This window comes from Triturus cristatus, chromosome 2_2 (genome assembly GCF_964204655.1).
Source record: "Triturus cristatus chromosome 2_2, aTriCri1.1, whole genome shotgun sequence".
In the NCBI taxonomy this organism is placed as follows: Eukaryota; Metazoa; Chordata; class Amphibia; order Caudata; family Salamandridae; genus Triturus; species Triturus cristatus.
In genome coordinates this window covers 1097469419-1097613597 of record NC_140582.1, presented here as the reverse complement: position 1 = coordinate 1097613597, position 144179 = coordinate 1097469419, and the positions used below count along the sequence as shown (strand labels likewise).

At 44.8% G+C, this 144179-nt stretch overlaps 1 protein-coding gene across 3 annotated transcripts; it reads right to left on the bottom strand.

Annotated features, from left to right (window-relative positions):
- Positions 1-38049: 38049 nt before the first annotated feature.
- RPIA (ribose 5-phosphate isomerase A) lies at positions 38050-125628 on the bottom strand. Of its 3 annotated transcripts, none has more exons than XM_085642654.1 (10): positions 125549-125628; positions 124990-125152; positions 115655-115715; positions 109956-110011; positions 99762-99821; positions 88546-88610; positions 76690-76758; positions 62515-62656; positions 57931-58030; positions 38050-38731 (listed from the first exon to the last, which is right to left on the bottom strand). In XM_085642654.1, exons 2-10 carry the CDS (start codon positions 125086-125088, stop codon positions 38634-38636), a joined length of 750 nt encoding a protein of 249 aa, XP_085498780.1. In that variant the 5' UTR covers positions 125089-125152; positions 125549-125628; the 3' UTR covers positions 38050-38633. The 3 variants fall into 3 exon arrangements, with proteins under 3 accessions (XP_085498780.1, XP_085498779.1, XP_085498778.1); XM_085642653.1 differs by having other exon boundaries at positions 124990-125220; positions 125549-125623; XM_085642652.1 differs by lacking the exon at positions 125549-125628 and having other exon boundaries at positions 38414-38551; positions 38586-38731; positions 124990-125145.
- Positions 125629-144179: the final 18551 nt, after the last annotated feature.

The following is a 144179-nucleotide window of genomic DNA, read 5'->3' as shown; positions in this document are numbered from 1 at the left end:
GAGAGCGTTGCTGATGCAAAATTTGTAGGGGTGCACTATATTCATTGTTAGTCAGCACCCGCATATAAAATAAGAGTGTTTAAAGAGTAACCGAAATGTATTCGTCGAAATAGAAAAGTAGAAATGTGAACAGGCCTCGAGAGAAGAGAAAAGGCCACCAGTTATTAAGAAATGCATTTGTGTATGTGTAATGTTTAGTTTGTAGTAATGTCATGCATTAAGAGACATTAAGTCATGTTAGAAGAATGAAGAAGGTAGTTCTCTTATTAGTATGAGACGAATAAATTGGATTAGTTATTGTACTATGTTTAGTTTGGGGCCTAATTATGTATATAGAGTGAAGGCCTTCGGTTATTTTAGCCATGTTTTATTAGGACGACAGGATTTTAGCAAAGCTTAAATTGTAGTGAATTGTGAAACCTCATGATGTTAGGATTTTTCCGTTCAGCATTTGGCTGCAGGTACAAGGCCATGTAGCTCGTTAGTTAGAATAAGTCTTTGTTCAAATGGAATGGAGACAGAAGGAGTAGACAGGAAGGGAGTGAATTGGAATGTGAAGTTGCAACTCCTGGTACAGAAAAGGCCTGGGACCCAAGGTCGAATTATGAAAAGGAAGATGAAAGGATCTTAATGGAAACCTACTGGAGGAAGAATCTGCCTGAAGGGGTGTGCTGAAGGGCGTGTACAGCTTTTTGGGGTTTTGTATTAGGGACAGAGCCCCGTGGGTTGGGCAGACGAGAATTAGGAGAGGGACGGAAAGGAGCACTATAGATCGAGCTCTCATATGGTGAAGACTTCTTAGGAAGTTTCACTGCTGACACCTTTTATGCGATCCTCACCTGGAAGGGAATGTTGAGTAGGGATGTCACCTTAGAATAGAGTAGGGACAGAAATGATTTGATTCATGACTTTAAATTTTGATATTACGATTGCCATAGGGTACTTGATGCTTTTGGAAGCTGTAATTGTGTTTCTTCCCTCTACGCTATTTGGCAAATAAAAAGATCCTGGCGACCTGAGTGGGTTCTTGTAGATAATTGGATAAGAACAAGAATCCGGCGTTCCCAGAGGCCATGAAAAGCCAGGCAGACGGCTTTGCCTGGCCTGGTAAATATGAGCTGGGACACTGCGCCTCCGAAGCGTCACAAAAGTAATGCTCCAGCGGCGTGGAAGGGCCCTTATATGTCTTTAGAAGGAGGTTATTCACCAAGGTGTAACCCAATGATGAAATGCCACTAAATGTGTGTTGGTGCTTTGGCGCGTCTCGGCTGCTCGGTTGACCAAATTGGTCAGGTTGAAGTGTCCGGCCAGGGTGATCTCATGCCAAAAGATTTCAGGTCTAACTGGAGCGGTGCTATATTTGTATACGGCATATTTAGCATAACCTACATTATGAAACGCATGTGCTTTAATTACAAAATATTTTGTTGTAGGATTGAGACAGGGCAGTTCTTTCGAAGGCACAACTCGTCTTATGGCTCCTAATGTCAAACCATGCCAGGCTCACGTCTCTAAGCGCTATGAATTCTCTTGCTTGTACGCCCGCAACATACTTTTTAGAGTTATATTTCATGCAATAAAAACACTCTTTGATCCAACACTGCTATCTAGTGTATATACTGTGGATGAGGCAGTGCGTTAACCTGCTATTGCATGCTTCACATATATTTGCAAAGTTTGACGCCTGTAGAGTGTAAATTACACAATTGTTGATCCTTTAATATAGAGAAGTTTCTTTCACTGACTGATCACCATGTAAAACATGTTATAAACGCATTATGTGTACACGATGATGCACCCTTGAGGTTTGGAGAAGGCTGAAATATTCTTATGTCGTAGGGCTTAGATATGAAGTGGATTATCCACCCGGCAATAATATCTTTACACTTTGAGGCCCAAAGTGACTCCAGTGGAAGTGAGTGAAAGATAAACTTCAAAAAGTGAGCAGTTTTCACCCAGGGCCATGTAGGTTAACATTTCATCAACTAAGGGAGCACAAAGGCTGGCATGAAATCCCAATAATACATCAAAATAACTGAAGGCACTGCTCTTAGTACCTTCTCATCTTAATGGTATCTAAGCATGGATCCTTGAAGGTGAAAGCTTGACGCTCATCAATCCTTATTACCATGGTAATGGCATCTAAGGGGGCTTTTTATTCCACCCGCAGAACTGGCAGAATTTGGCAACTCCATGTTAATTTTGTACCATGGTGTTCCGGGCAATTGCCGTGTGACGGGTTTTTTTCGCCGCGAGGCACTAGCGCGTGTGTCCCCTGGCAAAATTGTCTAATGTGGTGGTCGCGGTCAGAGGGCTGCTTCTTGAGTAGGTTTGCTGCCGCTCGAGTATATTTTCTACTCGAACTGCATCAAATTCAACTTGATTGGCTGTTCTTTCTCAAGCACAGCAAGGTATCGTTCATGCTGATTTTTTAGGACTGCTCACGCTGCCAGCCCTAAATTGCAGCACGACATGCATATTTTCCGCCCATTGGAGGAACGCTGTGGGATCTCAGTGTTTTCATGTAACTCTGTGAAATTCCACAGAGTGTAATTGCCCGAGTTCCTCCCACCCCTACTTTTTTATGGGGAAAAGCTAATATTACAGGTCACTGCATGGTTTGTGCATTAATGGGGCTGTTTGAATTACGAACCCACTGTGCAACACGCAATCCAAAAACTGCCCACATTTTCTAGAAGAAAAGGCTTCTAGGCCTGGTAAGATAAGCAAACATTTCCGGGGGCGTGTAGAAGGACATTTTTCTATATTTTTTCGCTCTGTAATGTACAGAAGCCTGGAGGTAAAACATTGACATTTGTCCTGAAACTAATCACTCTTATTGATTCTTATGAGCACAAACAAAAAATGCTGGTCTATAAATGTGTCAGATTGTTAGGGCATGTCGTGACCCAGGCACATACTTACTTTCAGTAATGATCTGGTGGATTCTCTGTCTAATGGCACATTCCTCACCCTCATGAATCCCCTAGGTGCAAGACTTGTTCTTGACACTTGGAATAGCTCTCCTGCACCTGCAGAGGGCGTCTTGGGTTTGTCACGACTCTGGCTCCTCTCTGGTCAAGATATCAAGGAGCCGTGTGAGGCGCCATTAGCATTCAGATGCCAGTTTTCAGGCTTACACCTTTACAGGCAGACACTGGGCCGATGAAAGCCACAGCAAGGCACTGCAGAAAATCCGTCCAAAACCAAGCTACCACAAAACAGCCACACGTCAGAGAGGGGGGGGACAAGAGTGGGGAGGAATCTACAGCTATATAGAATTGTCCATGGTTTGGGAAGCTTTGAGCACCGAATGTATCATAGAGACACTGCAACTGATGAACACAGCATGCTCAAGGCACCACGGACAAACTGGAGACCCCTGCATCAGAGCAATAACTGCTCAACAAACTGAAGCAGGTTAAACAGTCCTGGCTCCATGTTACCCCCTTATTAGTGAGATATTTTCATCCCCCGTCGTAGAACCCAGAGCCTTTAACTGGTCAGAATGGAATGCTCCAGCTGGAATTGCGCTTTCGGGATGCTGTATTACACCATATGTCTCTAGAAGGAGGTTACTCACTAAGGTGCAATCCAACGATGAAATGCCTCCCAGTGTGCTTTGGTGTTTTGGGGGCGATTGTTTGTATATTTTAAAGGCTTGTAGAGAGTTAGGTTTGCTGGATTAAAGGCAGCCATTCACTGACCCTGCATGGAGATCCCTGCCAGCTGGAGTCGTCTCGGCAGGTCGCTTGCCCAAACTGGTCATGTTGAAATCTCCGGCCACTATGATCTCATTATTGTGTATCTACAAAAGAAGTTGTCAAGTTCTTCGCAGAGGCCTTCAACTACTGGTTTCCTGTCAGTCCTGTGGACATTAATGAGTAGTATTGGTTTAGTGCAACTACCCCTTTAACAACCACGGATTATAACTGCTTCAAGTGAAGGATGGTCTGTGGTAGGTACGGTTGTTTCTACTTGCATGCCTTTAGAGACATAGAATGAGAGACCTCCAGATGGTCGACCAAAATGTTAGACTATATTTGCTGGTTGATGTATGTTGTAGGACCCTGCGATTAAGTGTGGTTCCACGGCCCACATTTCCTTCACACAAACTATGTTGCCACTTTTGTATACATTTAGATACTACTGTGATACCCCTCTATTCTTAAAACCTGTTTGCAACAGTCACCATTCCTTGAAGTTAGCGTGGAAGTGAGCCGGCCCCAATCTGCGTCTTTTATTGGACGGTGATTGTGTCAATTTGTTGGTTCCCATTGAGTTTGATTGGGATCTGGAGGTTCATGGGCATGGGTGGATCACATGCCCTGCTCGCACCCTTCAGGATGCTTTTGCTGTAGGACTGGTGCTGTCCGAAACCCGTTTATAATGCAAGGACTTCCTGGTTCGAATTTCGATACGCCACAGTGCAAATAATGATTTTTCACTAAGAACTTGCGCCGCATGCGTTGAGCACCTCCAGGTTATGGTGTTCAAGTCTGTGTTTTCGCAGAGATGCGATGCTTCACATTGGATGCTTAGGAAGGTCTAAGTTTGTTAATGACTTAAAGGGGGGATATGTTGTAACAAACGCAAGATATTTGCCCTAGTTAATGTGTCACATCTACCTCGTGATGTACATAATGGGGTGAAAATGGGTTTGTTAGCGTACTCTGATCACCCGCATAGATCGTCCGTCAGAAGTTCCCCGACACTCAGATGGTGGCTAATGTTGGCCGGGGGCTGGCAAAAGTCATACCTCAGTTTTTACCTCTCTTTGTTGTGTTACCTTATTTAGTCCCACATTAATTTTCGTCTGTTGGGGGGGTATGGCATGTGGGATCGGAGTTTGTTAGTTTATTGGTTTGGATGTCTGTCCTAGCAGATTGCTGCATACAGACCTGTACCCCTGCCCTGAATGCCCAACTGTGCTGTTGTCTGGATCCTTAATGCTACCTTTTTGCCAAAGACAAAAACAGATCATGCAGGTGCGCCAAGACATAGGCCTATCTCACAGATTGTGGTCTGGTTGGACCGGGAGGGGGACAAAAAGCACTATCCTCATAGTGGTGGAAGGCTACCACCTTCACCAGCGGTTAAGCAGCACGAGCACGGTGGTGGCAGCATACCGTGCAGTGATCATTTGTAGTGAGCAGGACCTTTTCACTCTGTGTCACTCGAGTTAAAAGTTCCACTGCTCTGTGCTTACATCATCCTTGGCCTGCATCAAGTAGATATGGAGTGCGCGTAGCGCAGGAGTAGCTTCTCTGCGTTAGTTGTAGGTGTGCCTGGGAAGGGTACAGTACAAGGATGGAGCAGTACATGTATGGCTAGTACATGTACTGGGCATATGTATGCTTGAGAGGAATGCTGCTGTGCAGCGTGCACAGGGACAGCATTTGCTGGGTGTAGTGAAGTACAATACATACATGAAGAGTTGTGCAGTGCTCATAGTTGGGGGGGGGGGGGGCGTGTTGCACACCCTGGCTAATGAGAGAAAAGCTTTAGTGCTGAACAGAAAGTGTGCTGTGATTGTACACTGAGTGAGTGTGCCTAGAATGGTACATTGTATGGAGGATCCTAGGTTCCATTTTGGAAACCTAGGCCTACCTGGTAAAGAGATGAGGAGGAGAGTGGTGACCCCATATGCCAGAGGGGGCCACTGGAGAAGAAGTCAACTCATGAGTGCCTGAGTAGTGACCCAATATATGCAAGGAGGGACCACCGTGCTGCAGGCAATTGCCTTGAAGGTACCGCAGCAACTTCATATGCTGAAGAGAGTTGCAGGGACGAAATCATCAAAGACTTCAGGCCACTGCCCAGAACCCGAAGGGTGGTTGTGACCAGCGGGACTAGCCGCACTGCAGGATCTGCCATGCCTAACCCGTGGACCAGGAGGAGTACAATGTGCCGCTTGATGTGAGCAGGAAGTTGCTCTGATTGCTACCGATTGGCACTACCACGCTCCAGAGAGTGAGCCTGCTCTCCCTCCTCCCCCAAATGCTGCCGGTTGTACTGCGAGAAGCCTGACTTCGTGAGCAGATCTGTATCTCACAAGGGCTGGTGGCACCTGCTGTTAACGCTGAGTGCTTTTATGCTACAGGAGTGGGTTAGACTTGATCTATGGCCTTTGGGGCCCAGGGGATAAAAGTGCTGAATTATCATAGATATGTTTGACTGATTCCGGAGTCAAAAGTAATGCTCATGTACGGCCTAATAGTTTGCATTCCCTAATACAGCCACCAGTGTATGGGGAATAACCCTGAACATGTTACACGAAGGACGGTGGGAAAGAGATTCGCCTGCCAACCACTAGAATCTCGACCTCAAGGGAGATTGTGTTGTTGCATATGAATGTCTCATCTCTTTGCATGTGTAGAATATGAAATAAAATACTACTTTTTCTGATAATAAAAAGTATTTGGCTTGATATTCATTTATTGTTCATAATGTTTGCATTTTGAGATATGAGTCGTGTACACTCACCTGTATCTACATCCCCCCGAGAGAGCCTTGACTGTTTGACCACAACTGCCACTGAGAGTCAAATACAGAACGGGTACTTGACCCAGTTGAGTGGATTCCATAATAGGTTGGGCCCCAGGACATCAAGACAAAAAGTACTCAACCACCACGGTTGGGCTCAGTAGCCGGGGCGTGTCACGTGGCCCTCTGACAGGGGTTATGACACTTATCAAATATTGGGAAGCGTTTGAGTTGCAGATGGTCTCTAAGAGTTCTCCAGTTTCTGGTCTTGAGAGCAGATTGCCAGCTTGTGGGTTTTTCAAATTTTTCTTCAGTCTTCTTTTTTCTCTTCTTGTTAATAGTTTTTCTGTTGCATGAATGACTTGTGGCATGGAATGGTTGTTTGATTGACGATATGCATGCTCCTCCATGGCTACTTCTGAAGTAGAGTTTTGACTTGGTCAGTCTCCACCTGGGCCATACGATCTCCCTCATTCACTGGGTCAAGAGTGTTTTTGTGGACAGTACTACATGCTAGGTTATATCTATCGCATGATTTATTAAGCTGTGTGGGCTTTGTGACGTGATTTCTTTAGGTTTTCAACAAGAAGTGTCAATAGTTCAGGGAGGGTGCATACTTTATCCATAATAGATAGATCATGTTAGATTAGATAGATGATATGTGCACAGTTTGGTTTCTAAATTGTGATGTGTGTCCATGTTGGTTATGGAGTTGGCCAATGATTGCATCAGTTTGATCTGGAGCTCCAGGTTAAGTGATTTCCATGTTTATGAATTTGTTGCTGCCAATACGGTTGAATTAACAGACGCAAGTAATGTGTTAGTTGATGGGTCGCTGATTGGTTTGTGCTGACCATCCGTAACGTCAGCCCAGAGAAATGTTTGTTGGATTTCTTCCAGTAGTAGTTTAGCATCTGTTTAGTTTAGGAGATAGGTAGCTAAGTTGCCAGAATGATATTCCTTCTCATTACATAAAGTATAAACAGGCGACTGTGCTGGTGACTTTGCAGTGTAGCGGGCTTCTTCTAGAATTGGTGAATTTGCCCTATCGTCTCTATTGTACGTCATCAATGGGCAGATGGCGCAGAATTAGTGACATTTGTAATTATCGGTACTGGTATCAGTAAAGAAGAAACCTGCTAGGACTCTTGTTGAGGAGAGATCAATGATTGGGAGATCGCGGTCCTCCTTTCGACACTGTTGGTCTTGTGTTGGATCTATGGCTGTTCAAATTAGACTGGCACCTTCTATGAAACTGGACATCTTTGGGACATTAGAGCCTGAGGTGGGCCAAAGAGAATATCCGAAACTGGCCTTTCAGTGGGGACTATTTTACAACTGGCCAGAAACAAACATGTGCTGACAATGCTGGCTCCACAAAAAGCAAATGGCTTTGGGAACTCAAAGCCATAGGCTACAGGCGATACCATCAGTCACAACAGAAAATTACACTGATAAAGTATAACAGCTTCATGGAGACTCAAAAAGGACAGCTTTCAGTGTTATGCATCTTTACACGAAATTCAAAGTATTCCATGTTAACAAAATGTCCTCAGTAGGCACTACTTTGTCACCTTAAAGGGACAGCGCTCGCACTTTTGCTATATTAAAAATTTACAAAAGGGATGAGGACAAGAATCCCTTGCAGACTCCATCCCAGTTAACACTGTGCTGCAACCACATGCAAAAGCCGCCTCATTCCATTAGTCTTAAGTCTGTGCAGTTCATTGCAAAATGCCACACAGCCAGATTTTTACATCTGCCATAGTGCATAGGACTGAACAAGTAATGTGGCTGTACAAACAGGAATGATCTGCAGAGTTCAATGATTTAAAATAAAAAATAAAAAATGTTTACTTTTAATGTAGACCTACCATGACTTAAATTCCGACTTTCTACAATTCACAAATAATTTCAGGAGTTCTACTGGGAAGTTGTAAATTCCCCTACTGTATCCCAGAATGTAAGAGCATGCAAAGGTTTATGAATACCCACAACTCACCCCTAAAGCAGAATTATCCCATAGACAATTTATTTCACAATTTTGGTAGAACTTTATGTTGGACCTGAAATTCTTAGGGTGATCTTCCCCCAAACCTTTTGCCTGCTTACCTCCACTTTTTGCTGTATCTTTTTGTTGGCCTTAGGACTCTGCACACTTTACCACTGCTAATCAGTGCTAAAGTGCATGTGCTTCTCCCCTAAATATGGTGACATTGGTGTATACCCAATTGGTATATTTAACATACTTGTAAGTCCCTTGTACAGTGGTATACCATATACCCAGGACCTGTAAACTAAATGGTACTAGTGAGCCTGCAGCACTGATTGTGCAACCCACACAAGCAGCCTTTCCAACTTGTCTCAGGCCTGCCATTGCAAGGCCAGTGTTTGCAGTTTACTGCCACTTCCAACTTGGCATTTAAAACTTCTTGCCAAGCCTTAAACTCCCCTTTTATTACACATAGGTCGCCCCTTAGGTAGGCCCCAGGTAGCCGTAAGGGTAGGGTGCTGTGTAAGTAAAAGGTAGGACATGTACTTTTAAGTCTATCCTGGCTTGGAAAGTGGGTTATTAGTAGTGGCAAATATTCATCTGCCATGGGAATAAGGCCACTTACACAGTTTAGTGCTCCGATTGGTCTCAGAAAATTCTTCCCATGCTCAACCCCTGGTAGCTTGGCCGCGAGCAGGCAGGCAGGCTTAGCTTCAGAGACAGGTAAGTAAAGCATTTAAAAACAATTCAGTAAATCATTAAGACACAATGCACAATAAAAATCCAACACCAATTTATAAAAATAAGAAATATTTTTATCTTTAAAATGACACCAACCCGAAAAACAAAACAATGTGGGGAACCAGAGAAATTCATTTTTTTAAAGATTAAACACGGGGGCGTGGCCAACTAGCGAGGGAAATGCCCGCACGGTAGCTCTGCTCCGTTGCGCCACTCCCTAAATATCCTGAACAATTGTATTTGCCCCGAACAAAAATGCCTGCAGCGGAGCTCACCTGACCCCCGCAGTGTGCCCATCAGCTGAGCCGAGAATCGCTCCGATCCGGGGCGCCTGGGCAATGAAATTTGATCGGACCTGTGCTGTGGCAGTGAAAGACGTGGTGCGTGCTGTGTTCACCTCTGGCCGCGCACTAACAATTTACACCGCGGCAGCAGTGAGAATCCTGGGCCCACGTCCGTGATGGAGGGGACGCGCTGCATGTCTACGCGGACTGCACCAGAGCCGGGGAGTTCTCTGCCCCGCCGCCCCCACGACAAACATCAAGCCCGTCAATACGCCCCAGCTGCTGCCCTCGAGTTCAACAGCGGCGGCAGCCAGGAGCTCGGGCCTGTCGGGCCGGCTGAGGAGGCTCCATGTTACCTGCGCAGACACTGCGTGCCGGCTGTGGGTTCCCCTTCCCCCCCCCCCTCATTGCCAGGGAACTGCAGGTCTTGTGAGTGGGCTCCTGCGCCATTCCCAACAGCGATTGTTTGTGGTGGAAAGCGCTGTACCAACAAACTGCAGACTTGCAACCTGCATTGATTTGCTGCCATTGGGGGGGGGGGGGGGGGGGGGAGACGCCTGGGAGGCAATGGACATTTGCCCTTAACAGCGGCGGAGGTGAGAGACATATTTGCACTTGGCTGGTCTCCGGTGCAGCAGCCGTGTGTGTAGCGGATAGATAGACCATTTGCAGGGGGAAGGGAGTTGCATTCTTTACTCCATTTGACCTAGGCCACCTTCGTCTGTGCAGTTCGAGGTCAGAGTAGAGTTGCAAGTCGCGTGGCCGACGCAGCTACCTGCAGTATATCAGTGCCTTCCCTCCCTTCCCCAACGGCGTGCACCTCTTCTGGACTTGTTGCACTCACTGGTCTGGGCCTTGCAGGTGAAAACTGACAGGCCGCAGAGGGCCTTGTCCTTTACACAGGCGGCGGTGAGTAGCTAGCGCAGCCTGGTCCTTCGTCTGACGTGCCCTGCCTTCCGGTTGCAACATTGTCAGTGGCCACAGTGGCCAGTGCACACTCCAAACGAAGCTTGAAAAGTATGCTTGGCAGAAAGGCCAGGATGAGACACAAACTGACCCCAAAACTAGTGGGGCTCAGCCAGACCCCAGCTACAAGATATCTTAACAGCCATAACGACGGTGCGCACCTCCCTGGAGGGCCCTATCGATACTGTCGCCTCTGAGGTCTCCCTGATCAGAGCGGATATGCGTAAAATGGCTGAACGCAACAACGAAGTTGAAACTACGACCAAGGACCTAACAACCGATACTACCCTTCTCAAACACCAGGTTACTGAACTCCAAACCAACCAGGAAGTACTCGAACAACAACTTGATGTCTATGAAGGCCGAATAAGCCGTAACAAGGTTCGTATACTAGGGGTGCCAGAACGCGCCGAGGGGCAGGCGTCGGACCCTTTGTTGAGGAGTTAATACTTAAGCGTCTCCGGCCAAAGGGACGGTCTCAATATTTTTCCATTGAATGAGCACATTGGGTGCCGAGCGGAAGATCCAAGCCCGGCGCGCCGCCTCGGCTTCTCTTGGCAAGAGTTTTTAATTTCCACGACAGAGATGTCATACTCCAAACAGCGAGAGCTGCTCCACCGCTTGCCATAGACAATAGTAAGATCACCTTCTTTCCAGACTTTACTTTACGAGTCAAGAAACAACATCATAGCTTCTTGGATGTGAAGCGTGCGTTACTGGACCAAGAAATCCAAGTACGCCATGCTGTTCCCGGCAAAGCTGTGTGTGGAGTCCGAGGGGAAAGTGTGTTTTTTACTAGGCCAGAAGATGCTTGGGACTGGCTCGACGGCTGGCGAACGGTCAGCAAACGCCACCACAAACCCGCCTGCGACACCGGCAACAGAGACAAGTTGAACCAACAGCCTGGCTCCCCGCCAGGCGGTGAATCAACGACACAGGGTTCAACAGAATACTGTCTAATATTAGTACTCTTGTATATCTTGGTGCTGCAGCGGAGGGGTATCATTGTTTTTTCTAATATCTGCCCTTTGATATACTTTGCTTCAACCTCATGGGGTCCATACTTGGGGTAACTGAGTTCAACCGAATTGTTGCCCCAGGGAGTGGGGTTGGATCACGTTCCTTTCAATGTTAAGGGTGGGTGATAGGCACTCTGCAAGTTTGGGGTGGTGGGAGATTTTGTGCCCGTCGTGCAGGGAGGCAGGGTGGGGATGGGTGTTGAGAGGGGGGGATTTGCTTAAATTGTTTTCAATGTTGTTTTATTGTGATGGAGGTGCTGCGTTACACATTCTTATTCAGGTGTACTCAGGGCCTGCAGGTTCGAGGGATCGTGACTTGCTGCATGCACTTGCGACACAGACAGGTTTCACTCTAATTCACCTACATACACCATGGCATTGTTGGTTAAATTGCGAGTTGGGGGGTGGACATCCTGTTCGCAGTATTTCTCCGTCATGCATCCTATCCTCTGTTTTGCACAGAGGGTTTTTTCTTGTGAGGGATGGGGGAGGTGGTCTAGTGTGTATTGTTCTCTGTTTTTTGGGTAGGACAAATATGACTGGCTTCAAGGAAAGGCAATGACATGCTTTTGGTATTTCTGTCTATGAAAATTAGGTGGTCTACTAATGTGTCCCCCCCCTTGGGGCGGTCACGGGAGGCTCCCCCTGCAACTGAATGACCACGCAAAGGGGCGCGATGGGCACAACAACTAGACCGGGGCTCAAGCTGTTGTCGTGGAATGTCAACGGGTTGAGAGACAAGATCAAGCCGGGTATAGTGCTCCAATTGTTTTAAAGACACTCCCCTGATGTAGTACTCTTACAAGAGACGCACTTGCTTGGGAATGCTTGTAAGGCCATGTTGTGATGGGGATTCCAGCTAGTCGCACACACTGCCTTTGGGTCTGGCTCCTGGGGAGTGGGCATAATAGTCTGGAAATCATTCCACATGACAATTGATCTTGTTCGCACCGACGCCCTAGGTAGATTCGTTGCTGCCTCTGGGACCTGGGAAGAGCGCATACACAATCTCCCTTCTGTCTACGTGCTGCCGGGATCACACTCCCAAGCCTTTGCAGACCTTGGGGACCTCCTCTTAGCCTTGCCGGTAGGCAGAGTACTGATTGGGGGCGACTTCAATTTTATTGTCTCTGACTCTCTTGACCGGTGGCCCCAGAGGCCTTGCCGCCCTCCTGCGTGCTGATCCACAGCTTCCTTGGGACGATGGGCTTGGCAGACGTCTGGAGGAATCTGCACCTGGCCGAACAGCAATACATTTTCTACTCAGGTGCTCACTGTAGTATGTCCCGTATAGACTATGTATTGACGCTCGCACACCAACTTGACTGCGTGAAGGAAATACGGCACTTGGCCAGAGGGATCTCCGACCACTCTTCTATCCTATGTCGCCTGGAGGTGGGGGAGCCCACAGTTGGCCGTACAGCCCCGATCAAAGCCTGGTATCTTACGACGCCCCCCAATCAGAGACAAGAACTTAAGTGACTCAGACCAATATTTCCAGGAGAACGACGGGACGGTAGACTCGGCGACAACACTATGGGAAGCCTACAAGGCTCTCATACGGGGGATGGCTCTGGCCCAGATCTCGGGACAGAGAAAGGAGAAGTGTGCAGATACGACTCTCTTAGAGGGAGAAATCCTATATTTAGAGGAAACTCTCCGGCTTGACGACTCGGCGGAGATACGGCAAAGATTGCGCATTAAAGTCAAGGAATATACCGACTTGGTGACTGAGGCTGCCTAGCCGCACTATAGGGCCACACTCAGCAAAATCCATGACGTCTGTGACAAGGCTGACAAACTGTTAGCTTGGCTAGTTCATAGAGATCAGGAAAGTCGAGCTGTGGTTGAAATAGAGACAGATTCTCACTCCCACTTCACCGCCCCCCCCAGGACATAGCGGATGCATTCGGCCAATATTACCAGTCGCTCTATACGTCTCAAACTCCGTACACGGGATATTTCCTTGCCCTCGCTCACTGATGAGGAGCGTTCCGAGCTTGACCTGGACATCACAGTCATAGAGTTTGAAAAAGCCATCCACGATCTGTGCGGTGGGAAGGTATGGGGCCCCAAGGGCTTGCCCACTGAATTGTTTAAGTTCACTGTGGGCAGGTCAGCACCCTACCTCACCGCAATGTTTCCTGAACGCAAGAAGGGGGGGATTCTACCAGAGGATTAACGGCTGGCCAATATCGTAGTCATTCATAAAGTGGGCAAGCTGAGTAACAAATGTTCCTCCTACAGACCCATCTCGCTGCTCAACTGCGAAGCGAAAATCCTTGCGAAGGTCCTTGCCTCCCGTCCACCCAGACCAGTCGGGATTTATGCCCGCTCGAAACACCTCCCTCAACTTGCGTAGGCTCCACGGAGTACTGTGCCATGCCGACACAATTAGGGAGGACGCTGTTGTGGTCTCCCTTGACGTTGCTTCAGCATTTGATACCATTGAGTGGCCTTCTACGCAAATTGGGCTTCGGGCCCGAGTTTATGAGCTGGGTTCGACTCCTCTACCAACAGCCACTCGCCCAAGTTGTGGTTAATAACAGGAAATCTCCCATTTTCACTCTTAGTAGGGGCACAAGGCAGGGATGCCCATTGTCTCCGCTTCTTTTTGCCCAGGCCCTCAAGCGTCTGGCAATGTGGGTCCGCAACGACCCCACCATAAGGGACCTCAAATGGATGTCCGGCTGGGAAGACCGTATATCACTGTATGCGTATGACATTTTACTCTATCTGGCGTCCCCGGCTGCATCCCTTAATGTGGTTATGGATATATTCCATGTGTTTGGCAGGTATGCTGGATTTTCTATAAACTGGACCAAATCAGTGTTAAATGCCCTCTATAGAAAGAGACCTTCGCTTCCTCTGGGATATCAACTGGCGGAAGCTACTGGCGGCTTAAAATGCCTGGGGATCTGGGTCTCTAAAGATCCATCCAGATTTTACGATCGCAATCTCCTGCCGCCACTCATGCATCTTAAAGCTGACGTCCAACGTTGGAAATCGCTTCCGCTGTCTCTTTTGGGGCATGCTGCCCTGTTCAAAATGATGTCCCTTCCCAGGTTCGTAAATGCTCTGCATAAAAATATGGGGCATGCTGTGGGAGGGTAAGCCACCTTGTTTCACGACACATAAGCTCACGCTGGGAGAGTTCGATAGGGGTATCGGACTTCCAGACATAGGGAAGTACTATTGGGCATCACACCTAGTGGTGATTAACCAATGTATGTATAGGCCACAGGGCGACCGAGCCTTCCAGATCGACAGATGGCTACTCCCAGGAGCCAACTTTGAAGGGGCCCTTTATGTAGGGTCGTTGAAACCTGCGCAGACTGGCCCAACTGGACTTGCGGTACAGGTGTGGAAGGCGGCTACCAAAAGTTTGGGATGGGAGGGGAAACTTACACAGGCCACACCACTCTGGTATAGCGAGCGATTAGGCATGCTGATTCGCTCGAGGGGGTTTGATCGTTGGGACCTTATTGGTATATCCAAGGTGGGTGATTTGTGGAAGTCAAGTGAGGTGGTCCCTTTTCCTTGGCTGCAGCAGGAATACGAGTTAGTGCAATCGGAACATTTCAGGTATCTCCAAATTAGACATGCCCTACTTGCGGCCTTGGGCCTGATTGTAGCAAAACGCAATATTGCAAGATTGTGGAGGGCTCAGAGCCCACCGGGTATCGAGGACTGGGGCAAAGATATGGACTGGTGTATGGTCACGGAAAAGTCCATCTATGAAGCCAGGGGTTACCTGAATAAATGGACGCAAGTTTGGGGACAATGGAACATTCAGAGGAGTTATATGTGAACCTCCAAGATCGAGAGAAGATATTATAAATGGCATCTGAATATGTCTCAAGGAGGTTTGAAATTATTGTTTTGTGATCGCTATGTCTCAAGTAACTTTTGTAGTGTAACACTATTGCTAATATACATGTAACATGATTTTTTCATCAATCATGCCTTGATTTAAATAAAAAGAGATTTATAAAGAAAAAAAAGATTAAACACAATCTACTGCTTAGAAACCAATAGTGCCACATATGGACATTTGGTCGCCTCAGGCACCCGAGATAGACTAAGTGAGGAATTAGACACAGGCATTCTTCTATGACATTCCTCCAAAAGCTTTAAGCTATGTAGGTTTAGTGAGGGACATGTCCCTAGTACACTGGTAGCAACTGCTCAAAAATAGCGGGCAAAAAGTCAAAAAAGTTTATCAAAAAGTGACTAAGGCAGCTCTCCAAATCTGCGCTGTTGCCACTGAAAGAAAGAAACTGATGTCAGCCCACAGGGTGTCATTTTAGTGGGCACCACAAGGTTACTCCAAACACATATGACATTGAGCTGACCTGTGCCACTTACTGGCACACAGAGTTACTGCTCAAGATTTTCCAGATCCAGTCTGAGGACTGGGAAATATTCCAAGGTGAGGAATCTGTGGCTAGAAGTCTTTATCAGAAATTGATAGCACTACACCAGCACTTCAAGAGTGTTTCAAATGTATAACATAATTTAATCTTTCCTCAATATACATTTTTAATAAATTCAGTCGTTGCTAGTTGTACATGACGGTGCTAAATACAGCTGCCAAGTAGACCAATGCCATGTGTGACACTTACAGCCAGTACTTCAATTTAACCTAACCGTTTGCATTTTAGGAATTATAGTTATCCCTTTAGCATTATGAATGGGAATTAATATCCAACCACACAAAGTATGGATGACTACATAAAAAATGTTGCACCTATATTGGTTTAGAAATAAACTACTAGATGTATAAAAATATTCATTTTGGAGCGTTGCTATATTTTGATATGATATTTAGCACAACCTACATTACGACACGTATGTGCATTGCAAAATATGTTGTTTCTGATTGAGACAGGGCAGTTCTTTCGACGGATCAACTCATGTTTTGGCTCCCAATGTCAAACCATACCAGGCTCATGTCTAAGCGCTATGAATTACCTAGCTTAGACCCCAATAACACTTTTAGCGCATTTCATGCAGCAAAAACACTTTTTAATCCAACACAGCAATCTAGTGGTTATACTGTGGATGAGGCAATGCGTTAACCTGTTAATGCACGCTTCCCATTGACAAAATGTGACGTCTGTAGAGTGTAAATTGCTGATCCTTTAATAAAAGGCAGATTCGGTCAGTGACTGATCATCATGAAAAACATGTTATAAATTCATTATCTGCACACGATGATGCACCCTGGAGGTTGAGGGACGGCTCAGATCTTCTTGTGTCCTAGACCTTAGCTATGAAGTGGACTATCCACCTGGCAATAACATCTTTGCCACTTTGTGGCCCAAAGTGACACCAGTGAAAGAGGCCATGTAGGAAAATGTCATCAACTAAGGGAGCACATAGGTGGTGGCTGAAATGAAATGCCACTAATACTTACATATGAAGGCACTGTTGTTAGTACCATCTCATCTTAATGAAAATCTAAATATGGATCCTTGTAATGGAGAGCCTGGGGCTCACCATTCCTCCTTACCATGGTAATGTCATCTAAGGGGACTTCTTATATGGAAAAGTTTATGTTACAGGTTGCCGCACAGTTTGTGCATTAAGGGGGGCAAAATCTGAATTACGATTCCACTGTGGAGTACACTTCCCAAAAACTGTCTATTTGTTCAAGAAGAAAATCCTTCTAGTCCTGGAAAGATTTGCTGACATCATTTCTAGGGGCTTGTAGGTCATTTCTCTTTATTTTATAGCTCTGTAATGTACAGAAACCTAGCGGTAAAACATTGACATTTGCTCTGCAACTAATCACTTCTAATGATTTTTAAGAGCACAGACAAAAATACTTGTCTTTAAATGTGACCGAATTAATGTAAGGGATGTCCTGAGCCAGGCACATACTTACTTTCAGTAATGACCTGGTGGATACTCCATCTGACTGCAAATTCCTCACCCTCACCTCACCCATAGACTAGATATAGACACTTGACATAGCTCTCAAACACCTGCAGATGGTGTCTTGGGTTTGTCGCTTCTCCAACTCCTCTCCGGTCATTGTATCAAGGAGGCATGTGAGGCGCCACTAGCATTCCAGATGACAGTTTTTACGCTTACACCTTTAGAGGCAGAGACTGGGCCAATGAAAGCAGCATCAAGGGAGTGCAGAAAATCAGCCAGAAACAAATTACCACAAAAAAACCAACAGAGTGGGAAGGCAGACAAGAACGGGAAGGAATCTGCAGCTATATAGAATTATCCACGGTTCGAGAAGCAGCATTGAAAAAATGTGTAGCAGGGCAAGTCAGAGACATAGCAACACCGCACATAGGCACAGCATGTTCAAGGTAGAAAGGCCAAACTGGAGACCACATGCATCAGAACAATAATTGATATCGAAGGATGTGTGTCGGTACCAAAATCAAAATAACCTGCATCCCAGAGACGTGACGACCAGTGTGATTTAAGATACACCAGGGTAACTAGCCTGCACCTCGCCTGCTACTTGCCTGTGGCCTCCAGTTCCCGTTTGTTCCACCTGATCCAGTTGCTGCTGTTTGACCAAGTGACACAGTCACTCACAGGATTTCCCATCCACCGTTCTCGCCAACAGATACCCTACCCACCCCAAGACATACTTAATGCCGGCTGCAGCATGTCCATATAGTCGGGGCTCGCAGCAGGCATGCTGCTGGCACGACAAAGCCCATCTGAGCCTGGATTGCACCCAGCGCCGCTACCCCTGGCCCTCCCCCACAGAAACACCATCACTGAGCTCTATTCCCTCAACCACGGACACCACAACAAACACTGCCACCGTGCCGACCCATGCTCCACAGTAGGACCTTTCACCTGTACCCTCTGCCTCTTCACCTGCCACAGCACAAACACACCAGCCACCTGACCAAACCCCACCCCAACAACACCGCAGACACCACCTGAACAAAAACACCAACTCATGTGCGCCTTTCTCACCATTGAGATTTGGGACCTCATCTCTACCCTCACACCAGACATCCTCTTCCTAACTAAGACTTGGCTCGACTCATCTTTTGCACCCAACATTCACACCACAATACCCGAAGGATGCAAGATCACCCACAACGGCCGCATCAACAAGCCTGGCAGAAGGATTGCAATCATACACAAGGAATCCATTCAATGCACCACCACAAATGATGACAACACTCCAACAACCAACTTCTTCAAGCAACACAATGCCCCCCCTATCACCGCAGACATCCAACTAACTGAATGGAACCAGCTCGCTCCACAGGGCACCGCCTCTATCATGAACTTAGTCAACTAAGGGGTTCCAACCAACCCATGTCCTCATCTTATCTTCAACCTGGACGAAGCCAGAATCAGCCACGTATTTACTACCTTGTAAGAAGGGGTATATATACATCAATACTTACCTTCATCCCCTGAATATTCAAACTCCTTTGAGTCTGCCTTAGAGTTTCTTCTCTTGAGGAATAAAGGTATTTGGCAGCAACAACCAAGGGTGACCTCTCTCTGGGTTTTGCACTATTAATTTGAAAGTGTGAATAGATGCTCTTTTGTAGGACCTTCTGAATATCACCAAGCTTTAAATGTTTTCCACAGTGGGTGCCAACAGTAACGTGTATTCTTTTTTCTGTATATTGTTTAGAGAATAAATTGTGGCTGGGAGATATTGTTTTTCCTGAAGAAGGTGGCTGTGAAATCCAAGTACCCACCGAAGCGCGTCGATGCTTCACACATTTGATACACTAGATCTTTGGGACATTTGTTAGTATACAAGAACTGATTTTAAAAAATATTCAGACTGAACAAATGATTTACTACAGACTGTTGTTTTTCAATGACATGATAAATTGTCTAATGTACTCTCCCGCTATGATTCCTGTTCAATGAGGGTTTATTAATGAGGTTATATTTTATCCTTTAGTGATTACGTGAACTTTATATATGATGCATGTTTTTATGCTCTTTTTTAAAATGTTGAATAATTGTTGATTTTAACAATGAACTTCTTTGTATTGTGATTTTAATGAATACATTAAATAGAGAAATTCGACAGGCACTGTGTAGATATTTACACACTTCAGTCCATATTTGTGTTTTGGTGAGATTGGTTGATCCTCGGTCTGTATGAGAATCTAATTTAGTTTCCCAAAGGGGGTTCTTTTTTTTTTTTAACTTTTGGAAGAACTTTTTACCACATCAATATGATCTGGAGGCTGCTCCAAACGCTGGGAGACCGACAGTGCCACTTGGAAGCATGAGCATGTGCCTGCCCAACGCTGCTGGCTGTACTACGAGTACCCTGACTTCTTCAAGCAGAATCTGATTTAGCGAGTGCCTGCACTGATGGCACCCGCAGTAATGCTGAACGCTTCCATGGGGCAGGAGTGGGTAATACTTGAACTAGGGCCTTTGGGGCCCCGGGGGATGAAGGTGCTGCGGCACCAGACACTTTTGACTGAAATCCTGAGTCAAAAGGAATTCTGGAGTATGGCCTAATAGTTTGCATTCCCTAATACGGTCACCAATGAATGGGGTATAACCCTGAATACGTTGCAAAAAAAGAGGGTGGGTCTTAGATTCAACTGATGACCAATAGAGGCCGACCACAAGGGGTATTGTGTTGTTTCATATGTATGTCTCATCTCTTGACTGCTCGACCACAGCTGGCACTGAGTCAAGGCGGTGGTCGTCGTTGAGACCAGGGTTGCGGTGAGATGCGGCGGTGCCCTCTGCAGTGCCTTTAGGACACAGAGCCAGCGACGGAGTTGGCTGCTTTCCCCCTCTGTGGCAATTAAAAACGCGTTTCCAGAGGCGGTACTCAGAGGTCGGTGACGTCTTTGTTGCCCCAGAGACTTTGTGTACAAGAGGCAAGCTCTATTTCAAGCCCTTGGAGATACTCAGCAGCAAGATTGAGACAGTTCAGTCCAGTCCTTTCACACGCCAAGGGAGAAGAGGCAACTGAAGGCCAACCAAGGAAAGCAACAACACAGCAAAGGGGCAGTTCTCCTCCTGGCAGTTCTTCCGGCTCTTTTTCTTGGCAGGCTCCTTGATCCAAGCATGTTCTCTGAAATCTTATCTCCCTGAGACTTCCAACAGGAGGAAAGTTTTGAGAAAACTCGAACAGCTGGATGATGAAAGTACAATCCAGTCCTTTACCTGTCCAAGACGGAAGCAGCAAGCAGCAAGCAGCAAGCAGCAGGCCAACACAGCAGAACACGCAGCAGAACACGCAGCAAAGTGGCAGTTCCGGATGACAGATTTACCAGCTCTTCTACCTGGCAGGTTCCTTAGTTCTGCAGTAATCTAAAGTTCAGGGGTCTGGGCCCCAATATTTATATTCAGGTTTGAAATACAAAATACACAGTATTTCACCATCAGGACATGTCACACACACCAGAACATGTGCTACCTTTCACATACACTGCACCCCACCCACATGTGGTACTTTGGGCATACCTTAGGGGTGTCACACATGTAAGAAAAGGGAAGGTCAGGGCCTGGCAAGTGGATGCACTTATTCATACAACAAAGATCTGGCACATGCAGGCACTTTCTCAGTTTTTGATATGTATATATAGGATTGAAGTGAGGGAAGATATTTTTATCTAAATCCTCAGCCAACTGTTTTATAGCATAATATAGCCAAATACTATGTGCCTACTAATTTTAAAACAGCTAAAGAAAAGAAAAAGAGAAAGAAGTGGTCGATCAGTACACTCATGTCAACACATAACCCCCGGTTTCAAGTGTATATGTGCTAAAAACGTGTAGAGGAAAGAGAAAGTATCTCACGTGCGCACCACCAGAGGAGCTACTGGTAGGTTCTCACCAGCTTGCCCACGTTTGTATCATCATCAATAACTTTCTCAAAGAAAAAGTGATGTGTCCAGTAGAAAAGGAAGTGAAAAAGATAGAACCCCGTGAAAACAATGACACTCAAGAAGTCTCTATTTAAAATTGGTCTAGACTCACAAACACTGGTCATCTTTATTCCGAACTAGGAGTCTGCACCAGGTTAAAAACACAGCATGTTGTAGACCACTTTAGTGACGGCCAACATGTTTCATTGCCATTTATTTTATGGCAAATTCATCAGGGCAACCGAGGTCAGCAATCCCCTCCCTGGACATCTAACATCAAAAAAGAGTGACTAGTAGGAGCTAAGGGCACACATACCAGCTCCCACCACATCGTAGGGATGTATATCATATACACTTTTTGTCCCTTCTAATAGCACTTTTGTTGCTTAGTATTTTGTTGCTCAACCCGGCAGAACCCCTGCTGCCGGGTTGAATTACTGTTTGAAGTCCCTGGGAAGCGACAAAATAACAAAAGTGCTACTTGAAGGGACAAAAAGTGTATATGATATACACCCTGCAAGAATTTTACATCTGCCATAGTGAAAAGTATTGACCAAGTAATGAAGCTGTACAAACAAGAATGATCCGCAGAGTTCAATAAAGATAAAAAAAGAGAAAATGTAAACTTTTAAAAAAGTCCTACAAAGTGTTAAATTCAAACTTTTCTGCAATTCACAAAGAACTTCAGGAGTTCTTCTTGGAATTTATAAATTCCCCTACTGTATCCCGGAATGGAATGTGCATGCAAAGGTTTATGAGTACCCACAACCTTTAATGTTCTCTTGCAGGCAACCCACCCAGGAAGACCACAATTCACCCCGTTTACAAAATTATCCCCATAAAAAAAAAAATCACTATTCTGGTAGAACTTTATGATAGACCTGACATCTTTAGGCTTGTCTTCCCCCAATGCTTTGCTGCTTACCTCCTCTTTTTGCTGTATCATTTTGTTGGCCGTAGACCTCTGGGCACTTTACCTCTGCTGGCCACTTCTAAAGTGCATGTGCTTTCCCCTATATATTGTGACATTGGTGTAAACCCAATTGGCATATTTAGCTTAGTTATAAGTCCCTTGTAAATTGGTATACCATATACCCAGTGCCTGTAATGTAACTGCATTTAATGTGCCTGCAGCGAGCGCACTGACTGTTTCAAAAGTAAATACCTACAAGCCCAAGCTGCAGTGCGCCAATGTTCGGAGGACAGAGAACACTTTCACCGGTATTCAACTGGAAAAAGAAGGCTCGCAATGCATTGATGTGGACGTCACGCAATGCGGTGACGTCCGACGCATCCTGGCGGCCATTTTAGTTATTTCATCATAGTTTTTTCTGTTTCTATAGCAACGCGGTGCACGGAAGATGGTAAAAATTATTAGGGAACAGTAACGGAAGGAAACTGTTGAAACAACCGGCACAGTTTGTATTGCCTCACAAGTCATACTTATTTGGAATACTGATATTAGATGCCATTTTATGTACTTTCAACTAGTACAGTTCAATTCTGGGACTTACACGTTAGTTATATTTCACTGAAAAAGTTATTTGATGACCTTTAGTGCACGCTTTGCATATGACGTGTTAAAGTAGAGGTGGTCTGCAAAAGTAAAAATTCAACCTATAGACTCATTGCTAGTTACTGCAGGGAATTTGTTTTATTAACAAAATGCAATTTGAGCCATCTACAAAAATTTTACAAACAAAGGAGAACCTCCAGTTCCTTGGATAAGGTGGAAGGAGGAATTTCTCACTTACATGAGAGCCATTGATGGAGAACGCATGGGAGCAGATAGAAAAAAAAAAAGTATATTACTACACTGTTTGAGATCAGAAGGACAAGTCATTTTTAGAGCCCTACCACAAATTACAAATGCTGATGGTGTAGTGGACAAAAATGTATACAAAGGAGCCCTATTAAGGATGGAGTAAAGATTCAAACTAAGCACAAATATTGCTCTCAACAGATTCATTTTATATCAGAGCGCAAAACAAAAATGAATCCTTTGATGACTTTTTAACTGCACTAAGATCTCTAAGCATGCAGTGCAATTTTGGTAACGTGTGATGAGATAAGGGATCAAATTATTGTTCACATGAGAAACAAAAAAAAACAGGAATGGTTATGGGTGATGGGGGATCATAAACTTTCAGAGGCTATATCGACTGCAAAAGCTTTGAGAAGTGGATGCACACCGTAACAAATGTGAACAATAAAACTGAACAAGCATTGGCATAGCCAATAGGTCTCGCCTTTGGGACCTTATAAGTGTTTAGTTATCCAGCACAATAGCCTTCCTGCAACAACATCAAGTGTTGCATGACTAAACACTTATAAGGTCCCAAAGGCGAGACCTATTGGCTATGCCAATGCTTGTTCAGTTTTATTGTTCACATTTGTTTGTTTTCTTTGTGTACTGCATCCCAAACCTTTTTTTCTAGTTCTACTCACAATAAAGACATATGGCGCTGGAAAGCCACTTTTGCAAGCGACAACATTAACAGCACAGTTTAAACTACAATTCTAAGAGGGGCGACGAGCCACTGAGTGGGTACAGTCAGAAGTGAAGGAAATGAGAAACCTACAGACTACATTTTGAAAAAAAATCATTAAAAAGATGTGCGTTTTTCGTTCCACAAGTATAAAGAGTTGATAATTTGTAAAGCGTTAAAGGCCACCGGAAGGTCACTTCAATGCGCTCCATGGTGTTAAAAAGCGATCGACCAAAAGAGATTAGCTTAAAAGGGTACGATGGGGAAAAGAGTCAGGGGTACCTCGGATGGAGTGCTCACTTCTCCGCATAAGCGAGTATGTCACCAGGTAAAGATGATTACAGCAGTAGTAAGGCAAGGTGCCATAATGTAAGTAAGGGACACCGACATCTTCCTTTCAGTCGAGCAGTAAAACACATTTGTCGCCTGTACAACGCAGCAGGCGGATTAGAGCTGCCGATCTAAAAGATTGCGCCCCAGCAGGACACGCACTTCAAGAGGTCAGAGCTGGCAGGCCCGTGCACTCCGGAAACAAAGCACACTGAGAAGGGTAGTGTGTGCAGACAGCATTCAGGGAAGGAGATGTGTCTGATTAGCAAATGTTGGTCTAAGATTTTGTTTCTTTTAAGGCTGATATAATTCTTTATTTTTAGGTAGCTGTTTAATTTATGCTTCCTGTTTATGGGGCCTTTTCACTATATTTAAGCTTGCACCCTAGTAGATTGGTACGAAATGGTCTTGATGCAATAACATTAATTTGGGATAGATTAACATATCAGATGTCAAAAACAAACACACGTGCATCTTATATACTATGTTGGTGGTCTCACTTAAATAACAAGGACTTAAAAACATGCTCTGCTAATCAATCTACTTGATAACACCAATGCAACCTTAGCCTTTCATCCTTCCTTGGTCTCTAAATGGTGAACCGTTAAACTGGGTAAATGTAACACTGATTAGCTACAGCACTTATTAGAGCAGGATAAGTGGCAACAGGCATTACATGAAACAAACATTGGAAAACCCAGTGGGTGAATGGGAGATTGAGTTAGTGGGTACATGGGGTGCTGGAAGAATGAGTAAGTAAACACACAAATGAAGAGGTGAGTGCATGAGAGAATGGCAGGTCTACAGAGTAATATATGAACGAATTAGAATGGTTGAGGGCACAAATAACGAAATGGGCCATGGGTGTATGGATTTGTGAGTGAATGGATAAACAAGTTAGAGCGAGACCGGATGAAGAAGTGACTCAGTGCATGGATGGCGAGTGGGTCTCCGTCGCAAGTGATGTGCCCCTGTATTTTCCCCCACTTACAGATTGCAGAGCATGAACTGGTTCAGTGACCGTGATAATGCTCTGATCAAATAACTTTTCTGTGAGGGCAGAGTTACTCTTCTGGGTGCATTGCATACATAACATTTGAAAGTTGGAGACGTGGATCGACCTACACACTGACAGGGTTCCCGATGACATTACTGCTGGCAATGTCAGACCCACCCCGGCTATCCTAATAGTGCTGTTACTGTTTGAAAAGTGGCGACGAGACCAGGGTTAGCTGCTGAGGACGTTCCTTTTTCTGTTCAGTGACACATCACGGTCCTGCCAATACATTTTCCCGGAAAAGTACAGTTGTGAGAACCAAATGTACAGTTGTGAGCACCAAATGTGGGCCAATTCAACCACCGCCACCACCCAGGCGCCAGATGAACTGTGCACTGAACCGCGCGCAACTCAACCAACAGCAAAGGATTGGCTTCTCAGAAAGTTTCATTCCCTGAAAATGGTACAGGCTGAACAATAAAATGTAGAATCAGTTTGGGAAAATACCGCGGGTTCAACAGCGTGCAGGTCGATGGAGGAGAAGTAAATGCAAGGGACATACTCACACATAAACACAAAGACACACCAACAGGTACACGAAAAGCAACATTAACTAAATGCAGTGTCAGCAGAAGTACACTCAGCAAGTGTCCTGTTTCAGCAGGTACATACATGATGTTCACAGAAGTGCAAAATCTATGCACACCATATCTACACTGGAGCTGCACACATCGAGTTTACAAGAGCATCACAGACGGAACAGAGTAGCAAGTGCAAACATTCGGGCTGTAGGAAGGTGGTGCACATATGTGAATCACCTACCATCTGACAGTGTAGGAGGGCACACATGGTTGACTTTATTGGAGCAAAAGGGAAGAATCACTGTGCATCGTGGGTAGCACGTAGAATTATTCACTATTTTGACAATGTCAGACACCGAACTCCTCGAAGGAGATGCACAGCTGATTCTTTGCCTTTGCAGAACTCGCCAGAAGTCTTAAATGAGCACTCTTTTTTAAAGTGTCAAAATATGAACAATTAACCCTGTTATATCATAAGTATGCCCTAGCAATCAACTCAAAAAAGATACCCAGAACAAAATAAGCGCGCGGTATTGGCCGCGCTGCCGTGAAAGTGACGCAGCCGTCAAAGTGAAAGTGATCGTGGGCTGTAAGCGAGCGATGCATTTAATGAGCCATGACGAGAGGGGAAAGCCCGATGGCGCCTCTGCTCGTAACTGCGCGCGTAACCGTATGCTCTAGGCCACACAAAAAGCTGTGGTAGGCTTTTTAAAGCCCACTCTCTAAATGTCTCGCCAGAGCAGCGCATGCTCTGGCGAGACCTAAAAAGGGGAATAAGTGACCGTAATAAAACATGTGGAAGAGCAACACACTGAATATTCCAAATCAGACTTGTCTCGCAGGAGTAACAATGGTAGTTTAAGAGAATTTAATAGAGCAGATAAAAGTGGAGCATGTTATAGATGTGGTAGCAGGATGCACATGGCATCTTATGGAGGATGTCCAGCGTTAAATAGAGAATGAATAAAATGTGGCAGAATGGGACATTTTGTAAATGTATGCAAGAATCAAAGGAGAGGTACAGTACAAACATGTGGAAAAGTATCATGCACATCAGAAAGATGTGACGATATGTATAGGTGTGAATATGAGGCTGGGGTGAGAATAACAAAGGTTTTGTTGTGTCGATTACAGAACAAGTATCAAAAATAGGTGGCACAGAAGAAGGGTTTAACAAGGGGGCGCCAATGTGTAGAGTGGAAGTTGCTGGTGTGGAATTGGATCTCATGGCGGATTCAGGGTCTTCTTGGACTATAATTTCTAGTCTATATTATAAAGAAAAACTTTGTGAGACATGCAAACAAGGGGATATGTTACCACCTGACATTACAGCTGAAAGTTCTGATGGTTCTATCATTGATATGGAAGGGTGGTTCAATGCTTCCTATACAGTTCAAAAGCAGATTTGCACAAATTAAACTATGTTGCTATGAAAGGGGTAAATGTCTTGGGATGGAGAGATCAATGGAAATTGGGAATCATTCTCAATCCCAGTTCCAAAGTACCGGTGCAATTGGATGAGGGTAACTGGGTCAAAAATGTGGCAGTCACAGGATCTGGTGACATCAAGAAAAGTTTAAGGAAGTTTTCTCTGAGCAACTAGGCAAATTGAAAAATTACGCACATAAGATCAAACTAAAAAACATTATTCCAATCAAGCAGAAATTAAGAGGGATGCCCATCAATGTCAAAGAGGAACATGCTCAATTAATTAGTCAGTGATGGCATCATAGAGCCAATTGAGTCAACTGAATGGGTTTCTCCCATTGTTTTGGTTCGCAAACCGGACCAAAAATAGAGAGTATGTGTGGATCTTAGAGCCCTTAATGCTGGTATTGTGGTTGTTTGTCATCCATTACCAAACATAAATGAAGTTGTGTCGATGTCGGAAGGAGCTAAAATATTTTCCACACTTAATTTCAGATCAGCTTATCACCATATTGAGTTATCTGAAGACTCTAAAATGTTAACAGTTTTTATCACACCACAAGGTTTGTACCAATACAGTTGTATGCTGTTTGGATTAGCCTCGGCTGCCTTGGTGTTCCAAAGGGTAATGTTTAATATTTTCAGAGATGTTGACATGTTTGTAAAATGTTTCCAAGACGACATATTAATTTTTTCCCTAAATGAGGAAGAACACATGAAGCATATGGTGGTAGTTTGTGATAGATTAAGGAAAAATGATTTGACCCTTAAGGCTCATAAATGTAAATTGTTCAAAGATACGGTGGAATATTTAGGACATACCTTGTCAGGTTATGGGGTTGTTCCTAAAAAAAAAAATCAAACATAGATGACATTGTTAACACCCCTTTTCCCATCAACAAAGATATCGTTTGCTGGTATGTGCGAATATTACAATAAGTTTGTGGAAAGTTTTGCAAACAAAATGGAACCGTTGAGGAAGTTGATGAGACAAAAGGCAGTGTTTGAGAGATGAACAGCAAAAAGCTTTTGAGTCCATCAAAGGTGATATTGTCAAGGCACCCACTCTTAAACCTTTTTGCATGAATAAGGAATGTGTGATTACTGTTGATGCCAGTTTGTATGGCATTGGTGGTGTTTTGAAAAGGCAATAGGATACGGAGAACCTCCGTTCCTATAAACAACGCACTGCTTAACGCCCCTAAGTTTCTGTAGTTACATTTTTATTTTAAAAAACGATATTTTTCTGTACATCACAAAATATACACCAATCGAGTTGAAATCAATTCTTTTCATTGATTTTTTGACTTTTCACATGAACTTGATAATTCAAAGAGAACTGCTCATCTGCAGTACACTGCTTTTACACAATTGTAAGATTTACAAGACAAATGGTTGACATCTAAAGCAAACTCAAAACAACCCCTATGCATTTCGGGTTAAGGAACCCTTCCTCAGGGGGATTTTTGTTATAAAACATATTACAATAAAACATAAATGATTCTTGATCTTCAGTAGCCTCCTGCTGGAACAATCAAGAAATACAAAACAACATGTCAGTTTATATGCTAGTACATATGCAGAATACATGAAATTAAAGATATCTGTATCCGCGTTAACTGTGTAATATCATTGTGCCTCCCAACATGCATTTGTAAGCAAGTGCTGTCGGTCAAATACCCGATATAGACTCACGTGTGACAGAGACGTGGATTATCCTTATAACCCTTGTGCCTATGATCACATCAACCACCAATGTGCCAAGTGAGATTCAGTAACCCATAACAGAATCCAGTCCAAAATACCTTACGAAATAACCAAAACCTCCAAACTGGCCCGATGGCCCGATGGCCGATAGCCGATAGAAAGAAGAAATCTTTTGAAAAATGTCAACAAATGAGTCTGAATGTGCACGACTCAATGTTAACGTTAACTTTGCAAAACTCAGGCATTTACAAAAGAACATTTAGGCTGAATTGTTACTGCGCTTACCCTAGGAAGAAGGCTCTGTAATGTTGAAATCTGAAACACAGAACAACTAGAGATGAACTCTGTGATCTTGTATCCCCCAAGTGATAATAATAAAAACTCTCAGAAATCGAACGCGACTCACCGACGTGTATCGTTGAGACGTGCTCTAACGTGTAACCCCTTGATGACCTGAAAGCATCTCACGGTATCTATGTTCAAAGAATCCGCCTTGCCCTGGGCTTTTCACATACGGATTCCGAATTCAACCAATTTTTTTGCTGGTGTTGAGCGCTTAAAAAAATCCTTACTGACGTCCCGTATGAAAGTGCTCTAATGCGTAACTCCTTGAAGACATGAAAGCGTATCACGGTATTTACTTTCAAAGAACCTGCTAGTGTTGAGCGCTTAACAAAAATCCTTACTAACGTCCAGTGTGAAAGTATAACACTGTGTGAGAGCTGTGAGTCAACAAACCTACGAGGATATTTGCAATGACAAATACATACTGCCAACAACTAATGTCAAATAAATTGTGCTAAGAGCAAGTGCTGTAATGATTTAACAGTGAATGCGGCTCCAGATTCACATGTTTATAATAGACATGCAAGACTTGACACTTTGATAATGATCATAAATACATAATTATAACAATGATAATAAAAAACATAACATCTCGTAGTGATCAATAAAACCTTTGGGTATTATGGTATCAAGGTACTGAATCCAAAACGTTTCCCTGCGGGCTAATTGTGAATGGGAATCTAACCCTATTTGAGTTTTAATTTTTTCTAAGACAGTAAATCTGAGTTGTGGAATCGTGTGATGAAAGTCAATCCAATGTGAGGCTAAACATGAATTTCTGTTGTTAGTGCGTATCATGCTTTTGTGTTCACTGATTCTTGTTTTGATCTTGCGAGAAGTTCTACCTATAGAAGTCAACCCGCATGGACATTGTATGGCGTATATTACACCATCAGTGTTACAGTCCGATGTATGTTTCAAACTGATCTTTTTTCCAGTGTGAGGGTGCGCGAAAGTGTCGCCTGTAATTACATTGCCACACTGGCCGCAATTAGTGGTGTTTTATCACAGTGAACTGGCAAGGAGTAGTGGAATGTAGCTTTTGCCTCCCGCACTTTAAACAAATGTGAACGTAGATATGAAGTGATTGGAAAGGAGTTGTTAGCTTGTGTCTGGGCGATAGAACACTATTGTAATTATTTGTGGGGAAGCAAATTCATTCTTAGAACAGACCACAAACCATTAGTAAATATCTTATCGCCAGGTGGAGGGTGAAACTCCATAACGCGCATTGCAAGGTTAACTTCTAGATTACAAGAGTACTGCTTTAAAACAGAGTTCGTGCCTGGTAGGAACAATGTTATGGCTAATTTTATGTCACGCCATCCTGGTCAACAAGATGTGTGAAGTTTTGGATGAGACTGATGTGGTTACATGCATCAAAGATGTTGTTTCTGGGGATTTTGGTGAGATTTCAGAGGCAAATGGAGTTTATGTGAGAAAGCAGATTTTTTATGGCAGATTATCAGACAGTACATTATGAATGGGTAGTCCAAGAAAAAGGATTTAAGTGCTGAAGTAATGCCCATGTTTAAAGTTGCAGATGAATTGGAAATGGATGGAGATCTTATGTACAAAAGTGGAAAGCGTGTACCACCCACTGGAGTTTACTAATTAATTTTGAGGCTTGCAGCCGAATCTCACCCGGTTATGTCTTCCATGAAACGCTTGGTAAGAAATTTCTTTTGGTGGCCGGGTATTGACCGCATGGTTGATCGCACAGTCAGAGAATATGATGAATGTATGTCACATGAGAAGATGTTGAAGGTTAATATTCCTCCCTTGAAAAGTACTGAATGGGCAAATGAATCATGGAAAAAATTGCCATTCGACATTTCAGGTCCATTCATGTGTTTGCCTTATGATTCGAGGTATGCTTTGGTCTTTGTGGACTATCACTCTAAGTGGCCGGAGGTTAAATTTGTGCCACATACAACAACTAATATAGTGATGCAATTTTTCAAAGAAATCGTTGCTAGAGTGGGTTGTCCGTCCACCCTTATTACTGATAATGGTGTGCAGCTCACTTCAACTGAGATGGAGTTTCTTAAACATTATAATATTAAACATGTTACCACGTCATTGTATGAACCGCATGAAAATGGCCAGGTTAAGCGCTTTAAGCAGGTGTTAAAAGGGATTTGTTTCTGATGTTATGAAGTTGGGAGGTGATTGGAAAAACCTTTTAAGAGAAAGGTTATGGTTTTATCGTATCACACCACACACTAACACGGAGGTTAGTCTTTCAAACTCCTTAAAGGGAGAGGCCTGCATCTGATTTGTGTCCTATATGGTTCAAGGAAAAGAGCAGATTGGGTAAAGGAAATGAGATGGTGGTGGATGTTGCAGCAGAGAGAGTAAGAACCAAACAGGTCAAGACCAAGGAGTGGTATGACAACAAGTGGAGAACTAAAACACATGATTTCAAGGTGGGTGACTGGGTAAGAATCAAATACCCAGGTTTGCTAAACAAGTGCTCTGAAAGATTTAGTAAAGCTATCAAAATTACTAAAGTTTTCACCAACAGTGTTATTACACAAGATGGCAGATTGTGGAATGTTAAACGAGTTGCATGATATCCAATTAGGGACTGCACTTCTAATGTGGATGAGTCTACACAGGTATGATCAGGATGTGGTCATAGGTGCACATTCAGAAACACCCCCTCTTCAAAGGCACATCTGGGTATAAGTTCTGGGGCTCTGATCCTACCAAGAGAGTACACTACTGGACCTGTGAAGAACTCTGCCAGGAGTAAAGACTGCTGTGCCACAAGGATTACCACTCTGTTTGACTGCTGCTCTGGAAAAAACAATCTTCTGCTTTGCGGAACAGCCCTGCTGATCTGTGCCCTGCTGAGGACAAGGAATAGATCCATCTCACTTGAACCAAGGGTGACTCCTAGGGCTTGCTGGCTTGCTCCCTGTTCTAAAGTCTCAGGGCCATTAAGGACTTCCTTCAACAGCACCTGGACTCTGCCATCTGTGAGTCCTGCTCTGCCAAGTGGAGCCAATCCAGTCCTGAACCCTTGAAAGATGAGTCCTGCTGTACAGAACCATCAAAATCGACGCAGTGACGACTTTGCGCCAATCAGAACGGACGTATTGCCCTTCGACGCCGATCGGTTCAGCAACGACTCATCGTCTGCATCATAACAGGGTTTGTCTACAAAGACTTCATTGCCTGCACAGATCGGAACCAAGTCAGCGAGTCCTTAACGTAGATGCTTGCTCCCTCGAAGGTACTTTGTTAGCGGGACCTGCGTGAGTCTTTGGATTTACCCCGATCCAGCACAACCTCAAGTAGACCCTATGTGCTATTTGCTTCTAAGCCCTTCTCTTTGATTTATTCTTTCAAAAAATCTTAACTCTGGTTCTACTTATTGGATTTTTGTTGTTTTGGTCTTGTTTTACTCATGAAAATATAATCTAATTTTCAATTTTTTAGGTGTTTTAATGGTGTTACTGTGCGTGCCTGTTGCACAAATATTTTACACATTGCCTCTTTAGATAAGCCGGACTGCTCTGTCCCAAGTTACCAGAGGGTGAGCACAGTTTATCTTTTAGTGTGTATCTAGCTTATGCTGAGTATATTCTGCTTGTACAGGGTGCATACTCTGACAGGCAGAAACACCATTTCTAACACTTTAACAGCGAAAAAACAAATATATAAGTGGAAATTCACGTTTTGTCATTCACAGCCATGTACTTCTGTTTGTAAACATTGGTATATGCACACCTATTCATTATGTTAAAAAAGCCTGTAGAACTCCTTTGTGACAGGTGGAGTTGATAGGTAGGGTTGCAAATGTCTAAAGTGGATTCCTGGTGTTTAGGTCTCGTCTTCAAGAGCTCATGCACTAGAACAGGTGATCTTACTTGCATGAGATAGTTTTCTACAATGTGGTGGGAGCCCGCCAATTGCATGCCATTGTGGGTTTCACTGTCACGCATTTGCTGCCTCCTAATTGGGCAGCACATTCCAGTTTCACTTCCTCTTCTATCGTCTGGGGCATAATACAAGTACTGATTGCTTCATCTTAATGAGGGCCCTTTCACTGCTGGTGCTGTGACTGAGGTATTGTTTATCTTTCTAGCTAGCGCAGTGGCCCATGTTATTTCTTCTTCCCAACCCCACCCACCTGTAGTCTGTGTTGTGTCTTTCCTCCCACCCCCACCCTCCCATTGTCAATAAGATTTCTTACCTTCCACCCTCCCGTTGTCCATGTTGCTTTATGCCTCCCACCCACCACGCTCCAGTTGTTCGGGTTGCCTCTTCCCTCTCACCACCCACCCTCCAGTTGTATGTGTTGTGCGCCCAAAAGCCAGCACTGGCTGCATAATAGCACCTTATTTACCTTACAGTTAGTGCGTCGTAGTGCTTTTTCTTTTTAAATAACTTTTAGTGATGCTGCACAGCACCCAGGTTACTCTACAGCATGGCTAAAAGACATTGGCACATAGACGAGACCTATTGGCTTTGCCAATGCTTGTTCTTACATGAAATTATGGCAGTGTGGCCTCTATGCTACTGCTACTTCTGTAATGTCAAAAAACAAGGTCTTTTAGTTAAGAGTATTTTTTTTTTTAAAATCTTTATTAAATTTCAAAAGAAGTCAATGGAAGCAACACACATTTGCGCCACGCAGGGCGCATATTTCAAAAGAAAATGAAACAATTCCAGGTGACAGATGCATGCCCAGTGCAGATATTTTGACAGCACACCTTCAATTCTCCATCCATAGTCCAAGCATTGTCATGCAACCAGACATAACAGGACTCATGAACAGAGCAAACAACCGTAAACATTTTAAGATTCAGTATCATCAGTAATAGTAGTAGCTTGCAAATACTGCCGAAGCGGCTCCCAAATATCATTAGGCCTAGATGGAGTAGGTAATTCCTCTGCATAAATTGCAAGAGTCTCCCTACAATATATTAAATCTTTAATCCAATCCGGTATCCGAGGGCTGAGGCGACCATCCCAGGTCATAGCAACTCGCCTTTTGGCTAACAAAAGAGCAACACGTGTAAATCTACCTAGCACCCCCTTTATGTGGTACATGACAAAGCAAGCACGCAGTCGGCGTGCACTGCATCATAACTCCCGTCATATTACGTATATGACTGAGAATCTCCTTCCAGTATGTGTACACCGCTATAAAGTCCCACGCAAGATGGCAGAAGTCCGCATTGTTGTGCCCACATCTCCGACACTGCGCGGAGTCTCGGAGACCCATTTTGTACAATGTCTTTTAGTTAGAGTTAAGTAACTCAAAAGCATCCTCACTTGTGGACAAGTCATATATTCACCAACAATTATATTATGCCACAGGATATCACATTTCCAATGACACGTTACAGGAATGTTTTTTTATGACAATTATGACATCATTCTCTAATCATTTGAGCATTTCTAGTTATCCAAACAAAGTTTAACTTCTAGACAAACGTGTGCTTCTTGCATCACTATGTCACCTTCAAAATGCATTTTTTGTTTATTATGCACAGTGTAGTGTTCAAACTATACTTCTGTATTTGAAGACAAATTACAAAAAGCTGCACAATGTTTCTTCGCATGTCCACTCTACATTGAAACGAGCTCTTTCACAAGCGTTTCTTTATTTTCAGAATTTTTTATAATTCTAAATGTAAACACTTGGCTCAACTACAACTGAATGTTGGAAGATCATCAATCCGTTCAGACCACTCATAAAAGAATATTAGAAACATGCAGAGAACTGAAAACCATATATATATATAGTTTGACCAAAAATGTAAAAGCTTAACTTTAAAGTTTGTGACTCTGTAACGCAGGGGAAAGAGTTTGCAAAAACAGATCGATCAACACTGTAAGAAACCGCATAAAAAGTTAGCAAACTTCTCCTGTTGGGTGAGAACAGCTGCTTGAAGTAAGCATCTAAAGTTAGATAAAGTTTCTCTATTTTAGAAATCTTGCAAAGTTCCCTTACTAAAAATAGGTAAGCAAAAAATTATTATAAAAGATTAGTTGTGTTAAAAAATATAAACAAGCATTTGCAATGCAATGTGTCTCGCATTTACGCAAGTTTGAGCTAATGACATTGCAAATGACAATGCCTTTTATTTTTGTTTTCGTTTTTAAAACATACATAAAAGACATTCTCAGTTACAATGACAATAGCTTAAATTCGTGCTTGTTTAAAGGAGGCCTCGAAACAGGTCTCTATCGGGCTGAGGCTGTACGTTCTTTTTCCAGACTGCAGTGACAGCAGGCACATCGATGTGCGCTGCTCACACTGCTCACTTCTCACTAGTGGACAAGTTACGTTATGACGTCATGCCAGGTGAGCGTTGTAGGAGAAGCGAAATCCTTTAAAGAGTAATTTTGTCTCTGGATTCCCTTTCTCTTATTGAAACTCAGGAGCAGCAACATTGTGGTGGTGTCACCAGGGCTTTAAGTGGAAGCAATAATATATACAAGCTATAGTTGCTGCTTATTTATCTTACGCAGCTAGCAACCATTGAAAAAGCCAATAGCCCTGATTTGTAGATATGCTGTTACTTGTTGTATCATATCTGGATGCAATGACAGAAACAGCAAAAAACAAGTCGGGCGGCACACTATGCTAAGCACAGATTTTTAGCTTACTTGTTTTTAAGCCACGCCCTTAATTACATTCACCACGCCCCTTTGAAAGACCCCCCCCCGTTTTTTCATCCCACTTAATGCCCTGCATATGGACACCCCCCTGTATTACATGAGCACTAACTGTACATCTGCGCAAGGGACTGCGCAAGCATTTTCCATGAATACGTCAAAAGCATCTAAAAATAGGTGCAGTTGCCCGTTTGGCACTTTTGCTTCCTTGCTTTTATGTTAAATGCAAGCTTCTCATTAGAAAAGAAAAATATCACAGCACATACTTGCCAAAAAGCTTGTACGTTAACGACTATCACTGTTGCACGAAGGACTGGACAGTGATGCTAAAGGCAACGCTACAAAATGGTATATCAGCCATCTATTCCACACAGGGTGCAAGGTTAACCCTCTACATTGAAATTTAGAGGGAGTTCTACAGAGAAGCAAATGAACCATCCCGATAAATCACAACCTGGCAGAGGAGTCCCAGAAATGGCATTGCTCCAGCAGAGTAAATCATCTATCTATCTACAGAAAACGTGTGTGCTGCGCCCTAAGCAGTGCTTCAGGAGCATCTTGGGTGGCTGATTGATACCCCATGCCGCTAATTCTAACTGGGGGGGGGGGGGGGAGGGATGGGGGTTACTAGACCCACTTCAGCTCTGCACAGTGCGACTGTGATTGACATGATATGTCAAAGTTACACAACACCCGCAGTGCCTTTTCAACACAAATCTGAATAGATGCCATTTCCCGAGAGATGCCCACACAAAACTTGCTGTCTTTATTTAGGCAAAATTAGTTTAGAGGCTTGTAGCAAATATTTGAATCCCCTCCTGTTTAATTCAGAAGAGTCTATTCACACACACATGCCCAGTCGCTATCTCTCGAACACATACACACGCACACAGTCATAGTAAAAAGTACATACATACCTGCCACCATTTGCAATAAGCACAGACCGGCACAGATGACGCTCCCTGCGCACACAGACATGTTAAGAGTCATGTGGAAGTGCACTTCCTGCTTCTTCGAACTTGTCTGTGCGTACTTTCACTTTGTCTCAGGTTGTCATAGGCTGCTGAGGGAGGACTACGGAGGCTCAGAATAAGGAAGTGGCCAATGGGGAAACAAGCATTTGTAATGCAATAGGACTCACATTTACGCTAGACATATTGCATTGAAAACGGTAGTGCGGGTGGGGGGCATGGAGGGAGAAGGCACGAACAACGGGAGTGAAGGGGACAAGAACGCATCAACTATGGAGGGGTGTGGGGGAGAAGGCACGGGAAGAAAATAGTTACCGTGCAACACTCGAAGTAAAGGGGCCAGTAGCCTTGGAAGGATACAAATGATGACATGGCCATCATAAGGAGGGACTAAAACAAATAAACCAACCGGAAGGCACCATTTAGGAAGGACAGACACAAGTCAAGGAAAAAGATGGGTGGGGAAGTGGGCGTGGCTCCCTACCGTACTTAACCACCCCAGATCAACCCCAGAACAGCGCTTGCGCGCTGGCTCAGGGCTCATCATAAAAAAGGAACACTACTTTACTCATGGGTATAGGTTTTTTAGATATCCGTCGGAGGTTTTGGCGGGGGGGGAGGGGAGAGATATATTTGCATGTTACTGCTGATGTATTTCAGGCACTATTGGGTATATTTCAAATTAAGGTGTTTTCAACTATTATAACAAGTACTGGCAATGCCAATAGGTCTGGTTTAAAGGAATTATGTATGGTAACGGGAAACATTACAATGTAAATAGCATGGGTCAGATGTTTATTTGTGTGCAAGCAAAGGACTGTAGAATAATATTGGTGTAGGTTAAAAGGTCAGGTGGCAGTTGCACTGTCTAGGCAGTCCTAAAAATTCATGTTGATTAATGAGTTTCTCCTCTCATCTCTGCTGCTGCTAGAGAAAAACAATACATTATTTACTTATCCAAGACATATTAGTAGCATCATTACAATGTCATGTATGCACCTATGAAAGCTCAAACTCATGCAGGTAGATAAATAGAATAATATCAGCTGCTAGAGGGCAGGCACTTTTCCGTGGACGCACACAACTTCTGCCCAATCAAAACATGTACTCCTGGCTTCATACATGTGGGTGTAGCCAAATCCTCTATCTAGTGATGATCACATAATAGTCTATACTTCTTTCAACAGGTTTTCAAATGCAAGTAAAACATAAAAGTTAAGGCTGTTTGACTGAAATTGTTTATTGGCATACGTGATTCGTACCATAACATACGTGAAATATGACACTGATACAGCAAAAGAGACAAACGATAAGAAAAATATTTGGCTTTTACAAAAATATGATTATGTGATACTATTGCATTTGAATCAATGGATTCAGTGTCTTATGAGTGTTCCACCAAAATGTATAGTTCATTACTTTCAGCTTCTTAATATCCTTTAAAACTCAATTGGCACAGCGTAGAGTAAATGGCATGCACATAGAAGAAGGCAAAATTGGAATGAACCACAACGATGTGTTGAAATAAACATTTACATCAGGTCCTAGTGAGATTTCACATTATAAAATGTTAAAGATTTTTTTTTGTTTTAGAAAGACAAATATGTAGCCATCAGCTTTCCTCATAAATGGAATAGGACAGCTTTTCAAAGGCTACCTAATCCATAAATTGCATTATAACCCAAAAAAGTCACTGTGGCACTCCGGATTGGCACACCCAGGCAGTACAGTGGCACTCCGGATTGGCACACCCAGGCGGTATAAGTGCACTGGAATAAAGCAAAGTGTGTTCTTGTGGTAGTGTTAATGCACAGGCTTCTCACGGACACTGACCGTTCCGTCTTCCATACCAAAGTAGACCTTCTCTGCCATGCCGATAAAAAGACCAGTGTCCACCACGCCTGCAAAACAAAGACAGTCATCAATGTAGTGCTAGTGAATTAACCTCCGATAGCTGTCTCACCCCAACTCAAGTCGCCCCAACTTCGAATGTGTTTGGCCTGAATTTAAAGATGGCACAGTACTCACTCAACTAAGACACTGGGTTAGCTCGCAATAAAATACAAATTTTGATCAGAAAAATGTTACTGGTTCTCGTGTTTATCCTACAATATAGAAACTGCATGCAGTCTTATGCATCCTGTGTTTTAATCTGCAACTCCATAGTTACACCTGTCTGTATTATTGCCTTCTGTTTTCCAGCTTCCTACTGCCACACCCTGTCCTCAGACACGTACTACCAAAGTACACAACGTTACCCTCCACGTTAGTCTAAAATACAAGTTTGCATTCAATTAAAAAAAATAAAAAATAGGTCTGTACCATACATTAAGCACAATCAAACATCAAAGCAGGGGAACATTTCATTGTAAATAGAATGAAACAATGTAAAATTAAAGTGTAGGGAACAAAGGAACCATTCCGTCAGAAGTAGACCAAAGTAAAAATATGTATCCAACTGATGAGGTTAAAAATCAAACAATCGCAGCGTTCAGAGGACAGGACCCTGAACTCTTAGGTGACTGCACCGCCGTGCTTGCACAGTGTAAAACCTACCCTCTTTGGAAAGGCCTTCACCACTTAAGTAGCTAAAACAGGGACCAAACAAAACCTCTACCTGGAGAATAGCCCCCACCCCCTTGAAGAGTACATTCGAATTCAGGAGGAACTTTTAGCCACAACTCTGGACCAGTGTTCATCAGGGTGATCTCAGTGCTGTGAAGTACCAGGAAAAACAATCACAAAACAATTGCATTCAGAAAGCAATGACAAGTGTCCTCAACTGGGCCTCCAAAGCATGCACCTCCCTGCTCACCAGGTCATGCCAGCTTCGCTCGTAGAGTTTTTTCCACTCTGCGCACGGAGTTTCGAAAACTGAGTTTTATCCCCGTTCTTGCTTGCCAAAGTTAAGTTGGCGAGAGCAAGCAAGGAAAATCTTACCCCAGACCACCTCCTGGCACAATTTCTCAACACTGGAGGTAACGGATGGCAACTACCGCTCATGTTGAGAAAGCTTCTCTTCCCGTTGAGGAAGCTGCCTCTCGAGTAGAACATCTACTTGAGCAGCAGAAAGAAGCAGCGCGCTCTTGCGCTGCGCATGGAGTTGTTTGCGCTGATTTTCCAGCATGGGACAAACAGCTGCCACTAAAAATCAGCGCGACCGGTGCGATCTGACACACTCCGCCGCTTGTGGAATTCTGCATAGCGCGGGAGAGTTTTTTAGTCACTTCGCAGAGTTCCGCATAGCAGAACTCCACACAGGCCTACTTTAAACCCAACTGACCAATGAGCGTTCATGGAACACCTCACAAAAATAACTTATGCTGAAAACTGGTTTGTTCTCATTTCTAGTTATATGAGCAAGCATCTAAGTCGCCAATCTTGCTAGTCCTCAATCATCCAAATTATCCCAGAGCCTACTTCCACAGACTCCAAGAAAATATGGGCACTGCTGTGGTACCCCCATCTGCTATCAAATCCTTTCAGACACACCACATACAAGTAAAGCTTGACAGTTTCACTTTAAAGCACAGGAAATGTCCCATGCTTTGTCAGTCCCAACCCTTATTTGGGATCTTTGGGTAATGGTACTGACTTGTTCGAGACGCTCTTTAAGAAAATATGAAGGCCATGTAGACTAAGCAGTGCCTTCAAGAGGGATAACAACGGCATCGAAGGATCTCTGCCAGCGGATTACATTTCCATTCATCGATGGCTAAGGGGGAATAACCTATGCCCCAATGGATCGGAAACAGTCGTGCTACTCTCTGCTAAGGCAAGCCCAACTGATTTACCTTTCCATTTGCCAGCATTGGCAGAAAAAGCCCCTCTCTAAAAAACCAGAGGCAACAAGAGTTACAAATCTGAGGGGTTTCGTCTCTTTCCTTCTCCCCACAAATGACCCCAGTAACCAAAAGTGCAGATCTTCAGCTACTCATGCTTGACAACATGACATTCATGCTCAATCCCACTGCAAGGCGATTACGGTACACGCTTTGGTGCAATCTTACCTGCAGTACTGAAGCAGAGTGCACACTGACCTTCAATTACAGCAATACTGCAAAGCTAGGCGACGATGATCATCCTAACTAGTTCCCAAGTGCTTTAATGTTGATACTCTCATGCTGTCCATGGAAAACTTCACAATGAGCCCGCTGTCTCTTAGAACGTGTAGTACCATCCTTGGCCTCTTATGCTCACCGCAAGTCACCACAAGTGTAGCCTGCCATAAACAGATGCCACCTCCTCTGTTAGGTTACCTTCTTTTAATTTTTTTCAGTTCTTCTACCTTCATATTTTGGGGCTCAGCATTTTCTTTTACCCCATGCTGGCACACAGACTTTCATTTTCCAGTTTCTCCCTCTTGAAAAATCCATTTGTGTGCTTCCACCAAATAACTGGGTAACCCAACCGTGTCTTGACAGTTGGGCAAGGTGACAGTAAAGATAGGTAAAAACTGCAAAAGTGGCAATAAACGTAAAATATCGAATGTGGGCTGCAGTGTAGCTTTGTATCGCCACGTGAGATTACTTTAAAACATGGCATCTGGGCTACCATTGCAGCCCTAAACCCCTGTAAACCAAATCTCCAGTAAGCACATCAGAATAAACTTTAATCTGGTCTCCCTACTGCACAGGCTGAAGCAACTTTTTGCAAAGGTATGCTCCAAGTATAAAATGCATATTTCCCATACCTAGGTGACTGGGAGAAAGCTAAGCAATCAACCACTGCTTTATGGTAGTTATTGAAAACTAAATTCATCACGGACCTTTACTATAAATGTCACAAAGATGATTTCTAGAAAAGTCGCTCATCTCTGCCTCAGATCACGAGTGCCCAATAAACTGAGCTTGCTATATTTTTCCCCTCAGGCAATAATTGTAATTCAAAACCCACACCCCGGTTCGGATCTAGAATAGATGGGAATACACAAGGAGAACAAAGGGCAGCTGTTCCAGCTACCCTGCTGGAAGATTTCTGGCAGAACGGAATGGAAAATTAATCACAGGAACTTCAACCAACATGTGTCTTAGGAGTGAGAGGTGATAAGATGCCACTAAATGAACACACAAACCACAGCCAAGAACTCTGAAGATGGCACATTTATATAAAAGCAGAGATTTAGGGAAGGACAGATCTTTAACATTATCCTATTTCTTGCAAAGATGGCTCTATCCCTCCAGAAGAGTGGCTGAGGAACAGTGCTAGCTAGAGTTGGGGTTTCAGGCGAGAGAAGCACCCAATTTTAGAGGCAAGACTAGTGGTGGGCTAGCAGACCTTCAGAAGCTGAAGCAGTGTTGTATCCTCTTAGGATACACCTGGATTAGGGCTATCTGGGATTCCTTGAACCAGATGTCAGGAGAACCACTACCACATTAGGGAGTAAATAAATTGGGAAGCGAGTAGACAGACTAATGACCCTCCACCAGCTACTGCTGAGTTACTACTATTTACTAGTACTGCATACCGCAACAAGATATCCCCCTACACTCATTCCACTAGAAGTACATTGTGTACTTTACCTCATTTTAACACAGAGGCAAACAAATGACTGGAGGATACAAAGGCCATAGAATTTGTGAATATTTTGAACAGCTCATTGGTGTGATCACTTCTTGATATAGTGTTTCAATGTATATTTCAAGCAGGAATCATCCAGGCCTTTTAACCGGGATTGACGTGAAAAAATGTATGCACCCTGCCCTCTGTCACCTGGCAAGCATTTTACGCATGCCAGGTGACAAACAGAGGGCAGGGTGCATAGATTATATAGCAAATGAAACATCACGTTTCCTCAGACTTTCATTTACCTTTATGTTGCTCTTAGATCTGTGCACTCGATAATCTAACCAACGCAGCTTACATATGCTGAGCTTCTGTTTGACGCACCAGAATATCCAAGGGGGTCACCTTTTGTATGCGCCTTTAAAGGCTTACCCTACTCCCTCAGTTTTCCTCACCCACACAATGGAAATACCTGTTTTATCAGCACTCATAATACCTCTCACGATAGCTGCACATACATGGGAATAAAACTCAGCTATGAACAGATTGTCCATTCAGCCCAAGGTTGGCTGAAATGGCAGTATTTATGCTGTTAGAGGCAAAGGGATGCAGATGGTATAGGACTTTGGCAAACACTGGCACTGTGCGGAGGCTTCATGGCGAAGTGCTGCACTGTAATATTTAACAGTAACTTTATAATAAGTTGTTCATACTTCCATTATATCTTTTCTATGTCATGAAATAACAAAGGATACTATTGCTCAGTTTAATAGTAGTGAATGTACCGGCCTGAGAAGGATGGAAGTCTGAGTAGCCATGCAAGGATTTCAACGCGAGATCTCTCTACCTTGGCCTTTCTCATCACTGAGGGAAAGTTTACCTCAGGGAGTCAGCCTACTAGCTTCACAAATTCTCTCTGGCTTGCTTTCAAACAAACCTGCATGAAATGTTTGGCATACACTAAAATTCCTTGAGAAAGAATGGCCAACATGTAGACTAATCACTATGTATATGGGTCGGACAGAGGTTTTAGTAGCAGTTCATAAATGCCACAGCTGGAGATATGCATGTAAACATTTGGTAACGTGTTCTCTTCACTGCAAGGTGAAAAAGTCTTCATCGCTAGACAGAAGACCGGTGCTCCAGGAGCATAAGAGGGAGCGAAGTAGGATTTTCCGGGAGCTTTGCCACAAGCAGGTGGTGTTAGCGTGATGGGTGAGGGGAAACTGCATAAGTCTCAGAGATAAGGTGGGTGAGTTTGTAACAGACTGCATGTGCTGATGGATAGCCAGGGGTATTTTCCATGGCAGTCTACAGAGTAGCCTGTCACTAACCTTTGAACAAATAGCAGGTCTCTCCCCATTTGTAGTACCTGCAAACTATTAATGCTCATCAAAACAGTCTGCTCACACTATACTGCACACACATACTAAGCAGAGCAAGCACACTTAAGACAGCTAGGACCACCTAGAATTTGTTTTGTCAATCACCATGGAGTTGCTGTTTATCCATTTTTATGCATGCATCTTAGAATATTTTTGCGTAAACTGCATTTCAAATACAAAGAAAAGTAGAAACCTTCTATGACTGCTTCATCTGAAACAAACGCAGCTGCTTATGTGTGAAAACAGCAGGCGCATTCTATTCATTAATGGGGAACTTTGTAGTTTTGTACCATAGGTCAAGTGCAAATTTGTCATGGATAGTTTCCTGCTGCCCAAGGATGGTATTGTTCTAAAATGGAAGCCAGTGAAATAAATCGATTGCGACAAAAAATAAGAAGTATTATGCTTCCTACTTGGCCATTGCGATCAACTGTCTTCGAATACTGTTGCTGCAGAAATTTGCCATGATGTGTGCTTTGTGTTGCCTCTTATGTCTTAAATAATGACAGCCTGAAAGCACACACATTAAGTCACTTAGAAATGGAACATAGAGCTTTAACAGGAAAGAACAGCGACTTTTTAGCCAGGAAATTACAAGACATTACCCAAGAGAAAGACACAGTAAAAATCTAGCCTCCAGTGCAGAAAATCCACTGAAAACATCCTATCAAATGTTAGATCGCACTGCCAGAACCAAAAAGCTTTTTGGATGTAGAAAAAAGTGATTCTTCCAGCTATTCTTGACGTGGCTAGTACAATGCTTGGTAACAGGTGACAGAAAAGTTTAAAATGATACCCCTATCATATATCACGGTTTACCGCTTTATATCTTACCGGTCTTAAAACAACTCATAGCTTACTTGAAATCAAGTTTGGTTAATTTGCAACTGGACGAAGAGAATAACTCACTAAAAAAAACTGTTTAATTACTTATGTTCACAATCACCATGAAACTAATATTGAAAGACTGTAAATTGTCAGTCAATCATGCGACAGGCAAAAGTATCTAACATGACTGACATTGCCAGCGGCTTCCTGTGCCACCATGGCTTAGAATGGGAAGACTGAGTTAGAATATTGGTAGATGGTGCTTCTTCAATAAGACGCACAGCCGCAGGATGAGAGCCAAAGTGCTGATAGTGGCTCCACATTATCAGAATGCGCTATATGCTTCAGTGAGAAGACCTTCCTTTCCGAAATATGGACAGTGAACTTGAGAATGTGGTGAACTTTAAACTACACATTATTAAGGTTCATAAACACCCACTCTTCAGGAACACGTTTGCCCTTTTATGTCCAGAAATGTGGGCTATACATAAGGATTTACGGTTTCACACAGAAGTGATTATTCAGAGTAAAGGTGCATAATAATACACTTGCATTGAGAAATGAAGTATGGAAATTCTTTCTGACTTTGGACCTCGCAAAGCAGACCAACTGCGCAATCTCCGTTGAATCGAGTTTTTAGCCTACGTTTCCAACGCACTTGATAACGATTATGTTACTGTAACCATCTGGCATGTAGTGCTGTAGATTCGCATACTTTGAGTAAGTTTGCCAGCTAGAGTTGGGCTTGTATATATACAAGTTGTTTTTGTTCCAAGCAGTTTTCTTTGAGTCATCAAATCACTTTTTACCATGAATACAATCTTAAATTCCATTAAGTAGAAGCCAAAATTGGTGAAACGAAGAAGTGAATCTCGCCTGCTAGAGGCCTTCCAATTATTATCTGATACTCTTGAGAAAACTGAATCTAACCTTCAAACTGATGCTGAGGTAATATAAAATCTCATAACTTCTCCAAGGTGACAGTTTAGAAAAGTTATTTTACCCGAGGACAATGCTCACACAAGTGTGTCAACATTTTCTGACTGAGGAGAGTGAGGGACCCATCTCTCAATCCGCACTGAAGAAGTGATCCCCTCTAGAGCATCCATATAATCTAGATGAGAGTCATTAAAGAGAGGTTTTGGCTGGAAATGTCAGCAGAACATTCAGCTTCGTCAGAAACTTCCATCAAAACTCATATGCCGTTCAGCTTCTTATTTATGCGAGATTAGGTTCTCCGCACTTGGACTACTAAAGATAAAGTACAATCAGAGGACTGTAGCTGCAATAATTCATCCACAGATGGACTGCCTCTCTGCAGATAATCCGGCACTTCTATCACATTACTTCAGAAAGACCCTATATTTTATGTGCAATATCTTATCTGCGGAAAATAAAACATTCAACACTTAGTCAATTTTTATTGGCAACTTGGTAAAAATATTTTGATTTATATAGCTATGTAAAGTGCACTTTGAGTGCAGAAATGAGGGTGGAAAACACACAATTCTTTGCATTGTACCAAAAGCTGGTCCACAATTACCTCAACTCAACTTCCTTTTGTTTACAAAACACTGTGCTCTATGTTTTAGATTTCACTAATGAGTGGATGATTTACCAGTTATGCTTACGGAGTTGGGGCGAGGTCTATGATGCGGAGGTTCACTTCAAAGATTTTGCCAGGGCAGCTCAACTCCTAAAAAATCTAGCAAGGTGGGGTAGGGGAGCTTGACCTGAACAAGCTCTAAGACCTCGGATTTAGAACAATATTTCCACTAGGACTGTTGAACTTCACATACTTCTAACCTTCTGATCTTTTTAAACGTACATGCAAAACTCTCCAGGACCTTGCGTAACTACACTGAACCTTCTCAGCCAGGAGCTTCTTATTCGTCACCAAGACCACATCTCAAACATTGAACAACTACTTACTGAATCTTGCTTCACCCATCCACTTTAGGCCCGTAATCATCATCTTGACTTTGGTTTTTCCCAAAAACGTACTTTGCGGACAACATCTAACATACTGTCCATGCTCCCCTCTGTTACTACTTTGGTACATAAATCATATTAGCCCAACTTTCTACAGCAATGGCTTAAGAGAACAGAATAAAAATTGCCATCTGATTCACTAGCTGATATATAATTATTTCAGTTCCCACGCGGTGTCAGGATCCAGAATTGCAAAAATACTAGCAACACAAATAGTGGTTCAGGAACAGTTCACAGTCATTGCTTCACCTTAAGAGGGATATTGCTCAATGCTCACTCTGTACCTATACCACCTTTACTCATATGTGTATTACACAGTAACTATGGCTCTATAAGAACACACTTCTAAAGTGGTTACATCCAGCAGTTGCACCCACAGTTCAATCTGTGAATCACCAAATGGACATTTTAAATTCCTAAAAACTTTGGTACCTAAACTGCTATCTCAACGAAAACATTTCGCTTCTCAAGTTAGACATAGCCACTTCTGTAAAATACCCCTTGACCCAACTCACTCCTCTAGATTTCCCTTTTACCATATTAGCAACACTGGAGCACCCAACACAGATAACTTTCTCTCCTCACTGACCTCATTCCCACCAGCACTGAGCTGATGCAAAATAATGTTCATGCTAATCCATACTGCATGAATCAACTCGCTTTGCTGTGTGCCATAACCTCTTATCCGCAGAGCTAGGACTTCCTGGCTCCTTCATTGATGTCTTTTTTTTCTCCATTCAGCATATTCTCTGTAACTGCTGGCTCCTAGTTTTGTCCTTCCTGAACTGGTCACCATAGTGAATCACGCATGTATAGAAATCAAGTCATCACTGCTGGCAGAAATTGGAGCAAAGAATGTCAAGAAAATTCTACACATACATACCTCTATCATACAATGGAATGTGAACACAGATAGAAGAAATTTTACTTCCAGCCCAACGAGTAGGAAAGTATGATAAGCATTGGTTGTGGGATTTCTGTATCAGTGGCCAACATCATCGGTTTAAATAATTTACAACTCAGTACTTAGAAACCTTTGAAAACAAGCATTTGCAATGCATTAGGTCTCGCATTTTTTAGAGTTAGAGCTATTGGGGTTGTAAATGACAATCTCTTTTACCTATGTGTTTTGGTTTGGAGAGCAGTGGATGTATGAATAGAGACACAGCTGCAGCACTGCCTAGAGGACTAACAATGAGGAATTACCGACGGGACCACAGAAGCCGCTGCAGCACTGGCTAGAGGACTAAGAATGAGGAATTACTGATGAGACTAGAGAAGCAGCTAGCAGCACTGCCTAGAGGACTTAGAATGAGGAATTACCACCTTATACCATACTTCAAATTAAAACCTCATTACAACATTTTACATAACCTCAGAGAAAAATTTCACAACCCATTAACCACCAGAAGAAACCACCTTTCACACCGCATAACAAAGAAATGAAAAGGAACAATTACAATTATGCACCAAGCTAATGACCTGCCGTTATTTTATATAATTATTTTTCTGGAACAGTAGCGTTCTCTTTTTATCTGCTATATTTTAGAGATCCTCCCAGTGCAACAGGGCCAGACCTTTGGGAAGTAAGTGCAGTTTAATAAAACATAGCATAACCTCGAAGATCATCATTGCTCATCCATAAGAAAAATACCTCAACAACCTTTCTCCCCCCCCCCCTTGAGAAATGTCCCACAACCACTCCATCACCAGACAGAATGAGTCCCAAAATCATACAACTATTTAAGGCATGCTTCCACCAACTTAACATAAAAAAACAGGGCAAAATCTCAGTAGTGTACTCCAATTGCATCTTTTTTTCCTAAAGGATCGTGTCCTTTTTACGCAACACTAAAACCATTCGGTATTAAGGTGTTGTAATAAAAGTGCTACAGTACTTATTTCACCAACTTCCGTATGATGAAACGCCGAGTCAGCCCAGCCAGGGCTCAAACATGTCAACAATCTTACTAGCAGTAACGTGAAGTAAATAAAAACGGTTATAATCTCCCAAGGCAATGGGGCTCAATTGAAATGACTTCGGAAGGATGAAAAGCGGAAGCAGCCCTGCCGACAGTTGAACCTGTGACCTGATGGTTGAAAACAAAGACCTCAGGTGTGACCGCTTAAATAAAGCAGAGGCACCCATAAGACCAACATGGAGTTAAAGTCATCTCTGTAGCAGGTGCATTCACCCACTATTTCACCAGGTTAACGCAACAGTGCAAATTATCGTATACCATGAGAAGACGTACAACTGCTTCCCAAACTTCAGATACACTTGGGCAAAATATTTCACCAAAGGCTGCACTTAGGGTGATCTACGGGCATGGGTGCAAATTCAGGACAGTGAGTGCAAAAATTCAGGACAGAAGGTCAGAATTCAGGACAAAAATTCTAGAATTCAGGACAAAAATTTGGGTCAAAAGGTACATTTTGCATACACATCGCGCAATGGTGCATAAGTAAATAGACAACCAACACAAGCACAAGTCAGTTCAGTTCAGTTCATGAAGCTTTATTCGGTACATATAAAATGACCATAAAAGCACAGCAAAAAAGAATAAAACATACATTTGGGTATCAGGTACAACAAGTTTGCAGACAACACCTAAATATTACAAATATAATAGGTTAAAAACACATACTTTTCCTGGGCTTAATAGATTGGGTTAAAAACATAGCAGTAAAAAAACAGATAGACATGTTGTAAGTTAAAAATTGAGCTCATAGCCTGATTAACTGTATGTACACCATATTTAAAAAACATAGGTTTTAAATAGGCAATACGGAAATTCATATACAGTTTACAGATTAAGAGAAAGTGCTTAGTGCTCTGTTTGGAGACGCCATCGCACATGCAGGGCCCCTGCGGATGCTTCTTAAGTGTTGGTAGTTCCACTAAGTGATGAGCTATACCAAACCTCAGTCTGGTCAGCACAAACTTATGGGATGGCCTTGTCACCCATACTAGATAAATGGGTAAACCTTCAACAATGTTGTGATTATTATAAAACATAACAGTAGATCGGGAACCATTAGCAATAGCCTGTTTCCTTGCAGCAAATGCCAAGAAATTTATTTTCAGCTCTTGTTTCGGTATTAAAGATGCTGCGTTAGGGTCCACCAAGATGTTTAAATTAAATATCTCTGAAAAACATCTAACAACATAATTTAACCAGGGTATATTTAGGAATTTATCCAACGAGAGACAATCCTCAATGACCGATCTATTAAAAGATTTTTCTTCCTGGAGCCAGATAGAGCGCCAGATCATGAGTGGCCTCAAAGAAAGTTGATCAGTAAGAAAATTAGTGCCCAGCTCTCGATGGGTAAGCTCAGTACAAGCAGTAGATGGTAGTGACAGGAGTTTTTAAAAAAAAGCATTTTCCTCCAACTGCAAAGTATGGGCATGAAAGTGTCCCCCAGACAACCGCCCCCTACAGAGCAATACTAACGCACCTAGCTTGATAGATCTTTAAGCATGTCCCTGGTACGTCGGTCCCCAATCTTCGCAGCAAATCTGAAAACACCGTGGGCATTTTTTGCCATTTTAATACGAATATTTTTAAATTCATTGATCTACTTTCTATCATTAGAGAAGGTTATACCAAGATAGCAAAAAGTATCCACTTGATGCACCTTGTCTTTATCTACAAAAAAGGAATTTAAAACATGATGTACGTTTTCCTCTTATTTATAGTCAACTTCCTATCCTTAATAAAGGTAGAAAATCTATCAATCAAGCGCTGTAATGCTAATGGAGTTCTGGAAAGCAAGACAGCGTCATCAGCATATAATAACACTGGCACAGGGGAACCTTTGATCTGTGGGACATCTGCTTTAATTGTTTTAAAAATTGCTTCGATTCCGTTAATAAATAAGATAAAAAGGAGGGGGGCCAGTACGAAGCCCTGTCTAATACCTCTTTTTACACTAAATTTTGGGGTGCATTCTCCTTTAGTCCCAAAACGCACACACGTTTTTAAATTCCCATACAGTCTAGCGAGAAAATAAATGATACCTTCTGGAGCACCTAACTGTAACAATGTTGACCATAAAATCGAATGGTCAACCATGTCAAAGGCACTGCTAAGGTCTGCAAAACAGAGGTAAAGAGAGCCTGGCTTAGCTTCAGTGTATTTCCCGATCAATAAATCAAGATTTAAGCACTGATCGAGTGTGCCCCTGCCCTTTCTAAATCCATACTGGCTGTCAGCTAGGATACCCTCTTGCTCGGCCCATTCCTCTAACCTCGCTAACATGATTCTGCTCATGATTTTGACAGATGAATCAAGGAGAGAGATGGGTCGATAATTTTTTACATCAGACCTGCTGCCTTTTTTATGTATTGGTATAATAGATTCCCCCCAAGTTTCGGGGGTCTCAGTACATATAGCAGCATTAAAAACTGTAGCTAGCAGAGGGCTCCACATTTCGGGGGCTGTTTTGTACACGTCAATGGGCACCCCATCCGGGCCCTGAGCTTTCCCCCCCTTGCTGGCACAAATGCCAGATTCTACCTCACTGACTAATATTCAAGGGTAAGACAGGCCATCTATTCTGGCAAGTGCCCATACAGCTATTAGAATCAAAAATATTTGAGAAATGGGCAACCCAGCCGTCGCTCGGGACGTTAGAGGATAACATTGGAATATTCTCATCCTTAAGAAAAGGAGAGTTAACAGTAGCCCAGAACAAAGTACTGTTAGATAATTCAGCTGCTTGATTAAGAGGGTCCCATGCAGTCTGCTGTAGCTCGCTCTTCCTCCGCTTTAGGGCAAGCTTATATTCTAGCCTTAATTTGGTTACAGATTCAGTGTCCCTAGGCTTTTTAGCAAGAGCAAGTTTTAATTCAGTTAATAAACGGGTACAAATATGTTCAGACCATCTTGGTACATTACTACGATGGCCACCCTTAGGTTTAGTAAATCTAGCCTCGATAATTTTGTTAATATCCTTAAAAGCATTTAAAACCTGTGTTTCATCAGTACTATTATCAAAAATAAGGCTAATATTTGGTAAGCAATCCCTCACAATGGAACCAATTAAATCGCTTGCTTTGTCCCCTACCCATCACATACGAACACCATTTGGTCTATGTGGTTCTATATTAGAGACCAAAGCGCCCACTTTAACACAACTATCACCCCACAAAGTTGTTTCCAAAATAATACAGTTGTGGTCGCTTATAGTGGTTACTTCAATCCTGGGGGAGCACAGCAAGAAATAATATTAGAAGAAACGATCACATGATCAATAACTGAGCAAGAATGATGGCCCTTAAAAGTAGGGATGATTTGTCCAGATTCCTCTTTTGGGAGACCTAGAATTTCTAAATCATAGTAACCCATAAAATAATTTAGTACATCTCCATAGTTGTTATGACAAAAATGCAGGTCATCCACTCCCGCATCATTGGTAAATCCACAAACTTTTTCAGTTGACAGTTCACATAATGGGATATTAAAGTCACCAACCCAGACAAAATCAAAAAAGACATTAACTTCTAGGTTTAAATTTTCAATGGCACTAGCCAAATCACGGACGACTACATCCCTGGAACTATCAAAAATATTATTATCATAATTTATCAATAAGATGTTATGGGCTTGTTCCTCTAACAACCAAAGAATCTGAACATGTTCTCCCACTGTTATATACCTTTTTACTAAAACTGGGCGGTGGATTGAAACTAATATCAGCAAACCACCTTTAGCTCTGCTCGACCCAGTACCCTTCGCCACCAAATTGTATGAAACGAACCCCTCATAATTAACTTCTCCCCTGCACCATGTCTCCTGGAAACATACAATATCATAGGTGTTGATAAAATTCTGCCAGCCCAGAACCTTCTCCTTGGATTTCAATCCTGCGACGTTCCAGCTGGCTAAAATGATTCCTTTACCCCTTATGTTGGTTCTATCTAGTGTAATAATTACACTAGGATTATTTTCCTCCCTTTGATTTCCACTAGATGGACCCCTACAATAATTATCAGGAGAATCCTCCACCCTCCAAAAGGTCACCCAATCTAGTTACTTCTTTCAAAATCTGATCTAGTTTAGCCACCAGCGGTAGGATGATCTTATCAAATTTAGCGTCAATGATGCTAACCAGCAAATTGAATTGCTCAGAATTCAATTGGGCTGAACCATCCTTTTCTAGGGTCTCCTCCCCCCCAGCTATGCTTTTGGGTGGTGATTGAATTCTCTTGGCCTTTTTGTTCCCCCCTCGCTTGATAGGTATTTTCCGACAAGCCCTGACAACTCTACACGCTGGGGAAAATTCTCCAGGGGTATCAGAGGGATCATTTACCACAGCCTGGTTAAGGGTCGGTAACACTAAGTCATCGCTATTTGTCACCACCTGTAAGCCATGGTCAAAGCTAACATCTAACACTGGTACACCTAGAGAGGTGGACAGGATAGACGGGGAAGAAGGGGGACTACCCCGACTTAGGGAAAGTCGACGTTCATTATTAATTTTGTTAACAACTTTAACTAAGTAATTATCTAGCGTTGCTGGCGCTACCGAGGATTTAGAGGTTTTTAGTTTGGACATACTTACAACTACAAACACAACCTGCTACACAAATATTAAAACAAACACGGCCAGGCTGTCACGAAACACACAAAAATGAAAATAGAGAAAAATTAATCAAAATATTTAAAACTAAATACGTTAAAAATATCTCACATAGAAAGGGATAAGTCTCAGCATCAATCACCAAAGTCCGTGGCCCTGCCCTGCCACGTCCGGCCACAGACGGCCCGCCCTTTGCCCGGGCTTAGCCCGGCACCGCCCGCGCGCGTCCCGCGTGGCGGGATGTGGGGCCGGTGTGAATTGTAAATTACCTCAAGGGTCGGGACCACCGTTGCAGGTGCTGCCCCTCAGACTCCTGGGGCTTGTGGTCCTGGATCGCCGGTTCAGCCGGGCCCCTGGTGATTCTGCGCTGCGTCTCAGAGCACTTGTTTTTCCTCTCTGGTGCTGCCAGGCTGCAATCTAAATGAGACTTGCATTTGCTTCAACCTTTCCCTCGGTCAACAGCTTCCTCCTCAGCTCCGGAGCATCTCTAATCTCCCTCCACCAGCTCTCGCTTTCTCCGCAATGTGTCGATGGTAGAAGCCTATCAGAGGCAGCCCGTGGGCCAGTGACAGCGCGAAGTTTGAGGAAAGAACATCCGTCGGCAACTTCAATAGCTTACGCCGCCCGGGATCCTTGTTGAATGGCGCACACACCCCCTGGAGGAAGAGGCTCAGCAGTCTCGGCTCCTAGCCCTCGGAGAGCCGGGGGACCCGCAGGTCATTGCAACCCCCTGTATCCGGTACGCTTCCACCACAGACGGAAGGGCGCCTCCGCCACACACTGCGCATGCGCACGGGCCTCCAATGGAGAAAGAGTCGAATCCGGGTCAAGCACAAGTCAAAATAAGTTTACATTAGTTTGAGAGAACCTCGCACTCACTGCATCTTTTGTGTATGCGAGTGAAACTTCAACACCTGCGTTTGCATATACAAAAAAAAAAAAAGCGATGAAAAAGATCAAAGCTGAAGGCTTCTCAGATCTTACATGTCCCCTCTCCCCCGCTGAATAAAAACACTGGATCCAAAATGCTGTCACTGGGCAGAGAAGCCCATTATCATTCTGTATGTGATAATTAGGCCAACATACAGAATGATAATGGGCCTGATAGCAGTCAGTGCCAGGTCAGGGAGGGGCTGCTGCAGGCCACAGATCACAGCAGGAGCGTGTGCTAGCCCCTGCAGTGAGAGTTACAGGCTGCTTGCAGGGGCCAGCTCACGCCAATGTCTGAAATTACGGACAAAAGGCTTCCGTGGAAGAAACCCTTAGAGACAACGGACAAGAGGCCCAAATTACAAGCAGTCCGTGAAATTTACGGACGGTTTGTCACCCTAGCTGCACTCGAAAGCACACCAGGGTCAGGTAACAGCAGCCAGGTAATCACTCGGTTCTCATTGTGGCTGAAGAGGTCGGTGCCCGACATACAGGCGATCAGTGAGCCGATGCTGTAGTTAAAAGTTCCTGGAAAGCTTTCTCGGCAGCCTCTGATTAACAGAGTGATCCGCAGATCATGGCGAATTCAGAGGTCCAGGAGCGGCGCTGTGTGCAAACTGAGCTGATAAAGGAGGCAAGCTGACCCTTCCCAAAAACAAAGCAAAACCAAAGGGGATGATGGACGGAGTGTTGAACATTGCAAGCACTCACCCCCAGTCTACTGATCTGGGTTTAATCCATCATCATTCTTTAGCTCACTCCGCCACCCCAGTTCAGACATGGCCATATGCAAATCAGTCTGACCCTGTGCCTCATGGGAACAGTCCAGCCCGAACTGCCAAGCCATGTCTTCCCTGGACCGGAAACAAGCATCCTGGGACCGGTTTCTGGCTAATCAGCCGTCATCAGCCAGACTAGCTTGAATCCAGTGGCAAAGTGAGCAAGGGACCCACGTCTGGGCATACCCTGCCAACTTAGGGCGAACAAAGCAAAACCAAAGGGGATAATGGACGGAGTGTTGAACATTGCAAGCACAGTGTTCTGCATTCTGTCCATCAACAGTTCTTTTTGCATTTGTCACCCTGAGTGGGACGGGTATGCTCAGACGGGAGTCCCGTGCTCTCCATGCCACTGGAATCAAGCTATCCTGGCTGAAGAGGGGTGAAAACCCGAAACTGGTCCTAGGATGCTTGCTTCCAGTCCAGGGAGGACCTGGCTTGGCAGTTCGGGCTGGACTGTTCCCATGAGGCACAGGGTCAAGACTGATTTGCATATGGCTGGGTTTAAACTGGAATGGCATGGTGAGCAAAAAAACGATGGATTTAGGCCCAGATCTCTGTACTGGGGTGAATGTATGACATTGTTCTGCATTCTGTCCATCAATAGTTCTTTTTGCCTTCCGAAAAACAGACACTGAAACAAGCAAAAAAATAAATTACTCCCGATGCCAGAGCAAGGGACAGAGGACTCCTAAACAACACCCAACTTACGCACAGGCCGCTGGGGACAGACTCTATGCTCCGGCTGAAAAGCAGTGAGGTCAGCACGTTAGTCAGTTTCCCTATGCTAATTAACTTTGCCTTTTTGCTTTGGAGGATGGAAAAACAGCTGAGGCTTGCATCGCAGCATAGTTTCCATCGCGAGTAATTCCATTCAGCTCTTGGGCAGCAGGCTCCTCACTCCAGTAGTCCGACCCTCCTTGAGATGGAAAATGTAAGTGCCCAAGGACCAGGCCTGTCGCAATAAACAGTCACTAACAGACATGGAAATCATCCATTCTTAAGACGGTCTATTTTATTTTCATTTTGATTGATGACATGCCTTGAGGCTAGAGCTGCCGACTTTGGAGCCGGAGAAATGTGTTCGAGCATCAGCTCAGCAACCTGCAATTCTGAGCAAATCACAATCTACCCGTGCCTACCCAAAAAAATATTTGCAATGCAATACATCTCGCATTTAAATGCGAGACCTATGGCATTGCAAACAAGCAGTCGCGATTGTCCCAGATGTAAGCAAAGCACGTTGTCGTGCATGAAGTAGGAGAAACTCAAAGAAAATAGTGCTTACAACACTAAAAACAAGTCATAATAATAAATATATCCACAATTGTAAAGCGCAAACAATCACTAGGCGCTGGGGGCCATCGGGAAGATTAAGCAAGCTATTGCCCAGAGTCACATGGTGCTGGGCTACTCTGCCGCCGGCGCTGGGGTTCGATCCCCAGATTCCGGAGTCAGTTGCCCTGGCCGTAGCACCACACCTCTTCTACCATGTAACAACCGAAGTAAAGGGGCCAGTAGCCATGGGAGGTTACAAATGAAGACAAGGAGGTACTAAGGAGGGACTAATAAGCCTAATAATGAATCAGAAGCCAGCATTTACGAAGGACAAAGACACAAGGCAATTAAAAATATGGGCGGAGAGTGGGCGGGGCTTCTCTTCCATACTCTACTACAGCAGATCGCCAGAGCAGTGCATGCACGCTGGCTCAGGCTAGACATAAAAACATCCGAGTAGAGGGGCGAGGCTGCAACTGGGAAAGATGTAGCCTTTTCAGTCTCCGAATCTGCTTTCATCGGAAGAGAGAATTTTTAAACCAGAAAACCCTCTCAGAAAGCGTTTAGCCTCCAATCCAAAAGAGCTTTAGGAAGATGCAGTCACTGACGAAGATAATCGTGCTCCATAACCACATTGAAGTTCGGTGTTATCTGATTACCAAGCCAAGTTCAAATTCCTAGCTCAGCATGTGCAGTAAATCGGCCTTACTTTTGCGCACCTTACTAAAATTGCAAATTGAAAGACTCTTATTATCGGACTTTGATTCATTTCAAAGAGATTTAGATTGGTTTTCTTCACTTCCCATTTACATATTTTCATCACATTTTGCTCAGTTGCCATTTAACTTTTAAAAAAAAAACATTTAGACCTTATTTCACATTATCTTTTTAACTGGGTTGCTCTTGAGTTGTAGAACGCTTGCACCAACCAGTCTCTAGGTGAGCCATGATGTTGGCCCACACTACCCATAAAAGTATCATTGATTGACTTCTGGCTTTGGAAGTTCAGATACTGCATAGAAGCATGTTCCTAGCCACCCGTCTAAATCTACCCTGCAAGGAAGATTTTGTACACAAGGAAACCCAGGGACCTGGTGAGCAAGCTACAGCACAAAATAGAAAAGAAATGCTGCCAAGCCAAAAATGTAGAACTGTAGTTGGTGAAGGACCATTATCTTTAATTAATATTTATAAAAGGAAAACAGAAAGATGAGGGAGAAGGGTCCCCTGCCCAACATAGTGAAACAATACTTAAAGAAACAAAAGAGTGATATAGTACGAGGAGAGAATTAGCTCAATTAACCAAGTGGCATGCTTTAAATAATTCTTTGAATAAAAAGGTTCTTAGAGACTTTGCACAACACAAGTAACCTGTTACTATTAAGAGCCATAAGAAATAATGTTACGAAATATACACTACATATTGTGATCTTAGTAACTACACTGTGCTGATTGCAGCAATACTTCCTCCAGTGGATACCACACAAACTACTTTCTGTCCAGCTTTAACAATAAACTAAGTTGTCACAACTGTATTCTGCACTATCAAGTTTTCTCCTTACAAATGACAGTGCTGGTCCTATAGGTGCTGGTGAGAACCTTCATCAACAGAATATCTGAGTTTCCACCTGAGATGCAGCTTTTTGGTGTTGCAGTTTTAGTAATGTACTGTCAGCAAAATACATGTAACATCCCATATTTCAAAGTTTAATATTTTAAAGCAAATGTATACTTATTCACCACTGCCACTAACATATTAAAAAGGGCCAGTATAATGTACTTAATGACAACCAATTTCCCATGAGAACCGGTTACCTGGAATCATTTTAATAGCTGTATTCACTGAGCTCCAGCTGTGTAACTTATCAAATTTCCAGTCTAGAAGGAAATTGCCATTATCCGTCACCACTGGACCCTAAGGAGAAAGAAGTGAAAGTAGGTCAGATGTCTTTAAAGTCCATATCTCACTTGCACAATTGGCCTAGTTATCTGTAGAAGGATAATGACGCAAACCCAGAAACCGACAGTGAAACTCATCTTAGAGACACAATAATTTTAAAAAAATAGGGTTTACGCTCAACTCCCCTGTGGTGCAGTAAACGTCTGTCTCATACAGGTACATACGTATTAGCTACCTGAACAAAAAGACATTAAATCTTTTTCAATGTTTAAAAAAATTCTATGGTTTTTTTTTTAAAGCTGAAATATAACCCAGGAAAAGAAAATGCAAAGTTAGTTGTTTCCAACCCTCATGCACATACGCTTTGCTCGAATAGTACCGCATTTCCCCTTCCCCTCTCATTGCAGTCAGTGCAGCTACAGGACTGTCTGCATGGATCTGGGTCAGCTTCATTCATTTCTATAGGTTGGGGTAACTTTGCTTTATTTTTCAAAAACTCCATCTAATGTCAACCGTCACCAGAACTTATAACGCATTAGTCAATCCATTTCTCAAATGCCATAATCGGCTGTGAATGTCAAATGCCATAATCGGCTGTGAATGTCGCGACATGTGGATTCTACATTTCCTTGCTCTGTCCTCCACATCATGTGACAAGGACTCTCTGTTGTGCAGAGCGTAAGTGTAAGAAAGACATATTTTACATATGTGCCTCAAGATTCTTTTTAGTTTGTTATGAATCTAAATAATTTGCATTGTGACCTGCAGGTAGAATGTAACTGCTAAACGGCCCCTGACAGCATGGGCCTTTTACTAAACAAGCAAAAGTAAACCAATTTTTGGTTTGGAAGCACTAATTTTGCCACTAGATGAGTCAATCATGATGACTAGAAAAAAGGCCTCATGTATTGCACTCAAATTTAAAACTCCTCATCTGTATTTTTCAAGTGATAACTTAAGCTGACGTTCCATGTCACCAGTGAGGCTCCAACAGTATAACATTTCTAAACCTATGCAGTTTGAATAGCCTAGCTAAAATTGTAACAATAGCTCAGAAAATATGGGAACACCATTTTTGCAACTTATAACCAAGTAGCTAAAATAAAAATCACTATTCACAATGGATGTTTATTTTATAGGCTATACAAATTATTTATATATGGTCACTATCTTCCTTCCCAAGAAAAGGTAGTTTGGACAAATTACTGTTCAATTGTCTGTCAGTGGCTTTAGCACTTGCAGTCACCAGAAGGTACTTTATAGAACACATTTTTCGCTGCCGAGAAAGTGATGTAGCTGTTGCAGTTTTGAGGCAGTGTCACACACCTAGGGGCCGATTATGACGACAGTGGGACTGCCACCGACAGTCCCTCTGTGGTGGTCCCACCGCCATCGAAACAACCTTATCTGCCCGCCATATTTCAATGGTGGGAGGATGGTTGGCGGTCAGCAAAACCGAACACCACATCCGACTGTCTCCTTGAGCCCGCCGGTGCAGCAGAGGGGTCGTATTCCCTACCATGGTGGTGGTGCCTGCCGGGAACTGCCATAGGGAAATGGTGCCTGCCACATACTGCAGGGATATGTTGGGTGTCCCTATTTTGTATTGTGGAGGGTGCTTCAGCCAGCAGCAACCACAGCAATGCAAAATACAGGCATTGTGTACAGTGAAATCCTTAACACACAGACCTATCCCTCGCACACACCCTTTCCCATCTTCATGCCTTATTACCTCTTCTAATGCAATCACACAGTCTAGAAAACCAATTGCACACTTAATTTCACTATTCAAACTTCTCTAATAGAGACACACACATTAGCTACCTAGAGAGAAAATGAGCCCTAGAGTTCATTCCACTAAAATGTAACTCATTTTGGACACCTACTAAACGAGTCTTGGACTAGCCTGACTGTATGGCTTTCATGTAACCAGTAAACTAATGGTTTGTGATCAGTAGATCAACTCAAAACGTTCTTTCCGACAAACAAAATCATAAAATGATGAACTCACCAAACACAAGCTAGTGCTTCATTTTTAAATATACTGGAGTTGCGCTCTACACCTGATAAACATCTGGAAACAAACATCACTGCATTCTGCTCGACGTCAATGCTTTGGCACAACACTGCTCTTACTCCTGTTGCACTGGTGTCAACTATTACACAGTGGGCATCATTCTGGAGCAGATGTAATGGAGGTGATGTGATAATCAACCTTTTGATCCTATCAAACGCTACCTGTTCCTCAATTCCTGCACATAAGTTCACCTTTCTCAATAACTTCCTCAGAAGTTCTGTATGATACTATAACTTTTCTTGGCTACATACACGTTGGTGATGATACCGTCTTTCTATGCTACCCTTTCATTGAAATACCCCATGATATCTATTGTATACACTTCAAAAGGCAATGTGTGAATTTCTGGTGGCAATAATGCCTTGAGGCAATTTCTCCTCATACAACAGGCCCGTCACAATAGTGATGGGTGAACTGGAGTCCATGGTCGCACCAAGTTCTAATCCTCATACAACAGGCCCGTCACAATAGTGATGGGTGAACTGGAGTCCATGGTCGCACCAAGTTCTAATCCACATACAACAGGCCCGTCACAATAGTGATGGGTGAACTGGAGTCCATGGTCGCACCAAGTTCTAATCCTCATACAACAGGCCCGTCACAATAGTGATGGGTGAACTGGAGTCCATGGTCGCGCCAAGTTCTATCTCACCAATTTCAAATCACAAATTGGGTGAACTTTTCTTTTGTTGTTTTGGCCGTCCACCATCTTAATATACAATACCACTCGCCCATGCCATCCAATTGATTAGTTTGCTGTTCATTTACTAAAAGCAGTGTCTGCACATTGTGACACACTGTATCAAAGTTGATTAGTTTCTTGCACTTCATGCGCGCTTCCCTTACTGCTGGACAGACATTTGAATCAGCCACAGGATTGTGTGAATCCCCCCTATAAAAATTACCTTGTAATTGCCTGCATTTATCTCGTCTCCTACTGCAACTTGGTGTATAGGTAGTGTTCTTGGCTTTGCCACAGACTGCCCCTAAAGGACCCTGACCTCCCACTGAACCTGAACTTTGCTAGTTCCTTAGATCATGTACAGACCTCTCAATGCCTTTAGTTATCTCCAGTGCTTTATCAAGAGCCTGGTGCCTGCAAACAATTGTCTCTCGTGTCCTACCATAATAAGTGACTACTAGTTGGTCTATCTTTTATTTATCCAGTGTGGAAGATAAAATCTTTAATTCTGCTAAAAAACTGTTTATGTATTCATGCTGTTGCTGTATGCAGATGATAAAACTATGCATCTCCACTATTACGCGTAAATCATCTTTAAAGTGATTCTACAGTCTCTTTATTGCTTCGACATACACATTCCACATGGCAGGTACAGGAGTTGGAGCAATCATCTCAGTTAGATCAAATATCCTCTGGCCTTCTGTGCCAGGACAACGCCTTTTTCAGGGCAGGATCAAACCTGGTGCCATCTATGTCTATGAAGTAGCGATGTCCTGTATCGTTGGCTCTATAACATTCTGGGAACCTCAGGCTCCAGCAAATATTAGGTTAGTAAATTAGCATTTTGAACTAGACAACCATAGGAGTATGAGCAATGGAAAAAGATGCCTCACACAATCTATCTCTTTAATCAGTTAGAAGCAGCCTTTCCTATCCTGTTCTTTTTCTAAAACTCGTCTTTTATAATTTAAAATGCTCTCACCTAAGAAAGTCTTCACTTGTTAGTCAATTATTTTGTTTTCTATTTATGTTTTCACAGCATAATGCAGCCTCGCATGTGCTTCACCTTGCTGTTCCTTAACCCTGTGGAAACAATCTCTGGGACACATTGTGAAGGAATAAGATCATCTCTGCTGCCAATTCGGTTGTCTGTTTCAACCAACTCGAGGGAAGGACAGATCCAGAAAGCTAATGTCACGCGGTGCACAACATGCATGTGTGAACTGTCCCAGTTCTTTCTATCTCCACCCCACCCTTCCCGCACTCATTGACCCTGCCCGACAGACACCTCTCCCATACCTCAGCCCCCAGGCAGGTAGTAGCGACAGACCTCAAGGTTTTGTTTCAATGCGCTTCTTTACTCTATGGTTTCAAATCTCAGGATAGTCACCATACTATATTGTGTCCAAAGAATCACAGCATGACACAGCAGTAAGTTTAAAACTCCAATTTATTCAGATTGCGTGAAGAGCCAGCAGACAGCGTTCCTGTCAGCAGTCGCTCCAGATGCAAACTGCCCAACGATCCATGCAGTCTGGGACGTACCCCAAAAGAGATTGCGCTGTAATGTACAACCTAAATGGCAACGCACACTACTACACAAACATGTAACATGGATCTGTTCCCTTCACTCTCTTTATATTACATTAACCTGCGATGAGAGAGGACATCTGCTTACTGCCAATACCACAATCACTCTCCGAGTGCGTCATGCAAGCCCAAGTGACGCAATGTACTTACAGCTTTACTAACGGCCATTCTTAGTTCAGCGACTCCTCCGAACCTGCTGGCGAGCGCTTTCGATACTGGCACGTAGGCCATTGGAATGACTTCGATTGGAATGCCTTTCTTCCACTGTTCTCCAAAATTCTTGGAATCTTTCCTGGAAAAAGAAAAAAAAAGAAATTGTGGTTTCATTTTTAATGGGACAGGTAAAGGTTTTTCAGTTGTAAAGTACATTCTTAGGTTGTATCCAGCTACTTATTTGGCATACATTACAGTATTTCAGGAAGCCTGTCTTGAACTGCACCAAAAGCACTGCCTGTGAAGATAAGAAGGTTGACTATTTCACAAAGTAAATAGCAACACCCAGAGCAGTCCCTTTTACAGAAGTTTAAAGCACACGAGAAGTTAGACGCCATGGTCTCATTAGGGCCGTTCGCATGCTTTTATTTGGTAAAAATACTTTGACTATTGGGTCTGCAGTCTCGGAAATGCTTTGCAAATTGTCATGTAGTTCAGTGTGCCTCCACTATACATTGATCCTTTAACCAAAATGCACAATTTACAATCCCTTGTACTAATACCAGAAGTTAAAATTACCCAATCTTAAGAAAAATAGCCTATAAATTATGCACAATACATTTTAACTACACATTAAATCTCCGGTATTACATTTATCCACAGATAGTGGCTGAAATGATGAAAATGTAATAAATTGGCTTATATACAAATACAATGCTCTGCAGATGAAGTTGACTAAGCTGTCCAAAAGCAGGAACCTAAAAACCCTACTTTTTCACAACTTACTGAGGAAGTGACCACCTTCAGTCACAGGAAGTGTGCTGAACTGTTACAATTTCCTGAGCAACAAAACTGTTCCTGGGTCTGCACTCTGCCCTACACCTGCTCATCCTCACGCCGCAGAACAAACCAAACACCACCAATGCTTATTTTAACAGCTTGTCATGCACTCCCAATGTCCTAACATTCTACAGAAAGCCATCAGATGGTTCCCATAGTATTAGAGTTCTATATGAAACTAAAGAAAATAACATAACAAATATTAACAACAGAAGTGTAATACTTCTTCAAGCAGCACAAGCATCTTGTTCCAATAGATTTCTGATGAGTTACTTGACTAAAATCAATCTAGATCAGAAGCGAGTTAAAAATAATTATAAACTAGTTCCAAAGATTCACTAGCCTGGTCCCCAGACCCAAATTGCCAAGATTATAAAATTTGTCATCAACTATGGTAACCGTGAATGCTTACCATGAATTCAGTGATTTAAAGTGAGATATTTATTTACATCGAGATCACAAAAGGAACCAGCAAATACTTAACAGTGAGTGCTGTCCCATGTTAGACAATCTTTAAAAAGGTAGGACGTTACGAATTAATTGAATTGTCGGAAGCTATTTTTATGTACAAGGAGGAACCTTTTTCAGGATGCATGGATTGGGTCATGCTCCATGTCGGGGGTGAGAATTGCATCCCCCAATGGGCTGCCTGCGGAGCACTTTTAGGAGAACTTGTATCATGTGTTCATGGGTCACAAAGGCCCAATGGATGACCCCCTGTAAAAATCCAATTTTCAAAGGAAATGAGGGATAATAGATTGGGCCAAGTGATGTAAAATAATACATAGATAACCATAACCAGTATTTTAATTATTTATTAGCTGGTAGTGGATTCCTTGTTAAGTTAAAAAAATAAATGGGACTTGCAGGAAGTAATTATCCAAAGAGTCACAGGGAAGTTGTGGGCATGTTTCTGTCCTAGCAGCCCTGTAGGGTCTGCAGCATTTATCAGCACCAAGGACTTGACCAATCTAAATAATGATGAGCCTGGAGTAATGGTCCTTCAGTACATGTCCCTAACACGCATCAATGAGCGCACACAAGATTGGGAATGAAAGCTGCTTTGGAACTTGCATATTCCTTGATAGCTTTACTATACCCTCTAAATATAAAAAGTTGGTCAGGGTCCCGTGGGGTTTGTGCTCCTGGTATTGCCCACAATGAAAACTATTACACATGTACCACACCAGCTGGAAGCCTTACAGCCAAGTCCACGTGGCTCCCTAGACCACTCAACCTCTCATTCCCCCTGTTTGGAGAATGGTTCCCATGTTAGATAATCAACAACGAAAAAACACTGGTGCACGTTTTTATTACTGCAAGACATTTTCTCAGATAAATTTCCCAATGCCGGCAGACAGGCCTCAGGGCTCCAGAATGAAGGGGTTCGGAGTCAGCCGAACTCACATAAGCAACGCATTTCCTCAAAAAATGCCCTGGCCTCAAGGATTCGTTTATGTGCAGATTTAGCACTCTACGTTGCCCACCATGACGCATTTCAGCTGCGTCTCTAGATTGCTCTCATAGAGAGGTGCCATTTTGTGCTACAATTTCAAGTGTCTCCACAGCCCTTGTTAACAAGTGCTCAGATGAGGAATGCTCGCTAAATCGAATTAACAGAGAAAATATAGATGTGTAAATATCTGCAACTGTTTTTAATGCGATCTGAACAATAGCGCATGAGAGAGTACTTTTTAAAATGGATGAAGTTATTTTTCACGTAGACAAGGGTTGTGGAGACTATAAATAGTAATTCTAAACAGCGCCTCTATATGTGAACAATGATAGAGCTGTAGCTGAAACACTAATGGTGGGCAACTTGGAGTGAATAAACCTGCACAAAACCCATATCATATATATGTCTCTCCAGGAGTACATTTAAACCCTGGCCATAACTTCATGAAAAGAGAACTGTATTTGGTTTACATGCCTATCCGAAGTATTGGGGCGGGATGTTCCCTTATGCCCGAAGCTGGCCATGCTCCATATTGCAGAGAACTTGGGTGGCAACAGGTACAAATGTCACCTTTTATTTGTATGCCTTACGTTGGCGAAAAGGGAGATTGCCCAAGCCTGGAATGAGGAATCCCCGCCTCTGCTTGGGGTATGGAAAAAGGGTTTGGACTTCTGTATGGGCCTGGAGATCCCTGTCTTTGAAGCGAGGGGATGCCCTAAGAAACATTATAAGATCTGGAAGAGGTGGGCCGACTATAGAGGTCTATATCTAGAGCCTCCTCCCCCCCGCCTGATATCGCAGACTTATTGCTGTAAGTCCAGCGTACTGGATTATGTGTTATATACATGCTAGTTGTGATTCTAGGTGGAACGGACTCTCCATACATGTATGCGACAATTCTCTCTGTTTGCTAGAAGCAGCATGGCGCAGTTCTTTGTTCTTTTGATCTTCTCTCCTTCCATGCACGACAGGCAAACAATATTTTATATAATTCATTCATACCATATAACATTCTCTATTAGGATTCAGGCTCTTCCTAAATTAGAAAACAGAGAAAGCAAAATGTAGTATTTGCAAAGCATTTACAAAGCTAACCAAGGCGGTAGAGATTTCAAACCTGAGCGAAACTATTAGAATGTGTTATCCATCCATCTGAATCACCGTCTCTACCCTCCACTACCAAAGGTGCAGAGTGTTCTGGAAAAGGCAGTCAGACTTCAACTGGAATTTCAAAGTATCTGAGCTTCTTGTAAAAACTCGAACAGATTTTCAGCCACGTCCGGGGAAAGAATTGGTGCAGGAAGCTTTACTTGATGCTGTCAGAGATGTGTCACTGTACTGGTTTTGTTAGAATTACACATAGTGTCTGAACCCAAGGACCCTGCCCCGTTCTGGTCCTTTAGAGACTGCAGCCATCAGCTGGGCTGCCGCCACTTGGTCATATTTCATATTAGCGGGTACTGAGCTGCTTTCATTTTTATGCCCTGCCCACAACACTGATTATGGTGTTCTCAGGACTCCTGCTGTGCCACACCTTATTTCACATCTAAACCCAACCCGTTGATGCTACCACAGCTTTATCTTTTAAGTCTACACGGACAAACAGATTCTGAGGTTCAGGAAGGCCTGCTGGAAGTAGCCATAACTTTCCTTGCATGCATGGTGACCACGTAGGGCTGGATAGGGTGCAAAGTAAAATTAACTCAGAAAAATGAAACGTGTAGGTGGAAAAGATCAAGTGTTCCATTACTCAGATAATGGCTTGGTCCATACCCAGTCTTGCTGGTCTGAAACCCAGGATAAAACATTTGATAAAGTCTTCTGTGTCAAAAATTGCTAATTCACTGGCAGTATTAGGTTATTGTTGGAAGGCGTTCTCCGGGGGGCTTCGCAATACGTTCCTGACCACCCGTTGACCCACCTCTCCCAGAGTTAGGCCGAGCAAGGGCGGGGAGGCCCTTCCTGGAAGGGTCTCGTACCTAGGATCGCACACGCTGCGCTTGCACTCTCTGACAGAGGGACACCACACAGTAGTTCTTCGTAAGACAGTGTACTTTATCGTAGACGTAATGGACCTTTATGATCCGAAATGCAGGTACAGCGCCACAATCAGTGGCGATCTCGTGATTGGGGTATGTGGGTAGCGGGACAGTCTTTGAGTCAGTGTCTCTGCGGAGTATCCTGCGCCCAGCTCTCCATCCTCGAGCTGGGGGATGTTGCTTCTCTCGGCAATCTCTGCTGATTCCCTCGGAGGAGAGTGCCGCGAGTCACTCAGCAGGCACAGGTGGTTCGGAGTTCGGGGAGCCGCGACAGCGTCAGCAGGGCTCAGATGGTTCAGAGTTCGGGGAACCGCGACAGCGTCAGCAGGGCTCAGATGGTTCAGAGTTCGGGGAGCCGCGACAGCGTCAGCAGGGCTCAGATGGTTCAGAGTTCGGGGAGCCGCGACAGCGTCAGCAGGGCTCAGATGGTTCAGAGTTCGGGGAGCCGCGACAGCGTCAGCAGGGCTCAGATGGTTCAGAGTTCGGGGAGCCGCGACAGCGTCAGCAGGGCTCAGATGGTTCAGAGTTCGGGGAGCCGCGACAGCGTCAGCAGGGCTCAGATGGTTCAGAGATCGGGGAGCCGCGACAGCAGGGCTCAGATGGTTCAGAGTTCGGGGAGCCGCGACAGCGTCAGCAGGGCTCAGATGGTTCAGAATTCGGGTAGCGTTCTTCGGTTCGGGGAGTGATCGAGCCGCGACCAGGTCAGCAGGCTCTCGTAAGTCCAGGTCTTCTCTGCCTCCCGTCCCTTCCGCACCCCTGGTTATACTCCCCCCTCCTCTTTGAAGTCCGGAGTCCTCGCCGAGAGGGGTCTTGGTGCCTGGGGGCGGTGTGTCGGGACTTCCTGTCGCTCGGCCCCTTTGATCCGTTCAGGTGGGTCCGGGAGGGACTCCAGACAACCAGCAGGCGAAGCGCCCGCTCACCGGGGGCCTGGTGGCCGATCGAAACCTTCCTTGGGGAAGAGACCAGAGGTGTGACAGGGTCGGCGCCTCCCGGTCTGGCTTGGGGGGTATCTCTCTCCCTCGGCCGGGCATGCGTGTTGGGGTCTGGCCGGCCATCGGGACGTTGGGCCATGGTGGCTGGAAGTCTGTGACCTCTTCGATCGGTGCGGTTGCAGGGATGCTTGCTGGTCGAGAGGGCCCACGCCACGAGGCCGGTCTCACACGTGCCCCCCCCCCCAGCTGAAAGGCGGGGAGAACTACCCATCTACTTGGGGGCTCTCCTCGCTGAAGCGGAAGAATCGGGACAGACCGTCCGCGTTGGCATGGTCCGTCCCGGGGCGATGCTCCACAGTGAAATCCATCCCCTGGAGGGAGATTGACCAGCGTAGCAGCTTGGGGTTTTCTCCTCGCATCTGCATCAACCACCGCAAGGGTCGGTGATCTGTTTGAACTCGGTAGTGTGTTCCGAACAGGTAGGGCCGTAGCTTTTTGAGGGCCCAGACTACTGCGAAAGTCTCTCTTTCAATGGTGCTCCACCGCTGTTCTCGAGACAGCAACCTTCGGCTGATGAAGGCTATGGGCTGATCTATGCCTTGGTCGTTGAACTGTGAGAGGACTGCCCCGATGCCGTGTTCCGAGGCGTCCGTCTGGACCACAAACTCCTGAGAGTAGTCAGGGGCTTTAATTACCGGAGCAGTACATATAGCGGCTTTCAAGGCGTCGAACGCTTTTTGGCATGGGGGAGTCCATTGTATTTTCTTTGGGTGTTTCTTGGAGGTTAGCTCTGTGAGTGGGCCTGCGATGCTGCCATAGTTCTTAATAAACCTCCGGTAGTAACCGGTGAGGCCCAGGAAGGCCCGGACTTCCGTTTGGGTCGTTGGGGGTTCCCAGGACAAGATGGCGTCGATCTTCGGCTGGAGGGGGGCGACCTGCCCGCTTCCCACCTGGTGCCCCAGATAGATCACTGAGCCTTGTCCAATTTGACATTTGCTGGCTTTGATGGTGAGGCCAGCCTGGCGCAGAGCCAGCAGGACTTGTCGGAGGTGCTGGAGGTGCTCGGTCCATTGGGAGCTGAATACTGCTATATCGTCGAGGTACGCTGCGCTGAACCCCTCTAGTCCGGACAGGACCCTGTTCACCAGTCACTGGAAGGTGGCCGGGGCATTCTTCATTCCAAACGGCATCACCCTAAAGCGGTAGTGCCCATCCGGGGTGGAGAAGGCGGAGCGCTCCTTGGCTCCCTCAGTGAGTGCAATCTGCCAGTATCCGCAGGTTAGGTCGAAGGTGCTGAGGTAGCGAGCGGCCCCGAGGCGGTCGATGAGCTCGTCGGCGCGGGGGATAGGGTGAGCGTCCGCTCGGGTGACCGCATTCAGTCCTCGGTAGTCCACACAAAACCTCAGCTCGGGGGCGACACCAGGGGCAGCCGCTTTCAGGACCAGGACTACCGGGCTGGCCCAGGGGCTGTCGGAGGGTTCAATCACCCCGAGGGCCAACATCTTAGCTACCTCGGTCCGGATGCAGGTTCGGACCCGATCAGGGACCCGGTAGGCTCGGTGTCTCACTGGCGGGCTGTCGCCGGTGTTTACGTCGTGGACACACCAGTCGGTGATCCCAGGGGTTAGGGAGAAGAGGTCCGTGAACTGCCTCAGTAGCCGGCGGCAGTCGTCGGACTGTTGGGATGTGAGGGCGGTTGACTGTCTCACCCCCTCCACGGAACCATCGGTCTCTTTAGCACCCAGGGGGTCTGGAAGGGGCTCGGTGTCTTCTTCAGTCCCATCGTCGGTGGCCAGGAGTAAACTCAACTCCGTCCTCACAAAGTGGGGTTTGAGGCGGTTCACGTGGAGGACCCGGAGAGGGTTCCGCGGGGACTGCACATTGACGAGATAGGTGACTTGGCTCTTCCGCTCGACCACCTTGAAGGGACCAGTCCATTTGTCTTGGAGGGCGCAGGGTTTCACCGGGGCCATGACCCAGACTTGTTGGCCCGGCTGAAACTCGACCAGCGTGGCATTCTGGTCATACCAGCGCTTCATCTCTTCCTGGCTAGCCTCGAGGTTTGTCTCTGCGAGTTCTCGGAATTTCCGGGTCTGGTTGCGGAGCGCCAAGATGTATCGGAACACATCCGGAGGGGTCCCCCGGAGAGTCGTTTCCCAACCCTCCTTGACCAGGCTCAGGGGTCCCCGGACGGGGTGCCCGTATAGTAGTTCGAACAGGCTGAACCCCAGAGATTTTTGTGGAACCTCTCGGTAGGCGAACAGGAGGTAAGGGAGGAGGACGTCCTATCTCTGGTGTAGGGGTTCTTCGAGGCCCATGATCATCCCTTTCAGGGTCCTGTTAAATCGCTCGACTAGGCCATTCCCTTGGGGGTGGTATGGGGTGGTGAACTTGTATGATACTCCGCACTGCTGCCATAGGGACCTCATGTATTTGGAGATAAAGTTCGTGCCACGATCACTCACGACTTCGCGAGGGAACCCCACGCGGGAGAAGATCCCCATCAAGGCCCGGCCTACCACGGGGGCCGTCACGGTGCGGAGGGGAATGGCTTAGGGGTAGCGGGTGGCATGGTCCACCAGGACGAGGATGAACCGGTGGCCCTGGGCGGTCTTGGGGTCCAGGGTTCCCACGATGTCGATTCCCACCCGCTCAAAAGGGGTACTGACGACGGGGAAGGGTTGTAGCGGCGCCTTGCGCTTCCCCCCACTCTTTCCGCTGGCCTGGCACGTGAGGCAGGACTTGCAGTGGGCCTCCACATTTGCTCGCATCTTGGGCCAATAGAAGTGGGTAACGAGTCGCTGGTAGGTCTTCTCTTGGCCTAAGTGTCCGGCCAGGGGTACATCATGGGCCAGGCCCAGGAGGAGACTTCGGAAGCGCAGGGGTACCACCAGTACTCGGGCCGATCCCAACTCGGCCGACTTCTGTTCGCTGTACAGGAGGCCGTATTCCCAGTATACCCAGTGGGTTCCGGACTGGTCGCCTGCTGCTTGGGCCTCGGCCTGCTGTCGGGGTCCAATGAGAGAAGGGCAGGTGGATTGTTCCTGGCAGAATTCTTCTCGGGAGGGACCTCCCTCGCAGTGCCACTGGGCCATCTCTGGCAGGTCCCCGAGCTCGGTCAGTGGTTCGGGATCTGGAGGCACCGACCCGTCATCGGGAATGGTTGCTTCTTCCGGAAGAGGGTCGTCTGGCTCAGGTAGTGCGTCCCGGACCTCGGGGATGGCGACTGTTCAGCGGAATGGCCTCACCTCCCTCGGAGGAAGGCAATCTGAGAGTCATAGAGCGCGTGGTGGCGCATACCCATTCGGGTAGGCCCATCATTTCTAGATGGGATCTTCGTTCCACTTGTCCCCACGGGGAATTCTCAAGGTCGTTGCCCAGGAGGCAGTCTACGGGTTGGGAGGCTCGGACTGCCACCCTCAACTTGCCGGTGACTCCCCCCCCCATTCGAAGGGGACCAGGGCCATCCGGCATAGGCTCTCGGAATTGTCCGACGATATGACTGGACAACAGGCGTCGGGCAGGATCTGGTCTTCGGAGACCAGGTGGCAGTGGACCGCTGTGACACTCGCCCCAGTGTCAAGGAGGCCCTCGACGCGGTGACCGTTGACCGTCACCTGCTGTCGGTACTTCTTCGTGTTGGCGGGCAGGGACGTTCCGGGGACCATCTCCTGGTTTCCCTAGGGAGACCAGGGCCATGGCGGCTGGCTCCCATTCTTCGGAGTCTTCCATCTCTTCCGCCAGGGCTACGGAGGCCATTTGTCGAGCCGGCGGGGTTGTCGTGGCGGGTCGTTGGTACATGGGACACTGAGGGTCACTGGCGAGTGTCCGGTCTGTTGGCAGCGGAAACAGGTGATCCTCACTCGGGCCCCGACCTCCCCGGTGGCCCGGTGCTGGCCGGAGGTGGGGCTGGAAAGTGCGGAGGTTGTCCTCTGGGGGGACTGTGCTGGGATCCCCCCGGGAATTCTCTTGGTCGGCCTTGATTCCCTCCGCCCCTCTGGCGGGGGAGTCCCTGACTGTGGCGACCGTAGTCTCCCACGGGACCCCGTGAGGCCCGGGTGTTTACCCATCGGTCAGCCTCGACGGCCAGTTTGAGGGTCCGCGAGCTTGCTGTCCAGGAGGTGCTGGCGTAACTCTACAAAGCAATTGGCGGACAAGTGTTCCCACGCGATTAGGTCGAACAGCTCCTCAAAGGTGGAGACCTTGCTGCCCTTGATCCACCCGTCCAAGGCCCTGCTGTAAAAGTTCACGTACTCTACCCATGTGGTACCGGGTATCTTTTTGCAGTCTCGAAACCGTTGCCGGTACATTTCGGGGGTGAGCCCAAATCTGGTTACTAGGGCCTCCTTCATGTGACTGTAGGAGTTCAGCACCGTGGAGGTTAGATCTAGCAGGGTATCTCTCCCCTCGCTCAGGAACCGGCCCCACAAACCAGCCCCCCAGTCTTTCTGCGGGACTCGGTGGGAGGTCATGGCGACTTCGTAGGCCTTGAACCATTGCTGGATGTCGTCGTTCTTGTAATATTCTTTCACCACATCCTTGGGGATGTGGACCTTTGGTTCCCCGATGGAGGAGAGGGGTTGATTTCCCGAGGGTCTGGCCTCCTCACTTTTAGCCTTGACCTCGATCTCTTTCAGGCTGCGTTTGTGTTCTAGTTGGAGTTTTCTTTCTTCGTGCTCTCTCGGTCGCTTCTTTTCCTCGAGTTCTCCTTGTAGGCGTAATTGTTCTACTGCCAGTTTCTTCTCTGCCAGTTTTAGCTCTCCCTCGATTTTTAGTTTTGCTAGCTCTAGTTCGTGGTTGCGGCCCCTTTCTCGGTCTGCTAGCTCCTCCGGGGATAGGCCCCCCTCTGGGGCGCTGCTCCTCCCCGAGATGCTTCGTGGTTCGTTTGGCGGCTCTCCTTCTGTTTGTGCCCGGGAAGCTCCTGCCTCGACCCAGGTCTTCAATGCTCCCTGGAAATCCTCTTTCGTGCTTAATCCGGTGGTAGCGATTCCAAGGTCTTTGCAGAATTGTTTTAGTTCTCGGTGCGTATAATATTCCAACTGGTCCTCTCGGAATGTCGTGCTTGTATTGGTACCTGCAAAAATAACAATTGATGGACAGAATGCAGAACAATGTCATACATTCACCCCAGTACAGAGATCTGGGCCTAAATCCATCGTTTTTTTGCTCACCATGCCATTCCAGTTAGAACCCAGCCATATGCAAATCAGTCTTGACCCTGTGCCCCATGGGAACAGTCCAGCCCGAACTGCCAAGCCAGGTCCTCCCTGGACTGGAAACAAGCATCCTAGGACCGGTTTCGGGCTTTCAGCCCTCGTCAGCCAGGATAGCTTGATTCCAGTGGCATGGAGAGCAAGGGACTCACGTCTGAGCATACCCTTCCCACTCGGGGTGACAAATGCAAAAATAACAATTGATGGACAAAATGCAGAACAATGTCATACATTCACCCCAGTACAGAGATCTGGGCCTAAATCCATCGTTTTTTTGCTCACCATGCCATTCCAGTTAGAAACCAGCCATATGCAAATCAGTCTTGACCCTGTGCCCCATGGGAACAGTCCAGCCCGAACTGCCAAGCCAGGTCCTCCCTGGACTGGAAACAAGCATCCTAGGACCGGTTTCGGGCTTTCAGCCCTCGTCAGCCAGGATAGCTTGATTCCAGTGGCATGGAGAGCAAGGGACTCACGTCTGAGCATACCCTTCCCACTCGGGGTGACAAATGCAAAAATAACAATTGATGGACAGAATGCAGAACAATGTCATACATTCACCCCAGTACAGAGATCTGGGCCTAAATCCATCGTTTTTTTGCTCACCATGCCATTCCAGTTAGAACCCAGCCATATGCAAATCAGTCTTGACCCTGTGCCCCATGGGAACAGTCCAGCCCGAACTGCCAAGCCAGGTCCTCCCTGGACTGGAAACAAGCATCCTAGGACCGGGACTGGGGGAGAATGCCTGCATTGTCAGCATTCCGTCCATCATTTGTTTGTTGTAACGCTTTTCGCCCTAAGTGGGATGGGTATTCCCAGACGTGGGACCCGTGCTCACTACGCCACTGGAGTCAAGCTATCCTGGCTGATGACGGCTGATAGCCAGAAACCGGTCCTAGGATGCTGGATTCCGGTCCAGGGAAGACATGGTTTGGCAGTTCGGGCTGGACTGTTCCCATGAGGCACAGGGTCAAGACTGATTTGCATATGGCCATGTCTGAACTGGGGTGGCGTAGTGGGCAAAAGAACGATGGATTTAACCCAGATCTCTTGACTGGGGGAGAATGCCTGCATTGTCAGCATTCCGTCCATCATTTGTTTGTTGTAACGCTTTTCGCCCTAAGTGGGATGGGTATTCCCAGACGTGGGACCCGTGCTCACTACGCCACTGGAGTCAAGCTATCCTGGCTGATGACGGCTGATAGCCAGAAACCGGTCCTAGGATGCTTGATTCCGGTCCAGGGAAGACATGGTTTGGCAGTTCGGGCTGGACTGTTCCCATGAGGCACAGGGTCAAGACTGATTTGCATATGGCCATGTCTGAACTGGGGTGGCGTAGTGGGCAAAAGAACGATGGATTTAACCCAGATCTCTTGACTGGGGGAGAATGCCTGCATTGTCAGCATTCCGTCCATCATTTGTTTGTTGTAACGCTTTTCGCCCTAAGTGGGATGGGTATTCCCAGACGTGGGACCCGTGCTCACTACGCCACTGGAGTCAAGCTATCCTGGCTGATGACGGCTGATAGCCAGAAACCGGTCCTAGGATGCTTGATTCCGGTCCAGGGAAGACATGGTTTGGCAGTTCGGGCTGGACTGTTCCCATGAGGCACAGGGTCAAGACTGATTTGCATATGGCCATGTCTGAACTGGGGTGGCGTAGTGGGCAAAAGAACGATGGATTTAACCCAGATCTCTTGACTGGGGGAGAATGCCTGCATTGTCAGCATTCCGTCCATCATTTGTTTGTTGTAACGTGTATTGGTACCTGCGGCACCTAGGGAGGTTTCTCCTTCCATTTCTTTCCGGTAGTGCGTCAGTCGTTTATTGCACGATCTCTAGGTGTCGGCTCGGATCCCGTCGTCTGCCACCAAATGTTGGAAGGCGTTCTCCGGGGGGCATCGGAATACGTTCCTGACCACCCGTTGACCCACCTCTCCCAGAGTTAGGCCGAGCAAGGGCAGGGAGGCCCTTCCTGGAAGGGTCTCGTACCTAGGATCGCACACGCTGCGCTTGCACTCTCTGACAGAGGGACACCACACAGTAGTTCTTCGTAAGACAGTGTACTTTATCGTAGACGTAATGGACCTTTATGATCCGAAATGCAGGTACAGCGCCACAATCAGCGGCGATCTCGTGATTGGGGTATGGGGGTAGCGGGACAGTCTGAGTCAGTGTCTCTGCGGAGTATCCTGCGCCCAGCTCTCAATCCTCGAGCTGGGGGATGTTGCTTCTCTCGGCAATCTCTGCTGATTCCCTCGGAGGAGAGTGCCGCGAGTCACTCAGCAGGCACAGGTGGTTCGGAGTTCGGGGAGCCGCGACAGCGTCAGCAGGGCTCAGATGGTTCAGAGTTCGGGGAGCCGCGACAGCGTCAGCAGGGCTCAGATGGTTCAGAGTTCGGGGAGCCGCGACAGCGTCAGCAGGGCTCAGATGTTTCAGAGTTCGGGGAGCCGCGACAGCGTCAGCAGGGCTCAGATGGTTCAGAGTTCGGGGAGCCGCGACAGCGTCAGCAGGGCTCAGATGGTTCAGAGTTCGGGGAGCCGCGACAGCGTCAGCAGGGCTCAGATGGTTCAGAATTCGGGTAGCGTTCTTCGGTTCGGGGAGTGATCGAGCCGCGACCAGGTCAGCAGGCTCTCGTCAGTCCAGGTCTTGTCTGCCTCCCGTCCCTTCCGCACCCCTTGTTATACTCCCCCCTCCTCTTTGAAGTCCGGAGTCCTCGCCGAGAGGGGTCTTGGTGCCTGGGGGCGGTGTGTCAGGACTTCCTGTCGCTCGGCCCCTTTGATCCGTTCAGGTGGGTCCGGGAGGGACTCCAGACAACCAGCAGGCGAGGCGCCCGCTCACCGGGGGCCTGGTGGCCGATCGAAACCTTCCTTGGGGAAGAGACCAGAGGTGTGACAGGGTCGGCGCCTCCCGGTCTGGCTTGGGGGTTTCTCTCCCCCTCGGCTGGGCATGCGTGTTGGGGTCTGGCCGGCCATCGGGATGTTGGGCCATGGTGGCCGGAAGTCTGTGACATCGAGGATCGGTGCGGTTGCAGGGTGGCTTGCTGGTCGGGAGGGCCCACGCCACGAGGCCGGTATCACAGTTATCATCAATCCAAACGGTTCAAAATGCAGCCCTATATCTACCTACACATCCGATATGTAGCTGAAAAGAAAGCTCGGTGGACTCAAGCATTCGCTCTGTGAGCAATCTGAAAGTCAAATGTACTAATGTTGCTGACTCCCTTCTACCTTTCATCCTTCTTAAGTTGCTAAAACAAGCTGAGTAACAACTACCAGAGCCTCAGGGAATTCAGTTTGTAGGGTATGCTGTAAAAAGCTACTGATTAATTAACTATACTTAATTACAAATCATACAGTAATACGTTCTCTGGTGTGATGTTTACAGTGGGGGAAAATAGCAAACAATTTTAGAGAGCGGTGACCAAGATTCTGCAGCATAACTCAGACTGCTACATGGAGAGAAAAAAGACTAAAGCCCAGCTGTAACAAAAGTAGTTCATTTCCTCTGATTATCTGATGAGACTGAATAACACCCACTGAGGAAAGCGTAATCTCATTGACTACCTGCTGCATGGCCAAGGGGCAGCCATTGGTGTAGCTCAGCTGTGCCACAGTCGACACAACTTACTGAAAGATGTGGATTTATGCCAATCTTTCCAACAAAGTATAAAGCCAGACAATACTTTACCTGTAGTCTGCAATGACGATGAAAGATTTTGCACAGCCAGCGACTATCTTCTCTTGTGCCAAACAACCTCTAGAAAGTGAACGAAGGACAAGCAGCGGTTATTCGATGGAAAACAGAATACGGTATTTCTTTACAGATATGGCATAGCAGGGCAACCTAGAACTTCATTGTCATACTTATGGTGATAAGGGTTCCAGACAAAGGAAGTTACCTACCTTTTCAATTTAACAAAATAGGCTGGAACTACACAAAAGCAATAAGGAATAAGATCAACGAGTTTTCACACTTGCGCTGTTGTAGGAGTAGATTTGGATCACAGGCATTAGGGGCAGCAAGGTGCCGCGTGGAGGAGCTCTAGAACAGCATCTTTTCATTCAGACACTGCAGCACAATTCCTACCCCTTGCACCCCCTCGCCTCCACCCTCCAAGCGCAACAGATCCAGTACACTGTGTCAATTTCCACCACCAGCATACTTCACTAACAAGGGTCTCGCTGCAATTCCTGGAATTTCAATTAAACAACGATGCACAAGACAAATTCTCCTTCTTATTTAACCCCCAGGCACATTTTCTTCATGTATTTCAACATTGAAGGTATACCTGGGCCTCATCTGTATGAACGCTCTTGACTTTTCCAAAAATGGTATTGTAAGAATTACATCAAGATGGGTAAATGAGGTTGAACCATTAGCAATAATGCAAACAGTGAACATCATAAAAAGTGAAATACCATTGTCTATGTGAAAATGAATATGGTGATGTACAAAAGACGAACCTGTGGCTTTCTGAAAGAAGGAATGAGTGAGGCCAGAGGAGCAGAAAAGATCCAGTAAACAATATTGAGAAGATTGTGATTTGTTTGTGGAGTCGGTAGACTCGCTGTGAGACGATAGTATCGGTATTGTCTGAACAGGTGGGTATTCACTGGATTCCGGCAAGTAGTGAGTGTGGTCGGAATTCTCAGATAAGAGGTCGGAGTGCTGCAGACGGAGGAGGCTGCACCAGAGAACTTGCTTGGAGCTGTTGGAGTTGTGATCAGGGTTTTTGTAGAAGGGTTTTATGACCTCCTAGAGCCTTATGGCCACTCCAGATGGTGAGAATATCAGCAAGAGATGTTTGCGTACTTTCACGGCTGCCCATGTGGATAAGCAAATTTTGGATTCTGGTCGGAATTGACAGCCAATGCAGATCGGAGTAATATGGTCCAATTTACTCGCAGAGTGGACTAACATAGCAGCTGAGATCAGCACAGTTAATAGATGAACTTCTACAAATGCATTTCCAAAATCAAATCTCGATACAAGGGAAAGGGCAGACGTTTCTAATAAGTCAGAGAATTTGTTTATACATGGAAATGAAAGTTTTCAGTTGTCGCTATCTGTAGATATACAGAACAGAGTGAGGGCTAAATTGAGTGTGAAACTAAAGGATTTGGCTAACAGAGTAGTCATGGCTGTAAATTCTACCGGCTCTGTGTGTAGCAGAGCTTCGCATCCAGTCTGCTTATGTTGACATTGAGAGGAGGAGAAATTCAGTTTTCTGGGAGTTAAGAAGGAGAACTTTCCTCGCCTTGCTTTTTGGTTTTCTTTATTTTTGTTGTTATTTATATTAAAAGTGTGTATCCTGACTTCCCTTACGTGCAGTCTGAGCTACTGTAATATAGCGGAGCCCCTGTAGGCCAGTCATTGTTTTTGAACTGCTTGACCACTTTAACCACTAGCGGCCGGCCCTGGCGGTTGTAGGCCCGTGCTTGTAACCTTTTCTCTGCACAATAAAAAATTTTCAACACAAAAAAAAAAAAAAGGAGAACTCTGTTGCATCCAATTTTTTTAAATTGGGATAGACCATTTCTAAGGATAGTTCTTAGTTACACTGCATTTGCATAATGGACAAGGATAATACCAGAGTAACGTAGGATCAGGTGTTAAGGCGCAAGGATTGATCTTGTAGATTTCCACATCTCATGTTGGCAATAGTCAAAGTATGACTGCGAATCTTTCCTACTTGGGATCTGTCAATTAGGAATTTGCTAAACCAACCTAATACCTGGTCTAAAAAATCCAAGGCGGTATTCAACTAGCCACTTCCCTGCACAATCAAGCACCGACTTCAGCTGCCCTGTCCAGCACTCAAACAACCCCCGGGGCCCACTGAGGGAACCGCACCCCAGCAAAAGATATTCGTTCCCCAGGAGGTCAGATCAGTCTCCCTACCAAATTTGGAGATGCCAGGAGCCGCCCTGCACCAATACCTAGGGTACTGGAGCTAGGAACACCAGGAACCGTGAGAATCTTTAACTCGCCAACCTGCTGGGAAAATCACCTTTGTACTCCAGCTCTCTAGCCCAGGTTTACGTAAACAGATGGGGTCTCTGTGGTCCCGAAACCCTCAAGAGCCAAGCACTCCCCCTCCCCCCCCCTAATTTGAGCTCTACCCGGACTGGTTCCCCAGCCCCCACTTGCAGCTTTTGCAGGTTCAAGGCTTCCACAGCAAAAAGCACCTCTGCACCCAGATACCCCAGGGCAGGTAAACTTGATCTGTTGTTGCTTTCTTGGACCTTGGCCCTACTTACCGCAAGTCCAGAAGAACAGTTCTTGCAAGTCATATGCAAGTGTAACTATGCAGTGAATGTGTCTCCCATAGGATAACATTATTGCATTCGAGGCTCATGCCTCATATTTGGCAGCTGTCGTTTGTTTTCTACAGTTTTTACAGTAAAATTTAATAAAGTACTTACCTGATTACGAAAATCTTGGCGTCTAAAATTATATAAAAATAGATGTCATTTATCTAAATTGGTCTCAAGTTTCTTTTTGAGTGCGTGTTTCATTTATTGACTGTGTACAAGAAATGCTTTACACTATCCTCTGATAATAGTAAACTGCTCGCCCACACTACCAGAAGAGAGAGCATTTGGGATTGTTAATTTAAAACTTGTAAGCCAATAAGGGTTGTTTGAACTGTCTACATAGTGTACCTTATTGTGGTACACTACGTGAAAAGCCACCTTCCTACAAGATGTATTTATATTGTTTTCGTAGCCTGGATTGTTGTGACCGATTGTTTTCTACACGCAAGCTAACCCAAAATAAGCATATATGGTTTAATGGTGCCCTCTGCTGGTCAACTATATTAATACAGTACACAGTAACATAACTGTGGCAACACCTCTCTTACAGAGACTTAATATTTCAACTAAAGTAGAGTTCATTGTATTGGAAGTAAGTAAATGTCCCGATTGCTCTACTTTGATAACAAATCTGAGATATGAGACAACTGCACACTCCAAACTAAAGCTAAAACTATCCATAACCTTTAACCTTACGCTTTCCTTTGATCCTTAATCCAGTGAAGCAGTGGCTCAGGGTCCAGAGCGCCAGCCCGGGGCAGGGGCACCCTTAGTGCCGCCAAGTTTCCAGTATCCGTATGTGTGACTCTTCCAGGTTTGCTGCGCGGTAATGGGTGGCATTTCCAGGTCTGGCACGTGACATTTAGAGTAACATGTTAGTGCAAACTTACACAATGGCCCAAGCAGATACATTTCCTGCACCAGCAGCAGAAACTTTCACCTAGGCATTTATCAGAGACCCTCTGCAAGTGGTTTGACCCCACCAGCAGCAGAAATAGTCCCTAGCAGCACAAAGTGACACCTTGGTGTTCTCTCACAATATCAGCCCTCCTACTAGCAATAACTCTACAAAGGCCGCCTACTATCATCATCATCTCTCACAACAACAAAAAGGGTGGGGGGATTGGGGGGGGGGGGGGGGGAGAATGAACGCTAACCTTACTTGCAGGTCTTTTAACTTCACACTGCTTTGGTAACGATGGCTGTCTGCCATACAAAAGAGTAGGATACGATTTTTGAAACCTAAAAGGTAAAATGACCAATGCGGTTGTGGAGATAACCCGGGCAGGCGGCAGTTTAAGGTCTCGGTTTTAGAATTGTAAGGCTCAATGCGATTGCTTAAATAATTAATTCCCTTATGCGAGTCGGAGAAGCAAGGACAATTCAGTAAAGCTAGTAGCAGGTACACACATTTGTCAATTAAATGCTTTTAGGTGCTGTCCTGGTATATACTTTTAATCCAGAAGTGTTCAAATGTGGTTTAACTTTCCTGCCAGCAACTTAAACAAAGAATGCCAGTTGATTTCCCTCCAGGTCTTTTTTATCAAATTGTAAAGTCATTTCAAATGAAAATCACTTGCCAGCTAATAAGATTTCCTTGTTTAATGGTCTTTTCTTTCCTCGTTGACTCAATAACAATGGAATGAACACGCTACATTAATAATCTATAATGATCAAACGGTCTCTTGTGCTGGGACACCTTCTGCCAGTTCGGGTTATATAACCAATAGTAGGATGCATTCTGGTACTAGTAGTGTTAGGACACACTTTGCAAAGAGATACTGGCAAAAAGTCATGTTCAGGACTGGCAGAAGGTGTTCGACAAGTCACAGCACCTTTTTCACTAGGGCAGACCAATAAATCATGTGGGAAAATATAAGGCAAAAACCAGACTTTTACTTTTAATAAAATCTGGGAACTCAAATTTTCCACATACTAACCAAAATGATGAAATGTAGTGATAAAATATAGATTGTACTCAAGTTCCATATGAATACAAGGTTGTAAACTTTAAAATATAAAACAAATATACAAAAAAAGACACGTTTTCTACAAAATATGCAGGTGGCTCGCCATTTTAATATTTCTAGCACATTTCATAGGGGACTGAATTCAGCTAAATAAATCATTAGAACCTTAGATTACAGTGCATGATTCTGCAGACAAACCTCATTTACGGTATTTTATATCATTGTGATGGATACTAGGAAAAGCAGTTTTTTTTATTCATGTTGTATGGGAAACGTTAGTGAAATAGCCACTGCTTTGAATGACCCCTAATTCAACTTTCCAGCCTTTTCCATGTACCATGATGATATTTTTACCTTGAAAGTACTTAAATGTGGAGTTCTGTAAATCTATGCATACTATTACAGACTTAATTATATATATTTATCTTCAAAATATTTTGGTACTTGATTATTAATTATATATTTTTGTATATAACTATTTGCCCTCTGAGTAATAGGTGTAGCAGGTGAGGAGTACTAAATTGCTGTGTAGCAAATGTGCATGCAGTCTGTAATTCAGCCCAAGTGGCTATAATAGTGAGCAGAAACTGCTGGGGCTGCTGGTGAAGCACAACACAGGCTTGGACATCTTGGGTCGAAGGGATCCCCTCCTGGCATTGAGAGAAGGCACATGTTCGTGTGACATGCATGCTCATACTTCACTTGAGTGGGTGTGGCTGCTTGGCAGCTAAGAAGCATAAGGAAAACAATGACCATATTGGATGCGGCCTCTGCAGGAGATGTAGGGGGTTAAATGTGTGAGAGGTAGTGGGGTAAAAATTGGGGCTTACACAGAGGCCTTATTACTAGTACAGGTGCTGTTTATCACATCTGATGGGTAACAGTGCCATGGAGAACTTTATTTATAGGGTGCAATAAATAGCACCAGTTGCGAGTTGGTGGGGAATGACATTTGGATATTGGTGTTTCACCCACCCAAATACGCATGAGACAGTGAATACCGTTTGCGCCCCGTTAAATTTCCATAGGCTTAACCTGACAAAATGTAATGAAGTTTGAGGTGTTTTAATGCATCTGATAATTATCAAATGCATTAAAATAGCACTCAAATTGTAATTCTGACCCCTGTGCAAACAGGGGTTTATGCAGGGGTCGGAAATGAATGACCCGCTCATAAGGCCCAGAGTGTGCGTGGTATGTATGGGTTGCTTGTGGGTAGTGGTTCACCCCATTTAAATTGTATAACATTTTTTTTTAAAGTGCTTTTCTGTCTTGTTAAACATATTTTGGGTAGATGGCCAATCCCAGACACCAGGGCCACATACATTAGTTCACGTGGCAGCTAGAACTTGGATGGCCTTTATGTCGAGCAAGCTGTCTAGAAATCCTATATGGAAACCTAGTGTATTGCAATCTGGATATGGAGTGATGTGCCTAGAATGAAGAGTTCCTATAATCTGACTGCTTTTATCATGGTGGGTATTTATTTTGTTCTGTTATGATGACATTTTCTAAATGAAGCAATGTCCAAATCTGTGTCTGTACCGTTTTGTTGAGGCCATGAGGTATTGTTTTTTTTTCTCTCCAGTGAAAATGTGGCGATGCCCAAATTTGCTGATGTAGTCTTTTGGGCTAAGTTAGAATCAGAAGTTGCTGTCCCAGCATAGTTAATCAATCAAGAGGTATTCATATAGTGCTACTTCTCACCCGCATGGGTATTCAGGCGCTTGCTGCCGGTCTCATTCGAAAAGCCATGTCTTCAGTCGCGTCTTGAAAATGGTGAGCGATGGTGTCGTGCGGACGTGTAGTGGGAGGGTGTTCCAACTTCCAGGCTTTGGAGGCAAGATGGGTGAAAGATCTTCTTCCGGTGCAGCTATGACTTATGTGTGCAGAATGGAAGTTTCTGGGCCTCTCGAGATTCTAGCCATACAGTATGGTGGGGAAGCTCCTCCCACTTTCCTTCTAGCTTTACCTATCTTTTTGATTGGCCGAAATCTTAAATGCTGCATTGTGATTGGTTTTCGGCAAGTTAGTCCCGCTTCCTGACGACCCATGTTGTCATTTTTTTCCTTCCATGTCATCAGCCCCTTTACTTTAAAAAGTCTTTTGTTCCCCTGCCTCCCCCCGTTCCCTCCCGCAGTCTGTGACTTCTCTGTCCACCACAAACCCCCAGCCCCCCACTCCTGTTCGTGCCTTTTTGGACGCCCGCAATTTTGTTTACAATGCAATAGGGCTCTCGTAAATACGAGTCCTATTGCATTTGTAAATGCTTGTTTGAACCTGGGATTGGCTCTGAGTATTCACACGCTTTTGCCTGACTTATCCTGAACACATGCGCAATACAGACATTACCTGGAAGCGCGGCTGTGAGAAGGCAGAAGGGTGAATGTCAGCAGCAGCATGGCGGTTGTAAAGCTAATGCGCGTCCTGCGGTGCGCTTTACCGAGGGCAGGCAGGAGCCTCAGCTTGCATCCATGGGGGATGAGGGAAGGTAGGTGCAGCTTTACCGAGGGTAGGCAGGAGCCTGAGCTTCCACACACAGGGGACAAGGGAAGGTACTTGCAGCCTGTGCAGGGCACCATAGCGCTCCATGCACCCCTCCCTTTTTATGCGCTGTCAACAATAACCCGTGTCTATGGCCTATTTCAACTATAGTTTTAATTGCCATGTAAGCCCCTTTCATGTGAGCCTGTAGCAATCGCAGTACACGGACAGCGGGACGGGAGGCCAGCTTTCTGCCCAGACCAGCCCTCTCATCGGAGCATGCACATCACTTGGAGCCCCCACCCCGAGTGAAAACTTGGACTGTCTGTCTGCTTTCTTTGGACGCTTAGTGAATGCAGGCCGGTGGGGCAGAAGGTACCCCACTGCATATAAAGAAGGGTGCCCCACCCCCTGTGAATACTCTGCATTTACAGGAGTCATGTGCGGGGCGCGGTGCGAGGAGAGAAGCAGAACTGCTGTCCCTGGCACTATTCTAACCTGCATTGTAATATCACCCCCCTCACTCCGGCCCCATGTAATCAAGGGTGTCCTCCTCCTGTGAATATACTGCATTTACAGGTGTCCTGTGCGGGCGCACGGTGCAGGGTGGCTGGCAGAACTGCTGCCCTAGTACTATATTCATCTGCATTATAATATCACCTCCCCTCAGGCCCCAGTATAAACACATGGTGTTTGCCTCCTGCCAACAGTGACCATTAACAGGAGTCACGTGCGGGTCTCCGGTTCAGACCTGCTACCCTGGCACAACTCTAACCCTCATTAAAATATCCAACCCCTCCCCCCCCCCCCCCACCCCATGTAATCGAGGGTGTCCTCCTCCTGTGAATACGCCGCATTTACAGGTGTCCTGTGCAGCGGCAACCAGTGCAAGGAAGCTGGCAGAACTGCTGAGCCTGCACTATTCTCGCCCTCATTGTAATAGCCCCCACCCCCAGTATAAACAAGGAGTGTTCACCTCCTTCGAACAGACCCCATTAACAGGAGTCCTGTGCGGGGGCATATTGCAGGAGAGTGGTATGACTGCTGCCCCGGCACTATCCTAATCCGCACTGTAACATCATAGGGTGACCAGGCGTTTCCTATTTGTCGGGACAGTCCCAATTTTCAACAGCTATCCTTGCTGATTTCAGCATAATTGTCTTGTCAGTTTTTATAGAGGGTTCAACTGAAAACAGGGAGAGACACTGTTTAGGTGTTCCAAAGCAGGGCTAATTAGCAACAGTTCTAAGAAAGCACTTTTAGTAACAGGTATGATGCGGGTTGATAAGGTCTGTTATATTTACTCTGCAGAATGTGTTTTCAGTACCTCAGTGAGTGAGCGTTGATGTTGTGTGGGGGTAATGACGAAGCATGGTTTGAGGTAAGTGTGATGTTTACCCTCAGGAATGTATGTGGGAGGTGTGCTGTACAGTTTGTTGATGCCCAGATGTACATCGTTTTTTGAATCCCTTGGCATCGCCCTGGTGCCACTCACACAGACACAGGAGGTATACGAACAGGGAAGAAGGGCAAGGGTGTTACAATATGGGGAAATAAGACACATTATGGTAAACAAATGGATTGGTGTATGACACTACAATCGGAGTTGTGCTGCACATCTTCCGTCAGCTCTGCATCTACCTACCTTAGTGAGCTGTGGTGGTGTTCTGTTAATGTTGCATTCATTGTGATTGTCTATCATTTAACTAATGTCCACTGCTATGTTATTGATGTCGACATCTCTGTGACGTTACTCCCCATGTTGTCATCAAGCATGCTAATTACCTTTCACTCTTGGGAATTCTGAAAACTTGAACGCAACGTACACGGAAGCACACTGTGCCATTCTCACTCAGACACATAAGCAAGGGGTTGTAGTGTCTCATCATTAGGTGCCCTGCAGGTACCAGAGATCAACTTGTGAAGCACTACAACGCCTCGCCATGGGGCGTAAATACTATATAAAGCCATTTGAAGTTGCAGTACTATACAGCACAAAGTAGAGGAGAGGCAAAACAACGTGTTTACTTTTTGTTATTTTTATTTATGTAGATGTTTTTGGGGTAAGTTCTCGTTTTTGGTTCTCTTAGATGTGGCTCGGGTATCTGGATGGACGGGGTGGAGCGGAGGACGTGTAGTGAGGTACACTGCACATGCACTAGCCTTTTTTCTCATCACGTGATGCTTGTTAGCATGTTATTTTCAGGACATTACAGGTTGACTCTCGTGCAAGAAACAAGCTGACACTGTGCGCAGATAGGAAGAATAAAATACATATGAATAAAAAGTATTTGTTAGAACCATTTCAATGCTCAGAGTTGGTAGCTCTGCACTGCAGCTATTACACGAGTTCCTGGGAGCCTCGTCTGAGTGCCGAAGGACATGCTGGAAGTGCCGCTTGTTCCCCCTTGCCCTGCAGGCTCAGACTGCCCGCAGTTTTGATGGGTGTTCTGTTGCACATGGCGGGGTGAGCCAGTCTCACTGTGTTGGCAACAGTGGTACATACCACTGCAAATGATGCACCCTGTGAGCACAGCTGATGGTCTCTGCCATCCTGGCACACTTTCCTCATCACACAGGGACGCCTTCTCAGTATCGGCCCAGCGGTGCATACACACGCACACCAGTGTTGGCTGCCCAGCAGGTGAACAAATTTCCGTCCCATCCAGTGCTTTAAACGGGCTACAACATTTCAGCAAACAGACAAGCGCTTCCTGTGATAACAGGAGATCCAGCTCCACTCCTGTCTGCGTTTACGGCCTTTATACCCCGTTCTGGCAGAAATTGCACCCTGACATAAAACTGCAGGTACTTCTCAACGCAGTGCTATGTTAAACAGAGAATGTGGAAGCACCCAGGATAATGTGATGCATGGCTAAATACTTCCCAAAGGCAAGACCGATTGCACTGCAAATGCTTGTTGAATTTACTGTGAGTGGCCAATTTCTGCCTATAGAGAAGGGTGTTAAAGACATGTTTTACACTGGAATATTCTTTGGCGGGGTTAGTGATGTAGGCTAGACTGGATGATGGTTTAATTTTGTGGTCCTATTTTTTCTTTCCAATACAAGCTTTTGTTAATGAGGCATTTTTAAGTGCTCAAATGTTATACTGGCTACTTAGTACAGAATTTGCGATCTGCTACTGATGCACACAATGTTTCAAGCAGCTTATGCAAAGGGAAAAGTAGTTGCCAGGCCTCTCCTGAATAAGTAGTAGTCCTTGAAGGACTCTGTCCAAAGTTAGGACTGTCCAAAACTCTCCTTCGGAGTAGTAAAGGCACTAGTCCTCTCTTGTACCCTTCTGTCACCGGTAGATTTCCGCCCGCCAGGGGATACAGATAAAAAGCAACTGGCCCTGAAGGAAGGGTTGAACTGCTTCAGCCTGTCTCTCCGTAGCTTGTTTGAGGTGGCAGGAGCTTCCTGAACCATACAGTACTGAGAGTGCATACTGTTCCAATGTTTTAGCTGTCAAAGCGAAGTATCTATCTCTGACCGTGTGTTGAATTTTGGGTACCTTAAGATAAAAATGAACGGAGGAGCAAAGAGTTGCAAAGGTGTATTCCAGGAGAATTTTGGATGTGAGAAAAGAGGGCGGCGGGATTGAAGAGTCTTATGGCAACTTTTTAAAATAACCCGCTTCTAACCAGAAGACATTTAACACTTGTCCAGTGAAGAGGACCAAGAATGAGTGTGGCGGCAGTGGTGTTCTGGATGGTATGAATAAACCCAATTCCAGTGTTCAATACAGGATGATATGACTAATTGCACAACAGTTTACACTTTGCAGTATTCTATATGCAGCAGTAGAAGAATGTTCCTCCATTTTTTCATGGCCAGAAAACAGGAGGCACATTCACTTATCTGGGCTCAATGAAGTCACTGGCCTGCAGTCCTGAAAAGTATCATGCAATTGCGTGGTTGTGGTTCACGTCTGATTAATCATAGCCAGGGAGTAGGGTCAACGTCCAACCTGTTTTTTGCAGCTGTTTGTTTATGTAAAAATATCATCATGGTACATGGAAAAGGCTGGAAAGTTGAATTAGGGGTCATTCAAAGCAGTGGCTATTTCACTAACGTTTCCCATACAACATGAATAAAAAAAACACAGCTTTTCCTAGAATCCATCACAATGATATAAAATACCGTAAATGAGGTTGGTCTGCAGAATCAAGCACTGTAATCTAAGGTTCTAATGGGTATGCTGCGCTAATGCAAGAAGGGTGGGGACATTTAAAGAGTGCTAAAAGGACCATTCGAGATGAAAATTATATGGGCTAATCCGTCTAAACTAAATAAAGTAGCAATGCGTTTAAAAGATGTGGGACAGCCTGGAGAATGCAGTTGGCAGAGCCGGTCAGATTTATTTAACCATGCGTGCATAGGCAAGAATGGTTCAGTTAGATTAACAATCATGAATTAAAGGAACACCACCTCTGCTGTACTTTTAAATGATGGCAGATGTACATATTCCCACAGGAAACACTTTATCCAAAGCAGACTCACAGCAGACAGAAATATGGGCCCCAAAATCAAACCGCGCCTTGGATTTTCTTCCATCACAGTCTATGTTCGGAGGTCAGCTGCAAGGTTCTCTCATTCTACTCAACACATTTACATAGCAATCATTTCTAGCTTGATACCTGATGAATGATTCTTCCCGTAGTAAGGAATGAGATGCCAACAAAAAAACCTTATAAAAATATTGTTGATATAATAAACTCTTGGAGCTCAAGTTTCGACTAACATATATAAACAGGTTTACTCCCTTACCCACCACCCTTTATAAGATTGAGGTCCGAGTCCACTTCATCGGCTCCATCAATAGCAACATCAAGCTGTGAATAATAAAGAAGAAATGGAGACAACGTGAGATTTCAGAGAGGCTTTAAATGGAAAAACATTTAATCCTAAGCTTCCATCAGTTACGCTGTTACCAGTACAGACTATTGAAACCATGTACAGCCGCCATTAAATAGGCGGCTATTAAATGTGGACTTGTGACCATTATGAAAGGATAAGCGAAAAAACGACGGAATTATAAAGGATAATTATTTTTACTGAAAACCAATGACATAATAAAAGAGTTAGCAAACCTGATGATGGACGGAGTGCTGAAACTTGAATCCGTCATCGTTCTTCTGCTCACTAAGCCACCCCAGTATAGGCCCAGCCATATGCAAATCAGTCTTGCCCCTGCTCCTCGTGGGAACAGTACAGCCCGAACTGCCAGGCCAGGTCCTCCCTTGACTGGAAACAAGCAACCTGGGACCAGTTTTGGGGCCTAACCCCTCATCAGGCAGGCTAGCTTGACTCCAGTGGCAAAACGAGCAAGGGACTCATGTCTGGACATACCCTGGCCACTTAGGGCGAACAAAGCAAACACAATAAGACAATAAAAGATTTAACACCATTCAAGGATTGGTGCTGTACTTTATTTCTTTGAGTTACTTCGTCTGAATGCAAGGAAAGTTTGGCACAGCACTACAATTTCAAAATTGTTTTTTTTAGTTTTTTTTTTTTAGAATTATGTTAAAAAAAATAATTTAAAAAATAGCCAGTCAAACGTGTTACTCTTTACTCATACGAACGTCAAGTTCAAACTAGGTCATATTTTAACAATTCACTAAAAACAAATGAAAGACATACGAATGTTACAACTCAAATTGTTACAACTCATCATTTTAACATTCCGTGCCAGTTTTAAAAGAAGGTCATTTTTTGGGACAAGAATACTAGGCATTGCATGCGCTGTATAGTGCAAGACACATTGTGGCTTACCGAGTACATAGAAGGGCTTCCAGCCCATCTATACTGTTGGTTGGCTTTCCTGACACGCATAGGCGACTTCATATTGGAGTCCCAACTTGTCAATCTTGTGTTTGACTCTTTACAATACACGAAGAATCGTCAATAATTCCTTTACTATATCTTTCTAGAAGGCCTAAAAAAAAAAAGGGCTTTCATAAACCCATTATTAAGGAAAACTAGCCAGGACCCGCTTGACCCCGACAAATACAGACAGATTACAAATGGACCTTTTCTGGGCAAAATGCTAGAAAGAGCAACATTCACCCAGATGTTACAATTCATTGAAGAGAACTCCATAGTTTCCAACTTCCAAACAGGATTCCGTCCAGGAAGAGGTACAGAATCTGCCTTCATCACAATCTGGGATGACCTTAAGAACAAAGCAGACTGGAACGGGGTTGCTGCACTGCTACTCTTGGACCTATCAACTTCCTTTGACATAGTTGACCATGGCAATAGTACAAATACTCTACAAAGCCGGCATAGATTAAACTGCTTTTGACTGGATCACATCCTACCTTCAAAAACAAATGTTATCCATTCTTACCCTTTCTCTCTCAAATCGTACTTCAAAAAAGCAGGGGTCTATCAACGCTCTATGATCTCAATCATGCTTTTTAACATCTACATGAAGTCATTACCTGCAATGATCAATGAATGTCAGCTCCCATGCAAAAACTATGCGGCTGACACACAAATACTCGTTAAACTGGAAAGCCCTAAAGACATTTGAAAACTCACAAATTTTCAGTTGCCTCAGAGCCTTTGATCAGTGGATGACATGGAGCCATCTCAAATTGAATGCTTCAGAAACTGAAATACATGTGGCGAATGGAAAAAATTATGACCCACTCGCCACCTGGCCTGAGGATTTGGGACCACCTCCTAAAGTATCTAACGAAGTAAGAATCCTTGGAATTACCATGGATTGCAAACTATCAATGTATGCCTATGTGAACAAATTAGCAATCTCAAGCTTTATTACAATTAAAACTCTGTAACTCATCTTTCCCCAACTGGGATTTACGCACAGGATCCAGGCTACTATCTCTCTTGTCCTGTCTAAACTGGACGCCAATGGCCTCTATCACAGATCATCTTTATCAACTATGAAAAGACAAAGAATTTGGAACTCTGCTGCCAGACTACGCTCACATATAAAGCCACACGCTCACATCTCCCCTGCCTTGAGGGCCCTACACTGGTTACTGATAGCCAAAAGATCCACATTCAAGCTCCTTTGTATCACCCACAAAGCGATACCTGGAACAGGGCTGCTTTTTATCAGGAATAAAACCACCAAATACATTCAACAAAGGAACATCTGCTCCAGACTGGCACCTCGCCTCAAAATCCCACCATACAAGAAAAAAAAACATAGGTGGCCAATTCTTCTTTGTTCAAGCAGCCAAACTATAGAACTAACTACCTTCAAACATAAGGTCCACAGATAACCATCTTATCTTTAGACGACTACTCAAGAGTTGGCTCTTCCCTACATAACCACCAAACTCAAATGTACAGCATATCCCTGTGTATATGAGCATTCAATTTGATTATGTGTATCTAGATATGTGTATTTCTTTGTATAAATATGTATAATTATGTTTATAAATATACAGATATTCTTTAGGTCAGCTTAACAAATGTACATATCACTTTTGGTTTTATTATTCTATGCTTAACATGTATATAGGTCTCAGCTTAGTTTTCACATAAGTTATTTGATTAGATGCGTATGGTTTTATCATAACTATTGATCTACAATTGCTTCATTATTGTAAAAAGAATACACAAGTTAATTAAAGTACAGCAACATTTGAAAGTCTGAGTTTATTAAATACAACTTAAATCTTGATATATATTTTACCTTTCTTATACATGTATAATTGTATGCGCTTTTGTATCTATATATGAATTACTTTACTCCTACTGAAAAGTAAAAAAGGGGAATAAAAAAAAACATTCGAGTCTCTCCAATGCACCACCCTATGTTTCACCATATACCTCTCTCAATATATACTCTACCTACACTCTATGACTCATCTCAAATCTCATTCAGCTACTTTGATCTCCAAAATATCCCTTTCTATACTCTTCTCCCCTCTACCCTTCCTTGCATCACCCCAAACCTCATTTTATAACTAAGACCCCTCAAACAACCCTCTATATATTGTTACCTCATGAATTCCTCCTTTGACTCATCCCAAAACTTTTTTTTACGACTATGCTCTCCCTAATCCCTTTCTAGATACTCTACCCACCTCCATCTCTCCTTTTACTTGTCCTAAACCAAATATTACTACTATGATCTCCCAAAACCACTTTCTAGACTCTTCCCAATTCTATCCCTCCATTATCCTTTTCAATCCAACTAAAAGATTTACATGTCCACAGCTCAAAGTAATTCAGATTTCCCTATAATAACTCGCTACTCACCGAAAAGCGAGTCAACGCTTCTTCAGGGGTAGTAAGCGCTATAAAAATAAAATTACGATTTGTTTGTTTGACTCGTGTCTGCTTGCTGTCAGGGAACAAATTTTCGTTTTTGTGTCAGCAGCTTCCTATCTTTCTTCCTCGTGTGCTTTACTTTCAATAAATTAGACATCTCTAACTTTGCTCAATGTTCCCGCTCTTATCCAAAATTCTTTTGCTCCCTCCTGCTTTAATTTCACGTGGCTTTATATAAATATATTCTTTTGTGCCCTCTACATTTACAAAATTATTTTATCAATACGCACACATTTGTGTGCTTCTGTGTTCATTTCTTTTAACACACCACACTGCTTTGCATTTGTGCACAGCTTTTCTCACTTTATAGGAGGCACATTTGTTTTTTTCTACAAATCCCTGAGGTAACACCATTTGATCTTCTTTCCAGCATATATCAAGCCTTTGGTTTGGGTTTTATTGCTTAACTGGATTCATGCTGCCACCTACTGTCTATTATTGCAATTACATTATTGGATATCATCGTCCACTTATGAATGTCGGCAAGTTATTTTTCCCTATTAATCTTTTACTTTATCTTATTTGTATCACCCCTTGCTCACTTTGCCACTGGATTCAAGCTAGTCTGGCTAATGAGCGGTGTTACACCGAAAACAGTGCCAGGATGCTTGTTTCCGGTCCAGGGAAGACCTAGCTTGGCAGTTCGGGCTGGACTGTTCCCATGAGGTACAGAGTCAAGACTGTTTTGCATATGGCTGGGTCTGAACTGGGGTGGCGAAGTGAGCTAAAGAACGATGATGGATTAAACCCAGATCTGTGACTGGGAGTGAGAGTCTAAAAAGTTTCAATTCTCCATCCATCATCTCAATGCTCCATTTGCTTCAGTCTCTGAAGATGAAATCTTAGGTTCAAATGAACTACACTCCTTTAATCCCTACCCTACAAGAGTTAATCAATGAAATTTGATATTTCTTTCAGTTGCTTAGACTGTACTTTATTTAGCCTGATACCGATGATTGCATTCTAGTTGTTACAATAGAAATGTGGGTGTCTTTCACTAATATCAGTCAAAGAGGTACAGCCACATTTGATGTAATGGCACTGAAATGATGACTGCGTTTATTGTAAATTGGAGAACGCGTGTCGTGACCTTTTAAAGGAGAACCTATTTGTAGAATGAGATGTGTATATTTAGTAACACATTTTTGATCACCTATGCCTAATATTATGTTATTGTATGTAGTCCTTTACCAGTTCAACAGCTATGACAGCTGTAAATAAATACAAACTAGTTTTTAGGTCTGGCTCCAGGCAGCATTTGAGGTCTGCAAAATCATTTATTGTTATTTTTCTAATTACATAGAGGTGCTTCAGATAACTAGTTTGTCACACATAACAACTGGTAGCAGGATGGTGAATTATTCTGTTCCCCATGCAATGAATAAAGGGGCCTCCGGGAACAACAACAGCTGGGACTATTTGGAGAGCACAGAGGCCATGTTGAAATCTTAGCTCTCAAAGAAACACGCATTCGTTGTGATAGGCAAATGTTTAGTTGACAAATTATGTGAGTAAATATGTAACTGCACCATAATACTTATCAAATCCTATTTTGCAAGAAAAAAATGTGTGCAAAAAAAAAAATGTGTACAAAAAAAACACAAAGTATCATTCTGCTTCCAGCAGATGGCAGCCCCCAGTTTACACCCCCACTTTGGGTGGGGAAAACCATCTGGGAAAACTTAATAAGGCTAGAAGATATGGCCACCTTTGCCAACTCCACCCCTTAGGTGGAAGATGTGAAGTTAAACACTCTTTTCAGTCCCCTTCCATCTTAAAGATGAGGGAACTCCTCCAATCAGGGCTGCTCCCACAGGAGCGTGGCATAATAGCGGGTGTAGTCACCTGATGGAAGGTGCACATTGACACTACCTGCTACTAGCCTAAAACATCCCTAAATTTAGCATTTATGTGACTCCTCCAGACCTTGAAACTAGATTCCTGCAACCTACGAAGAAGGACGACGAAGATGACACCATGCAACAAAGCCTGAAGATGACTACTGACTTGGCCCCAGGCCTACTGGCATGTCTCCAGCTTTAAAGGCTCTGCAAAGAAGGCGACTTCCAGAATCTAGAGGAAGGTTACCTGCTCTTCAACAAAGACCAGCTCTCCAGAGGACAGCGGCCCTGTCCAGAAGAATCCAACCACATGGACTCCGGATCCAGCAAAAACCGCGACTCCTGCTCCCTCTGTACCAGACACCCACAGCTTGGGTCTGAGAGGATCACCTGTCCAGTAAAGTCCCCCCAGCGATCCTGACCTCGAGTTCAGGTTTGGCCGACCTCACCTGGACCCCTCGACAAAGCCTGCAGGCTGAATCCAGTGGCTCCCCCTGACCGCGACCGGCTCCGGTAAGAAGACTTGGACTTCTAAATGCACCTTGATGAGCTGAATCGACTGTGCCCCTACGACGATCTACATCTCTACTTACCTCTGCTGTCAATGGTCTTCCCCCTGCAACCTCTGGTACGACGCCTACAGCCTGTTTGCCGAAAGCAGAATCCTCATGGAAAAGCATTGGGCGCCCAACGCTGAAATTGCAACCTGCACCCAGCCACCCCTGTGCCACTGGAAGTGTATGTTTGGTGCTGCTTTGTGACCCCCTGTGCTGGTCCTAACCCTCAAAGCTTGGCCCATGCAACCAATCTACTTATCTGCAAGCAGTGTGGCTTCAAGCACCCCCAGTCTCCATTGAAACGCATTGAGCTGAACTCCGATTTTGACCTTTGCACCCGGCCGTCCCTGTGCCGTTGGTGGTACAGTTTTGGTACTGTCCTACCCCTTGCTGACCTTTGGTCCCGAAGACTGGAACAGTAAGTGCAGTACTTAACCGTTTAACCGCATTATTGTTTTCCTACATAGGATAACATTGAACAGCTCTGAAATTGTTCTAAATACGTACTTACCTTTTTGCGAAGATCTTGGTCTTAAAATAAAATAAACAAAAAGGATATTTTCTAAAATTGGTGTGGATCTCCTTTTTGAGTCGTGTGTCCATTATTGGTCAATGTTGTGAAATAGTTGTCTTACACTCCTGTGTGTTCGGCCAGAGGCTGCTCGCCCACACTATCACTAATAGAGCACTTTGGGTTTTACATTGAGCCCTTTACACTTTTGGGGAACCCCTGGACTCTGTGCACGGTATAACCACCTAGTGGCATACCATATACAGAGCCAGCTTCCAACAGTCGCTAAAGCCTTCGACTCCTTTGAGGGAAAGTATATGTTCACAATACGGAGTTGCATGGGTATGCCGGAGGCTTTCCTAAGATGGAAGCATGCGCTGTTGTACACGACCCAGTAACAAGGGTGCATGTCAATGGACAGACATTGGGGATACTACCTGTACACAGAGGTACACGACAGGGCTGCCCCTGTCCCCAATCTCGTTTACACTCGCCCTTGAGCCCCTAGTGTGCATGCTCCATCAGAGACATGCAGACGCCACGCTGCACTTTAGAATGAGGCCCATCAGTGACTCCCATTACGTGGACAATATGGTGTTGCACATCCGTAACCACACAATACACCTAGCGCCAATACTCCGGGAATATGCCCGCTTAGATCGGTACTCCAGGCCTCAGTATACACTGGGTGAAATTAGTTGTATTCCCCCGACATCAAGTACGCAACCTCACTCACCAGACTTTCCTCTGGAATAGAGCACAGACTCAGAGACTCGGACTTGGTGGTCCGTGAGAACTATGGGAGGGTGGTGTCGAAGCTGGAGGAGCAGATGGCATGATGGTCCAGAATGCTGCTGTTGCTGGCAGATAGAGTGGCGATCCTGAAAATGACAGTGCTCCCCAGGTTTCTTTACCTCTTCACTATCATCCCCATAGTGCTGCCACAACCCTTCTTTAAAACGGTCAAGTCATTAACATGATCACACTAGCTTGGGAAGGGAAGCAGCCCAGGATCAGCTAGGACATACTAACACTTCCATTTGCACAAGGAGGATCTGGTGCACTGGACATATATATCTATATTCCTTATGTGCTCAGGCACTATTTGCACATTATTGGTATAGCCCTCACGCATACACACCAAACTTAGCAGTGGAGGCTCACAACGCACACCCCACTCCACTCAACGCCATTTTGCCACATCAATGCACAAGTGTGCGCAGAGAGAAGAATAACACTATCCACTGCACAACGAAGGCATGGAGAACACTAGGTGCCCAAGCCAAGAAGCCTCTTTGTATTCCCCACAGTGCCCCTAGAACACCATTCGGCAGTTTCGGTCATCCGTAAGGCTGGTGCGCTCGCCATGTTTGCTAAAGATGGGCAAAAGACACTGGGAAATGTGAATCCAGGAGGGCAGTTCATCTATTTGGCAGACATCCCACACACTCCACACCAGACGCCATTACTGGCATCCACAAACTATCACCTCATGGGCTGGTATGAGGGAGTTGTATCCTACTTTCCTGACAGTGTCCCCCCGCACTGAGAACGCTCCAAATTTTGGTTACTAACAACACGCAGGAATCTCATAACGGTATTATATAATGCAGCTCAAACAGATGGGTAGATGACCCGGAACCCAGCATTACACGGATGGAACGACATACTTGACATGCCCCTGACCATAGAGGAATGGAGATTTTGTTGCAAATTACGGGAATGCTCACACCAAATTGAAATGTACGCATAATTCAATTTAAATATTTACAACAAATGTATCACACCCCTTTAGGCTGTTCCGATATGAATTGCAGGGAAGCACAAATTGGTCAAGAAGTGGGGCACTGGACGCAGGCTTTATGCCTTTACCCTGGCAGTGCGCCATGGTCGGGCAGTACTGGATACAGGTAGTGGCAGACTCGTCAGCTATGGTTATGGAGCCAAATGTGTTTGCTTGGACTTGTCAAACAGATACAACCCACACATTGTAAGTTTGTGGCAGTAGCACTGCTGCTAGCAAGACTTAGAGTAGCTATGCACAGGGGCGAAAGAACAGAGCCTAAACCCAAACAGTGGCTACTGGACTTTTCATATTTTTTCGAACAATTGGAAATATTTGCTGAGGAACTGCCACTGCCGTCACGCCCAAAAGACATTTTGAGTCCACTTGCGTACTATTTGCTGAAAGCTCCAGATGGGAACAAAAGTATTGTGTGGTATGGGAGGTGTTGTCAGGTGGCGACTGGGTTGGAATGCTAGTACTGGAACGATGGTTAATGTATCACAAATGCAATATGTTTTGCTACATGCGGTAATTGATGGCATACTGTTTGTATCTGGTTTTTGTATGCTGAAAACCTTTAATTAAAAATAAAAAAAACTAAAAAAACATCACATCGCATTATTGATGTTGTCATTTTTGGGGCCTTGGGCAAGTCTTCAATACTTCGCCTCATTTTCCGTTCTGCTTAAACAGTAAAGTCAAAGGCAATGTAAATATGTAGCACCCTGAAAAGAACAGTTTGAGCAATAGTGCAGCTGTTAGTTCTGGGTACAATGTGTTTTCGGCGAGACAAACTTAAAAAAAGCCTTCATGGTGTACATTTGCTACAGCTATACTTCAACGTCTGGATGTTCGAGATCCAGAATGTTTCTTCAGGTTATTTTACGAAAATGACAGTACGACAATTGTGGACGATTGATTAGATAGAAAGAAACTGTATATATGCAGGCATCCTAGTACACAAAGGTTGTGGCCATTGGTGCATAAATACACTCAGTATGAGTGCAAACGTATACTTTCAAAAAATGTATTGGTATTTTTAGAGTTTGAACTTATCTGGAGAGCAATCAAGGATTTATACTTGTAAATAGATTTACTTCCATGGTTGCTTGTACTCCCAGAATGGGACAACAAACTAAGTAGGCCTTCTGGTCTACCAAAATCCTGCAAGTTTGTGGGAATTCCCTATCTAGGGAGGCAATATATCCCATAACTGGCGATAGGAGGTTTGCTTAGGGGCACATCATTTCTCTAGAGGTAAAGGGCAAATGTATGTGTGGTGTATTTTAGCATACATAAACTTACACCCATTCCCTTTAGTATCTGATGATAGTATTTTAAGGACAGTAGTTCCCCAAAAGAGAAATAAGGTGCCAAGTCTATCGTGTGTGAATACTTACACGTTTGCGTTCTATAAGAGCAAGAACGTCATGCCTGGATTTTCTAAAACAACTTTGAAAATCACTCTAGAGGTATAAGCCTACAGGAGTAAATTAAAGTCCAACACTTTTGTGAATAGTACTCCAGTGATTAATTAGTGGTAATACAGATAGCTAGATTTGAGAAAAAAACTGATTTACAGTGTGCTTAATGTGTGCACCCTTTGAATGTTTAGTCCACTGATGTATCGACACTGCATTATTTTATGCAGCGTACACACCATGCACTGTATTACACAACACATGCAGAGTTTACCGCTCACATCTTAATTCGCAAAACCTTCATCGGGGAAGTGTCAATCTTCAGCTACGAATGGAACCCAATCACCTGGTCTTCCGCAAGCTGCTGAAAACTTGGCTCTTCCCTAAGTGATTCCCTGAAGCTTCTGTCATTCGCCAGCGCTGGGATGCCTACGGGTAGGTAGGCGCTCTACAAATGCGGATTCATTCATTCACTCAAGCTGGAAGAATATCCTTTCTGTGCAGTGAATAAGAGATCACACGCCACAATACCTTTCCGCACAATCACGCGTTCTACTAGAAAGTAAAGGGAAGACTTTGCTACGCCCACATAAACAAATGAGAGATTTTAGCATCACACGTAAGGAGTGACTTAGTCCAGTAATTAACAGCTAGAAGCAAAGTCACCCGTGCAATGCGAGGACAGTCGGACGTGCAGTCATGTTCTGATACTAAACAAGGAAAGACTGGCTTGTGAGGTCGCAAGGGTAGGAGGTAGGACTAGGAACCGCCTTAAGCTTATGGATGAAAATTAGATAAAAATAAACCTGTTACCACATGGTGGTCCGCTGCATGATATACAACTTAAGCTTGTATGGGCTCCTCAGCACACCTCAAGACACCAGAATGGCGCCAAAAAGCCGACTGCTTCCAGAGCTCCACCGAGAAAGACCAACCTGCTCTACCATCCAACGTTCGGGTCAAGTGGCTGAAGGATAATACGCACAAAGTAAACAAAGTAACAACTATTTTGAAATAGCGCAACACGAATAACAATGGCCTAAATATTTTCCTTAATGAAGGCAGGTTTTTAACTGTTGTGAAACTTGCCTTATTAAAAAAAATTAGGTCCATGAAGTGTGGAAAATCTATTGTGTTTGGCATATTTCTGTACGGTGGTTGTTGAGGGGCCGCCATTAACTGCATTCAGCACTTGCTAGAATTTCTCCACAAAGGAGCACACGCTTAAGGCTCACACTTCAGTCCTGCTTGAGTGAAGAAGCCATGACCCAATCTCTCAGCACAAGACAAAACATGGGCTCTGTTGAGAATGTAAAGGAACACTCGTGCCAATATCCTGATCAGAAAATACCATTAAGAGTCTACACACAGGCAAGGACGTCCCTCAATACAAGTCCATTTACATTTTGTTCTACTAGAAAGATGAAGCGCAACAAACCGTCAAACTTCAAATGTCTCTATCAAAGAGGATAATGTTTCAGGAAGTGACTAACATTAGTTACAAAATCTTTTTCCTAAACCAAGTACTGAAGAAATGTTTTACCCTCTTACCTCTGGATGTCTGTCCAGGTCACTTAAAATTAATCCATTCTCTAAAATCAGCTGACGTGCCTAAAAGTAAAAAAATAAACAATCGGGCTCAAAAGGTACAATAACTTTTTAATAAGAATTAACTATGCTAAACATTATTGAAATGGCTTGGTAAAGTGAGGAATTTTGTGAAACTGAAATTAGCGACACTTTAAAAGTTAACAAAGAATAAAAAATGTTCCCATGATCATTGGTACATACATTTTCATTCTGAAGTCTATGAAATGTGCTCACTTAAATGGAAGTTGTGGCTAAACACATTTCTAATGAAGTAGAAATATTAATTTCTTATGAATGGCTTCCAAGAGATGCATCTCATTCCATGGCACTGGCCTCCGAAGGTGAACACCGGGAAGGAGTTACTTACCAGAGAAGGTGGTTTTGTAGCTTGCCCTATCATCGACTTACATGCCGAGGCAAGTGAGTACCTTATTTTTAGACTAACCCACCAGCACACTGATAGAAACTCCACATATATCAGACACAAGAAATTGAAGATCTAGTTGCTACTATTGCTTTACAATGAGAATAGACCTTTTCTCACTTCAAGGTTCAAGAGCTTAAACACATGCGATAGTGTTACAGGTAAGTACAGCCCAATATATTCCTCATCAGAGCGAGGACAACTGGAAATCCCTCTGGCAGATGTAGCACAAAGTTAAATGTGTGCATTGGAAACAGGCACCGGAGAGCACCAGCATGTGTTTGATAATGCACAGCTGGGCTGATGCGAGCGGTCCAGAGTGTTCCATGAGCAGATCTTTGGACAAGCGTTCTTGACCACTGCTAGTTCTTGGAAAACCTCAAGTCAGAGAATCAGACCCTCAAAGATACAAGAGCTGGGAAGACACGTGCCACGCAGGTGTGGTCAACGTCAGGAGGGTACCTAGGGTCAGTGGAAGCTCGTTGGACACTGTACTTCAAGGAGGGTGCACAGCTATTGGATCAGCAGTATGTACCCAAGACAGTCTCTAACATAAGGTGTCCGGGACGATGCAACCTTCAAACAGAAGAGCTGGGCAGGAAGGATTGTGCCCCGTGAAATGAAGGTACGTGGGGCAACAGGTTGCAGGAATGGAGGTTTGATTTGGGGAACACACAAGAAGGAATTGGCTGCGCCCTGAGGTCTTCCCTCTGGCCTCACTCTCAGTACAGTTCTGTCTCTTTCACAAACTAGCACTGGAGAGCCAGCATCCATAGTGGATGGTATACATTGTGGTGGACTTGCAAGGGCAGCAGAATTAATATTGAGCAGGTTCTCGTTTTAGGTAGGAGGACCTCAAATGGCAGGGCCATCTAGTTAATGACAATAGAATATTTACAGAATTCAGAATCATAAGCGAGGGCATGTATCCAATTGGACTTTAGAGAATATGTACACCTACTCCAGACGAGTCTCCGTAAATTAGAGGCTGTTGCTGGGGCTTTAACTTTATTTTTTTTTTATTTTTTAAATATGAGGGATGTCCATGGCGTCTTCTGCCTTTGTTCAAGGGCTGCTGCTTGCACCTCACCCGCTCAATCACGTTCCAACTGGAGGAAATAAATCTCTCGCTTTCACGGAGGAGTGTGTGGATTCAGACTAGTCGCCTATTAGCTTTAGCTGATACGGTTTTTGTAAGAAGAGGTGCTGAATTTGTGCCATATAATGCAGGTCGTGGTCACCAACACTCATTTGTGGGGACCACAACATAACTTTCATCATCCACATTCACACAGCAAGAGAGAGAAGGGCAGAAAAGAGGGGAATGGGAGAGGATAACAGAGAAAGGAAAACAAAAGATGTAGAGTAAATGCAGGGATGGAACAGAAGTTGCAAGCGTGTGATGGGCAGGAAGTGTTTGGTGGTGAAAGATGAAAGGATTCAAGGTTAGGCACACTTGGTATTTGACAACCCCAGCATTCAACAGTGGGCTCCTAAGAAAATCTTTGGTCCCTGCCATCTTTTTGTTTTATAACTTTAGCAAAAGCAAGGAGGGAAGAAGTAGGGAGATGAGGTGTGCAGGAATAGGTGACACCATTTCTTGGGATACAGCAAGTGGGTTGTTTCTGGGCAGTAACCCATGACGTAGTTTACCCCAAGTGTACCAGGTACCAATATTTATGTTATGCATTCTACTTGGACAGCCAAGGTACTCCCACCGGTTACAAAGTTAATGGGGCGTAGAGGACTAGTAACTGAGAATCACACAATGAATCATACTGAATAACACCTATGTTGTCAATGCGTTACTTTAGGCGTGATATATATATTTATTTTTTTAACATTGGCCCGAAGGTGAAAGTTACACTTCAGTTCTTATCTCATGCTTACTTGAAAATCTACAGAAGCGCGCCCAGGCCTCAGATTGTTAGCAGAGGCTAAACTCCCACTCATGTATCTACAAAGTGGGCAAAAGATGAAAATTTAGACACGCTGGAACCAAATCTATTTTTGGTGTACTAACTTGGAACGAAGAAGATGAATAAAAGGTGTGGCCTCGATAAAAAAAAAAAAAAGTCTGGATTAAAGATGGCATCCCAAAGTGTAGAGGCCACAAATTCGGACCTTCAAATAGTCTGGTAATTGGGGGCAGGGGAGTATTCATGTCCTAGTTTATTTAATGCATTTTTATATAGCGCAGACTTTACCCAAAGGTGTCAGAGCGCTTCACAATAATGAGCTGGTGGCCAGTAAACAGTATCCAGAACAATGCCCCTTCATAGCACCAGTTAAGGTCTCAACTAGTCCTTTTACACTTAGACAGGAACAGATGAAAATATTAGATCATCTCACACTTAAGTCCTTTGGGACATTTAAACTTTAGAGGCCATGGCACATGATCAGAAACCTCCTGGATGCAGTCAAATTTTTGGTGGCCGGGGTACCCATTAGCTTAATTACATATTGTATTGTATCTGTACATAGCGAGACCTAAACGCTTTCTCTCTGGTGCAACTTTGTTATATATAGTGCTACATACAATAAGCAGTGTGAAGTGCTCAGACTGGTACAGGGATCCTGAAAGCCTTTCAGAGTGTATGGATGGAAGAGTGTTATAGTTTGATGGGGAGAGGATAGAGGGGGTGAAGAGTGTGAGGTTTAAAAAAGGTGGGTGTAAGCACAATGCACCAAATGTCATCGTGCATATGCATATAGCGTAGAGTATTTAGGATAAAAGTTGTGTATGAAGGTACTTTCCAACTTCACAGTGTACATTACCAAATACGTAACATGCCATTAATATGCACCTGCTGGGTACACTTGGGTATATGGAATCCAATCAGCAGCGTCAAAAGCATTAGGAGACCCAACCCATCAGAAGCTTTGATAAACCAGAAAAGGGATGCTATCCTGAGCCCACCTAGAAGAGACCATGGATCAACTCATTGGTGGCATTGTATCCCGACCAAGACTTCAACCATGCAAAACCTCCATAAACTTAAGGGCTTGAAAAATGGTTTAATCTGTTCCAGAATCATGGAGGCCCCTTCCACCTGCACCGAAAGCTCGCTTTGTGGAAACAAAATGTATTCTGATCCAACTGGAGTTGAAACAAGCTTAAGGCCAGGAAAAGCCTCTGGTAGCAATTTTAAAAGCCCGTTTACAAAATTTCTCGCAGCGCAGCGCATGCGCTGACTCTGCGAGACCTAAAAAGGGAAAAAAAAGCACCCTACCGACTTAGGATCCCAGAGAGACATGCACAGGGCATAGACAGCAAACTTTCAACATATATCAAAGCATCGAGGTCAGCCAGGAGCAAGTTTGCCCTTGTGTTGCTGCCCTGTAGAAACCATTAAACAAGTTCTCTATCATCCTGGTTAAGAAAATGCATCATTTTCATTTCACAATCAAGCTGGTTAATCTGCAGTCCATTGACCCACTCACCTGCCCTCTCAACACCGGTGCAAAGTCTGGTTCAGAGAGCAGGGAGAGGCTGCCATGATTCCAGAACAATTTAAACCTTCTTTCTAACCCATACATTTCTTAAGATGGAAATTGAAAACCGTTGGGTTCTAAAACTGCCCACTAGTAGTGTGGATGTCCCTACCACTGGCAAACAGCGACATGTATATATTTCAATATACAGACCCTTAAAGTTTTGGGACCCAAGGGGATGACATAATGCATGGAAATCTACAACTCCATCTTCCTCCACTGAAAAGAAAGACAGCTCATTGAATATTTAATTGTTGGGCCCCCATCAAGCAAGTGTACTCCAGTATGGCTTCATAGAACTGCAGTCCTTGTTATTTGTAAGGTGAGCTTTAAAGTATAGGGGATTTTGATACCATTTGTTTGAGGTTTGAAACCCAGCCACATGCCAGAGTTTGGACCAGAATAAAGTCATGGTCTAGAGACAAGACATTCCTCTCCTTAGCACAAATTAATCCCTTCTGGCAAAATGTTTTCATTGAAAGCAAGATACCCGATGAGTTCCGAGCTTCCAAATTTACTGAATATCTAGCATCTAAGAGCTGTAATAAAGTTTGGGTTTGTAATTCAGCCCCAAAAGGAATAAACTTTTGGGTTTTATGGGTCTACCTTATTTGTAACACTGAGAATACTCAGTTATTGGTGGATTGTTTCCAATACCAAATTACAAATTAACAGAGATAAGGCCCAGGGTAATTACTAGTAGCCGAGATTTTTTCAGGATTTCCACCCATCACTTTTTGTTTCCTTTAAGGCCAAATTTAAGAGTTGGAAAATGTGGTTTATTAGTTCATATAAACCATAAACGTACAGTATATATTCAACCACAATATCATGCCCATATAAAAATAGAAACAAATACAAACAGACTTAAAAAACATATAAAGTCCAATTAATCATAGCCGCAAATGAAAAACACAACATTTAAGCCTCGCTAAATTCAGTACATCATATAATGACCTATGCAGTGCACTTATGTTTTGATAAGTCTCCTATTGCTACCTCCCTTCACGGTAGCTAAAAATAAAAAAAAACACGAGAACATAGTGATGTAAATAACATACAGTAATTTGCATAGTGCAAAAAGCAAGAGAACATAATGAAAGCGAGGACAAAAATAGGATAGAATAGTTATGACCATAGCAGCAAATGAGCAGCACAATTAACCAAGCACCTCAGAACACAACTTTTAGACTTTGTCAAGTTTATGGCATCACATGAGGACATCTACACAGCATTAGTATTTTGGCTGATCTCCTACGGATACCTTCCCCCATAGTAGTAGCTAATTTTGAAGTCTAAAACATAGCTATGGGTAGATACATACTATAAAGTGCAAAGGACCATAAAACCTAACAAACGCAGACGTATACAAAAGGAAAACAGTGTGACCGTAGCAGCCAATGGAAAGCACAGCACACTAGCATCACCAAGTTCAGAGCATCGTATTGTGGCATAAACACTGCACTCAAGAGTCAACACGTCTCCTGTGAATATCTCCTTCCAAAAAGGCCACCATTTTTTACCTGAATCACAGCCACACTGACATCCTGCTACAAAGTGCATAGTGCATAACAAAGTGCTAGATGCAACCATGTCCCGTCCTGACTCTAGTCTACTTATGTCTGTCCGGCACAATGGAATACTAATTTACTTTATACTGCTCTTAAGATTACATTTTTTTTATTTAAAAAGCTCATATGGATATCACCCCCCCCCCCACACACCCAGTGTAGCTGCAATGTTGTCCTGAATCATGACCACATAGTGCATGACAAGGATCTAAATGTGGCCAATTGCCCTCTTAGCACTATTCTACTTGTGTCTGTCGGGGGGGGGGCTAGATGATCCAACTAATCATGGCAATAATTAATTTGCAAAGGGGCTTGTGACTTGCCATATAAAAACATCAGTGGGATACCTATCACCAGCTATAACGTGGCCACTCGATGATTAAACTAGAAGGTCACAGTAAATGGGAGTAGAACACAGCCGTGGATCTTAGGGACCCACTGAAAGGATAGGAAGCAGTATTCTTCACACTCGGCTACTAGCAGCTCGTCATCAGGAGTCCGCTGCGCCTAGTATCGCCAGCTAATAACGCCCTTCCTGGATTAAAACCTAGCGGGGCTCTGGTTGAAATGGACCTGCGCCCTCATCGGATTCTTAAAAATGGCAAGAAACAACCAGGAAGTGGTCCTCCATCTGGGGCAAATGGAATGAATATCAAGGGGGTATCTGTACTCCCCCCCCCCCCCCCCCCCGGACCCTGGGTCTGATGACCAACTCAAGCCTTAACCCCCGTTACAGCATAGTGTATTCTGTATGTTTGTACCCATGATTGCATCATGACTCGAAGCGTATAAATCTGTATTTTATTCTACTGCTTTGCACTGTCGACTTTGTTGGTAATCAATAAAACAGAATTTTTTTTAAAAATGGCAAGAAACTGCACCAATCAAATATTTAACTTAAGATTTCATAGGTTAAAGGTATCCGCGGACCTACAGGGTCTTATTTCTAGGAATTCTTTAAGAAGCAGGGCCCTCCAGTGTCCTAATAAACATGGGCAGAGGATGTGGAAGAAAGTCTCCTTTGTCTGATGACATAAATGACACCTCTTGTCCTCTGAGTGACCCTCCTCCTGCCACTTAGGAATTAAGTCCAGGGTCAAGAGCAGACCAAAATTCATTGTCCTCTTGACAGTCACTGAATGTGCCACTTCAAAGTAAGACTGTTCCTGCCGGGCGTCGAAGGAGTTGAACTGTCAACGCTGCCTGACTTCAAAATGGCGCCTGCGGAGGACATAATGCCTTGTGATAACAGTCAGTCCCTCTACATTAGCGGCGGGAGGCGTCCCCTATTCCTCGGTGGGCGTTCCATCCGAGCTTTCAGCAGTCCAAAAGCCCCGTCGCACTACGGATAATCCGGGGCATAAAGCCTCACAGTTTCACACATCGGCAACTACTAGTCCTTTGTGAATAATGCTGAAGCCCCTACCTCTTCCCTCCCTCACTCTCTTTCCATCTCCCCATGTCCTTTCCTCTCTCCCCTGAATTTCTCTCCCCTTGCCTGCTTTTTTCCCCTATGCCTGAGCTATGCTTCTGTAACTCATAAATATATATATATATATATATATATAAATAAATATGTAATATATAATTGTCCAAGCGTAATCGCTGTTAAAATGTAATCCCGAGTGATTTTACTATCTGTATATTTAGAACTCTAATCGCTAGTATATGTAGTAGATCTTTGTACTTACTACCATTCCTATGTGATTTTAGAGTTTATTCGTTTGTATCTCTTCCTTGTGTGGCTTTACAACTTGTACATTGGCAATTTTTTTTCTTTTCTCTTCTGTTTGTATCTCTTCCTTGAGTGACTTTACAACTTGTACATTTGCAAAAAAAATTCTGTTTGTATATCCTATGTAACTCATGTAATCCAAAGTCCTTATGTAACGCAACTGGTTCTTTTGTAAAGCGCTCTGACACCTTTGGGTAATGTTCGCGCTATATAAAAATCGCAATAAATAAATAAAAAAAACTCCAGCCACCCATTTGTTCACTTGGCCAGCATCATTTTATCCTCCAGTCGACTTTTTCAGCCGGATAATTTGTTCACTGCTTTCTCGAATAGTTGCTCACTTGTATCCAGTTGCCATAGTTCGCTAATGCCACGGTTCTCGATGCTATCATGCAAGTACTTGTTGAGGCATCCCTTCCCCCTTGGTAGGTTTATTTCGGTGCATAGCGTGCCATCAAATCAGTAGGAGCATTCCTCATTTTGTGACAGCATCTTAGGAAGGCCCCTTGTCTGGTAAGGATTGCTTTACTGGGGAAAACTCACATTCCCCTTACACTGGCGAGGCAGACCTCAGCAGGTGGAGCACTCCTTTGCATGTCCGCGTTAGGAGCTTCTCTAGGAGCTTGGAGTCTTCACTGAGCACTAGCTCTCCCCCATAGGATACCGTCGGGATCAGTTTTGACTTAATTACTGTAATGAGAGCAAGTGTGTTTTCAAATACTCCACCCAGTCTTTCTCACTTACGCTAGCTTTGTTTGCCGCCGCTGGGCTCTTTTCGATCTCACTGAGAAGTTTTCAACATTTCTTCTGATGGTTTTATTTTGAAGACTGTAGTAGCTTAGCCCATAGTTAATCGTGCCTGCTTTTCCTGAGAGACCAAACCTCTTGTTTTAGCATCTCACGATCATCACAAAGTGTCTTCAACAGGGTGGTATTTTGTAGAAAACGCAGTAATTTATCTATTAATCCAGGCTCTTAAAAGGCAGATTGACCTTGTCAGACTGGTGGTTTTTAGGATTAATGCTTGTACCTTTGTAATATCTTGTGACCAGTTATTTCGCCACCAAACGCTCCGAGAGAGATTCCCAGGCCGTCATTAAATTCTGCTCAGTGGTTTTTACTACTTCCAGAATCTCTAGATTCTGCCCAGTCTTGTCATATTTGCTCTAATCCCGATGTTTTGCGGTTGGTGATAGCTCTCGACACTGTGATTAATTTTAAAGTCTGGAGCTTGCCATGGAATAATCACGATATGAGATCATGCTGTCCGAGGACCTGGTCCATGTTGGAAGAATATGCCCCGGGAGGCGGGCATTTAGAACTATCAGTCCAGGGAGGCCTCACTCATGTTTCTCCCATCTCTTTTGCAATTTTCTTCCATTAGTGGAGGTATGCTGCGGCTTGTAGTGTTCTTTGCCATTTTACACTTTGAATTTCTTTTTAGATGAGATGTCTCTGGGTGGGGTGTCTCTGGCTTGCTTTTCTTGAGAACTGTGGTCCACAAGCTAAGGGTTCTTGCAATAGTCACTGCTTTTTAAATAAACAGTACAGATATTGGGCTATCAGGAATCCACCTCACAAATATAGAATATTGGGGGTGGTTGTGATGAGATGAGTTTTCCTTCCCCATTCCTGGCAGTACATAATATAAAATAAGCAAGAACTGTACGCTATCTAGTGGGTCTGCTGTGTTATAGAGTTGCTTTTCTTGGGGCCAACTTTTATGCAGGTCCTGGTCTTTCCTGACCTCTTTATGCAGTCAACCTAAAAATACACAGTGCAGGAGGAGTAAATAAGGCCTGGCTGTCAAGGTTGTGTTTTCCTTATATGGGACTTAGGTGATGCTGGTCCTTCGCTTGGTCAATCTTTGGGTATGCTTAGCTTTTGCTTCCAATTGCATTTTGTGATTGGGGGTGGTGGTCACAAGAGCACACCCGATACCGCAAGCCGCACCCAACGTAGTTGGGCCGCTTCCACAGTGCACGGGGCTCAATCTACTGCCACGGGGCTAACCGCAGCTCTCCTCTCACCCTACTTCCGTTGCACTATCACCAACACAAGCACTTGCCCAGGGTCCCACTCCGCGGCACATAACTTTGTGTTCAAGTCAGAAGGCTGGCTGGTTACCTGTAAATGACTGTGGACTGGCGAGGGGGCTGATGGGGAATAGCTGGAGCAGACGAAGCTGGTAGTCAGTGATGATGGACACTGACAGGCTAGGGCAAACAGACCAACAATGGTGTTCACCATGCTCTTTGCGGCAGCGGGAGACATGCCAGCTCTCTACCCATCATCTCACCTCAGAGAACCGCAGTGGGACGATGGAACGGGGTCACGGGGGCTCACTGGCTCATCACCTCACTTTGCACGCCCAGGGGGCATCCTCTGGTGGCGGCGATTGGACTACAAGGGTTACGAAGCTGCGGAATGCCCGTTTCTTGCAGCAGCGGCTGTGACTCGCATTCCCTGACACACATTTCTGTCTGCACTTCGGCACTCACCGATCGGCTCAATGCTATGCTGTACTCGTTTAAGAGCTGCTCTTGCATCTGCTTTTTGCTAAATATGGCGCATGACTCCACATATAGTGAAAAGTGGCATCCGATTAGTGAAGTGGGTAATTGGGAGCCAGGTGATCAACTGTGCATCCACGGGGGTGAATCTGTGCAAATCTCTTCAATTTATAAACCTCTGAAATAGGGCTTGAAAAATGCATAAAACTTTGCAATATGGCAATAGGGCTTTAAAACCCTGGATTGTGCATGGAGCATTGGGAAACATGCCTCAAATGGTGTGCCTGCTTGGACAAGCCTGTGGCAAGAGGTCAATAAATGGTTGCAGATATTTCATAATCCTTGCTGTGACAGTCCTTAATATATCGGCCACTAAACAGAAAAGTAAAGAAAGATAAACTTTGCGAGCACTCTTACCTGAAAAGATGTGGGAACGCACACTACATTCAGATTTTCTTGTTTTACCCTTTCAGCTACAAAAAGAAAAACATATCAGTTAATGTTACTTTGTCACAGAAATCCTCTCTCTCAGCATGTTTCTCATAGGTTTTATTTAGAGCCAATGTAATGTCGATAATACAAGAGATATTTAAAAGTGCCCTGTTCTTCCCTACCAAAAAACAGCTCACATATTGCATCACTCCTAAATGTCTACATAAGAAATATGGAAGTGCTTTGATACACTCAGTTCTAGTCCATTTCACCGAAGGAAAATCCCCAGCACACGACTCAGATGTGCCACTGTCCTGCTGCAAAATTATCGATTAGGGTTTACTCCTACCCCTCATCACCCACATACCTGTTTTGTGCGTCACACTGAACGTTTTTGTGTTGTGTAAAAGCTGGATTAATAGGGTTGGGGTGCTGCAACCTAGACGTTACGCCATGATCTCCTGTTGTGCACCATTCCCCTGTTCCCATCAAATTTTTATGTATGTATTTTTTTTACACAAAGTGAGCTCCCCATACTCCTACATTCTTTTGCCTCCCCTTTTTTCATTCAAAGGGGGGAGCGGGAAGGGTACTTCAACGCCTTTGTACTTCCACAATCTTCTGCCCTTCCAGACTCCTCTCCCAAGAAAATCTTTCACGCTTCCACCTCAATACATAATGCATTATGGACAGGAAGACAATCAGATAATGTTGATGAGAAATATATGATCTCTAGCTAGAGTTCACCTTCCTTCGAAATAGTAAACCACCTCCGTTCAGGTCTTCAGAAAATAAACCAGTACCAAGAAGCTTCTCAAATGCATCAACATTATACAATAAAAAGTATGCCATTTTGTATGGCTCTGATCGGGGATGGCATGGTATTGGCTAGGAGAACAAGTCACCCAAGTTTTGCTTGATGGTTTAGATGTAAATATTCTCAAAGTTCTTGTTCTTTTTCACACAGCACACTGTAAATCCAGGACCACAATGTAGACATTTGTGAGCAATAGAGGATTCTCAACCCTGAATGGAGAAGGTATTCTTTTCATAGGCAAGTGAAATTGCTTGGTTGTAGGTACATTTCCAGTCTTCCCATCCAATACAAAGAATTCCTGCATCAGAGTTCCCTAATCTCTTGACATGCATGAACCTACATGTTCTTACATGGGAAACTACAGAATTTTAAGGCACCTTATTTTTTTCCTATAATTTTGGAGATGTGTATTAGGATATGGACACAATGCAATCTATAATAGGGAATTGCATTGCCGTGTTTTAAAATTAGCTATTTATGAAAACCTAAAATATCTCATGTCTGTGGGTAAAATACTTGACCTACAGCGTGGTTATAACGTAACAACAAACAGAATGTGACTGATACCCCTGGAACTAGTACAAAAACACTAACACCTTTTAAAGGCATGCAAAGAATATAAACAGCATTTTGATTAGCCATCACATTTTTTATTTGATTTTTTGAAAACAAAACAGTGTGGGTCAGTATAGAAATACGTAAGAACAAAATGAGTCGCTGCAAACTGCAATACTAATGTTGAAAAGAGTATACTTTGAAATATCGAACTGTACTGTGAGCCGAGAAGCAAGAGGTGATTAAAATAAATGGTGTTTTTTTTTCTTTCACATTCTGTATAATGAAATGGATTGCAGTATATTAGACTTAAGGGATGGGTTTTTGTTTGTGCCATCATAAACTATTACGTTGATTTTGCTATCAATGTTGGGTTTACTGTAGCTGATGTGTCATTAAATATTTATGTAATATGCAGGGGCGTAGCTTCCACTCTATTCCACACCTCTCTACTTCACTATCCTCTATACCACTCTACTCTAAGCAACTCCCTCTATGCCACACCACTAACTTTTAGCCATGCTGAACAGCAGTCAAGCTGCTCCTCAACATGGCTAAAAGAAAGGCATTGGCAAAGCCAATATCTCCCACATAGACCTACTGCATTTCCTATGCTTCTCATTATCCTGGTTGCTAACTGATGCTTGAAATGAAGTATTGAAGCATGCTAAATAAGAAGAGCAAACCAGACTGGTCATAGTTAATACATTTTAGAATACCTTTTTGCAGAGACTTTAACCCACATTATCAGATCTGTCAGCTCCTGTGTGTTTGAATTCTGACTCCCCCCCCCCCCTTCAGCCATTTTAAATTGTGTTTTTGCCTTGCAACCACTCACTTCCCCTTGCCGCCACTTCTTACAAGGCTACTCATTGAGTAATTGAGGCTGGTTAGGGTACACAAGACCCACACTTCCCTTAATAAGATTTTGGTTCATCATTGCCTGCCAACTTCAGAGCCCAAGTTCTGGCTTAGAGCATTAAACCTTTGTTGGATCCATACTCGCCAACAACAGCATCAAGATCCACCAATAAACTTACAGCACTCACCTGTAAATCACAATCTCTTCAGCGTATGACATCAAGTGATACAGAACTGGATCATAAGATCATATTCAAAAGCTAACTTGAGAAAGACAGAACCATCAAACAAACATTTATAGAGCGCGGCAAATCATCCGTGAGGGTCTCCAAGCACTGGAGCAGTTTGCTGCTGCATGACGGTTTGATCATTCAAACATCCAGGGCTTTAATTCTCTCCTGAATTGCTGGAGTAACTGTGCGTTCCTGAGGTGCAAGGGAAGTTGCTCCAAGCCTTGGATGCCAGGTGCAAGAAGGTGTGTCCTCTGCTGTTGGCTTAACGGATCCGTGGGGAGTCTGCGAGGGAGAGGGAAGCTGATCAAAGGTGTTTGGTCAGTTGGTGGAGGGTCAGGCATTTGTTGATATAGCTGGTCCTTCGTTGTGCAGGGCCTTGCAGGCGGAAGTCAACATCTTGAATTGGCTCCTCTTGAGATTTAGTGTGATGTGGATCCTTCTGGGTAGATCGCACATAAGTCTTACCACTGAGTTCTGTATGGTCTGGAGTTTCTTCACGAGATGTGCAGGATTCCTACTTACAGCGCATTTACTTAGTCCAGTCTGCTCGTGAGGACAGCCTGAGTGACAATCCTTTTGGTGTTTGCCGGGAGCCACATGAAGATCTTGTGGAGGATGAGTAGATGTGAAAGCAGCCGGATGAGACTGCAGTGACCTTTGGTTCAAGGTTTGGTATGTGACATGAATCCAGATATTTTTACCCCAGCTGACAGCCAATGGAGAGGAACCTGAATTAACACCTTACCTTGCATCAACCCAAACCTCTCGCTCAATGAGAACATTGCCCAGAAAACAAACACAGCATAGTATTGGCTCCTACTGAAAAATAAGTGAACCGTTTCCATGTAAAACGGACTACAGGACAAGAGTGGAAGCTGTGGCTCTGTGGCACCTATACAGAGATAAAGCCCTGTTAAAAGGAGTCCTCAAACCCACTCTGGAACACCAGAAAGGTATTCGAAATGTTACAAAAAGTCTGAAGAACTTTGATGATATCACTACAATGCCGAAAGTACCATATTGGTTACAACTACACACCTACATTCAATAGCACCACTACATACCTGGTGGACAAACTAACCATGTTAACCAGTTAGTGCGAAATCAGGAAAAAGGACATTGCCATCTTGTATGAGAAGAAAAACAAAAAGGAAAAAACAGGAAAGAATGCCTTCTCTGTCTGCACATCCAAGATATGGAGCAAGGTCCTCAACATCTGAAGGAAACTTACCCAACTACAATTTTGCAAAGAACTGAGAGGCCATTTCTTCAAGAAGCACTACTTAAGTCCCCATTAAACTTAATTGCATTTTCGTTGGCTCATGCACAACGCAGAGTGTTACCATGCTACCAAGGAAGGCTTGTGCTATACATTTAAGGAAACATGCTTGGAGCACCTTCTTCTTAAAAGCAAAGTATTTCATGGTAAGAGGTGGTGTGGTCCACCTGCTTTTAATTTCAAAAACATTTATTAAGGATTAAACATTCTGTAATAAAAATTCCAAAACTAAAAAAACGATTTTACTAACATCTCACTTATTGAAACAAAAATACTTTCAACATATCCAAAGTTCTTTTCTGACGTCATACTGCAGACGGTTGTATGTCGTTACAACGCATTCCGTTGCAACGCATGCCTTTACCAGGCATGCGTTACAACGGAATGCTTTTCAACACATAACCTTTACCACGAATATTCCTTTACCAGGCATACCTTTACAACGATTTTCGTTGTAAATTTATGCATGGTAAGGGCATACTCTTGGTAAATATACCCCTCCCCTGTACCCTTACGTGACCCCCAGCCCCCAATCCTTCTTATATTTACCCCTGCCCTTAACCCTCAATCCTTTTATATATATATTTTTTTTAAACGAAAATTCCTCTTACCTCTTCACGTCGTCTCCTCTCCATCTTCCGTGGTGACGTTGTACGTCGTAAAGAGGAAGCGGAAGTTTCTTTCCGTTTCCTCTCAAACGACGCCGATTGCCTGCACCTCGACGTGACATCAAGTGAGTTTTTTTTGGGGGGGGGGTGGGGGGGAGCCCCCCCGCCCCTTTTTTCCACTTTTTATTTTTGAGGGGAGACCCCACAAGCCCCTTTTTCTAATTTTAGCCTTTACCACACATGCCTTTACTATGTATCTCGTAGTAAAGGTATGCGTGGTAAAGGCTTTCGTGGTAACCACGCATGCGTTGTAATGCATGCGTGGTTAAGGTTTGCGTGGAAACGGCCTCGTTGTAGTGGCCGTTTCCCCTGCAGACTCATTCATGGCAAAATCATATTTATCTTTTCTAAAAGCCATATCGATCAAAGATAATACAAATGAAGGTCCCGTGTAATTAGATTTGTAATATTTTTATTTCCCATACAAACAATGCAATCCACTATCAATCCTAGATTTGGAAAGATCAATAAAGGCAACATTGTTAAAAAACTGACCTGCTAGTAGGGTTCATCTGTCTCTTACAACTCCTACGAGTATAAATCCTTAAACTTTGTTTCTTCATTTTGAACTTTTTCAGCTCACTGCATTTCATCTTAACTTCATTTTGGCTAATCTGGCTAATCGAATCGCCTCCTCATTTTCCAGATACATTCATATGAACAAAATTAATTTGTTTCAGCATATTTATTCACATTGTAATACAATATTTATCAGTTTCAATGAACGGGACCAAGTTACTTTAAGTATTGTGTCTCTCTGCATTCTTTACAATGTATTCATCTATGCAAAAGCTTCTTATGCATGCTAAATTGTTGGATGCTCAAATACAAATAAACATGTCGATGCACAACTAAAACCAAGGAGGCTTTGCATCACTACTGGCAAGAGAGTGCTAAAAGGTTGAAAGAACTATGCAAGAGCAGACATTCTTAGGTTTATGAATTTGCAGCTGTTGCTTTGCGGTGACCTTCATCAGGCCTTGTTTAAACTAACACTGCCCAGCTAACCTGTTAACATACAAATCACAGGGTAATGAAGAAAGGGAAGGAACCAGCTTCTCATGGGAATGGAAAGTAGACCACGTCGGTTTATGAAGTCCCCTTCTTTAACACTGGTGGGCTGCAGAGCTAAATTTCCACTCTTCATTTTACTCCTGATTGAAATATTTAAGCACAAGATGGAGCTTAATGTTGCTCCAACTTTCTTTTTTTTTTTTTTAGACAGGAACATTTTCTTAAGTTATTCAACAAAGCAAATCACAATTTCTCACCTAGTCTGTTAACTGCATGGACAATAGTAGAACCACTTCCAATACCGAGAGCTTGATTATTCTGTTAAATACAAATGAAAATGTGTTACATTCTTTTTAGTTTGTTCACCCTTAGTTAACACACTTCTCCATCATTCAAGAGATATGCAATACTTGTCAAAATTAAAAAAGCTGTTCTCATACCTAAATTTCTGACCTGAAGCATTACAACACATGAAAAAGTAAGAACAGGCAGAAAGAAAGAATGAATCCTTTTTCAGTCTTAAAATAGATAATAAACCCCAAGAGCAACTAAATTCCCATAGTGGAGAAACATGTTTTAGGTATCGCACTGCATAAACAGACACTCCCACCACATTTCCCTCCCCTTCACTCCCCCCGCCCCCCCATAGGGTGGTTCACGCTAGGAGTGGCTGACTACTAAAACTATTTTAAAAATATATTTCTTTGTTTAGCTAAGCAATGCATGCTGATCCACTTTTGCCTGGGGTTCAGTTTTTGCTCAGCACGCAATTAAGCCAACATACTGGGAAAAAAAATGTTTATTAAACTGATATGACAGAAAATATTGCTCGGTTTAGTTAACCTTCGGAGCTCTTGCTCAACCATATGGTGTACAAGAAGCTATGGCAATGTCTCAATAGTGAAACCGCTAGTTGCATCAGTATTTTAAAAATAAGACAACAGAGCACATTTCTAAATTAAAGGAGAACCTTTTCTTCCATTTATTAAATGCCTCTCTTTAGGTTGTAAGGACTGATCAGGGATACGCTTCTCAATTCAATTCGGAGTGGGGTAATCTCCACTGAAGCTTTACTCTAATAGCACATTATCCCTTCATAGGAGAACAACTGCTATTGTCGACAACACTTAAGAGAAGGACTGCTATTGACGACAATAGTTAAAAGAATGAATGCTTTTGCTGAAGACAGTACAGAACCAAACTGACATGTGGAGAACTACTAACTGGATCAGAAAACAACATACAGGCTACTTTGGTAGAGTGAACATTTTGATGTCATTTTCAGTTACAGGAATTAAAATTACACAATGATGAACAGCTGTACGTTCAGTCTTCCAGTCGAGGTGACCATTTTTTGTAAAAGTCACACTAAACAGCTTCAAATATAGTACATTTTCAGACACCGTCTTAATGGCTAGATTGATTAATACATTCCCTTTTGCCACTCTGGTATATTTGCACCCACTTAGGGTATTAATGCTATACTTTGTACCTTAGTGTCTAGTAATACGTTTTCTCACAGCGCTTAGACTGGACATGATGTTTTTTAGGGCTTGCCTTAGCCAGCGCATTCGCTGTCTGGCGAGACATTTAGTAAGTGGGCTTCAAAAAGCAGAGCACAGCTTTTTGTGTGGCCTAAAGCGTGCGGTTACGCGCACAATTACGAGCAGAGGCGCCATCTGGCTTTCCTCTCTCATCATGGTGCACGCACACGACTCGCCAGACGTGCTTCCTTTTTAATAAAAATGTTTTTAACTTGCAGCGCGAGGCGCGCGCTTGTTAAACATGGCTGTTGCCTGCCTTTCTTTTCTATGTTTAACAAGCGCGAGGCGCGCACGCTTGTTAATTAGCGCTGCGCTCACCACGCACACTACTCTCACTCGCCCCCGCTTCTCTCAGCTTGTCTTCTTGCATGCCCTGTAGCTCCCAGCAACCTCTAACGAAATCTTCAGTGCATGGTGAATGCAGCCGGTGATCTATGGGGAGTTGTGCCGAGAGCTCGGGCTCGACGCCGGGCCCTCTTGGTCTCACACTCATTCTCTTTCTCCCTTCATTCTTCCTTGCCGTTCTCTTCCCCCAGCTGTCTCTTTCTCCTCGTGCCTCTCCCTTAACACCCTTCCATCTACGTCTGCCCTCGGCTTCTTTGCTATCCTCTATCTCATTCTCTGCTTCTTTTCTCTACGATTCTTCTTTTCTCGTTAGCCTTCTTTCTTCTCCCTCCCTACCCTTTTCTTCTGCACTCATCCACCCCCCTACACAAGCACCATGACTGCCCACCAACTGCACCCAGCGCGTGCCTCCTGTCCCTCCTTGTCGGTGTTAATCGAAGGCGCTCACGGGCCTCTCTTGTGCCTCATCGCAAATTTCAACTACGGCACCAAGGGTTACAACGCAGATGGGCCCAAAGAGCAGAAGCTGGTGCAGGAGGGGTCTGAGACTATGCCCTACATCGACGAGTCGCCCACCATGTTGACGCACCTCAGTGACCGCAGCCAGGACAGTGACTACGGGGGGAGTGTCGCCCACCCCAGCAGAGGTCCTGCTACCTGGGGTAACTGTGCATCTTCTTAAAACCTGGTAAAGTTACCCCGCTTCCATAATAGGAAATATATGTACATGTGTTCGTGCCTGTACTAAATATTGTATCTGAGTCGTTTGGCTTTTGAAACTATCTACTTAGATGAACCCCTTGGTTTACAAAAGCACAGAGAATCGAATTCATACATTCTATTTGTGAACATTGCTAGCTCTTCGTAGCAACGGCGGAATAACCCAGTGTGCTGTTTTTCCCCTGAGATTAAAAAAAGCCTTAATTTTCCCTCCTACAGTTATGCCCCCTTCGCAAATTGAATACATTGCTATCCTTCTTGACAATTGCATAGTCACAACTGTGCCAAAAGCGTTGTTTTATCATTAAGTTGCCACTATTTTCCCCACATGGCCTGCAGTCGCTGGGATGGCAAAGAATATTTATTTCTAGTGGCAACAGAATTGGTAGAAAATCCTGCACATTTTCGACTTGTTTGAGATCAGGCGTGGAAGTGACCGTGTGCTTCTTAGTTAGAAATTCTTTTTGTCCTGCACGATTGAACTCGTCCCAATCCCAAACTGGTTTTAATCCTAGTTCTGAGCTAGCCTGATCTGTCTGTAGACACGGACAGTGTTCTTGCGATTCATAAAAGAAATGTGTAGGTTCTACATAAGAGAGGGGTTTCTGGACCAGTAAAAGTTGTGTGGGGCTGTTTGAGTGGGTTTTCTGTCTCAGTAAATTGCGGATTTAGGGAGTACTTACACATTCTAGCTATTTTCTACCAGTTGATAGAGCAGGGCCTCAAGTCAGATGGGGTTCTTGGTCTACACATTGCATTCGAGTGAACAGCTGCTGGAAGAGGCTTGGCTTGCTGTGCAGTCCAGTCCGTTAGTCAGCAGTGAGAAGAGAGCGTGGGCCGCTAGACTCCTGTAGTAGCCCTTTACAAGGACCTTGCTGCATTGATGGCTCAATTTTGTAACAGAAAATGTCAGTGTTCAGTGCAGATTTTACATTGATTATTGCATTACCGACAATGGTTATCTATTAGTCTTTTATATATTGGTGGAAGCTTTCATTAAAAAGCCAAATATAACACCATTGCAATGCTTCATTTACAAAATGGATTTGGATTTTAATAAAGAACATCAAAACCAATGCCTTGTTACAGTGAATAAACGGGCTTAAAATGATTCACTAAATAGATTTGTGATGAAATGTAGGCATCCAGCATTGTCCTCCGCTGTTTTCCCCAAAACAATCATCAGGAATTGCTCACTGACTGTCCCAGTAAGTTCCTTGGTGACACAACACAGCTCATCACCTGCTGAGTCGCCTTTGAGACCTTATAAGTGTTTAGCCATGCAACAGGTGATGTTGTTGCACCAAGGATATTGTGCGGGATAACTAAACACTTATAAGGTCCCAAAGGCGAGACCTATTGGCTATGCCAATGCTGGTCTTCCTTGACTGTCTAACTGTGGCCTGCAACCCATTAAGCTCTTTAGGGTTCAGCCTTAATCTCTATCAGGGGCCCCAAGGAAGATTTAGTTGACCTCTGTTTTATAAAAAGCTCTGTGCATATGTGATGGAAATTAGTCTACGCAACCTTGGGCTTTTACTCTCCTTAAGTACTACCAGGCTGGCAAGATCCTCTTTTAAATACCTTAGTGCACAAGCGCAAACACAATCAATGTAAAAACTGTACAAGCCCAAACTTAATCAACGAAATAGGGAAGAAATAGCCGAGGTGGGTGTAGTATCTTGGTATAGTGTTGTTCTTGCCTTTCACTTCTCCATCAGTGGAACACTGTGGAGATGATGTAATGTGGAAAGTTCATCGATGAAACCCACAGTGGAGTTGGGCTGAGCGCCTTGCTGGCTGCTCCTGGTGGGGCTGGATTTCATCTGATTCACTGCTGAATACTACTGTATTACTGATCCTGTAACTAACCTGAATAAATCATCTTGAATCATACCTACTAGCGTGGACCAGATTACTACATTTTATTGGCGACGATTTGAACCTAAGAACCCTCTTCAGCTACCTCTGAGGACATCTGGAGTACCTACTCTGAACCTCAAGCTACTTATGAATCTTCAGCTGCACTAACTCAACTACTGGCACTCATCAGCCCCACCAGTGACCTCCCATCGGTTCAGGTCTCTAAGCAGTTCAAGTCTCCACAGTATCTGTTATTGCTGTTCCTACAGCATCTCAAAACCTCAGCTTGCTGTTCCAACAGCGTCTTAAAAGGTATTTTCGTGCTGTCTCTACAGCGTCTCAAGAAGTCTTTTCCTGTGGTACCTACAGGGTTTGTCGTTACTGCAGCTCAAGTCTATACATGCTGTTTCTGCGGTGTCTCAAAAGCAAGCGTCTTTTTCCACGGACAGTTCCAACCCAGGCATGCTATGTTTCAAGCCTAATTAAAGAATGCAGAAGAACCTTTGCCGCAAGAAACGTCTACAGTGCTTCAAGTAGTATCTGTGGTTGCATGTGTTTCCACCTCCAGTGCAGAGTGTAATGCTGCTGTTTTGCGTAAGGTTGTCTTTCTGAAAATTCATCATCTGTGACTGTGTACATGTTCTTAAGGTTTGTTTGCCTTGCTTTTGTGACATTTTCAACTTATTTTGCCTCCGTGTAAGAGCAAGACTTGAGGAGTTCGACTTTTGCCTGTTCACAGTTAACAACGGTTTTTCAAATGTCAGTCAGCTGTCTGCAACAAGAAAATTGCCTGGTATTTCTGCCTGCCGCAATTGGGAGCCAACTAGGTGAGGTAGTTACAGTTTACGATTTAATCTATGTGTTTACCATTTTCCCTACATTATGGTTACTTGAGAAGCAGTTACGCTGTGGTTTTAAATTTCAAATATGCCTCGCGCTGCTTACCTTGACCACGATGCCGCGCGGAGTTTCACGATCGTCGAGTTTGACAAAGGACGTTTTGAAGCACGAGCGCGCCGTGAGCCACTCGGCCGGCGTCTCCTGAACGTGCCGCCATCTTGGTGTTGGCGGATCCATGCATTTTACCTTTCTTTTTATTGTCTGCTGACGGTGCCCTCCATTATCCTGCCAACCATTGCTCAAGGAATAAAGTTTTGAATTTGGGCAGCACGTCTTTAGGCGGACATTCTTTGATGACGTAGGTGTTTCTTGGCAACTCTTCCAACTGCTGAGACACGGCTTACTACATGGATGTGCCTTCAGCCTTTCGGCACAGCGTCCCGTTGTCCTGGAATTGGTAGTCTGCATCGTTGGAGTTGTTCGGTTTGTGAGTACTTCGTTTTCTCTGTGGAGGAGTGACTTTTGCTGTTGAAGTTTGCCACAATGTTCCTGTCGCGTAAACAAGGACTGTTTCCACCTTGATGTTTTGGTCAACCATCAGAAAATTTCTTTGTTAACGAGCACATTATTACAATTGACTGCCACTTGTTTTAAGGAATTTTCTCATAATGCCATTAGCCTCTATTCTGACAAAACTATGGGGTCTCTATGTGCATCATTTTTTTGGAACTATATGGTGACATTCACAATATTTGTTTCTTCGTCCTTAGCACATAAATTGTGTTGTGTGTTTTGTTATCCAGACAGTATCTACACCCTACAGGGGATCATTTATTCCACACAGTTTTCACAGTTAAAGGTGTTTTGCTCTTTTGGGTATTTTCCAGTCTATCGTTTAGTCACCTACTGTTTTTTCAGTTTGTGCTGTATTGTGTTTTAGTCCCGTCTTTGTTATTTGTGCCTCCACACTGTCAAACTATTCACAACAGTCTCTAATGGGTTTAAGTACCAGCTACATTGTTTGTTGGGTCAAAGTTTCATGTTTCTGTAGTGGGCATCAGTTCCATCTACCTCATTCGTATTGGTACAAGTCCAATGTTTTTGTAGTGGGTTATAGTCCCATCTACCTTGTTTTAATGGGTACTAGTCCCATGTTCTTACCTGAAATGGTAACATTTGCTTTGCGTCTCACGTTAGTTCTGTGTATAAGCCGCCCTGCGCCTCACGTTTTATGTATGTATAAGTCGCCCTGCGCTTCATTTGTTCTTTTGTGCATAAGACGCTCTGCGCCTCACGCGTTTCCCTGTGTAAGCCGCCCTGCGCCTCATGTTATATTTATGTATAAGTCGCCCTGCGCTTCATTTGTTCTTTGTGTATAAGTCGCCCTGCGTCTCACGCGTTTCTCTGTGTAAGTCGCCCTGCGCTTCATGTGTTTCCTTTATGTAAGTCGCCTTGCGCTTTATCTTCATGTTCACTGGGTGCTATGATCTTTCTCTACGTATTGTTTCCTGTTTTAGTATGTTGTTTTACCCAGTGCTGTTTTTTTCTTTATTTCTATCACAGGAAAGCATGATTAATCTTATGCATTTCTCGTCTTCTCTGTCATCTTGTTTCTTCCTGATGTGGATTGCTCTCTCGCACACTCACCTGGCCAGTTGGTGTGCAGAAGGAGTACTCATTGATGGTTTCTTTTCTTTATTACTTTTTCTCATTTATAGAAAGGAGGATGGGAAACAAGTTATGTTATCTGTTTCTTTAAGACCTTTGCTTGTTTTCTCTTTCTACCTCCGCTCTGTTCTCCCTTGTACTCTTCCATCGATTTTGTTCTTCTCAGCTTTATATCCAATTCTTTATTTCTCTGTTTTGTTTTCCTTCTGGAAGAAAGGATGATATGTAGTATCTTGGTATAGTGTTGTTCTTGCCTTTCACTTCTCCATCAGTGGAACACTGTGGAGATGATGTAATGTGGAATGTTCATTGATAAAACCCACAGTTGGGAGTTGGGCTGAGCGCCTTGCTGGGTGCTCCTGGTGGGGCTGGATTTCATCTGATTCACTGCTGAATACTACTGTATTACTGATCCTGTAACTAACCTGAATAAATCATCTTGAATCAGACCTACCAGCGTGGACCAGATTACTACAGTGGGCCTATACCCCTTAAAATTAAGAGTAGTTGTTGCCCTACCCCATCAGAATTGCTTCATCCATACTCACCAACATACAATAGCAGCATAGTGGCTCATACTGACATGAACAAATACTGCTTACGCCACCCTCTCTCCTTCACACGGAACTTCAAGACAACAACACATTGTCAATCAAATTGGCCTTAGCTGCAGCAAGGAGAATAGTCGGGTTGCGCAACTCAGATGAGAAGGCAGGTGTGGCACAGCCTTGTTCTAGTGTGGGGAAGCAGCTAGCACCTAGTCAAGAACCACACAGAAGGGAAGAGCTTCCATGTATAGATAGCGTGATCTTGTATTTCTCCTCTGCTCTGCAACAAAATGTCCAACCATCTTGCGTTATATAATCTGGTATACATGCCTTGCCTATCAGACACTTCTCTCATTAGTGCAGTATGCATTTTATTTTTTCCAGACACGGGTCTTATGCTTCGTTTTCCAAGGGACTGGAAGCGCACAGTGCACTGTCACAAATGGCCTCTATCCATGCACTATGCATGATAGTCCTGCATCCTTGGGCACAAATTTCCACTTTCAATGCTTTGTGTGCGAATTAGTGTATGGGATACAGACATACATGTATGCAGAGCATAAGTTAGACACCTAGTATCAGTTAAGCAAACGCATGGGTGAAGCAATAAACCAAAGTAGTCAGATAATCATAACCTGCGAAACCATGACATGTGACTGCCTTAAGAATACGTCATCTGCCAACCAGCAGCACTGCCACAAACCTTATCACCAAAACATAGAAAACGGTACAAACTACCTGAGGCAACTCTGAAATATAACAATGCCTTCCCAATCTGCTCTCGTTATTAAAGACTCTCTGCCCCATTTACATTCACCTCCCTATCCAAAGTTCATCAGGTCACACTGAAAATCAAATCAGCCAGCCTATCTGCTAAATATTGCAGGCACTGTTCCTTAAAATGTACTCTGACCTTCCCACACAAGACACCTTGGAGGGCTGAATACATTCCTTCCACTGCCCTACAATATGTCATAATGGCCAAAAACACACATCTGAGGCAGAAACAACAAGAAGACTGCTGGGCCCACTCCACAGCACACAAGCTGCTAGAGTGCAACCTCTTACAAGTCCAAAGCTTGGAGGCAAACGGCAACATCATGTATGAGCAACATGTTGACTTCTAATCTATGGTCTGGAATCGACCTTGCCCAATATCAGAAATGCCCTCTTTATATCATATGATTAATGGCAAATGGAGGAGTTTAACCTTGTTCAACAAGCCTGGCGATCTTCCTCGATTGCATGGAGGAATGGCAAGAGCGCAATGAGGGGCCCTGAAGTACATACGGCGCTTATCTGCAGTCAACAAAATAAAATCACATAAATACAGGTCCAGAGTTATATTCTGCATGACTGCGATAGTCGTACGTCACAAAGGCATGATGAGCAAGAAAAGAGCACTGGACAGGACAAAAGACGCTCCTCAACCTTCCACCTGGGGCATTTTATGGGCAGCGCCTTTAATAGCGTCACCAATAAGTAAAGCATGATGGAATGTGGTCCAAGCCAGAGAAATTGACTGTGGCCAAGAAGCAAGGACCCAAATATTGTATGTTAAACCTATTTTTAGTTGCTAAGTAAACCACTCCAAGAAGGACCTTCTTGCCGCCTCGGTGTCTTGTTGCATATGGGATGCAGCGATGCTGCAAGTCCATTCTTTTTTGTTGCAATTGTATATGGCGCGAACTTACCCCAAACGCATCGCAGCGCTCTAAGTCAGCACCAGATCACAGCACACTAGGAAAGATTTAGATTTAAACCCTGGGATTCAAACAGCCACATGCATACATACATGTGTTGCTGGCTGACCCCGGTCTGCATCATGCGATTGTTCAGGGGGGCGCGTGCAGCTAATCCTATGATCTACACTGTGCAGCCCACGTGTTGCTGCTGGTTTGGATAGTGCAACCCTCTGTTCTGTTACTGCCTCAACCGACCCTTGAAAAGCATGTCTACCATGTGCACGAAAGACACTACACATAGTCTCTCCCAGCTTCCAAGCACTTCTACTGAACAACACTCTTTAGACGCGTTTATCGCATAGCTTCCCAGGACGGTTACCTTCACGTGGTTGTCCACGGCTGCGCAGCCCGCCAGTCTTTTAGCTTCCTCGGCCATCCTGCTGCACACTGCGCTGAGAAGCCTCCGGCTCGGACTCATGTGGGAAGTGCAGTTAACCCTCCACGGCAAGAACTGCGCATGTCATACTGCGTGAAGGCCGAGCCTGTCCCGGGGAGATACCATGATAGGGTCAGGCAAAGTTCATTGAGACTGCGAGGGTTCTAGCGTCCTCTAGGGGAGAAGAAGAATATGTGTTTGTGGTGTTACATCCCCCTATAAAACAATTCTCTGACAAATAGTTGGGTAAAGGTGCGGGTATGCTGCGGTGTTGGTCGGATTTCACCTGGGATTTTTTTTACACACACCTCATTACCCTACCCCCGTCTGTTTTGAAGATTTTAAACATGTTGGTTACTTTACAAAATAATGAGTATTAAGTACCCCCTCACTCACTCCTCTCCCTTTCTACTAGCCCTTGGCCTCCCCAATGCTGTGCTTCTCATATAATTTATTTTAACGCGCTCTATAGCTTTCAAGCCCTGGTGCCATAAAGTCCTACCTGTAAAGACTGCCGTGAGGGGAACGGCCCGACTTGGAGTTAAAATACAGGTTTCCTGCAACTTTCACCGCCGTGAGGGGAACGGCCCTTCAAACTTCAAATCCCAGCGTTCTCTGCTCCGGGCGCTCACCGCTGACGTCATCCGGCAGCGCCCGGGCTGCATTTAAGCTTCCTGAGGCCCCCGCAGCGTGGGACGCGCTCTTCAGCTTTCAAGCCCTGGTGCCATAAAGTCCTACCTGTAAAGACTGCCGTGAGGGGAACGGCCCGACTTGGAGTTAAAATACAGGTTTCCTGCAACTTTCACCGCCGTGAGGAGAACGGCCCTTCAAACTTCAAATCCCAGCGTTCTCTGCTCCGGGCGCTCGCCGCTGACGTCATCCGGCAGCGCCCGGGCTGCATTTAAGCTTCCTGAGGCCCCCGCAGCACGGGACGCGCTCTTCAGCTTTCAAGCCCTGGTGCCATAAAGTCCTACCTGTAAAGACTGCCGTGAGGGGAACGGCCCGACTTGGAGTTAAAATACAGGTTTCCTGTAACTTTCACCGCCGTGAGGGGAACGGCCCTTCAAACTTCAAATCCCAGCGTTCTCTGCTCCGGGCGCTCGCCGCTGACGTCATCCGGCAGCGCCCGGGCTGCATTTAATCTTCCTGAGGCCCCCGCAGCGCGGGACGCGCTCTTCAGCTTTCAAGCCCTGGTGCCATAAAGTCCTACCTGTAAAGACTGCCGTGAGGGGAACGGCCCGACTTGGAGTTAAAATACAGGTTTCCTGCAACTTTCACCGCCGTGAGGGGAACGGCCCTTCAAACTTCAAATTCCAGCGTTCTCTGCTCCGGGCGCTCGCCGCTGACGTCATCCGGCAGCGCCCGGGCTGCATTTAAGCTTCCTGAGGCCCCCGCAGCGCGGGACGCGCTCTTCAGCTTTCAAGCCCTGGTGCCATAAAGTCCTACCTGTAAAGACTGCCGTGAGGGGAACGGCCCGACTTGGAGTTAAAATACAGGTTTCCTGCAACTTTCACCGCCGTGAGGGGAACGGCCCTTCAAACTTCAAATCCCAGCGTTCTCTGCTCCGGGCGCTCGCCGCTGACGTCATCCGGCAGCGCCCGGGCTGCATTTTAGCTTCCTGAGGCCCCCGCAGCGCGGGACGCGCTCTTCAGCTTTCAAGCCCTGGTGCCATAAAGTCCTACCTGTAAAGACTGCTGTGAGGGGAACGGCCCGACTTGGAGTTAAAATACAGGTTTCCTGCAACTTTCACCGCCGTGAGGGGAACGGCCCTTCAAACTTCAAATCCCAGCGTTCTCTGCTCCGGGCGCTCGCCGCTGACGTCATCCGGCAGCGCCCGTGCTGCATTTTAGCTTCCTGAGGCCCCCGCAGCGCGGGACGCGCTCTTAAGCTTTCAAGCCCTGGTGCCATAAAGAACTACCTGTAAAGACTGCCGTGAGGGGAACGGCCCGACTTGGAGTTAAAATACAGGTTTCCTGCAACTTTCACCGCCGTGAGGGGAACGGCCCTTCAAACTTCAAATCCCAGCGTTCTCTGCTCCGGGCGCTCACCGCTGACGTCATCCGGCAGCGCCCGGGCTGCATTTAAGCTTCCTGAGGCCCCCGCAGCGTGGGACGCGCTCTTCAGCTTTCAAGCCCTGGTGCCATAAAGTCCTACCTGTAAAGACTGCCGTGAGGGGAACGGCCCGACTTGGAGTTAAAATACAGGTTTCCTGCAACTTTCACCGCCGTGAGGGGAACGGCCCTTCAAACTTCAAATCCCAGCGTTCTCTGCTCCGGGCTCTCGCCGCTGACGTCATCCGGCAGCGCCCGGGCTGCATTTAAGCTTCCTGAGGACCCCGCAGCGCGGGACGCGCTCTTCAGCTTTCAAGCCCTGGTGCCATAAAGTCCTACCTGTAAAGACTGCCGTGAGGGGAACGGCCCGACTTGGAGTTAAAATACAGGTTTCCTGCAACTTTCACCGCCGTGAGGGGAACGGCCCTTCAAACTTCAAATCCCAGCGTTCTCTGCTCCGGGCGCTTGCCGCTGACGTCATCCGGCAGCGCCCGGGCTGCATTTTAGCTTCCTGAGGCCCCCGCTGAGGTTCTGGACTTTTAAGAGTCCAGAGGTGTCAGGGAAACAACACCCGAAGACCCCTGAGTTCCTCCTGTCTCGGTGCACAAATAAACAGAGACACGGGCTTCTCGATGGCGGCGTCAAAGACCAAGGTTTGTTTACTGCAGGGATACAGAAATCATAGGAACCACACAGAGGCAGAATCTACGAGGCTGTTCCAATTGCATTAAGTGGGTTGCTTCTTAAATACAAGAAAAATGTCTTGGGGCAACATTACACGAATATTTCTCATGCCTAACCCGGTATCCCAAACAGACAATAAATAAATATCAAACAATGATTAGTTGTGGGTTTTCGGTATTCAATCAGGTCCTCTCGACAGTTTTTCATTCTCTACTTGATCCTCCCCATCATAAAAATCGTAACCTCCCCATTGTAAAAGCCCAGAAAGAAAGGAGCAGAGCCAGGTGCAAAGGATTGAAATGTAGGATAAGAGGTGTTTATGGATCATAAACGGGCATGGCTACCGTCTTCGGCCTTTCAGTCAGGACAACGGACACGAGAACCAGTATAGCAGGACTGGCCTCAGGCAAGGGAGGCAGCTTGATTCTGCCTAGTCATGTAGCGTCAGCCTTTCTCGGGGCTCGAGCTTACGTGTCCTTAACAAGGTGACTCTGCCGGGGTCATCGTCCGTTCATTGACTATGTGAGGGCAAGAAACAAGATGGATGCCGTAACTAAAATGGATGCCGTGACTTTTAGAGAGAATGCCCTAGTTTCCAGTGAATTTGTGCTAGTTGCACAGCGAAAACACTGTCACGTATACAATGGATCGTTTGCGGTTCATTGGTACCAAAATCGTGTCAGTACTATGATACTGAATTCACAGGTTCGGATCGCTACAGAACCTCAGACCGTCCTTTTGCCCTTACATAGGCAACAACTCACTCTATGTCAGAGTCCAGTTCTATATTCATCAGGTCACTGATATGTTGTTGTAGCATTACTCTATCCCGTGGCGTATCTCTGAAAACAGGTGGTCTTCTTACGCATGATGAAACACAAACGCTACATAAGGCAGGGCCACACTGAATAATGAGACAGCACGAGAATAAAAATACTAACGTAACACCAATGACCATTAGAACCTTCCACCCCCATGCAGATAACAGGTTCCAGAACCATCCCATTAGTGACCAGTCACCTTCCTCTACGTGAATGGAGTCGGAGATTTTGTGTAACTTAGAGATGGCCTTGTATACTGTTGGCGCATTATCTGGGATAAAAACGCAGCAACTTGATTGGATCATTTTGCATACCCCACCTCGATCTGCAAGTAACACGTCAAGAACCATACGGTTCTGTAACGTCATGAGGCGATCCGCTTGAAGCTCAGCTGTCAGGTTACTAAGGGCACCTGTAGTTTCAATAATGGTGGATTCAACTACTCGTGTTAGTTGACGCAGGTTTCTACTGTTGACCATAGGCCCCCAGAACGGGAGGAAACCTTTGAAAAAGTCTCCTGCTTCTTGGCCAGCAGTATCCTCTTTACTGAATACACCTCTCACAACTCTCGTTTTGTGATAATCCGGTGCAGCAGTGTATGTCGGAGGTAACAGTTGAGCGATATAACATGAGCCTGAGAAGTCAGCGGGCAGCCATGTATATGCTCTGTCTTGACAAACAAAATAGGTACCCTTAGCGGCTAAGAATGCAGGGGAAGATTGTGACGGGAACACGTATGTTTCAATGCAGTCACTCTTCCCCAGTCGAGCCTTCGGATTCCTCCCATTCCCTTGCAAACAGACCTGACCTTGGTGGGGTACGACCCAGATCGGAGTTGAGCTCTTACGTTTGTTCTCACCCAGAGTAATGCCATATTCTGTAATGTTCCACCCCATGTAAACTCGCAACTCATCCTTGGGAATGTACGGAGTATTAGTGACATCTCTCACCATATCAGTGATTCCTTTTACCAAGGCTCTATTAGCAGAGTTATACCGGGTGGAACGCGGAGGTCGTGGAGGGTAGGTCTCTAGAGCATAGGCGAACATGGTCTGAAATGCCCAGAATGATCCATTATAACTGAAAGGCAGAACCAAATAAGGGATGCCCTTGTCCATGGTAAGTGGTATCAGGCCACATACCCAGCAGTTTGTTGTGTTAACCACTAGTTGATGTTGATGCAAGAGCTGAATGAAAGTGTTATTTATAAACTCAGAGCGTCGAGCTTGCTCGTGAGCAGGAAAAGGGTGGAAAGAGTGAATAGTACCAATAGTTGGGGAAACAGAAATATGGGGAGATACTGTGGACGTAACAGGTGCAAAGATCAATTGAATACCAAAGATAATTCCGCCTACTAGAGTTATAAAAACAATCAGAAGTGTTAGGGCACATTGCATTAGGAAACATTTACTATACAATATGTCATATAATTTTGTCTTGTGCACATTTATGACTTTAACCCGTCGTAATTCAGGAAGCTCCATCTTCTACAACCGTTCGCAACGGATGGTTTGTACCTGTTAGAAACTTACCTCTGTTTATCCTGGGAGTTCCCAAGACAAACAGAAGAAACCGACCTAATGTCTGATTCCCTGTAAATTAAAACAAGGCACACGTTACGACCCTACGGTAACCCAGATGGCAAGGTGAAAGAAACAAAAATAAAAAAAATAAAAATTCTAGCAAACTTCCTGATTGACTGGAATGTAGTATGATCAAAACAGTTTTACAGTCTTTAAACAGAAGGGCAATAATGCAATGTCATTAGTTCATAACATGAGAACGTAGATTATATCTGTACTTTCCGGGTCTTGTTTGGTCTTGAAATAGCTGGTCCACAGGTGCAGAAATGTTCGATTTCACAGGAGACAAGTGTTCACTTTGTGCAATATTTGGTTCAGGATTCAAAGGAGCAGTTTCTGCTGAGGTGCCAAAGTTCTGCGTTTCGGTTCGTGGATGGTCCGTTAGGTACTCTGCATCACTGAAAGGGATGTGCCTAGGAACAGGTTCTGTTTCGGACACACCAATTCCTCGTCTAACCCAGTTGTCATAGGGGAGTGGAAGAGGGACACGCTTTGTGTGGCTGGCGTGCACCTAATTCTTCCTTCCAGCTAGCCGTACTGCAGTTCTGGTTACGAGGAGGACCTGAAACGGGCCCACGAATCTTGGCTGAAGGTTTCGGGTGCGTTCAAAGTTCCGCACCACAACCTGGTCGCCGGGTTTCAACGTATGACCTGGACTCTCCGGCAGTTTAGGCAAGGATTCGAATACCTGTTGATGAATAAGGCTTAGTTTAGCAGTCAAGTCATAAAGGTAATCAATCAACATTGGGTATTCGATCTGTTTGAATTCCTTTGGCCTAGGGACTCCCCAAACATTAGCAGGACGACCGAACACAATCTCATATGGGCTAAGCCCTACTCGAGAGTGTACAGTCGCTCTGGTGGACAGTAAGGCTAGAGGCAGTGCGTCTGGCCAAGAGAGACCAGTGGAAGCTTGAATTTTCACAAGTTTCAACTTCAGGGTGCCATTGTACCCTTCCACCAAACCTGCTGACTGTGGATGATTCGCACTGTGGAATTTTTGTACAATTCCTAGACCTGCACATACACTCTTCATAACTTTCCCTACAAACTCACTTCCGTTGTCTGACCAAACAATCCGTGGCATACCATACCTAGGGAAGTACTCTTTGAGGAGGATTTTGGCAGTGGACATGGCAGTGTTATCCTTTAATGGGTATGCCTCAATCCATCTTGAAAAGGCACATACTACCACTAGGACATACTTAAGATTGTTACACCTGTCCATGTGGATATAGTCTAATTGAATCACTTCAAAGGGACAAGAAGGGGGAGCAAAATGACCAGTTGGGGTTGGGGTTCCCTTACCAGGATTATGCATCAGGCATACCATGCAGTTTTTCACCACTCTTTCCGCACACTTAGTAATTCCATCGTTCTTCCATACTGGAGCTAACATTTTACAGATCCCTTTCGAACTGATGTGCGCCGCTCCATGTGCCATCGTGACTACCGCAAGTACATACGCGTCAGGTAACATCCAACGTTGCTGCTCAGACAGATCAATCCAACATCCACTTGGATCCATTTTACCCGTTTTCTCCTTCCATTCATTCTTCTCATTTTCAGTTGCCTCATTTTGGATTGCTTTCACACTGTCAATCGTATTCTCACACATTCCTGATTCAGCAATCCATCTTGCAGACGTTGCAACGTACATTCGGCTCGTCATGTTCTTGGCCGTCTCTTTGGCAACCTCATCGGCAAATGCATTCCCTCGGCCAACATCATCCGTAATCTTTCGATGTGCACTGCACTTCACAATCGCAAATTCATTCGGTAGGGTCAGGGATTCCAATAGATCGCTGACTAGCTGTCCATGTTGGATCTTATGAGACGTGAGAAAACCTCTTTCTTTCCAGAGACGCCCAAAACTATGTGCAACGCCGAAGGCGTACTGGCTGTCAGTAAACACATTCACTCTCTTTCCCTCAGCTAAAACACACGCTCTCGTCAATGCAATTAATTCTGCTGCTTGGGCAGAATTCTGACTCACTCTTGCAGCCTCAACAATCGTGCTCAAAGTCGTAACTGCATACGCGGCCGTCACGTCACCATTCTGGAGTTTAAAGCAGGACCCATCGACATATAACGTGCCGTCTGGGTCTGATAACGGAGTATCTTTCAAATCAATTCTACCTTTTGTCTCTTCCTCAGTTCTGAAACAACAATCATGGGGCTCTGAATCACTCGACTCCTGAGAAGTCGGCAACAGTGTTGCTGGATTCAATATGTTGCATCGCTTGATCTGAATGTGACTTGCCAATAGTGTCAGCTCGTAGCCTGATAATCTAGCACTGGTGAGGTGCTGAGTTTTCGTTCGATTCATGAGTGTATCCACAGCATGTGGAACCATGACTACTAGCATGTTGTTCATGACTAATCCGGCAGACTGTCGAATAGACACTGCGGCTGCTGCCGTGGCTCTCAAACAACTTGGCAATGCTCTGGCTACCGGATCTAACGTGGATGAAAAATATGCACAGGGCCGCTGCTTGTCGCCAAATTGTTGCGTTAATACGCTCAATGCACAACCTTCTCTTTCGTGGACATATAGAGTAAACGGCTTACTGTAGTCAGGAGTACCCAACACAGGAGCTGAACACAGCGCATTACGCAAGTCGGAGAAGCTCTGTTGACATTCATCAGACCATGGCAAAGGGCTTGGAACACTTTTTCCAGTCAGGGCTACCAATGGTTTCGCCATGAGAGAAAAATTTGGGATCCATTGGCTACAGTATGACGTAATACCCAAAAACGCACGCACTTCTCTTTGTGTGCTTGGTACAGTCATCTGCGAAATTGCTTTGATTCTCTCTGGGGTCAACCTTCTTCCCTCTTTTGACAAAAGATGACCTAAGTAGGTCACTTCTTGGCAACAATATTGCAGTTTAGAAGGTGACACCTTGTGATGTAAGTCTGACAAGTGATGCAATAAAGAAATTGTAGCTGCTTTGCAAGTTTCCTTGTCGTCAGCGGCTAATAAAAGATCGTCTACGTATTGGATCAGAGCAACACCATGAGGAAGTACAAGAGCGTCTAATTGACTTTTTAATGCTTGGCTATAAATTGAAGGGCTTTAACAATAACCTTGTGGAGCGCGTTTGAATCTGAAACTGCGTCCTCCTAAGGAGAAACCAAAAATGTCTCTACTTTCTTCTGCTATGGGAATGCTGAAAAATGCATTTTTCAAGTCGATCACCGTAAACCATGATGCCGATGCAGGAATCAACGTCAACAATGCGGTGATATCTGGTACCACTGGGAACTGTGGAATCACAATTTTATTTACCTCTCTGAGGTCAATCACAAATCTGTAGATTGGAGGTTTGGAAGGGTCAGTGCGTTTCAAAATCGGCAGGACAGGACTATTGCAGACGTTTCCTCTAGTTTCCTCAATCACGTCTTTCTGTATCAAGTCTTTCACAATCAGCAAGAGTGCTTGTTCACCTTCATTTGAAATCCGATACTGTGGGATTCGTGGAAATTTAACATTAGCTTTCAGACTTACCACGTAAGGGGGAATTTCCAAGAGGCCTACATCGTTTGGACCAGTTGCCCAAAGAGTATCAGGGAGAGAACGTAGCTCCGGTGGGAGCTTGTCCATCGACATGTACATCGGAGAGATTACTCTTTTTCCTAATGTGAGCTGTACTCCCGAAGGAGAACAGTACAGTGTCGCATGCAGGCGTTTCAACAGGTCTAAACCAAGGAGATTCTCATTACAATCAGTAGTTAGGATAAGGGGTGCTTCTAACTTGCATGGCCCAACAGAGATAGATAAAGGATTGGACACAGGATTGTGAACAGGGGCGCCTGAGAAACCTACTGAAGTGTTCGTTAAGCCGGACAAAGGTGCGCCAGGGAGTTTCGCATGCATGATTGAGCTTTTTGCCGCACCAGTATCCAACAGAAACGGTTCGACCACGCCTGAGGTAGCTACTGCGACATAAGGTCCACTCTGATCAACTGGAACTGATACTACTCCCTCTCTCTGCCTGTGGCTGTCCTATTGCTCGCTTCTATGAATCTCTTCATTATGGTCGTAGTAATCTTCAACATGGTACTGCGGAGATCTACCTGGCTGCGTAGGTTGCACATTTCGCTGGTCGAAATAATTCGATTGGCGATCAGCCTGTGGTGTCATCGTACCACGTCCTCTACCTCTAGGAGCTTGCATAAACCCAACATGACCTCTCTGTGCTGGGACACCACTAGTTTGTGGGTGTAGTACTGGACACTCATTCTTATAATGACCCTCCTTTTTACAATAGGCACACTGATTCCATGCTAACTGTTGTCGGGGAAAACTATAATTAAATCTCTGGGCCGTCCCTTGCTGGAATTGTGGCTGCTGTTGAAACTGGGGTCGCTGCTGTGAATCTGACTGATTTGAACGAGGCGGATATGCCTGTTGCAAAAGGACTTTGGTTTTTAAATCTTTCGTTTTCTTTTCTGACTTTTCCTTTTCTTCTTTCTCTCTATTCTCATAATACTGTGCAGTTGCAAGTATCTGTGCTGTCGTCGACACTGCCCATGCACTTTCTGAATCCTTTAACTTGTTACTAAGCTCAGGTAGTAAATTAAACACGAACTTGTCAACAAACAATCTCTGACCTCCCTCGGTACTCATATCTTGCCCACTGTGGTCTACGAAAGTCTCTTCAAATCTAGTGAAGAAGTCAGAGACGCTTTCGTCCTTCTTTTGCTTGCATGCTGATAGTTTATCCCAATTTACTCGTAACGCTGGCATCAGCGTTTTCATCAGGTTAATTATTCTGCCAGGTAAGTCAGCAATCAGAGGTTCGGGTTTAGCTCCGCCAACCTGCTGTGCGTCTGCCGCTACGATAGCTGCCCAATCACCTCCTAAGGCGACTGGGTGGTTCTCTTGTCGAATCTTAGCCCATATAGGCTGTGGTACTACATTACCAAATAGCATTTCAATGTCTGCCAAATTCATGATACACGCTTGGACTGTCTGCGTTAATTCTTTGTAATAACCAGCAGGATTCTTACGAGGGTCTGGTAATGCTTGTTTTACCGCTAATACTTCAGCCCGTTTCCAAGGAATGTGTATCCACACTCTCTGGAATTGTGCCGGAGCAGCCAAAATACCCAGAGCCGCATCAGCTTGAACTGCATCACGCCATATCGGTGGAACTTCCCTCATCGGATATTGACCTCGTCTTTTCCTAGTTATCGGTGTACCATCAGGGTCTCTTGTCGCCCTAAAAGGGGACTCATCCCGATAGGCTAAAATCAATTCTATCGCTCTCCCTACTTCTGAACCTATCACCATTCCTGCGGCGAATTTCTGCTGAATATTTATTAAATCCGAGGGGACGGAATCTAATTCATCATCTTCCCATTCTTCACGCACAAGAGAACACATCACGTCAAAAAAATAACGTTGAGTCGGTTCATTCCATTGCATAAATGTGTCTAACACTCTTCGTGCATCATACTTCGCAGCTTTCGACATCCACCTAAGAGCTGTCGAATCTAACGTGTCTCGTTCCTCGGGACCAGGAAGCTGGCTACGTCTCTGTATAGAGTCAGAAACGGGGGTCCCAATTAAAGACCTGTAGAGAGGAGTTAAGATATTAGTTACAGAGTCGGTTATCTTCCGACGAACGGAAAGCGGAGTCAGAATGACAGGGCTTGGGGACAGGGCAGCTGAAGCAGATGAAGTAGTAAGGGTAGGAGTAGTAGGTAAAGCAGTTTGCGAAACGATAGGCAAAGGCGGAATAGGCGACCCAGGAAGAGGGGGTGCCGTAGGATCATTGATCACGGGAAAGACAGGAGCTGGATTCAAAGGAAGTGGAGCACCTATCCCATGCTGACCAGCAGCTGGCTGTACAACAGATAGTAACTGTGGTGCTGTAATACCCTGTGCATACGGTGGAGGTGAACTCAACAGATAAGATAACAGAGGGTCCTTTTCAGGGTCCTCTATCGGCTTAGCAGGACAAGATGGCAATACAGGGTAACATTTATCAATTGCCAAATTGTGTTTTCTATTTTCTATCTCTACTGCTTTCTCGGTCTCGTTGACATGCAGCTGCCTAGCAGACTCCATCAAGGTCAACCCTTTCTCTTTCTGTTCTTTCTACGTTTTCCTAATTTCTCTCTGTTTGGCTTCTTTGCGCCATACGCGAAAAGAATCAAACATTGCCGGCCGGGCTTTTCTCTTAAACAACTTCGTTTCTAAATTATCTAGAATTTCTGTTTCTAAACTACCATGCGGTGGCCAACTAAGGACACCATCTTTCTTGGTATAACGGACCCATACTTCATTATACGTAATAGGACCCACACCATGTTTACAATAGAGCTCATATGTAGGAGTCCCAATCGGAGGAACCAAACACGAGTCCTCCAACCGTGAATCTCCGTTGCAACGTAACCAGGACAAAAAACAATTGTTACCCTTAGTCATGACTACAAGGACAAATTCCAACCAAAAATGCGCAGAGAACTTAGGCCTACCAAAATGAACCAATACCAAATACAAAGATTATCTTACCAAGAGCAACCAATGATAATCTACAAATCCAAAACAAACGTATCCAAATAACCAAACTGAGCACAACCCACTTAATACTTAACTGAAATGTGGAAGACGTCACCAAGGAGAACCCGTCTACGTCTCGCCGTACTAAGGTCTGCACCTCGGGTCCAAGACAGGGCGACAGTCAAGGCAGCGGTCCTCTGTAGCCGTCTGGGAACGGGAACCCTCGTGGAAGAGATCGTCGGGCCACTTTTACGACATGCAGGGATCGATGAAGCGGGGTACCTCCCTCCGGAATCTTCACACGAAACTTCTCGAACTTTTCAGGCTTTGGACCGGTACCGGATGACGTCGCCCCACGTTGGGCGCCAATTTGAGGTTCTGGACTTTTAAGAGTCCAGAGGTGTCAGGGAAACAACACCCGAAGACCCCTGAGTTCCTCCTGTCTCGGTGCACAAATAAACAGAGACACGGGCTTCTCGATGGCGGCGTCAAAGACCAAGGTTTATTTACTGCAGGGATACAGAAATCATAGGAACCACACAGAGGCAGAATCTACGAGGCTGTTCCAATTGCATTAAGTGGGTTGCTTCTTAAATACAAGAAAAATGTCTTGGGGCAACATTACACGAATATTTCTCATGCCTAACCCGGTATCCCAAACAGACAATAAATAAATATCAAACAATGATTAGTTGTGGGTTTTCGGTATTCAATCAGGTCCTCTCGACAGTTTTTCATTCTCTACTTGATCCTCCCCATCATAAAAATCGTAACCTCCCCATTGTAAAAGCCCAGAAAGAAAGGAGCAGAGCCAGGTGCAAAGGATTGAAATGTAGGATAAGAGGTGTTTATGGATCATAAACGGGCATGGCTACCGTCTTCGGCCTTTCAGTCAGGACAACGGACACAAGAACCAGTATAGCAGGACTGGCCTCAGGCAAGGGAGGCAGCTTGATTCTGCCTAGTCATGTAGCGTCAGCCTTTCTCGGGGCTCGAGCTTACGTGTCCTTAACAAGGTGACTCTGCCGGGGTCATCGTCCGTTCATTGACTATGTGAGGGCAAGAAACAAGATGGATGCCGTAACTAAAATGGATGCCGTGACTTTTAGAGAGAATGCCCTAGTTTCCAGTGAATTCGTGCTAGTTGCACAGCGAAAACACTGTCACGTATACAATGGATCGTTTGCGGTTCATTGGTACCAAAATCGTGTCAGTACTATGATACTGAATTCACAGGTTCGGATCGCTACAGAACCTCACCGCAGCGCGGGACAAGCCCGGGCCAAGGGTGGGCCCGTCCTTGCCCGTCGAGGACCGTAAGAGGCCGGGCTGGGCACCCCCTCTAACATCGGTTGCTGTACCTCCGAACTGTAAGTGCTGCTGGTGGTGAGGTCGTGTGGTTGTGCTACTCGCCCATTTGCCTTTGTCAGCTCCCGGTGCTGCATTGTCTAATCTGCCTTAATTGACTCACTGATGTTTATGTGATTTTTTTTCCTCTGTGCTATTTGACTGATTTGGACTTGGTCACATTACCTGGTGCTGTCATAGACCACATAGGATACTAGTTACCATCACCTGCGGGTTGTCAGAGACTGCTGAAAAGCCAGGCTGGGCTACTCCCTCATCGTCTCTTTCTAGTTTGGGGCTGTTTAAATTTGTCTCTTACCCCTTTTTGCTTCTTGCAGGAAGTAATATTTATTTCGTTTGTCTTGTGTTCCTTCCCCAATTTAGTTGTGGTCCGCTTTAATAATGAATAGGAGGGAAAATAAGAAGTCTGCTATTGGGGGAGGAGTGATGGGCACCCTGGATCAATTCATAACAAGAGCTGCTTCAGTCTTGGAAAAAGAGATTGCTAACACTGAGCGACGGCTTTCATTAGAACCCCTGATGAACAAAAGATCCTCCTTGGGTCCGCTAGCCGTAGCCCATTCACCTATTCAATCTCCCTCTACAGCCCTACAGCTGAGGGTCATTGACTCGACTCCCCTCCAATCTCAATCCCATTGCATTGGCAGCGAACCCGCTAACCTCACCACTGCTCCCTCTCCTGTTCACGAAGTTGTTCGTGGCAAAAAGAAAAGAGCCTCCACTAGAGCTGCTGTGGCAAACAGGCTCAAATCCGCTGCTGTCACGACTGACTCCTCTACTAAAAGGAAAAGGGGTGGTGAGTCGCAAAGACCACTTGCTGCTAAAATTCCGAGACTTACTATCCAATCTAAGGCTGTTATCTCTAACCGGGATAATGGGTTGGCCCCCCCTACAAATTTAACAACTCTCCCGAATTCAATAGATAATGTCGAACTCTTACTAAACCTCCCCAAGCCAGGCAACCCTACAAATGAGGATCTCCCCGCCAATGAAGGTCAATTCCCTCTTTCACAGCCCCTTCCAACTCTACAGATACAAGACATGACACTCTTTTTCCACTTCAGCGTATAGTCGATCCCCTAAGACATTCTATCGGGGAGTCTAACATCATTGGAAAGGGTGTCATCAAATTCCCATCCCAAACTAATAGGTTGTCGCCACAGCTTGGGAACCTGGCTGACCTGGGCAATACATCGGGAGAATTTGCTCAAACACCCCTGTGCCCTTCCCATGAGCGCATTCTGACTCCAGTTAGTAAGCCTAATGGGCCCTTTCATGCTAGTAGTAGAGACACTCTCAGCACAAATCCACACAGGCCAAGTTTCCCATTACACTCCGATAGGATAGCTGATAAGGCTACGCAAGGATTTAGGCTGCCCAGTGACTCTCTCCATTTACCGTCGGAAGCTGCTCCCTTAGTGGTTATTCTGAGCGATGTACCCCCAAACCAGAGTAGACGCCCAGAATCTACGGGGCAACTGTTACATAAAACAAGACACTGGCTTAGTACTAAACTTAAGGGAGCAGGATTTTGGGATGAGAACATTCTCAATCATATGATTATGGCCAGACGTAGCTCATGGGTTGGCCCTCGCCATAAGGAATCGAAAGGTGATTGCGTGACAATTAACTTTGATAATTCCCGCTCTCCCAGATTGATACTTAACATCCTGGGTGGTTCCTCTAGGTTTAAAGCTGATTCTATACATGTTTTACCACTGGGGTATTTTTATGAGCAGGGTCCATACCCTTCTTTTCTACGCCTCCCTATCAAGGAACCTGGGCCTCCTAGAGCAACTGTGAGGTCTGACCATAGATCTAACGATATCCCTGCTCATAATAGGTTCGCCCCATTATCTGACCTAGAAGAGTGCGATTGACCGTTACTGAGGAAATTGCCATGCAGGGACTTTATAGAGGCGCGGGGTTACAGTTTTGATCATCCTTCACTCCCCTTGGAAGTCCCAGCAATAGCCCAAGGTCGGGACTCCCAGTGTGTGACACTGTCCCTTCCCATCTCAGAACACCAGGCCAATTGTCAGACGCCCTTAGGTTTAAAACCCCCTCTTTTGATGTCTTGGAACATTGCTGGGTTATCCTAAAAACTTTGTTCTACTGAATGGTCGGATTTGGTGGACAGTCACGATTTTATTGCCTTCCAAGAGACCTGGTCGATGTCTACAATCCATCGCCCGGGCTATTTGGCATTTGCAAAAGCGGCTACCACCAAAGGGTTAGGCCGACCCAGTGGAGGGCTACTAATATGGGTTAAGCAGGTCTCAACCATTCAAATCAGAGAATTAGCAACAAACAATGATGATATCTTGGCTCTTAAAATCCTGAGGGAGGGTATGGTCCTGTTTACCATAATTAACACTTATTCGCGAGGGCAAGTGGGGGGCAGACAATCCCCTACTATACAGCACTTGGATTCCCTCCTTGATGATGTAATTTGCCCAAAATCGTTGGTTATAATGGGTGATTTCAATTGCACCTTTGAGCCCCTGGGCTATGAAGACGGTAGCCTAAGTGTAGAAGAGGATACCATTTGGGGTGTTCCATCCTTGTCCCTTACTCCCATCAATAAGTGGACTGAGGCGGCCCTTCAACTTAAAGGTTTTTCCTTGGGGTGGGGTCTGAGAGCTTTAAATGGGAGAACCCCATCAGACCCGAATGGCAGCCACACTTTCTCAAATGGGAGGAGTAGCAGTAGGATAGATTATATCCTTGTTAGCCTGGACTTATGGTCTACTGTCTCGGATATGACGGTTATCTCTAGACCTGAAAGTGACCATGATCCCTTATCAATGAGGCTGGCCCCAATGATATCAGCGAATAACAATTCCGAGCGAGATATGCTGACTGGTGATCTTGTAGCATCAAACGACTCTCGTCGGTTGAAGTGGGCCTTCATATCGGGAAATGATAATATCCAAGCCAAACTTCGTAAATTAATTGAGGAAACCCTGTCTAAATTTTTCGAACTTAATCCCTCAGAAGAACCCCCCCCAATGCCTTATGAAAGAACATGAGGCTCTTTTTGGGAAGGTGAAGTCTTTATTAACTGGTAAAAACAACAAAAAACTCTCTGTCCGGAAGGCAGCAAAATGGTATGATAAAGAGTGTTGCGAAGCATTTAAGCGGCTTTCTCTGGCAATTAAGTCTAAAGATATCCACACAATTAAATCTTCTAGGGCTACGTATAAAAGGGTTTTACTTCAGGCAAAGAAACGTTTTGACGAGGATAGATGGGAGGAGTTAACGAAGGCCTCCTATGAGAAGAACTGGACACATTTTTGGCACCTAATAAAATGGGGCAGTGGGGTGGATGTTCCAACCCCTTTCAACAATGTCCCTCCTGACAAATGGGTTTCCCACTACCAAGCCCAGTTCACTTGCCCTCGAAGTTCCGCATCCGACTATAGTAATCTAATAACTTCTGAGGTATTAACCTTCAGCTTGGCGGAAATTGAGGCCTCTATAGATTCGGCCCCAGTAGGCAGGGCAGCCGGTCCGGATTGTATCCCCTCGGATCTTTTTAAATGTGACAAAAACAATTGGGCCAGGTATATTCTGATTTTGATTAATGCCTTAGCTTGGGGCGCCCCTCTGCCTGTTTCCTGGCTTGGCGCTGAAATTGTTCCAATTTTTAAAAAGGGGGATCGTTCCTGTCCTTGTAATTATAGATCCATTAGCTTAATTGATTCTCTACAAAAAATAGTGGCCAGGACTATTTTAGCTAGGGTCCATGAATGGATAGATGAATCTAGGGTATTATCTGATTATCAAGCTGGTTTTAGGTCACACGTATGCACCGTTGATCAGGTATTTAGATTCATTATGATCTATTGGCGTACGGTCATTTTATCGGAGGGGACTTTGTACGCAGCATTTATTGATCTAAAATCTGCCTTCGATCTAGTCCCCCGTAACAAATTGTGAGATTCTCTTATGGAAGCTGGCATGCCGACCCCTCTTTTATTCTTTATAATCATGCTCCATACTTCGAACTTTGCACAAGTTCGATGGGGCCAACAGGGTGATACAACTGACAAATTCCCTGTAAATAGAGGCATCCGGCAGGGATGCGTTTTAGCCCCAACCCTGTTTCCCCTTTACATCAATAGAGTTATATCCTACTTCACAAACTATCCAACCGACGCCCCTACATTAGGCGGTTCCAGGGTGCCACTTCTTATGTTTGCAGATGACACGCTCATTTTATCAAAAACTCAATCTGGTCTGCAACGGGCCCTGGATCGTTTTATGGTGTTTTGTAATGACCATGACCTGGTAATTAACGTCGACAAGACCAAGTTCATGGTGATGCACAAACATAAAATAGTTAAGAGTCAAGTGTCATTGAACGGTATCTCTTTAGAACAGACTGACACATTCTCTTATTTGGGCATCACAATGAGTCGAAAGCTATCCTGGAAGCCACAAATAGATCTATTTGTTCTCAAACATAACCAGCTTGCTGGAGCAATTTTGAAGGAATTTATAACTTCCTACACTAAACCAGTGGGACCTGAAATTGCTCTATATAAGGGGAAAGTCAGAGCATCGGTCATATATGGGGCAGAGATCTGGGGATTTGATAATTTATTGCCCCTAGTCAAAGCTCAAAATAAGTTTCTACGATCGTTGACCTCTCTCCCACAATCTACCCCCATTCAGCCCCTCTTGTTAGATTTGGGGTGTAGGGCATTTAATGATGATGCTGGGTTTAGACCCCTTTCTTATTGGAGAAGATTGTGGACCACCCCCGAGCTCCTATCGTATGCCAATGCAATCTGGTATTTTTTTTTTTTTTTAAAACATTTTTTATTGCCATTTGTAGATAGTAATATACACAGACATAGGCGGCTTCGCCATTATCACAGAAACATTACATAGAAGGAGCGCCCAGTCGCAGCCCATTCAGCTTCGCAGTCTCGTGGGTGCGTAGGCCGTTCGTCCCTATCCTGAGTGGGGCTGCAGGCACGTTTCCGGGACCAGCCTCTGGGTTTGCCCTACTGGAGCGCGCCCTGATCGCCTCGCCGTGGGGGTGCCGTGTAATGTGATTAAACCCCTTTGAGGGGTGCCGCGGAAGCTAAAGAAGTGCTGCCAATGAGGAACCGTGAACGAACTGGGGGTAGCGAACCAGGGAATGGGGGTGCACTATGTCGTCTATCAGAAGTACTTGTGGCTATGCGCCCGATAGCTAGACCATCGTGGGGGACAAAGAAAAGAGGGGGATCGGGGTGGTCGCGGATGCGGAGAGAGGGAGGGAGGCAGGGGGGGCTGGAACATCGATCATAACCTATGGGGGATCTGGCGGTGGGGCCTGTGATGTCTGCAACTGTGAGGCGCCGGGCGCTGGGACTACCTGCGCCGTTCCCAGGGTAGGCTCCGGAGTCGCTGGCGCCCCCGGGGGAACAAGCAGTTGTGAACTCGCCGCAGACGCTGTTTCCTGCGTGAAGGCGTGTATTAACATGGCCCAGGGCATGGAAATCGGGTGTTTGCGCATCCCTCGGGCCTCCTCCGTTCAGAGTGTTGTTTCCTCCGCCTTGCCCCACTTCTTGACCGCTCCCACCCATGCCGCTACGGGGGGCCCCCCCGGCGTCTTCCAATGCATAGCGATGCATCGTTTAGCGAGGAGCAACATTAAGAAAGCAAACCTCCTTTCCACTTTCTGCGACTTGTGTCGTTCATGAATACCCAGCGCACACGCCTCCCATGTGTCCAGGTCCCGCAACCCTGTAACCGCTTTTAGGGCCGTGTGAATTGTGTGCCAGTAACTGTAGAGCGTCGGGCAGTCCCAAAACATGTGCTTAAATGAGGCAGCGGGCTCCAGGCATCTGGGGCATCCAAACACGCCGTCGGGGAAATATTTCTGCAACTTTTCGGGGGTTAGATACGCCCTGTGCAGGATATGCAACTGTATGTTCTTAAACCGATAATTGCGGGACACTTTTTTGGTGTATTCCAGAGCCCGAGTCCACTCCCTATCGTGCAGAGGCCGTTGGAAGTCATCTTCCCAGTGTTCCCTGAGGGTCGCTAACGTAGGACTCCGCAGGGTTCTCACCGCTTTGTAGATCCACGTGACGAGATGGCGACCCGACCCCAT

Bases quoted from the DNA above. Each gene is read 5' to 3' on its own strand.
- RPIA (XM_085642654.1), bottom strand. From the start codon at position 125,088: ATGAGTCCGAGCCGGAGGCTTCTCAGCGCAGTGTGCAGCAGGATGGCC. The intron at 115,716-124,989 runs GTAACCGTCCTG...TGTATTTAACAG, and splicing joins CCGTGGACAACCACGTGAAG to AATAATCAAGCTCTCGGTAT. The intron at 38,732-57,930 runs GTAACCGGTTCT...TTTGTTTTGCAG, and splicing joins AGCTATTAAAATGATTCCAG to GCGTGGTGGACACTGGTCTT.